This window comes from Glycine max, chromosome 6, assembly GCF_000004515.6.
Source record: "Glycine max cultivar Williams 82 chromosome 6, Glycine_max_v4.0, whole genome shotgun sequence".
Taxonomy (NCBI): Eukaryota; Viridiplantae; Streptophyta; class Magnoliopsida; order Fabales; family Fabaceae; genus Glycine; species Glycine max.
In genome coordinates, this window is record NC_038242.2 from 12,662,214 (window position 1) to 12,787,840 (window position 125,627).

At 34.8% G+C, this 125,627-nt stretch overlaps 10 protein-coding genes and 1 non-coding gene across 23 annotated transcripts; 5 read left to right on the plus strand and 6 right to left on the minus strand.

Annotated features, from left to right (window-relative positions):
• Positions 1-362: 362 nt before the first annotated feature.
• On the minus strand, positions 363-4,111 carry LOC100817908 (probable receptor-like serine/threonine-protein kinase At5g57670). Its single transcript, XM_003526823.5, has 10 exons — positions 3,748-4,111; positions 3,564-3,646; positions 3,188-3,431; positions 2,455-3,048; positions 2,110-2,358; positions 1,857-2,020; positions 1,664-1,740; positions 1,436-1,583; positions 1,131-1,280; positions 363-1,037 (listed from the first exon to the last, which is right to left on the minus strand). The coding sequence occupies exons 1-10, from the start codon at positions 3,899-3,901 to the stop codon at positions 798-800; spliced, it is 2,103 nt and encodes a 700-aa protein (XP_003526871.1). The 5' UTR covers positions 3,902-4,111; the 3' UTR covers positions 363-797.
• Positions 4,112-9,831: 5,720 nt separating this feature from the next.
• On the minus strand, positions 9,832-60,468 carry LOC100818971 (DNA topoisomerase 3-alpha). Of its 4 annotated transcripts, none has more exons than XM_006581714.4 (25): positions 59,968-60,468; positions 59,686-59,864; positions 59,535-59,610; positions 59,278-59,400; positions 59,052-59,173; positions 58,897-58,969; positions 56,736-56,852; positions 50,851-50,934; positions 49,932-50,111; positions 49,718-49,846; positions 47,890-47,964; positions 45,720-45,815; positions 45,497-45,601; positions 44,051-44,091; positions 29,634-29,763; positions 26,259-26,311; positions 26,083-26,173; positions 25,499-25,537; positions 15,444-15,522; positions 13,847-13,918; positions 13,586-13,657; positions 13,050-13,205; positions 11,949-12,069; positions 11,130-11,417; positions 9,832-10,163 (listed from the first exon to the last, which is right to left on the minus strand). In XM_006581714.4, the coding sequence occupies exons 1-24, from the start codon at positions 60,241-60,243 to the stop codon at positions 11,174-11,176; spliced, it is 2,733 nt and encodes a 910-aa protein (XP_006581777.1). In that variant the 5' UTR covers positions 60,244-60,468; the 3' UTR covers positions 9,832-10,163; positions 11,130-11,173. The 4 variants fall into 4 exon arrangements, with proteins under 4 accessions (XP_006581777.1, XP_006581776.1, XP_006581778.1 ...); XM_006581713.4 differs by having other exon boundaries at positions 26,083-26,182; XM_003526825.5 differs by lacking the exon at positions 9,832-10,163 and adding an exon at positions 10,228-10,561 and having other exon boundaries at positions 26,083-26,182.
• Positions 56,056-56,254, minus strand: MIR5779 (microRNA MIR5779). Its single transcript, NR_126637.1, has one exon. It is a non-coding gene; the product is annotated as a microRNA MIR5779 (primary transcript).
• Positions 60,469-66,344: 5,876 nt separating the features above from the next.
• Positions 66,345-70,351, plus strand: LOC100814383 (F-box protein At5g39450). 2 transcript variants are annotated; one of them, XM_003528010.5, is made up of 2 exons: positions 66,345-68,740; positions 69,988-70,351. In XM_003528010.5, the coding sequence occupies exons 1-2, from the start codon at positions 66,864-66,866 to the stop codon at positions 70,001-70,003; spliced, it is 1,893 nt and encodes a 630-aa protein (XP_003528058.1). In that variant the 5' UTR covers positions 66,345-66,863; the 3' UTR covers positions 70,004-70,351. The 2 variants fall into 2 exon arrangements, with proteins under 2 accessions (XP_003528058.1, XP_006581779.1); XM_006581716.4 differs by having other exon boundaries at positions 66,353-68,760.
• Positions 70,352-72,989: 2,638 nt separating this feature from the next.
• On the plus strand, positions 72,990-81,902 carry LOC100819877 (farnesylcysteine lyase). The gene is made up of 5 exons (XM_003526826.5): positions 72,990-73,636; positions 79,589-79,762; positions 80,235-80,594; positions 80,741-80,916; positions 81,503-81,902. Exons 1-5 carry the CDS (start codon positions 73,064-73,066, stop codon positions 81,765-81,767), a joined length of 1,548 nt encoding a protein of 515 aa, XP_003526874.2. The 5' UTR covers positions 72,990-73,063; the 3' UTR covers positions 81,768-81,902.
• Positions 81,903-83,195: 1,293 nt separating this feature from the next.
• LOC100820408 (vacuolar protein sorting-associated protein 20 homolog 2-like) lies at positions 83,196-86,462 on the minus strand. Its single transcript, NM_001255700.3, has 6 exons — positions 86,106-86,462; positions 85,026-85,178; positions 84,611-84,763; positions 84,415-84,498; positions 83,711-83,840; positions 83,196-83,447 (listed from the first exon to the last, which is right to left on the minus strand). Exons 1-6 carry the CDS (start codon positions 86,205-86,207, stop codon positions 83,422-83,424), a joined length of 648 nt encoding a protein of 215 aa, NP_001242629.2. The 5' UTR covers positions 86,208-86,462; the 3' UTR covers positions 83,196-83,421.
• Positions 86,463-87,182: 720 nt separating this feature from the next.
• LOC100499936 (uncharacterized) lies at positions 87,183-90,129 on the plus strand. Of its 3 annotated transcripts, none has more exons than XM_006580876.4 (5): positions 87,183-87,496; positions 87,593-87,762; positions 87,875-87,980; positions 89,727-89,749; positions 89,887-90,129. In XM_006580876.4, exons 2-5 carry the CDS (start codon positions 87,634-87,636, stop codon positions 89,944-89,946), a joined length of 318 nt encoding a protein of 105 aa, XP_006580939.1. In that variant the 5' UTR covers positions 87,183-87,496; positions 87,593-87,633; the 3' UTR covers positions 89,947-90,129.
• An 859-nt stretch (positions 90,130-90,988) lies between these two features.
• SRT2 (NAD-dependent protein deacylase SRT2-like) lies at positions 90,989-97,635 on the minus strand. 6 transcript variants are annotated; one of them, XM_003528011.5, is made up of 11 exons: positions 97,417-97,635; positions 96,994-97,036; positions 96,623-96,860; positions 96,413-96,478; positions 95,333-95,378; positions 94,672-94,832; positions 94,442-94,571; positions 93,273-93,437; positions 91,928-92,055; positions 91,249-91,348; positions 90,989-91,164 (listed from the first exon to the last, which is right to left on the minus strand). In XM_003528011.5, the coding sequence occupies exons 1-11, from the start codon at positions 97,465-97,467 to the stop codon at positions 91,114-91,116; spliced, it is 1,179 nt and encodes a 392-aa protein (XP_003528059.2). In that variant the 5' UTR covers positions 97,468-97,635; the 3' UTR covers positions 90,989-91,113. The 6 variants fall into 6 exon arrangements, 5 of the variants coding, with proteins under 5 accessions (XP_003528059.2, XP_040872454.1, XP_040872456.1 ...); XM_041016520.1 differs by having other exon boundaries at positions 91,254-91,348; positions 97,417-97,612; XR_005892009.1 differs by having other exon boundaries at positions 91,121-91,164; positions 91,249-91,343; positions 97,417-97,613.
• Positions 97,636-103,472: 5,837 nt separating this feature from the next.
• LOC100776047 (psbP domain-containing protein 2, chloroplastic) lies at positions 103,473-106,030 on the plus strand. The gene is made up of 3 exons (XM_003526829.5): positions 103,473-104,116; positions 104,918-105,073; positions 105,556-106,030. Exons 1-3 carry the CDS (start codon positions 103,772-103,774, stop codon positions 105,808-105,810), a joined length of 756 nt encoding a protein of 251 aa, XP_003526877.1. The 5' UTR covers positions 103,473-103,771; the 3' UTR covers positions 105,811-106,030.
• A 145-nt stretch (positions 106,031-106,175) lies between these two features.
• LOC100815443 (amino-acid permease BAT1 homolog) lies at positions 106,176-111,196 on the plus strand. Of its 2 annotated transcripts, none has more exons than XM_006581718.3 (8): positions 106,176-107,637; positions 107,747-107,881; positions 107,999-108,181; positions 108,750-108,869; positions 108,947-109,138; positions 109,817-110,122; positions 110,278-110,460; positions 110,677-111,196. In XM_006581718.3, exons 2-8 carry the CDS (start codon positions 107,774-107,776, stop codon positions 111,166-111,168), a joined length of 1,584 nt encoding a protein of 527 aa, XP_006581781.1. In that variant the 5' UTR covers positions 106,176-107,637; positions 107,747-107,773; the 3' UTR covers positions 111,169-111,196. The 2 variants fall into 2 exon arrangements, with proteins under 2 accessions (XP_006581781.1, XP_040872463.1); XM_041016529.1 differs by having other exon boundaries at positions 106,176-107,463.
• Positions 111,197-111,220: 24 nt separating this feature from the next.
• On the minus strand, positions 111,221-117,304 carry LOC100815981 (lipase-like PAD4). The gene is made up of 4 exons (XM_003528013.5): positions 117,114-117,304; positions 116,607-116,940; positions 112,675-113,400; positions 111,221-112,255 (listed from the first exon to the last, which is right to left on the minus strand). Exons 1-4 carry the CDS (start codon positions 117,134-117,136, stop codon positions 111,437-111,439), a joined length of 1,902 nt encoding a protein of 633 aa, XP_003528061.1. The 5' UTR covers positions 117,137-117,304; the 3' UTR covers positions 111,221-111,436.
• Between the last annotated feature and the right edge of the window lie 8,323 nt (positions 117,305-125,627).

Below are 125,627 nucleotides of genomic sequence, written 5' to 3' on the forward strand. Positions count from 1 at the left end.
TCAACTCATTTCCACCCCTATATATTAGTTAGTCTAAATTTTCAAAATAACATTTCTGCGCCGTAAGAGCTTCTTTCATCTTAGACGGCAATTAGATGATGTGAATATATCCAAGTTCCTTAAAGAGCCACTTCGCTGAAGAAAAAAAATTACATGCAGTGAGGCCTAACTTTAGCATAGGATTAAACCTAAACATACCTTATATGTGCATCGCTTCATACATATACATATATATATACATATTCTACTTATATATTTGCATCTATATTAATAGCATGAAAATCCAGTGAAAGTTACCTTAAACTCAAACTTTACAGATCAGTTTATTCACAATTTCACATCACAAGAAGAAAGCATAGAAAATAGTTTTAGTTAAGAAAAGAAAAAGGAAAAAAAGATATATAGTCTTAATGACGACGAGACCACACTTTATGTATGTGGACTTTGGATGTGACACCAGGCAACTAAGAAGCAAAAGGTCGTTCTCTCAAAGTGGAATATATGTACTCTTCATTGTTTGGTCAAATTTTACGCAATTAGCCCCGTTAGAATCTGATCCCAAAAGCCCAAACGCACCAACATGAGTTTTCTACCGCTAAAAGCTTTCCAGAATACAGATTGAGTGAGACATAGCTACAAAGTCAAGGAGGGGGGCTGAACTTTTTTTGCCGTTGGACCTCTCTTCCAAGACCCAATCAGTGCTATACTGCAGAATTTGAAAATCTAACCTAAGAAAAACAAAAAATAATTATGAAACAAACATTTGATTCCAATGTGGCATCAATATGAACAACTGGTTAGTCAAAACTTGAAGATCGACTCCATCTTCCATGCAAATAGTCCTCCAAAGAGACACTCTGCTCGGTGCTACTGATAGAAATCGTATCATCCTCCAAGTCCAGTAAAGCAAGGTTTAGGTGTGACTGAATGTTAGTTGGAACTGGTTCCTCATCACATCCATCGAGTTCCTGTGGCGCAATAACTTCTTGTTCTGCCCATCTTATCACCTCTTCATCACCGTGCAGAAGTTTCAATATCTGCATCGTTACAAAAACATGACTGATATTTAAAAAGGACATAAAAGGAAGGACATATGGAATGGAACACATTTGCACAGGCAAAAGGCTTACAAGGCTGATTTGAGGTCGCAACCTAGGAACCCGTCTAATGCAGAGAGTAGCGGCCAAAATCATTCTCCTGATCTGGCAATCGTCATATTCACTGCCTAGGCTTGGATCAAGCAACTGGGAAAACTTCCCACCTTCCAAAATTGGTATTGCCTGGATATTGTCATCAATCTCATTTAAGTCCAATTCATAGGATATAGTAGCATATGCAGGATATTCAGTTCTTATACTTGTACACATTTCATTCATTCAAATACATTGTTGTAACAATCTTAGATGCTGAGTCTATAAGTGAGAAAAAAACTTACCCACATAACAAGGCTCCCCTGGCCCTTTGGGCATTCATTGTTAATGGGCTTCCTATTTGAGAGAAGCTCAAGGAGTACAACACCAAAAGCATATACGTCAATTTTATCAGTCACTCTACCGTGCATAAAGTACTCAGGTGCGAGGTATCTGCCAGACAAAACTTGTTCAGAACAAATCAAAAGCTAAGGTAAACAAGCCAAAGGAGGAACAAGAGGGATGTTACACACCCAAAAGTTCCGGCCACATCAGTACAAGTAATATGGGAAGAAGATGAACCCCAACTAGCCAGTCCAAAATCTGAAAGCTGAAGTAATAAACGCAACGATTTAAGGATAAGTAACTGAAATCAAGTGGAAAATGTTTCAAAGGGTAACAATGTCATCACCTAACTAAGCAAGGGAAGAAAATATACTACAATACCTGAGGCTCAAAATCATCTGAAAGAAGGATATTAGAAGATTTCACATCCCTATGGATCACAGCCTGAGCACAGCCATTATGCAGATAATCCAGTGCCTCAGCTACACCCACGGCCACCTTGTACCTTTCTTGCCAACCAAATGCACTACAGTCCACCTTGTTGCCTTTGCCAGAAAGTACAAGTAAGAAAGACAAATTAGAGAATGAAAAGGTTTATGCAATCGCTAGCAAACAAAGCCAAATAAACATCTACCATGAAGGTTTTCTTCCAGGCTTCCTCTTGATAAAAAATCATACACTAGTAGCAAATGGTTGCCCTCTAAACAAAAGCCAGATATAGATATTATGTTCTTGTGGCGCAAAGTTGTAATGATCTCAATTTCCTGAACAAACTCCTTTATCACGTTTTCAGACGGCTTCAAAATTTTCACCGCCAATTCCTCGCCATCTGGAAGACATCCTCTGTAAACATAACTACAGCCACCTCTGCCAATCAAATTATCTGAAAACACAATTGAAAAAAACCAATCAGAAGATACCCCAAGCAAGCAACCAGAACAAAAACGAGGAAACAAAAGTTGAAACGGTGAAAGCTAACCAGATGCAAAGTTGGAGGTTGCAGATAAAAGTTCCTGCAAACGATATAATCGGCACAAGGACGAGTACTTCTCTTGTAATACTAACAATTCTTCAGGAAGGCTACTCAAACCACTGCAAATGGAGGGAAGAGTAAAGAGAGTAGTTGTAGCAGATTCAAATGGCACAATGGCACCACTCACCCCATCAAGAGGGGAATCATCAATCTGCTTAAAACTAATTTGTTTATGATCTGGATGGACCACAGCAGAAGAATGACAATTCGGCTGCCGCAACGCCCGTTGAAAAACAAATGTATTCTTCATAGAAGAAGACTTATGGTTATGCTTCTTGTGATGAAACACATGGCGAAGCAGTGACCAACCAGGTTTAGGCTTCGAATTATCCACCACAACCGAAAAACAAGGAGCATCTTCAAGCTTCTTAAACGGAACCAAAGCAAGCGGATTCTCCTTCTCAACATCCTCACACAACCCTTGCTCAAACTCAGTTCCAGAACCCTCTTGCAATGCACAACTTCCACAACTCTTCATATTCTTATTTGTGTAAACCACCAACGATTTTGACGACAAACTTGACCCTTCACACAATTTCTCTGCCACAACAGTAAAACTCTATCATTCTCATTTTTTTTTTCTGACCTAACTAAAAAACTAAAACACATTTTACCGACGAAGTATATTATAAAGGTCCTAAGTAAAATAGACGCAGAAAACGAAGGAATAAAGCAAAACCTCGATCACTGCAATTTCCATTAGCTTCTCTCCGGAACGCGATTTTGCCATTATCAACGGAGAAAACAGAGATACACTTCGGCAATTTCTTTGCGCAGTATTTCGCAACCCACGCGGAAGAACGAATAGTATGATAAGATTTCGAAGTTCCCAAAATCACGGTGGAAACGCCAAACGCCTTTGCCTCCTGCACCAACGCCTTCCTTACCGAACCTCCGCGACACACTTTAAGCCTCAGACCAACCTGAACGGAACCGAAAAACCGTTACGGAGTTTGGAAATGGAAAAACGCAGTAACGTAACGGCTCATTCATTTCGCGTAGCCCGAAACGAAAAAAAAAAAAAACAAGTAACGGCGAAAAACGAACCAACGAACCTGTTTTAGGTTGCAGAAGCCTTCATAAACGCCGAGAACGGAATCGAACGTCTTCACGAGAGATAACAGCGATGCCGTTCCCTCTGTAATAACAAAAAAAAAATAGTAATGATTCAGATTATTAAGAGTAAGAAAAAAAACAACGTTAGAGAGAAAGAAGAAAGAGAGAGAGAGAGAGGGGAACCAGTGATGGAGTCGAGGACGTGAAGCGCAATGACGAGGTCGCCGGGCTCGGCGACCTTGACGAGAGCCCACGTCAGCAATTCGCGGCTGCGAGGATCTAATTTAACGCCGACGAGGACTTTCCGGCAACCGGCACCGTCGCCGATTAACATCATCGGAAGAGTCACTTTGTGTGTGTGTGAGTGTTGAATTTGTTCTTCTCTCTCTTTCTTTTTATTTCTCTCTCTCTCTCTTTTCGGTGTTGGTTGCTTTATCTTGGGAATGGCGAGAGAGGAACGAATCGTGCTCGAGGACCGTGGTGTCTAAGGGGAATGTTCTGGTGATTCGCAGGAGAGTGAGAGACTATGGATTCTGTTGTGGACCGTTGGTTGTGTCGACCGTGATTCGTTTAGTCACGTTAATTATCGCTTAGTGGACCCCGCTTCGCTGACGTGGCGAATGCTGAATCATCAGTGTGCTGCTGATTGGATGTGGGAAGTCGCATTCAGGTTCTGTAGACTGCACTTCAGAGTCTACTCTTTGAAAAAGACTGCTTTGCGTTTCAGAAGCCTCCTTCTTCACAGTGATTCATACTCAATTTTATGTTTCTTCACAAATGTAAATGTTTTTCATTTTTTGTCATAAATTCCTAATATTACATTTCTTTTTTTAATGATAGTTTTGTTAGTAAAATCTGTCACATTTTATCTCTTTCTTTCTCTCTCTTTCAACCTCTACCCCGCTTTATATTATCTTCCTAGACTACATCTTATTGTACTGTGAAAGAAATTCTGTTCATTTGACCTCAGATTAAACATAAAAAACTCAAATCAAGACACTTTACTATCAAATAAATTGGAAATTCTTATGAAAACTTGTGTTTTTAAACATTTTTGTAACATATTTTGATAATTAATTACAAAAATAAATTTAACAATGTTTAGTTTTGTTGGATGCTGTGATGTACTAATTATTTCATGCTTATTATTATTATTGTTAAATAAACACTTTTCACCAAATAAATAGTCATCTCATTAAAAAAGAGAACAAATTTTTTAACAAAAAAAAAAGAAATGGGGTTAAAGAAGTATAAACAAAACTAATTGTCACCCTTTATAACATAAATATCTGATCATTTAATAAAGAATGAATGATATACCATGTAATAAATTTTTTATATTGGTATAGCAAATTTTAAATAAAATTTATTAATTTTTATAATAATTATTTTAAAGATGGTTTTTCAGTTAATAGTGTAAAAAGATTATACTAACATGCACATTGAATCCTTTTGTAGAAACATTCTGAATATTATCGTATAAAAGTAAATATTTCGAAAGAAATTGAGTAAATGTTGTGTTTAATCAAAGTTTAAAGTAAAATATAATAATAACAATTCGACTTATGCAATATTTTTAATAAACAGTGTTGGAATCAAAATTTGGGATTGCATGACTATCTTAAACTCTTTTTTTTTTTTTTTTTTGCGACTGTCTTAATCTCTGAACATATCAAAACATGGAAGCTTGATTTACAGTATAACTAATAAACTTACGGGATAAACTTTACTCATTGGTTGGCATGTTACATGTTTTAGTGTTATTATGAAAGTTGGCTAAGATGCTGTGTGGCAGAATATACAATTATGTGACAAAATAATAATGTTAGTGGTCAAATCATTCAAAGGAAACTTTAATGCGGGGTCCACATTATTTAGAATGATTCTGCTTTCTTGTTCATTCATGTACACCATTAAATGTTAATCAGCCATTGAAAATGGTGAAAAACTGTTTTTCATGTTATTTTCAAGCCCATTAATATTACTAAAACTCTAGGTTACTAATGTGGGTTATTCAATTAACAGATTGATAAATTAACTATCGTATCATAATTACTAATTATTAATTCATGTATGAAATACTAATATTCAGTTTTATTAATATAGTTTGATTCTCGAGTCTTTCCTTTTTAAGCATATGGTGAGACATCCATTCTTTGAGCGTTTGAGTCGATCCATATATAAGAAAAATATTTATTTGAAAAGATTAATCCATTACATGAAAATCAATATCTCAAATTGGCGTGTGAAAGTCATTTTCGCTCAATAATAAATATTGAGATAGTATAATAATACAAAAGATCTTGTTATTATCATCTCATTATCATAGTATCACTTGTTGTCTGGCACGTGTCTTCACAATTAAATTAAAATATGCGAGTGCATGTGTGTCTTTGTTCTCTCTAAATGCACAAGAGTTATACAAGTTTGAATTTTCACATAATTAACAATAGTTATAGTTAAGATATTTTATTTATAAGCGATGATATGTGGACGACATATTTTCATCATTAAATGCGGTACAACTCATTTAATAGAAAACAATATGGAGTAGTTATATCAACAAATTTAAGGGACAATTGCAATTCATTAAAGCCATCAATTCATAAAATAGGTAACTCTTGTGTGGGAGATCCTGCCCCAAGATTTCCCTAATGTCTTCTAATGAATTCAGGATGTTGGAAGTTCGTAGTCCAAACCTTTGTGCTAACCTACTACTAGTACAATTTTCACTAAAATAAATGCAACATTTCTAAATAAAATTATAGCCAAAGTTTTACGTGCATATCAAGATATTAGGCGCGGGAAAAAATGTTGGAAAGCTCATGTAAAATATACCATTCCAATCCAAGAAGATGGCATTACCTATAAAAGAAAGTGTTGAACACTATACATGCCACCAATTTTGTTATAGAAGGGACCCATGCAATACTAGCCGTTCTAAAAGCAAACCAAAGACAAATAAGTGTGGGGGAAAACCAGAGATTGCTTACGGAGTCAGAAATACTCTGTAAATCAAAAGTTTGATTCTTTTCCCCACCCTGAGTATTCAATTCTAATTATGCTAAGTTAGCCATTGTTGGGAAGTTATGAATGAGATAACTTTTTTTTACCATGATATATATTGGTATTGGTGTGAAGCTATTTCTATCAGAATTATTGATTTTTTTTAGTACTATAAACAAAACAAATTAAATATTATATATCTAAGATGAAATAAGATTTAAATATTTGACCACTTAAAAATATAAATTGTTACCACTTAAATCAACTATGTTACTGATAATTTATGAATGAGATTACGAGTAGCTCATAATAATCTTTTCACTAATAACAATAAAATAATGAAACACTCAAATTTAAAGATAAATGATATCTTCCTGAATGCATCATTATTTTTTTTTTTCATAAACATTAGTATGTCTTTTACATGATAGTATATTGATGATTCTTTAAATGTAATAAAGAATATAAGTACGCGATTACATTAGTTTTAAATATTTTTATTATTAATTTAGTCCCTTGAAAATTTAGAATATCTTCACATTCATCCTTATAAAATTAAAAATAACAACATAAAAGAATACATTCAAAATTTATTTATTATCTTTGAAAGAGTGAATTAATAAGATTATTTTTAAAAATTTATTCTAATAGGTAACAAATTAAAAATGTATTCTAATAAAAATAATCACAGTAACGGGTAGCGAGTGCCCGAAGCTAATCGAATGAAATAAGAAAATAAGAAAATTTTGATGCCCCTTTTTTTGTTTTCGTTACAACTCAAGCCGAGAAAGAGAATTAGGTATTAGATCTTTATAGCTTGATTATCAAATTATACTTTTGTATTTATATTTCCTTAACGTGAAGCCTCAAAAACTGCTGTTTCTGACGGCTCGAATCAACCAACTATTAATAAATAAAAAAATTAGATTAAATTTTGTATTGTTACAAATAAATTATTCCACGAAAACTAAAAAAATATATTTCATAATTTGATAATTATGTCGATATTTCATATTGGCTAAATGTGATACATAATTTTCGTCACACTACTCGATTAGAAAATTATTCATTGTACAAAATTTTAATTGTAATATTGGGCTAGTTTGTTTAGACACATTTTTTAAAGTAAGTGTTTTTTAAATAATATAGACAATTTTATGATGTTCTAATGTTTTTGTATAAATTGTTTCTTCTTAAAATGAGTTATTTTCTGTTTTTTAAGAAGCAAATTTTATTGATTGATTAAAAAGCACTTATTTTAAAGTTATTTTTTCAAAAATTTAAACAAACTTCCCCAAACTATGCACATAACATCCGAAACTCATGCCTTATAACAACACACTTGACCTTAAGTTCATATTACTACATTGATAGTAATTATTTTATTAAATGAATTTATAATAAAAATTTAGCAGTAAATGATATGTTTATCCTACACACATTACCTCCATAAAATGATCGATCCGAATTTCGATTGCATTGATATGAAATTATAAAACTGATCTAGCAGTGAAGGGAAGATAGAGAGTGAGAAGGTACATCTTCAACTTTTTTACTAACAATTAACAACTAACATGTGTTTTGTTAATAAAAAAAATTACATTGATATTATTACAGGCTTGAGATGAGATTGCATTTTTTTACATCTTTTCAATGGAGATGAGGTCACTTTGATTGTTCAAAAGTAAGAGTAAAATAAACAATATTAGTTGAAATAATAATCATAAATGTGTTAAAAAAATCAAATTAAAGTTCTCATCAACAGTTGGCTGAGATTAAATATTTTATCCTTTCTCATTTTTAAAGAAGCCAAATTCCTTTAAACCAGTTTCCTCTGCCCTTATTCCTTCCTACAAAGCTACTCAAACTTTTGTGTTCATTTTTTAAGTAAAAAATAAAGTGAACTTTGTGTTTATTTCACATGTAAGAAGTGCGCACATGTAGTTGATCATATCATTTGTCCTCTGCGAATCTGGCTAAACCATCAACATCTAAATGTGCACCTAACCTTGGTAGCGTTGGGTTTCATTTGATGCCTTTTCCCTACCTTGAAATTCCATGCACCACTATTGAAGTCAAGATTAGAATAAGAGAGGTTTTTATTGCAGAGAATAGAAAAAAAGGTAAAGGAAGAATATTTAAAATATTCTAAAAAGAACATATGGGAAAGACTTTTCCATCTTTCTGGTTGAAAATGATGCTACCCACTACCTTTGGCAGTATGGTCGAAGCTGCACTTCATGAAGCCGAAGGACAACTCTGGCCATAAGCTATAATTTAATCCTGACCTCTTGGTTACCTACTTTCATGAAGATACCGATTTAAAAAAAAAAAACTTTCATGAAGATAAATTGAATTGTAAAAAAAAAAGTGCAAAAGTTATATGTCAATCAGAGAAATAAGAAAAGTGAGTATGGATTATGGAAGATGAAAAATAAAGAAAAAATATAGTAGAATAAGGATCATTTTGGATAAATTTTTCTAGAAGTACTTTTAAGGGAAAAAATTAGAAAAGAAAATAAGATAAATTTTTTCATAAGTTAAAATCAATTTTTCATTAAATAATTTATAAAAACTCTTTCATATAACTTATCTAAAATACAAAAAGACATCTACAAATAAATTTATGGTTAATTAATAAAGAATTTATTTTAACTTATGAAGTAACCTATTTGTTTTTCTTTTGTTAAAAGTGTTTTGAAAGAAATTTAAATATGTACGACACTTTGAATTGCTAAAAGATTATTGTCTGCATGAGCTTTGGGCGGGATTAACATGCCGCATATTTGTAAACCGTCCATTATCAAGTACCTAAGCAAAATGCAAGTTGTCTTTAGTTACTCCCTAGTTGCCCTTATTCACACGTTTCCATTATTTAGAAAAGAGTTTTTTTTATTAAGAATTTAACCATTTTAAGAAAACTAGTACGGTGATATTGGAAAACTGAACTTCCAGACATCCTTATTTAATTATCAAATTGCATTATTATAGAAGATACAAAATACAACTGAACACCACAGTAGTCGGCATACAAATGACTCTAGAAAGTTTCATTTACTGTTTACCTTTAGATGAAGAGAATGGAAACGATATTTGTTTAAAGTAAAAATTCCCTTATTCAAGAATTATTTTAAGTAAAAAGAATAAAATGAAGATTCTTAGGCAAGAGACTAACCGTCTTTTCTTTTCCATCCAAACTCCTGGCATGAGGGGATTTAGAGAGCTTTTTAAAATGATGCCACTAAAACGAGAAGTTAATCATATCACCTAATCCTTTCTTACTCATTTGTGTAATCATTCCATGATTTTAATTTGGATGGAAATTAACATTTCCCCCAACATCCGTTCGATCAAGTTTCAAATACTCGACAAAAGTAAAAATCATTTAAAACTATACCATAAAATGTCGTGCATGAAAAATAAAAGGCAAAAAAAAAAAAAAGATATCGAGAAAATTTTTCTATATCTAAAACTGTCGTGAACATTTGAATCTCTGCTTGCTTGTAATGTGAAAAATCAGCAACATGGTTGCGGCCAAAAAGATAACGTGTCTGTATTTTGGGCAAAATATTAAAAGCCCATACGCACATGATCTGCAAATTAACAATAAACCGATTAGATGCGTCGGCCAGGATAACTTGAAAAAAACCTTCCATGCAGAAAAAAAATAATTCAATGGCTTTGATCCACAATAAAGCATTATAAAATTATTCTACGATACAGATTCAATTTCCATGCTACTTATATGCTTTGATTAGATTAAAGCATACACAAAAAAAAAAAATAATAAATTAGGTCATTGGCAGAGAAAATTGAAACATGATTTATGACTTGGTTACTAAGTATGGATTTAGTGCTCCCTCCTTAGCTACAGTCAAACAATTGCTATGAGCTTGCCCTCGCACATGCTCCCTCAGATTTAGCAAATGAAGTGTTTCGTGACAGCCTAGCCCACCATGTGCTCCACAAACAGACGGTGTGACCAAATTTTCTTGATTTGAAAAAGATTGAAAATTTGTACCTCAGTATTACAAAATGCATACTAGTTGATGCAAATGAAACAAAAGTCTATGTAATTTATGTCACTGTAGTGCATCTGCAGTTCTCGTCCATATCTAAATAAATAAACAAGAAGCTTGCATTACACCCTACTTTTGCATGAGAAAAAGTTTTAAGAGATTGTCCTATATTTCAGCTGCCTTCCACGAGGGCTTATAATGATAATTTAGATATCAGCCTACCAATAGAAAATTAAATATCATAGACAGGAATTGATCAATCCCAATACCCTTCATCAAATGGCTTCAAGGGCATACTTATACAAAGGAGATCCAATTGAAAAAATTCTTCCATTATTTTTTTATTAAGTTAATGCTACAAGTTCCTACGCAAGAGATAAAACGATTTGGCAAACATTGGCATATTAGAACCGGCATAAGTTTTGGTAATGCATGCTCAAAAAGTTTGACAGACTACATTACCGGTGCTTAAACAAACACATAATAATAATAAATTAAAAAAAACAAAAAAAAAAAACAGAAAGGTTCTGGATGCTCAACCTGGTTTTCCTTCTACACAGTTGAGATGAATCATTGAGAATAGATCAGACACCACGATGGGGGCAGACATTAGCAAAGTGAGATGGATCACCACACGTATAGCATCTTCTACCAGAAATAGGATCTCCAGTGGCTGACATAAATGTTGTGTTAGCAGTACGAGATCCATACTGACCACCTCTACCACGAGATCCACGTCCACCAGTTTGCCTAGGATTCAAGGCTGGAATACTATTTGAGCGTGTAACACTTCTGCCTCCAGTGCCAGCATTGAGGCTATCCTCCCATCTGTGATAGGGGTGATAAGGATTATTTAAACAAAATAACTATCTCAAAACCATGCAATATGTTTGGTTTCTCTAAGCTGCTTGAAACATCATCTATCACATTATTGAAAATAAAGAGTTGATGCCTCTTCAAAAATTAGATTCATAGACTATGTAATGGTGAGGTGATCATATTTAAATTCAATTTTATAAATGTCAATTTGAGCTATTTGTGTGGATGAAAAGCAGCCTAAGAGGAAGAGGTTGGAAGCTTAATCATTCTGTTGTCAAGAGTCTAGACATTATTAAGTGCTAAGTGTCAAAGATGTGACAGTTACAAAAATTTGACATAGATAATCAAAGACAATTCTCCTGCCCTTGTTACAAACAAGAAACTCCACAAATAAAACCATGCACAAGGTAAAATAACACCAGCCAGTAAACTCAATTTGTTGAAATTCTTCATATTTGTGGCACTCCTAAGAGAAAATATAGCACAAAAAGCTGAAATATAATTATACAAAAAATAAATAAAAATAAAGAGTTCACGTACACAAAGAAGTTGCATTCCTGTGATTGACACGAGTAGAACTTCCTTCCCCTGTTGTTTACTGTATTTGCAGTTCGCAAAACACATGGTGTTCCACACGAACTGCATGAAACAGAAGCTTCCCCTGCATTGTTTAATGGTTTATAAAATCCAAAGCTTTAAATTTCAATTTTGACAGCTGCTAAATGACTGCAAAAAGCACGATAAAAAAAGAACAGGAATTTCTAACATGATGCACTGAGTTAAGATTTCTTTTAGTTTATTTTTGTCGAATAAGTCAGTTCACACTTTTTAACATCCCAGTAAAAAAGTATGCACAAGTTACAAAGACAAACCGTAACTTGAGCTAGAGTGGCAATGACATGTAAAAACAAGTAAACCATTAAATTTTAACACTTATCATCTATAACATAGGTTGATGTGGATGTGGAGAAGACAAATTTGTTTCTAGCGCATGGAAAGTTGATAACCAAAACACTGAAGGGCAATCTAGATAAAAAAGAAACGAGAAAAACGGAAACAGAAGAGAGGAAAAGGAGAAAATATGAAACATGTTGCAGTGGTGTATATTAAATTCCTAAAATACAAAGAGTACATGAAATCTTGAAAATGGAAAAGACAAATAAAAAATTCCTGAATCAAAGCTATATATGGTTTCCCAAACCTAGATTTGATAAAAAATAAATAAAAAATTGTGTCCTCACACTTTATGCAGTTTAACCTACAGGCTACAGTATATCTTAGGCCAACATGCACAGAAAAGAACAGAAATTTCACCATGATCAATGAAAAGCTTCCCGGCATTCAAACCCTAATCCAATACACCCTAACAATCATTGTGTAATTAAGCATTGCATATCACGGGTGAGCTTTTCAATTTGTATCAAATATCAGACCAAGCCCAGACAATTAACACAAACCAGTTTATAGTAAACTCCTCACTAATCCATCATTCCAAAGTAATACACATTCAGTGTCTTCATGAATGGCCGTCACCATTTGCTCAAATCCCAGTGGCAACACTAAATATCCAAGAAATACATTTTTTTATTTCTATAGACAGACTAAACAGGCATGGAATTTTAAAATCTACGGAGACCATACCATTATGTTCACTTGTTCCATGATGTTGAACATTCCCATAACGTAAAGGACAATCAGTGGAAGAATGTCCTGTTTCTCGACAGTTCATGCAAGCTCCTTGCCTTGGGTTAGTATGATGGGCATTGCTGGTTGGTGCAGTTGGTCCTCGAGGTCTTGCTGGAAAACATGGTAAGGTATAATGAGAGGATTGGAATATTTATTTATTGAAACAATGGGAATGGCAACTCACTGACTTGTGACCACAATTCTAAAACTTATTTTATGCTGAAGAATAAAACAAAACAAAAAGTAAAAAATAGCTTAGTGGTATCAATAATATCCATAAAATAAATGTTACTGTCTCCTAAAAATGTTTGCATGTCATTAATCCACTTACACATTCTGTATTGACACTGTCATACTCACATAGATTATCTCAAAGTTTTTTCACATTAAATGCTTACAACTATTGTTCAATACAACATCACTCTGCATAGGTATAATCCAGCTATATTTTTTATAGCATTTCCAGTAATTACTTAGCCATTCTCACAGACCTGGCATGCGAGGGCCCCTGCCACATATTTCTGTCAACTGTGCAAGAATCTCATCACAGCCACCAATGCAACCTATCATATCACATGCATTAATTAAACATAAACATTTGCACTAAAAAGGGTTTGAGAAGTCACCATATACTCATGAATGAACTAATAAGTTAAAGAACCACATTATTCTGGGTCTCCTTTGGCTCTTTCGGCAGGTATCAAAAGGTTAAATCAGGTGAAAAGAAATTAATCTTGCAGAAGTGCACCTACCTAAATGGTTGGGACTGTAGTTTGGTGGTATCTCCAGCCGCCTAAACTTGAACTGAATCAAGTAAACAGGACCTATAACATTTTATCCAATCAGATATGGCAATAATATCTAAAACAAGACGCATGATTAAGATCACTAAAACATAAATTAAACAATACAATTGAGAGACAGAGAGAAAGAAGAGAAGCACGTGTAGAAAATTGTGTTTCAACTACACCATGAGCTAGATATTTATGCAATGAACATAATGAATAGAAGATACAATTTTCGAATTCCTATATTTACTTGATACAACAAACCTGGGCATTTACTGATTTACATAATAATATGCATTTCTAAAAGAGTATATAGGTCATACGTAATAAGCATATCACAAAGATAACTTATCCAAGGGCCACTCAAAGTTTGTAGCCTGTTTATAAATTGTTGGACACTTGGATGGCTTTAAAATCACAGATGAGGGAAGAAAGAAAAGTTATCAACATTCCACTGGGAATTGGAGCCACCCTTGTGTCCCAATTCTCAATCAATTTCCTATACCATAGATTTTCATCTGCATGAATCCTAAATATTAAAAATAATTACAATTAAATTATAAAATAAATTGTCGGGAAAAAGTATTAGTACACCATAAACCGTAGGGGTGATCATGGTTGGGTTGACCCGTCCCCTAGCTGAGCTAAAATTATCGGGTTGGGTCAGGGTTGACAGGTTGAATCGGATTGGAAGTGGATGAACACAAAGTAATTGGGTTTGGGAATTTTTTGAACCCAGCCTGACTGGATAAAATATAATAATGCTAAATATTTAATTACTTTTAATCTTCAATTTATTTATTTATTCTTTTTAAATCTAACTTTTGAGACAAGATATTTAATTGCACCATTAAATGTTAATCAGCCAATGTGATTAAGGCAGAGAGGCTGAAGCAATGGAAGGGTGGTGCAATGAACGAAGCCTGCCTGCGATCTCAAGGTTTAGGATGCGGAGACAAAGCCATCTAGATAGGGAGATCTAATACCATATCGAAAATTAGGTCTGAATGAATTTATTTCATGGCAATAATACTGAATAATCATACGGGATATATACAAGAGTTCTATGCTATTTTAGTATTTTAGGAAACAAAATAGTTGTGTCTCCCTACTCTACTCTAAGATCCCTTGATTCATGGGATTTTCCTAATCACTCAAATCTGCACAAATCACAAATTATCACACTAATTTCCTAAAATATTTTTCTTCAAAGCACTGCACAATTTGTCACAGTATCACTTCCTTCACATCATTATATTCAAGGAATATATTGTTCAAAATCTCTATTTTCTCTTATCCCACTTAAATGCCTATAATTTCAACACTAAACAGTTAATAACATGTAGTTTTGGTAAGGTGGATGAGCAAATTGTAGTTCTAGACAATGAAGTTATTTCCACTTAAGTGCTCATACTCTATAAATTTAATGCTTTACTATTTTATCAAAATTTAAGGAGAAAAAAAAGGCCAAACTCACACATTAGTATGCAAGCCACTGATTTGTATATTTTCAGTGCAAAGCTACAAATGTATCTTATATAAATATAAAATTGTCACAAACCAGGAGTACAAAAATTGCAAGTATTGGTCGTCACAACTGCTTCAGATACTGATCCAGGAAGCCAAACAGCATTCCTACACTGTTCATTTAGAGGTCAAATTTATATTAGCATCTGTCAGTCGTGATCTTAAGAAATAGAGACAGGGCAACAAGGGAGGAAAACCACACAACTTTCATAAATCAATTAAACTGAATTCAGAGAGGATAAAAATTGGTTATCTATATGATTGAGTACTTAACTACTTTCTCTTTAATGATGCCTACTTCAAAAGTATAGTTAAATAGGATATGAGGAAGGAAATTATATTCAAAATATTATCATCAATGTGAAGAGTCATAGGAATATGTATCTTAACTAAAAACTAATAAAATTTAATGAGTGTTTAGATGTCCCACTCCCACATTGGCTAGGAATAAAGCCAAATTATTCCTTATAGAACTTGAGCAATCCTCCCCTTAGAACTAGCTTTTAGGATAGTGTTGTGATACATTCCATAATTAGCATAGATTTTATTTTGTAATTAGTACAGATTTGATTTGTATAGATTTTGTTCCACTGTATTTTGATTTGTATAGATTTTGTTCCATTGTATTTCTTTCCTTAATTAGGTCGTTGGCAGCTTATAAATAAGTCTTGTATTCACTCTTTGAAATACAAAATTACAATAATATTCAGATACTATTTCGGGCAGCCTTCATTGCTGCAGTTGATACTATTTCAGTGTCCAGTCTCTGAGTATACCACTGGTCGCCATCTGCTGCTGTCCAACACTGTTGTCAGCCATCGTCCGCCGTCGTGAAACTGATCGTTCTGCATTTTTTCTGTCTTGTTTCTGCGATTTTTCCTCTTCCCATTATGTCTACAGACGAGACAATCCCTCTTCTCAATCCCAATGACCTTTAGGCATTGCAAGGCTCATATCGACTTGATGGGAGCAACTACCTCCAGTGGGCCCAGTTGGTTTGTACTACTCTCAAGGGATGAAAGAAATTGAACCACATAGAAGGAGAACCTCTAGCCCAAACAGATCCTAAGTATTAAGCCTGGGATGATGAAGACTCTCTTATCATGACCTGGTTATGGCATTCTATATGACTCAAGAAATCAGCCAAAACTGTATGTTCTTCTCCACTGCTAAGGAGATTTGGGAGAATCTTAGTTAGATGTATTCTGTGAAGAAGAAGATACTGCAGCATGTTATGAGATAGAGAACAAGGTTTTCAATACCAAGCAAGGGGTCTTTCAGTAACAGATTACTATAAGACGTTGAATGGTTTATGGATCGAGTTGGATCAATGCCAGGATTTGAAAATGACGTTCACAACTAATTCTACCACATTGACACAGTTCATTGAAAGGATGAGAATCTTTAAATTTCTTTTTGGACTGAACTTTGAGTTTGATCTGATTCGGGTTCAGATTTTGGGAAAAGAAAAACTTCCTTCTCTCTTAGAGGTGTTCTACACTGTATGAGGAAAAGAAACTCAGAGGCCAGTAATGTTGGAAGGGGCAGTTCTGTTGATGGTTCAGCCTTAGCTACTGGTAAGGGTCCCACAAAAGGCTCATCCTCTTCATTTGGGAAGTCTCTCGCAAAGGCTAACCATGATGATCGCTGGTGCAGCTATTGTATGAAGCCAGGTCATACTAAGAAGACATGTTTTAAACTTCATGGAAAGAAGAAGGTACTTGAGCGCATCGGAGGATTCAGAGGTGCCACACAAAGGTGTGCTAATCAAACAGCGTATGCTTCCAAAGGTGTAGAAGACACACCTATCCCATAGGCCGAAAAGGAGATCCCATCTCTCAGCAAAGTAGAATTGGAACGTCTACAGGGCCTTTATGGACTCTCTCAATAAGACATCTAGCTCTTGTTCCCTAACCATGACTGGTAAGAGTTATAGCTTCCTATCCTTTAATGCTTCTGGTACTGAAAATATCTGAATTATAGACTCTGGTGCTATTGATCATATGACACCTCACTCTTATTATTTTTCATCCTACACCTTTTAACTGGCAACCAATACATCATTGTCACTAATGGTTCTCATACCCCCGTTACTGGTTGTGGTAACATTCAACTTCAATTTCCCTTCATTTGAATAATGTGCTCTATGTTTCCAAATTATCTAATAACCTTTTGTCTATTCATAAAATCACCTGGACTTAAACTGTGTTGTGACATTTTTTCACTCCCATTGTGTTTTCCAGGATCTTGCCATGAGAAGGACGATTGGAATTGCTAAAGAGTAGGACGGGTTATACTACTTGCAACATAAGGACAATAAAGAGTGCACTAGATAGAAGGCCATCGCTTCCAATCATCAGACAAGTTCAAAACCTTGGTCATCCTCCCAAATATGGCTTCAGCACAGGTGTCTAGGTCATCCTCTATTTAGTGTCCTTAAGTCTTTATTTCCTTTTTTTGTTTACAAAAATGTCAGTTGAGTCTTTTCATTGTGATGTTTGAGTTTGCCAAACCTTTTGATCTTGTTCATTCAGATGTGTGGGGACTTGCACCTATCAATAATATTTCTAGTGCAAAGTGATTTGTTTCTTTTATTGATGACTGCACTTGGGTTACCTGATATTTCTCATGAAAGACAAATCTAAAGTTTTCCAATTGTTTATAAACTTTTACCGTATAATTCAAACACAATTAGGGAGCCCAATTAAAAGATTGCATTATGATAATGGGAGAGAGTATGTGAATCAAAACCTTTCCAATTTCCTCAAAGATAATGGTGTTGTTCATGAGTTAACTTGTGTGGACACCCCTCAACAAAATGGGATTGCAGAAAGGAAAAATTGACATCTTCTTGAGGTTGTAAGAGCTTTACTCTTCCAAATATTTGTTCCTAAGTCTTACTGGGGGGAAAGCGGTTCTAACCGCCACTTACTTGATAAATAGGTTAACCTCTCATGTTTTAAATGGTGTTAGTCTTATTCAACTCATGACCACATTCTATCCGTCTGTTCCCCTTATGACCAATCTTCAGAGTCGTGTCTTTGAATGTTCTGTCTTTGTTCATGTTCATGATCCCTATCGGGGAAAGTTAGATCCTTGGGCTATCAAATGTGTCTCATAGGTTATGCCTCAAACAAAAAGGGGTACAAATATTATCACCCTCAAAGTCGTCGTGTCTATGTTTACAAGGATGTCACTTTTCATGAAACAAAGTTTTTCTTCAATAGTCCTCCGCTTCAGGGGGAGAGTAGTCATATTTTCCCTTGTTACAGGATTCCATTCCTACAGAGGATGACAAAGACCCTGAACCAACATCATCACCAGTTCAACATAAGGAGGACAGACGCTTTGGGAACCAGTATTAGCGAAGAAAAAAACTTGACCTAGTCCAACAACACCTTCAATCATCCGAACCGAAGGTAAGAACTTATACTATTGAGGACATCTTAGATGCCTCGTGTGAATCTAACCTAGATAATTTTCCAATTGCCTTAAGAAAAGGAAAAAGATCTTGGGTCAAATATCCTATATCCCAATTTGTGTCTACTAAAAATCTTTCTCTACAGCACTAGAATTTTATTTCAGCTATTGATTCTATCAGAATTCCTACATTAGTACAAGAAGCCTTAAATGATGAGAGCAGGGTTCGAGCCATGAATGAAAAAATGGGTGCATTGGAAAGGAACGAGACTTGGGAGATTGTAGAGAGACTGAAAGACAAAAAGGCAATAGGCTGTAGGTGGATATATACAGTTAAATATCAGGCTGATGGCACATTGGACCAGTATAAGGCGAGGTTGGTTGCAAAGTGATACACCCAAACCTATGAGATCGATTATGAGGAGACATTCGCTCTAGTGGCAAAAATGAATGCAGTTAGGATCATCATCTCCTTAGCAGCGCACTTTGGTTGGGAGATGCATTGATTTGATGTTAAAAACGTCTTCTTACATGGAAGCTTGGAAGAAGAAGTGTACATGGAGGATTCCACCTGGATATGGTGCCACTAATGGAGGAAATAAAGTTTGCACACTAAAGAAGGCCCTATATGATCTCAAGCAATCTCCTTAGGCTTGGTTTGGTAGGTTCACTCAAGCTATGGTATCTTTAGGGTACAAGCAAAGCCAAGGTGACCATACTCTCTTTATAAAACACTCCCAAGATGGTAAACTTACTTTGCTCTTGGTCTATGTCAATGATATAATCATTGTTGGTGATGATGAGCTTGAAAAACAAACCTTGAGGGAGAGGTTAGCTGCCTAATTTGAGATGAAGGATCTCGGGAAGCTAAAGAACTTCCTTAGGATAGAGGTTGCATACTTTAGGCAGGGTATATTCATTTCTCAGAGAAAATATATACTTGATCTCCTTAAAGAAGCTGGCAAGTTGGGCTGTAAAACCACTGGAGCGCCCATAGAGCAAAATCATAGGATTGGAAATGATGAAGAAAGCCCAAAGGTAGAGAAGACACAGTACCAAAGACTTGGGGGAAAACTTATCTACTTATACCACTGATAATTGTTGTTTATACGTAATTTGTGTATTTAAATCACATAGCAATTAACAAATTTTCCTCTTTCATTGTTTCTTTTGTATTTAAACATTAAGAATTTAACGTCTTCTGAGTTTTTATCCAATAGATGCTAAAGATAGTAAATTTATAGTGTTTTTTGGTGATATACTTTTTGTAGAAGCCACATAGGAAGCCAGCTGTCACATGCAAGCACGCTTAGCGCGTGGTCACTTACGCCAGTTGGGCTTTTTGCGCTGCGCTCAACACGCCATCTCACTTCACGCACAGTCAATGTCAAAAAACATGATTGAGCTGTGTTTTAAGAAAAAAAAGGAGGGAACACATTTCATTCATTCTATTAGGTAGCAAGGAGCTAGGGCATGACTAGTGGAGAGAGAGTCATTCATTTGGAGCATTCCATCTCCTTTAATCTCCATCTTCCTCCATTTTTTTTCACTTCCTTTGCCCCTTTTTGTATTTGTAAGTCTTTCATGACAATGAGAGGCTAAACCTTCCATTGTTGGGAGCTCAACAACCAAACACTCTTAATGCAATGATTTTAACTATCTATTTAATGTTATTTCAATATTATTGTCTTTTTTCTGTGCTTATTATCGTGTTTAAGGCTTGATCACCCATGCTCATGTAGTGTTATAAAGTTTAGGCATTGACAAATGTTTATTTCTTAAGAACTGGGAAAGAACATCTAGGTAATCCGTCTCTAGGGATAGAATGTTGCTATTTAACCTAAATTATGCATCTATGTTCAAAATACAATTTGTCTTATTTATCTTTTAAGAGATTAGGAGTGAAATTAGGTAATTTAGGCTCTTTATGTGAAGAATCATGGCTATAGTATGCAAGTGATGTAGGTAATAACTGAAATAATATTGAATAGAGAAAAATCATTAACATCGCATCAAGAGTAGTTCTGGTACATTGAGCACCCAACATGCCCATAATTTTGCATCAATTATCTCTTCACTGCTCCGAGTGTTTGTTTTCTCACCCTTGCACATGCTAGCTCTGTAGTTTAATTTATGTCGAATTTACATTTATGCATCATCAAGTTACAAATATTCGATTCAATTCATTAATTACTTAAAATTGGACATATATAAACCCTGAGTACAGTCAAAGTCCCTATGGACTCGACAGTCGGTCTTACCGTTTTAAATTACTACTTGGACAAATTGGTATACTTGCCAAGGAGTTAACACTTACACCAGGCCTAATATTGTTAGGAAGTCCCACATCGGCTGCCTCAGTTTTTGGAGTGCAACTTATATATCTGTTGGACAACTTCACTTAGAGTCAATTGGTTTTAAGTTGAAATCTAACAGATATAGCCTATGCAGTTAGCATGGTTAGTCAGTTCATGCATGACCCAAGATAGAGACATTTGCAGGCAGTAAATAAAATCATTCAGTACTTGAAGTCTTCTCCAAGAAAGGGATTGTTGTTTAAAAAGGAGAAAAATTTATCCATGAAAGTATATATTGATGCTGACTATGCAGTATCAATTGTTGATAGGAGATCTACCACAAGATACTGCATGTTCTTCGGTGGAAATTTAGTAACATGGTGGAGTAAGAAGCAAAATTCAGAGCTATGGCTCAAGGGGTTTATGAGTTATGGATGAAGATCATACTTGACCTCAAAATAAAATATGAAGCTCCTATAGGACTGGTTTGTGATAATAAGTCCGTCATCAGCATTGCATACAATCCAATTCAACATGATCGAACAAAGCACAGAGATAGATCGACATTTCATTAGGGAGAAATTGGACAGTGGTCTTATAGCCACCGAATACATCCCTTCAAAGCTTCAGTTGGCAAATATGTTCACCAAGGGACTTCCCACGGAGCAGCTTCAAGACCTTACTTGCAAACTAGGAATGATAGATATACATTCACCAACTTGAGGGGGAGTGTTGGGATACATTCCATAATTAGCACAAATTTTATTCTGTAATTAGTACAAATTTGATTTGTACAAATTTTGTTCCATTGTATTTTGATCTGTAAAAATTTTGTTACATTGTATTTATTTCTTTAATTAGGTCATTGGCAGCTTATAAATAAGTCTTGTATTCACTCTTTGAAATATAGAATTACAACAATATTCAAATTATTATCTTTCAAGTGATAGTCTTAGATCTAGTTTTTTTTTTTTTATCAACAAAGATAAATTTTATATATATTCGAGTACCAGAGGTACAAAGATTACATAGGTGAGATCGTCCAAGTAAATGGTTCCAAGATCAGACTTAAGACAGTCTCAATAGGAACCAGAAGCTGACTACAAATGATAGTTTTGAAATCCATAGTCATAATAATATCCTAGACAAAGCATTCTCTAAGATTAGAGGACCATTGATTATAATGGGTTACAAAAGCTGGCTCCAAATTTCTGAGCCATGTCCACAGCAGAAATAATGCATCATCCAACAAGTTGTTGGCATTGAAGGTGCCATTTGAAAAAAGTATGTTGTTCCTCTTCTGCCAAATTGTCCAAGTCAAAGCCAACCACCAACACTTCCATCTAGTAGCCCGTATTCCATCAGTCAGACCAAGTACATGTTTAAGGAAATGCAGCCTAGGATTTTCTGGGAAAGCCACTAGGGTATTAACCCATGACAAAGATTCCCACCAAATATGAATGATTTTATTGCAGTGGAAAAATAAGTGGCCTGCAACCTCCTCCATTGTCCTGTAGAATGGGCACATCATATCATTAATCTCGACCTATCGCCTTCTCAGATTTGTCTTTGTTAGCAGTCTATCTCTAATTAATCTCCAAACAAACACTGAAATTTTCTTTGGGACCTTTATCTTCCATAGCTCCTCAAAAACTCCGTCACCACTGCCCTCTATGGTTTCCCCCCTCAACAAATTATACGCACTTTGTGTCGAGTATATGCCACTTGGGTCTGCTTTCCATACCTAATCATCCCTTCTGTATGGATGGATTGTCTTGCCTTCAACATCATTTAGGAAACTATCAACAATGGTAATCTCACTATCAAATAGTGGTCTCCTCCACCTAAAGTTCCATTCCCACCCTGATTCCGTGTGGGCTCCCAACTGTTGGATGACCTGGTTTTACCGTCGCGAAATAAGATATAGTCTTGGATACTTTGCTAGTAGAGATATGTCATCAGTAATCCAATTATCTTTCCAAAACTTTATCATATCACCACACCCAACCCTCCACGATATTCCATTTTGAAAAGTGTTTTCATGTTGCGGTTGATTAAGAGACTGTTTTAAGTCCCGCCACCATATGGACTCGTTGGGAACTCAAGATGCTTCATTCAAGCTCTGCCAACCCCCATATTTTGACTCCAATACCCTTGCCCATAAATCTTCATTGTGGTGGAATAGACTCAATTTCCATTTGCCCAGCAACGCAATTGAAATTCCGGATATCTTTGATGCCCAGTCCCTCTTCTTCCTTTGGAAGGCACACCGTCTCCCACTTGATCCAAGCAATCTTGTTTTGATCAGCTCCACCACCCCATAAAAATATGCGTTGTATTCTTACCAGCTTGTCCACCACTTTGTTAGGGACCCTGAAAAATGAAAAGAAGTAAATAGGAATAGATGTTAAGACCGACTGTATCAGTGTGACTCTCCCCCCAAAAGAAATGTGTCTTTACTTCCACTTTGATAATTTTCTCTCACACTTGCTGATAATAGAATCTCACAGCTGACACCGCCTTGGGTTTGATCCTATTGGTATACCCAAATAAATGAAAGGAATGGACAGCAAACTACAATTCAAGTGGTTTGCAGCCTGTTGGTTCCACTAGTCCGACATTCGAATTGCACCAACACAACTTTTTGCAAAATTTATTTTGAGGCCTGCAGCGAGTTCAAAGCTCCTCAAAATGACTTTGATTGCATTGACATTCTCCATTATCGCCTCACCAAAAAATATTGTGTCATCCGCATATTGTAGAATGTTGATTTCCACATTATTGACACCCACCTGGAATCCTCTAAACAGATTTTTCTCAATAGCTACTCTCATCAGACCATTCAAACCTTCAGCCACAATATTATACAGAAAGGGTGCTAATGGATCTCCCTGTCTAAGTCCTCTTTGTGGGATGAACTCAGCCGAGAGACTTCCATTTACCAATACTGATATGGACGCAGATCTTAAACAGCCCTCAATCCATTGTATCCATTTGGAGCAGAAGCCTATCCTTCTCAGCATGTATATCAAGAAATCCCACGATACTGAATCGTATGCCTTCTCATAGTCTACTTTGAAAACCAGGCATGGTTTTTTACTCCTCTGAGCTTCCTCCACCACCTCATTTGCTATGATCACACTATACAACATATGTCTGCCCCTTATGAATGCGGATTGTCTCTCATCTATAATGATTGGCATCACCTTCTTCAATCTCTTAGCCAGCAGCTTGGACATTATCTTGAACATACTACCTATTAGTGAAATAGGTCTATAGTCATTCAGAATTGTGGATCAGACATCTTAGGAATTAAGGCTAAAAAAGATGCATTGCAGCCCCTTGGAAAAATTCCATTTACATAGAATTCATCCAGAAACCGGAGGACATCAGGTTTGATTAAATGCCAAAATTCCTTGATAAACTTGAAGTTTAGTCCATCTGGGCCAGGACTTTTCTCGCTTCCACAATCCCATACAGCTTGTTTGACTTCATCCTCCTGGAAGCGCCCTACCAACATCTCATTTTGTGGATGACCAATGGTCTGAAAGTGGATTCCATCCAAGCGGGGTCTGTCTTGGTCAGATTCTTGAAATCTTTGCATGAAGAACTGTCGTACTACCTCTTTGACTTCTCCCGATTCATCAATCCAGGATCCATCAACCATGATTCCCTGCAGCGAGTTATGTTTGCGGTTTGCATTCATCAGCAAATTGAAGTACCGTGAATTGCAATCACCCTCTTTAATCCACCTTGATCTCGCCTTCTGCCTCAGTATAGATTCATGTGATTGAGCTGCTACCCATAGTGCTTCCTGGAATTGCTTCCTTCTTAGTACTTCTTGGGGGGATAACTGTCTGTCAGTAGTTTCCTCTTCCAATTTGTTTAAGTCAACCTCAATCTTCTTGACCTTCTTAAGAGTATGTCCAAAGTGTTCCTCTAGTTTATCTCTAATAGAGAGCAAACAGTTAGGCAAACTAATTGAACTATGCCATCTTGACTTCAAATTTTTCTACATTTCATCAAACAATTACTTTTCTCTTTTGAAATATTATCTACTATTAGAGTAGTGTAGTATAGACCTGCAGTTATTCAACTGCAGTCTCTAGTTAGTGTTAACTAAGTCTGTCAAAAGTTAGTTAGGCAGTTGAGTTCTGTCTATATATACAGAAGTGTACACTCAAAGAAAGTTGGTAAATAAAAACTCATTTTCTCTTTCTCTAGTTTTTCCTTTTCTCTCAAAATATCTCTTCTTAAGTTTTCTGTTATGGTATCTAGAGCTCAGTAAGATCAACATATTGGCAACTGGCAACTTCAAGTTGTAACTTATAATAAAGCAATTGGCAGGTAACTGGAAAAAAAAAACACCAACCTGAGGGTAACCCATACATCCAACCATAAAATTGCCATCCTGGTAAATGATAATATAAAAAATCAATCAAATGAAAGGTTCTGCTTGTATTCCTTCCAAAAAATATAAATTACATAAAAGAAAAGGACAATATCAAGAATATAATTAAGCAAGCCCTCATCCACAAAGGCACTGAAATTCAGCAAGTATAAACACTTAATATAAAGGCTTAAAAGGAGGGCTAGCTTAATAGGTGGAGGTAGAGAGAGAACTGGGAGAGAGTTGGGCGGAGAATTTTTCTCTGAGGAGCTCATGCTCTAGTGAGGAGCCCTGGGCTCTGGTTTAGGTCTATTTCATCATTTTCAGTATTAATACATTCACAGTTTCTTTTTCTATTCATTGTAAACTACTGTTACTGATTTCATTCTGTTTTTACTGTTTTGGATTGGAATCACACATAATTGAGCCATTTTATTTGATTCCCAAAAGCATGACCACCTATAAATCACATGAAAAGAATAAAAAAGTCACCAAAAAATCCAAACTTTGTTTATTAAATGTAATCATTCCCATGGTAGGGAACCACAATTGCCTGAAACACATACTCGATTTTTCCTTAGCAACATGTCTGATTCTTGACAAAGTCCACATCGTCGAACAACTTCTCCAGTTGCATGCAGCTCATCACTGCTAGATCTAGTAGATCTGCAATAGTGGTTAAAGATATCTACTAACATTTTGCATAAGGAATCATTGTGGCTGGAGGTTGGGGGATAATTACCTTTCAAAAAATATTGCCATGGCTTCTAAAAGTTTCACTTTATTCAATCTCGCCTGCATATATTTACAAGTTATCAACCATTTAAGTTCATAATCTCCATAACAAACTTGTCCGATAAACTTGATGCAATTCAAAAGGCAGATTGAATGGAGAAACAACTTATGGGAATACTAAATTAAGTACCAATCATTTTCTTCTAGTGTGCATGTCGTTACTAAAAAAATAGTTATAAATGCAAAAGATGGCAATATATTGGAAATTCTAATTTTGCTCATGATCCCTTCTACAGAAAGGCCATGACTTGTGGAGAAAAGCCACAAGCCCAGTTTGTTGCTGCAAGCATCATGGCAGTTGGACTACCCTAACCAAGAAGTTTATATGAGCATAGAGCACATCCTGCTCTACAAAATGTCATCTAGGGGAATTCTTAGAGTTCAGAAAGAATCAGATGCACAATTAATAACTTATTGACTGAACAGAAATATTTCATCAGTGACAATGATCCCATTCACATTTACTTACTGATTAGTGATTACACAATTATTATACTCAACCCACCATGATACTTCCTACAGTTTTAGCTTCAAACTCAAGGCACCAAGCTGTTCTTATTATCAATGGACGAGGATAAAAGGCTAGTCGACCAGCCACCATGTTTGTTTCCGGTGGGGTCACTAGACAAAAAAAAATAACATCACAAATACGCGAATAAAATGAGTGAGATCATAAGTTGTGTTCCCTGAACAAAGGCACCTCACTTGTCTATTTACTTTTCATTGACCTTATTGCTGCTTGTAAAGAGGAATAAGATTTATATAACAAAATTTCCAGTATACAGTATTATCCGTGGCTGATGGTGGAAGGTCAAAATTCCGCCATATAACATAAGCATGCCATTGAAACCTGGCAAAAAAATCCGTCATGACGGCCATGGCGTTGCCTTTTAACAGCATTGCAAGTAAAGAAAACATCTAATAACAATATACGGAAGGATATAGAAGGAGTTGAGAAATTCACAAGATGACAAGAAATATATCTTGAGGCAAGAAAAAGTTTATGAAAGGTTAAATTAATCTATTAGTCCCTAAACTATTTGGAAATTATTAGATAGGTCCCATTCCGGAGTAGCCCATCCAAGGACCCAAAACAACTGTTGGAATAGGAATATTTTAGGAGATAAAAGTTTCTTAAATGTTTACTTTTTCAGGTAGCCTAGGTACTTGGTATAGCTCAGTTCAACGCATCTTAGGAAGTAGTAGTATCTTAATTGTTCTCTTGCAAATTGTTTTGGCATTAATTATCTTTGTAAGATGTCCTGCTGGAAGTTTTTGCAACTCTTCTGGCTAACCCCGGATTGGAGGATGATAGGTTTATTTGGAGTCTAGCTTCTAACGGAGGGTTCTCCACTAAAACAGCCTATCAGTTACTTACATCCACTGCAACCTGGACTTCTAAGTCCTTCGATTGGAGATATATTTGGAAATTTTATGGGACTGAACCTTCAGAGACTTCTAAGTCCTTCCTTTGACATCTGGAAGTGGCGGCAAGTGATGAATGCCCTCTTTGTAATACTGGAGCAGATGTCAATGGCCAATCCTTTGAAATTTCTAACATTGAGAGTGGATTTCTTTTAACGCCAAACACATTCACTTTTTGTCTGGGGGAGCTATATGGTCCTCGATTTTTGCTAATGGGGTGTGGAGTATTCGGAAAATGAGGAACTCTTTTGTTTTCCAGAATGCTCCTTTGGACATCTCTACTCTGATTAGGAATATTCATGCAGATGTATCTGACACATACGGCTCTTCTGGGCCTCCCTAGCAGTCAGAGTTCACAGAATTTCTACTATACTGTTCATATTTCCTGGACTCCTCCACCTCCACTGTGGACTAAATGTAATGTGGACAGATCTATCATTGAAAATATTAAGATGGCTGCTTGTGCTGGTGTGTTCTGGGATGAGTTTGGTAACTGGATTTATGGGTTTGTTAGGAACTTGGGCATGCTCTCACAGCTGAATTTTGGGGCATCCTTTCAGCCCTGCAGGTTGCATGGGATAAGGGGTTTCGGTATCTGATCATTGAGTGTGATTCAAAAATTGCTGTTCACCTTGTGTTAATCTTAACTGACAGAAACCATCCTTTTTGGAGCTTTGTGCACTCAGTTTGGAAGTGGCTGTCTAGAGACTAGATGGTACAACTGGTTAACATTTATAAGGGAAGCCAACATTGTTGCAGATGATCTTGCTAATTGGGGCATACTCTTCCCCTGGGTTTGGCACAAGTTGCCATCTCCCCCACCAAAGTTCTCTCTTTTTTTGTTAGAAGATGCAGTGGGGGTCTTGGTCCCTTGTTTGATCTGTAGCTGGTTCTGTCTTTTTGGGGCTGTGTCCCCTCTTTAACACCAAAAAAAATACACTTGAATATAAAATTGAGTTCATTCTGCTGGGTGGATGACACTCAAACAAATTCAGAGGAGGGAGAGAGAAAGTGGGTGATTGAAGAGTGCAGTAATGGGGTCTCTGCACACTCATTAGAGAGAAATGGGAGATTTTTTTTTATCAGCAAAAGTAATATATATATATATATATATATATATATATAAATGAGTACCAGAGGTACTAAAGTACAGAAATAGGAAAGCTCATACGAATGGTGCCTGAAAACAGACTGAACATAGTCTGAGAAGGAACCAAACTATGGCTACAATTTAGAAACTACCCCTACTGCTATTGTATTTGTTTTGTCCTCTACTGATAAAGGAAACCATATCTAATGTTACTTGACCATTGATTAAAGTGTATTGTGAAATCTTTCTCAAAGCCCCTTAGCCACGTCCAAAGTAGGAAAATTGCATCTTCAAACGGTTTGTTGCCATTAAAACTTTCATTTGAGAACAATATTTTATTTCTAAGCTGCCATATAGTCCAAGTTAAGGCCAGCCACCATAACTGCCATCTTTTGATCCTTATGCCTTCGGACAAAACACATGAGTGTTGAATGAAATGTTGCTGTGGAGTTTGCGGGAAGGCACCTTGAATATTCAGCCATGACATGGATTCCCACCAAATAGGTTGGATTCTGCTGCAATGATTGAATAAGTGTGCAGTAGCAATGGGAGATTGAAGAGTGCAGTAGCAATTTCTAAATCTGTTCAACTTCAAACTTTATGATTAGAAAGCACAACTTAATTTACATGAGAATTAAATAGTTACTATTATAAATAAATAAGACTCGAGTGCTGTCCAGTTCTTTTTATTTACAAAACTTGTGCAACTCTTTTCTCAGCAAGACATGAGAGCATTGAAGAATTTTTATAAATTAAGAATTAAAACTCATCTAGTGTTTTTCTTTTTAAAACTTAATAATTGCTTACTTCTAGGAAACAAGCTTCCATCTTCTGCAAGATAGTTACCAAAACTTCGGCTTTGCTTTTATCTCCTTTCTTGACGTCATCCATCTTTTTTTCCATTTCACTTCTAAGATCTGGTTTCCATAGTTTATACCTGAAACCTCAATGGTAGAAAAAGACAAAAGTGCAACAAAGTTCGTGTTAGGTTCACAGTGTCACTAGTTAGAATGCAGACGGGGAACACAGCATGCTGAGTAGAGCCAAAGGAAGAAGCATTAAATGTGAAAATCACATTTTGGATTCAATCACAAACAAGGAATTCAAAGTCAGCTTATTTCACCTATATGATTGGAAATTTAGGGATTAATACAAAAAAGAAATTCATTGAGATATGATTTCCAATTTAGCAACAATTAACAACCAAAATAATTAATTGAATCAATTGCTGGATACCACATTTTGAGAACATCATTGAGATATGCTGTCAGTCAACTGTGAAAATAGTTTTGTAAACTAATTGTAAGGGCTGTTAGCTTTTGCTAACAGTACCTATCTTAGAGTTGGTTAGATTCTGTTAGTTACAATTCTGTTAGTTACAATCTGTTACAATAACAGAACAGAGGTCTATATATACCTCTTTTGTAACCTTCTATAGTTAACTTTGATAATCAGTAAAATCAGTCTTTCTGTTCAACAAGTTTTCTCTTCCTTCTCTCTCTCTCAATTTATTCAATAGTTTGTTAACTATAATTAGTTGTCAGTTAGGATAGTTGACAGTTCTCACTGTCAACTATATAAACTTTTCCTGTAACTGTTTTCAGTTAGGTTGAATAACAATCTGTTTCTTAATCTCTCTCACTTTCTCTGAATTGCAAAATGGTATACAAAGCTTAGGTCGAAACCAAGCCTTTTTTTCATTTTTTTTATCAACAAAATTAATATATATTATAATCATAAGGTTAGTACAAGTGAACCAAGCTTTTATTTCATGGTTTCCGCATCGACTCCTCCTTCCTCCCCACCATCGCCATCGTCATCGGCGAGCTCTTCCAAAACATTCACACAATCAATTTCTCAAAAGTTGCATGCGAAGAACTATCTTCTTTGGATTCAACAGGTGGAACCTGTCATTCACAGTCATCATCTTGAAGGCTACATCATTAATCCTTAAATTCCTCCTAAATATGCTTCAGTTGAAGATCACAATTCAGATAAAGTCACCAGTGAGTATCGTGTTTGGTACGAACAGGATCAGTTTCTTCTTGCATGGTTGCAATCCATTATTTCTGGTGAAATTATTCCTTGCATTGTTGGTTGTCGATCGTCATGGCAGTTATGGGATCACATCCAGTCACATTTTCAGTCTCACTCGGGTGAAGATTCATCAAGTTCACAATGAGCTTCAAAATCTCTCTCTTGATAATCGCTCCATTTCTGATTATCTTCTCCATGTGCAAACTCTAGACAATGCGCTCACTTCCATTGGTGAATTTGTATCCAATTCTGAGCATCTTAATCTGATTCTTGATGGACTCCCCGATATTTAGCTTATAACCAGCAGATTTGATTTGTTCTCTGTTGATGAAGTTGAAACTTTGTTGCTTGCGTGAGAGGTGCATATTGATCATTCTCGCAAGCGTGCTTTAGGTTCTATCAACCAAACTCAAAGCTTAGGCTCCATTACTCTTTCTCAAGGTTGTTCTGGAAGTTTGTCTCATGAAGGTGATGTTGTTTCCGATTCTGCGCAATTTTTGAACCCTAATTCTTAGGGTCAAGTTAATCTGACCACCCAGTCCACATCGGAGGATAACTCATCCAATGATTACGCTGGAAATCGTTTTTTCAATGGTCGCGGTGGTCGGGGTTCTGGCCGGAATCCTAATTGTGGTGGTGGAGGTCGTGGTGGTGGTCGCTTTACTGATGTGCAGTGTCAAATTTGATATAAGTTTTGTTAGAATCTGCTTTATTAGCTGTATTATTTCTGTCAGAATCTGTGTTTTATTAGTTGTATTGTTTCCTTATTTAGCAGATTACAATTATAGTGTATGATGGGAATATCCCTGAATCATAGGGATCTAGTTATCTAGGTGCTATTATTATACTTCCTAAAATAGCAATAAAGCAATGGAGTCAGGAGTATGGGAACATAAGTATTAAGGGGATCCAGGAAATTCAACAGAAGCTAACTGATGTGGAAGACATAGCCTCTACCAGAATTTTGTCTGAGGATGAGATCAAGGTTAGGAAATCCCTTCAACAAGAGCTATGGGATGCTTCTAATGCCTATGAATCTCTATTGAGGCAGAAATCTAGAGCAAAGTGGTTACAAGAAGGTGACAGCAACTCAGCTTTTTTCCACAAGGTAATCAATTTCAGGAGAAATTATAATGCTCTCCAAGGAATTCGCATAGATGGAGTGTGGGTCCAGCAACCAGAGGAGGTGAAGAGAGAAGCTGTGAACTTTTTTCTCAAGAGATTTTCTGAGCAGAACTTCTTCAGGCCTACCCTTGATGGAGTTCATTTCCCCTCTCTTAATCAAAGGCAGAGGGAGGATTTGATTTCACCTTTCTCAGACCATGAGCTCAAAGAAGCTGTGTGGAGCTGTGGTGGAGACAAATGCCCTGGGCCGGACGGTTTTAACTTCAATTTTATTAAGGAATTCTGGGGAGTGTTGAAACCTGAGTTCAGAAGATTTGTGGATGAGTTCCATGTCAATGGAAGCTTCCCTAGAGGCAGCAATGCTTCTTTCTTGGCTCTAATCCCTAAAGTAAACCACCCTCAGTCCCTCAATGATTATAGACCAATATCTTTGATAGGCTGCATGTACAAAGTGATAGCTAAGCTACTAGCAAACAGATTGAGACATGTCATACCTGTCTTAATTGATGAGAGACAAACAGCTTTCATTAAAGACAGACATATACTTCGTGGTACTTTGATACTTAATGAGGTGGTTGAGGAAGCTTGTAGGAGTAAAAAACCAGCCATGATTTTCAAGGTGGACTTTGAAAAGGCTTATGACACAGTTTCATGGTCTTTCTTGGACTATATGCTGCATAGATAGGGCTTTTGTCTTAAATGGAGAAACTGGATCTCAGCTTGTCTCCATTCAGCAACCATATCTATCCTTGTTAATGGCAGCCCTACAAAGGAGTTTACCCCATCTAGAGGCTTGAGGCAAGGGGACCCCCTAGCCCCTTTGCTTTTTAACATAGTTGGAGAAGGCATCACAGGCCTAATGAGGGAAGCAGTCCGAAAGAATTTATATAGTAGTTACAGGGTTGGAATGAAAAAAGAACCCACAAATATTCTGCAGTATGCAGATGATACTGTTTTTGTAGGTAAGGCTACATGGGACAATGTCTTGGTATTGAAGGCCCTGCTCAGAGGTTATGAAATGGTCTCGGGCTTGAAGATTAACTATGCTAAGAGTCAGTTTGAAGTTATAGGGGGTGTTGTTACATGGACCAATGAAGCAGCACAAACCCTGAATTGTAGACAATTGGAAACCCCTTTCAGCTACTTGGGCATTCCTATTGGGGCTAAACCTTCAAGCAGTGTTGTGTGGGAGCCTTTAATCAAAAAATGTGAGTCTAAACTATCTAAGTGGGCTCAGAAAAACATATCAATGGGAGGGAAGATAACTCTAATCAATTCTGTTCTCAATGTTGTACCAATATATTTATTATCCTTCTTCAAGATTCCTCAAAGGATAGTAAATAGACTGGTAGCCTTGCAAAGGAATTTTCTATGGGGGGGGACCAAGAACATAGGAAAATTCCTTGGGTAAAATGGGAGACTGTTTGCCTGCCCAAGTCTGAGGAGGGTCTAGGGATTAAAGATATCTCTAAATTTAATATAGCTTTGCTGGGAAAGTGGATATGGGCCTTAGCTTCTGATCAACAACAACCTTGGGCTAGGATTATCAATTCTAAGTATGGAGGTTGGCCAGATTTTCAGTCTGTTCGTGTCCAAGGGGGGCATTCATACTGGTGGAGGGATCTAAGGAAGCTTTATCACCAGACTGATCAAAGCATTTTTCACCAATACATGAGCTGGAAGGTTGGGTGTGGGGATAAAGTCAGCTTCTGGAAAGATAAGTGGTTAGGGGACCTAATCTTCAACAGAAATACAATCAGCTGTTTCTCATTAATAGACAGCAATCTGATCTCATTTCAATGATGGGAAATTTCTCTCAAGATAACTGGAGGTGGGACTTGAAATGGAGGAGAAATCTGTTTGATCATGAAAGTGATCTAGCTGTCAATTTTATGGAAGAAATCAGTTCTATACATATTCAGAGGCATGTTAAGGACATCATGATTTGGAAAGCTGATCCTAGTGGTGTTTATTCCACAAAGTCAGCCTACAAATTATTGATAACCCCCTCTAATCCAGCCTCTGATGTGAGAACCTCAACATTACTCGGGAAATTGAAAATTCCCCCAAAAGCTGCAGTTTTCACTTGGAGGCTTCTTAAAGATAGGCTCCCTACTAGAGCTAATCTCATAAGAAGAAATGTGATCATCCAGGACACTGTCTGTCCTTTCTGTGGCCTAGAGCAAGAGGAGGTGGGCCATCTATTTTTTAACTGTAAGAGGATAGTAGGTCTGTGGTGGGAGTCTATGAGATGGGTACAGGTTAAGGGACATCTTCCAGCTTCTCCAGTGGATCATTTTCTCCAATTCTGTGATGGATTTGGAGCACACATAAACCATAGTTCATGGTGTGGATGGTGGGTTGCTTTGACCAGTACCATATGGCAGCATAGGAATCTCCTCATTTTCCAAGACAAACCATTTGATTCATCTAAAGTCATGGAAGATGCTTTTTTCTTAGCTTGGTCTTGGTTAAAAGCTACAGAAAAAGGCTTTAACACTAGTTTTAACCACTGGTCTTCCAATATCTCGGAATCCTTTGGTTAATCTGTGTGGGATAGCCTTTTTAGTTGGGTTAGCTTGGTTTTTTGGAGGGCAGCACTAGAGGTGCTTTGTATCATCTTTATCCAGTACCCCTTGTACTGTTTTCTGACTATATTAATATATATATATATAATTTGCCTTCCAAAAAAAAAATACTTCCTAAAATAGCTTTCTAGCCTTGTATATATGACTTGTATTCTCAGCATAATTTAATATATCAATTATTCTACCCTAAATTGTGAGAAGTTTGGACATGGAGCTTCGTATTGTTATCATAGATTGGAGGAAAATTACGTTCCTACCCTTCCACCACCAGCTTATCTTGCTCCTACTTCTACACATACTTCTCCTAATGTTGTGCAACCTGCTCCTGTGTAAGTTCAATATGCTCAGTCTGTGCAGTATGTATACACTCAACCTGCTCATTCTCAAGCTACTGTACAGCCTCAATATGCGTACATTCAACCACCTCAGATCACTCAACCAACTTCTAAACATCCTCAAGTTTATCTAGCTAGTTCCTCTCACACTCCAACTCAAGGGCAGAGTTGGTACTCTGATTCAGGTGTTTCTCACCATGTGACAAATATGTCACAAAATATACAGCAAGTGACACCTTTTGAGGGTCTTGATCAGATCACTATTGGCAATGGTCAAGGTCTCAATATTAATTCTTCAAGTGTTTCCTCTTTTTCTTCTCCTCTTAATTGTAGATTCTCTCTTGTCCTTAGATTGTTTGTTCCTTCTATTACTAAGAATCTCATTTGTGTCAGTCAGTTTTATAAAGATAATAATGTCTTCTTTGAGTTTCACTCATCTTTCTGTCTTGTTAAATCACAGGATTATAAACATGTTCTTCTAAAAGGGGGTGAAGGTCTCTATTAGTTCCTTCAACTCCTTTCGTCTGTGCCAAAGTACAAGCTTCCTACAAATGATTTTGAGTTTCTCACCAGTGTTGTATAAAGTCTTCTTGTTAATACTGTCTCTAGTAAATCTGATTTTCAGTCTTTTTCTTCTAATAAAGCTGTTGTAGTTTATGGTGTTGGAAATACAGCCACTTGTAATTCCAATTCCTTTTCCATTTGGCACTCTAGGCTTGGTCACCCTAGTGCTGCCACTATGAAAATTGTACTCAAACTTTGTAATATTCCAAATGTTAATAAAGACTCAACATATTTTTGCAATCACTGTTGTCTTGGAAAGTCACATCGACTTCTTGCTTCTTCTTGCCTTACTGTCTATGATAAATATTTTGACCATGTTTACACTGATCTGTGGGGCCCTTCTCATTGTGCATCACCTTCTGGTTTTAGATATTATATTTCCTTTGTTGATGCTAACACCAGGTTCACTTGGATGTACTTACTCAAAAACAAATTTGATGCTTTAGAGCTCTTTAAACTATTTAAAACTATGGTTTCAAATTATTGTAACTCCTCTATTAAAGCTGTACAGTCTGATTGGGGAGGGGAGTTCAGACCTTTCACTAAGTTCTTAACTGATCATGGTATTCAGCACAGACTTATATGTCTTCATACCCATCACCAAAATGGGGTAGTGGAACACAAACACAGACATGTTGTGGAGTTGGGTCTCACTCTTTTGTCTCAAGCAAAACTGCCTCTTCATGACTGGGATCATGCCTTTGTCTCTAGTCTGTATCTTATAAACAGATTGCCCTCCTCTGTTATTGGCAATGAGATTCCATATCAGAAATTGCTCAACAAGCAAGCTGACTATTTCTTTCTCAAGGTGTTTGGCTGCTCTTGCTTCCCTTTGTTGAGGTCTTATAACAAACATAAGTTACAGTTCAGAACTCAAGAATGTGTATTCTTGAGCTATTCTAATTCACACAAAGGTTACAAGTGCCTTGCTGCTGATGGCAGGTTATACATCTCTAAAGATGTTACCTTTAATGAAAGAGTTTTTCCCTATCTGATAACTGCTAAATAATTGTGAATTAATAGTGGTTAATTAGTCAAATTTTGGCCAAGAATTAATTATTTAGCAGTTATTTATAATTAAAAGTTGAGAAATTAATTAAGTTGAATTTCTGGTTGCAGATACGAAAAATGAGGTTACATTAAGCAAAAAGGCAACAGAAATAAAGAGAAAGAAAGAGTTCTGAAGCAGGCCCAGCCCAACACTCGCGCTAAGCGCGCGTCAAGAGCTAAGCGAGCAAAGAAGGCAGGCGCTAAGCGAGGCGTTAAGCTCGAAGAAGCAGAAACCGTTACGCGCGCTAAGCCCAGCCACGCGCTAAGCGCACGATCCAACAGAAGCACAGGCTAAGCCTGCAAGGCGCGCTGAGCGCGCGATCCGAACGCGCTAAGCGTGAGGTGTCGCGCTGAGCGCGACTATGAAGGCCCAAAGCCCACTTCAGCAACTATAAATAGAGAGTCAGTCCCAAGGAATCAACACATCTCGACTCAAAGCACTGTTCTCAGCACTCTCCCTTCTTTCTTTATATTCTTTGTTTTTATTATCCCTATTCTTTCTTTCACCCCAGCCCTCAATGGCCATGAGTGGCTAATCCCCTAGCTAGGGCCTGACAGGCCTAAAAAGCCAACGATGTACGGTGTGCTTCAAGAATTATCGGGAATTTATTCCAGGTTTTTCTGTTCTAATTCTTTTCTTGTTATCTTGCATTTGTTCTTAAATTTCTTTTGGGTTGTATTCGCTCGAGAGAGGGTATTTCCTAATAAGGATTTAAGATTTAATGCATGCATTAGTTTTAGGGGTTATACACTTGGGAAAGGGTAACACCTAATAGAACATCTTAAGAAAAGAATCCTTGGGTTAGCATTGCTAGGCATAGAATGATAACTCACTGCTCATGCATTTAGCAACATCTAGAACTTAACCTTAATGCATTTTAATTATCAAATCTTCGCAAAGGCATTTGGGAGATAGGTAGTTAAAATAGGCTTGTCAACGTGAGGCATCAGGGACAAGTAAAATCAACAGATGTGGGTAGAACTAATACCAGTACATTGGTAATGAATATCATATTTACATGCATCGTAGGCCAATTGGGTTTGTCCGGTCTTGGCATTTTTATTAATTGTCTCTCCTTTTAATCTATTTGATTTGGTAATAGCAACCTATTTCTACACCTATTCCTGTTTTTATTATTTTACTCTTACTTACAAATTGAGAAGTATTTGATAAAGTGCAATAAAATCCCTGTGGAAACGATACTCGGACTTCCGAGGTTTACTACTTAAGAGCGATTTGGTGCACTTGCCAAAGTCTCAACACTATCCTTCACTTCTCCCTGAACCAGCTTTGTTAACCTCTGAAGTCCCTGATATTGCATCTACCCTCACTGTTTTATGAAGTATCTGTTCATCCCACCAATACATCATCATTTGTTGCCACTACGAATTCCTCTTCTTCCAGTGACCACCAACCTCCTTTACCACATATTTCCCATACCCAGCCTTTACCAGTTACCAATACAGCCTTCCCTGCTCAGCAAAATCCTCCCTCTTCCCACACAAACAACCTCATCCTACTATCAGACCTGATAATACACATCCTACGTGTACTCGAGCCAAATCTGGTATTACTAAGCCCAGAATTAATCCTACTCTCCTGCTGGCTCACCTTGAACCTAAGTCAACCAAAGCTGCATTAACTGATCCCTCTTGGCTCTCAGCTATGCAATCTGAGTATGATGCACTCATGAGAAATGACACTTGGACCTTGGTTGATCTTCCTGCTTCCAGAACAGCAATTGGGTGCAAATGGGTCTTTAGGGTCAAGGAAAATCCAGATGGGTCTGTTAATAAGTACAAAGTCAGGCTTGTTGCCAAAGGCTTCCATCAGCAATTGGGGTTTGATTATAAGGAGACCTTTTCCCCCATAATCAAACTTGTCACAATCAGACTTATTCTCTCTCTTGCTGTCTCACACAACTGGCCTCTTCAGCATCTGGATTTTAATAATCCCTTCCTCAATGGTGTTCTTGAGGAAGAGGTTTACATGACTCAACCCCCTGGTTTTGTGTCTTCCAACAAGCAACAAGTTTGCAGACTTCACAGGGCAATTTATGGCCTGAAGCAAGCTCCTAGGGCCTGGTTTGACAAGCTGAAAGCCACTCTTCTCAGTTTTGGATTCTCTTCTAGTCAATGTGATCCATCCCTTTTTGTGTTTTCTGATTCCACTTCAGTCGCATATTTTAGTATATGTGGATGATATTATCGTCACTGGCAATAACAGCAAGTTAATTCATTCTTTGGTTTCTCAAATGAATTCTGTTTTCTCTCTAAAGAATCTTGATGAATTGGACTATTTCTTGGGAATAGAAGTTCAAAGGCAGCAAGATGGTTCTCTTATTCTAACTCAGTCCAAGTATATTCGTGATATCTTGACCAAGACCAACATGGATGAGTCTAATCCTATATTGTCTCCTATGGTTGGAGGATGTAAACTCACAAAGTTTGGTTTTGAGGATTCTTCTGATCCAACTCTTTACAGATCTATTGTTGTTGCCTTGCAGTATGCTACCATCACTCGGCCAGAGAATAGTTTTTCTGTCAATAAAGTTTGTCAGTTTATGGCTAAGCCCTCTGACCAACATTGGCTGGCTGTGAAGAGAATTCTGAGGTACCTGAAGGGTACAGTTTCTTTAGGGTTGCATTTCCAGACTGCTTCCCTGCAGCAACCCTTTCCTCTTCATGCTTATTGCGATGCAGATTGGGCATCTGATCCTGATGATAGTGTTAAGAAGTCCCACATCGCCTGCCTCAGTTCTTGGGGTGCAACTTATATATCTGTTGGGCAACTTCACTTAATGTCAATTGGTTTTAAGTTAAAATCTAGCATGGTATCAGAGCCTATAGCCCATCTTAGTTCTTGCCTAGTCTAGTAGGTTTGCCTGTATTGGCAGGCATCTGTGGAAGGGGGTTTGTTAGGAAGTCCCACATCGCCTGCCTCAATTCTTGGAGTGCAGCTTATATATCTGTTGGACAACTTCACTTAGTGCCAATTGGTTTTAAGTTGAAATCTAACAGATAGGAGGTCTACATCTAGAGCTCCTATTTTTCTAGGACCTAATTTGACCTCTTGGTGGTCCAAGAAACAGTCAATGGTTGCCCACTCTAGTACAGCTAAGGTCACTTGGATTCAGTCCCTTCTTTCTGAACTTCAAGTTCCTAACACCACTCCTGTCATTCTTTGTGACAATACCAATACTGTCTCCTTGGCTCATAATCCTGTTCTTCACTCCAAAATGAAGCACATGGAGTAGGATCTATTCTTTGTCAGAGAAAAGGTCCTTACCAAGCAGATCAATGTGGTGCATGTGCATGCTGTTGATCAACTGGCAGATATTTTGACAAAGGCTTTATCTCCTGCCACTTTTTTTTTTGTACAGATCCAAGTTCAAAGTGGTTGAAAGACATTGGGGGGGGGGGGAGGGGTGTATAAGTGTATCCTGTACCTCAAGTATTTTTACTTACTACAGTTAGGTTTGTTAGTTTGTTAACTGTAGTTAGTTGTCTGTTAGGAGCGCTGTCAACTATATAAACTCTTCCTGTAACTATTTTCAGTTAGGTTGAATAACAATCTGTTTCTCAATCTCTCTCTCTCTCTGAATTGTAAAAATCTGAAACATTATTAGAACGAGCCAAACCTTGAACACCTCTAGATGAATGGTTAATTGTTCTTAAACTACAAATATCTTTACCAATGATTCTTCTTTTTCTTTTCTAATTTTTCCAAAAACAATTACTCAATCTAACTGACAGAATATAGACATCCATGCAAGTTAAAGAAAATATCAACATAAAGTTTGGCCTAACTTATTCACACAAGCTCTAAAAGAAATAAGGAGCTTACTTTTAGACAAAAGAAAAAAAGGAGCTTAAAAAAGCTCCCTTTCATTTGATTGTTAGATTTCAATTTAAAACCAATTGGCATTAAGTGAAGTTGTCCGACAGATATATAAATTGCATCCCAAGAACTGAGACAGGCAATGTATGACTTCCTAACATTGATTCCTAGATATACATTTTTTTTTTTACTTTTTAAATGTTTAGATAAAAACCAATATGTGTTTCATCTCTATAAAATGAGAAAAAATATAGAGAGATAATAGACTGAAACCGTATGTCAGAGTACACAGCAGATACTTCTTTATATAGACAGGTAGTATTGAGTACACATAATTAGAGAATATTCAGTTTCCTCTAAATCAGATATCATATCCTCTCACATCATTATACGTTGAATTCCAGATTCTCAACAATCTCCAAGGTTTTCAGCCGTGTATAAGTCATTCAGTCATTACATTAGCAACGCCATTATAATATAAATATATATATATATATATATATATATATTTTTGCAAAGAGGAAGACATTAATTCCAAGTTTTTTCACATATTTGCAAACTCAAAATGCAGATCCAGCACCTTGAGAGGAGTGGCTGTAAATGATGTATGGATTGATGAACCTGAAAGGGTGAAGGAGGAGACATACCTATTTTTCAAGAACAGATTAGATTTCAGGAGGTTGAGTGGGTGAGACCCAAACTAAACGGGGTCAGATTTAAAGAAATTGGATAGCAACATAACGTCAGATTGTTAGGGTCATTCACTGAAAAAGAAATTAAGGACGCAGTCTGGGAGTGCGGGAGTGATAAGACTCCTGGCCCAGATGGCCTAAATTTCATATTCATTAAGGAATTCTGGGAAGTTATCAAGATTGACGTGCTTCGATTCATGGACGAGTTCTATGCTCATGAATCTTTCTCGAAGGGGTGTAACGCATCCTTCATAACCCTTGTCCCTAACGTCAAGGACCCGCAGAACCTACATGAATACAGACCTATTTCTCTTATAGGTTGCATAGACAAAATGGTGGCCAAAGTGTTAGCAAGGAGGTTGAAGGGAGTGATGCCACTATTTATAGATGAGACACAATCAGCATTCATAGAGGGTAGGCACTTGCTACACAGCACTCTCATTGCAAATGAAGTGATCCATGAAGCAAAGACATAGAACAAACCGTGTCTGGTCTTCAAAGTAGATTACGAAAAGGCTTATGATTCAGTATCTTGGAAGTCTTTATTATATATGTTGAAGAGGATGGGTTTTTGCGGAAAATGGGTATCTTGGATTGAAGGTTGTCTAAAGTCTGCTTCTATATCCATATTGGTTAACGGTAGTCTTACATCTGAGTTCATTCCCCAAAGAGGCCTAAGACAAGGAGGCCCTCTAGCTCCGTTCTTGTTTAACATTGTTGTGGAAGGACTAAATGGACTGGTGAGAGAAGCAATGGATAAAAACCTGTTTCAAAGTTTTAGCGTGGGCAGAAACGAAGTCAAAGTCAGCATACTGCAGTATGCAAATGACACACTTTTCCTTGGGAAAGCATCCATGGAAAATGTGAAAGTCATCAATGTGATCTTGAGAAGCTTTGAATTAGCCTCAGGCCTCAAAATTAACTTCTCAAAGAGTAGATTTGGGACAATTGGGATGTCGAAGAGTTGGAAGGTGCTGCTGCCAGCTACCTAAATTGTGAGCTATTGGACATACCTTTTCTATACGTGGGTATTCCGATTGGGGCAAACCCAAAGGGTTCTGAGCTGTGGGATCCTATTGTTAACAAATGTGAGAGGAAATTGGCGAAATGGAAACAAAAACTACTACTTTTGGGGGAAGGGTAACACTCATAAAGGCTGTCCTGAACTCTATTCCTATATATTTGTTTTCCTTTTTCAGGGTTCCAAAAAGCATTTTGGATAAATTGGTGTGGTTGCAGAGGTGGTTTCTGTGGGGTGGAGGGGTAGAGCATAAGAAGATAGCATAGGTGAAATGGGAGTCGGTATGTCTACCAAAGGAGAAAGGAGGAATTGGAGTTAGGGATCTTAGGAAGTTTAATTATACTCTTCTCGGGAAGTGGAAATGAAGCCTTTTCCACAACCAAGGAGAATTGTGGGCTAAAATACTAACTTCAAAATATGGTGATTGGTGTAACTTGGAGGGGGAATGTAGAGGCAGTAGAGTATCAACTTGGTGGAAGGATATAAACAACATAACTTTTGTTGGTGAGGATGGCAAACGTTTAGCTAAAGGCATACAATGGAAAGTGGGGTGCAGATCAAAGGTCAAATTCTGGGAGAATGGATGGAAGGAGGATGGAGTATCACTTAAGCAAAAATACCCTACACTTTTCTCTATTTCGAAGCAGCAAAACCAGGTCATTCAGCGAATGGGCAGCTTTTTAGATGAAGGTTGGAAGTGGGATTTCAAATGGAGACGCGAACTTTTTGACAGCGAGTTGGATATGGCTGAGGTTTCTAGAAGACCTAGAAGGTACCAGCATTCATCCGGAATGACAAGATAAGTGGATTTGGAAGGAGGATGCTTCCGGAATGACAAGATAAGTGGATTTGGAAGGAGGATGCTTCGGGCTTATACACAACCAAGAACGGGTACAGGTTGCTCATGTCAGATCAAATTAATGAAAATCAGGATGGTGCTTTTACAGAGCTGTGGAAGTTCAAGGTCCCTAGTAAAGTTGTTTTCTTTGCGTGGAGACTAATCAGGGATAGATTACCAACTAAAATCAATTTGCGCAGAAGGAATGTGGATATACATGATCCCACATGCCCATTTTACAAAAATAAAGAAGAGGATGCAGCACATCTCTTTTATAGTTGCAGCAAAATCATGCCGCTTTGGTGGGAATCATTATCGAGGACAAATACCTCAGCACCATTTCCAGAGAACCCGCATATGCACTTCCTCCAGCATGTGGTTGGGAATGGAAATGGCAATAGCTTTCAAAAATGGAAATGTTGGTGGATTTCCTTGATATGGAGTATCTGGCAGCATAGGAATAAGATTGTTTTTGAAGAGGAAAGGTTTAATGACAATAAGCTGTTGGAGGATGCCATATTTCTCTGTTGGACCTGGCTAAAAAATCTGGTTAAAGGTTTTGGCATGCCTTTTTATCACTGGTCCAGCAATATGAAGGAGGCTTTCATGGGATGAGGGGGGACAATAATATTAGTGGGGGTAACGGTGAGATTAGCATATCGCCAGTACTATGGTTTCTTAATTCATGTTGTAAACTATGTATTAGGACACCATAGTCCTACCTAAACTGGCCACTGTGTAATCATTCAAGTACAACTTGCATTGTTAGATATGTAATACAATACTACTTTTGCTAATTAAAATAAAATATTTGCAAATTATAATTAAAATAAAATTTTATTAACCACCGTGATTGTTAACATTTAAAAAAATTGATTTATATACTCCTGTTTTAATATTTTTATTTGTTTTTATTATCATTAAAATAATTTACATAAATTAAATCAATATTTTATACAATATTTTTAATTTTATAAATATTTTTATTAGACAATAAAACTAATTTTAAATAAATTATCGAACAACATATAATTCAAAAGGAGCTTTTAAGTTAAATATATGAAAATTGACAAACATACACTAAGATTAGACATGAGACTCGAGACACTTTTCAAATGAACGAAATTACTTACGTCATGTCAATGTCATCATAACCCAAAACAAGTGCCTCACCCTACAATAATATCAAATTCATGGTTAATAAAAATGTGATATGAAAAAATATCATAGTTCATTTATTTTTATTTGACTGTTAATGCCAGTACAACTGCATCTTTGAGAGTTAAATACGTTATAACTAAGCTAATAAAACAGAAAAAAAAAAAAAAAAGATTCTTCAAGTTTTAATATGATGAAATCTTCATGGGTAAAACCTTTTCAATTTTTTTTATATTAATCTGCTTTCAATTTCTATGCAAGTAAAAACCAGACAGATACAGTTAAAGCATATCTACAAAATTAATAATCAAGTTTGATCTCATCATGTCACTCTATTGTGCAGCTCTAATGCTCTATAGATAATAATTGACAACGATAGACAATAGTATGACTTTATAAGAGTATACTTTACTCCTTGTGTTTTTTACTCTTTCTGTTGTATTCTAGATCCTCACTATGGTTAGTAGTGAGTTCTCTTTCTGTTGTATGTTAACTAACTCAAGTTTATTAGAGTTAGTTGACAGTTAGCATAACTGTCAATATAAACAGTCTTGTAACAACTTTTTCGGTTGGGTTGAATAATACAAGATTTCTCAATGTCAGTTTTCTCTTCTCTCTCCTTTTCTCTCAACTCCATTATGGTATTCAGAGCTTAGGTCGAAACCTGGCCTTCATTCATGGCTTCCGCTTCTCCTCCTCCCTCCCCTCCGCCATCTTCCTTCTTTTTTTTTTTTTATCAGCAAAGATAAAACTATATATATATTAGAAAAGTACCAGAGGTACTAAATACAGAGTTAGACACCATAAATATGGTTCCTCAATCAGGCAACATAAGTCTGATTAGGAACCAAAATATGGGAAGAAAATACATGTGATATGATCCCAAAACATCTTCCTTCTTGGCGACCTCTTTGAAAACATTTTACTCTTATAGACTTAATGTCATGCTATGGCGAAAAATCCTTTTAAGCATATATCCCATGATATATTATTTACTCTTTGCTCAAGTAACTGTATATTTAGCTGTTGTCAAAATTAAATGCAGGTCACTTAAAGTAATGCAGATCCCATAAGTTTATAGATGTATTAATTATTTCACCTATATGGGTCACAGTCAAATTCGTAATGATCAAAGTAATGCAGATCCCATAATTATCAACTAAAACCAGATGGTTGACAACTTAATATACACATTCAGTGCTCATCATATTCAATTATAGAATGATACTACAACAGAATCAATTTTATTAAATGAAATTTTTACATAATTTCTTATAAATATTATTCACAACATTTGCTTCTAACCTAATAACCTTATATAGTAAGTCTTCTTAGCAGCAGAGAACAAGAGTCAAGACAGCCAAAGAAAAATATCATAAGACATAGAGATTAGTCACAAGAAATTAACATTATGAACTTACAAGATTAGTTGGTGTGAAACGAGTGCTACTATCCTTAGTTGCATAAGATCGATCAAGCATCTTCTTGATGTGATCTTGCATTGTAGCATCTGTACCAATTTTCGCCTTTTAAGAAGAAATAAAAACAACAATACAATTGTCAATATTTAACGGCACATAATTTGACTTTCACACAAAAAAATATCAAATTTTTAAATATATTGTTCAGTCTGTCAGATTCTACCTCCTCCCTATCCATATAACTCAGTAGATCAGCTTCACTAAGAAGTGGTGGTGGTCGGGTTACTCCTGATTCAAGGGTTAATTTGGTTGGATTGAACTGTAATATGAACAACACTGACATGAATATTTATTCTTCTGACTCAGATGCAAATAGCATGCAATGCAAACATAACCCAAATATTTCATCAATAATATATAGCAAAAGTATGTAAAAAAATTGTGTCTAGTATTAGAAATGGACCACGGCTAACTCCACCCAAAAACAAGCTCAAGGGAGGAGTACTATCCAAGTCTTACAAAAGCTACTTGAACCATATTCCAAGTGAATGTGGGACATCTTAACACACTCTCACTCCCAATACTCGGCATTTGAAGTGTGAAGTCTGCAGGATCTGGCATCTACGGATGGCCTAGCATCAAGATTGGATAGGTTGTAATGTCATTTTTTGGATAGAGCGTAGTATTCACTATGACAAATGCAAGAATTACTTCAATGCTTTGGTTCGTTGGTTCTATTAATGCATTGTCAATTGTAATTGTAATTAAAAAATAGTATTAGATAACATTTACTTTTTACTATTCAATGACAGAAAACATTCTACATACTGGGTCTGTAAAATTTTAAGAAGCAAACATCTTTTCAGATGCCATGTGTCATGACTCACATGCTTTTCTTTTTTAAGGCCACATAATTGTATTTTTTTTCCAGATTAAGTGTTTTACACTTTTATTGTATATTACTTTTTAGCCCAATTTTCATAAGTTCTAACTTCAAAGTGGTGTTGTTTTCAACAAAACAAAAATACTAAATGATTCAATTAGTGTGGTTAAGTATCTTTATATTTGATTTCAAATTTCATTTATAAATTATAACTTCAAATTTTAAGAATATATAAATGTTTTATTTTCAGTTTATAGTGTTGTGGAGTTGTGGTGTTTTATTTTTCTTATTTATATATTATATATTTTAATTAAAAAACTATTTTATTTATTCCAGTTTGACCATCAAACCTTGAAGTAATACCTTGACCGGTTCAATAACCTATCTGGTTTTAAAAACATCGATCTATATTGATCAGAGAGCGAGCCAAGGAGCAACAGTAAAGTTATGGCTTGGTGACTGATTGGTCATGGGTTTGAATTAAGAAACAACATTTTTTTTAAAACGACCCTCCTCCATACCTTTGCACAGTGAGGAGCCTTCTGACACCATGGAGCAACAGTAAAGTTATGGCTTGGTGACTGATTGGTCACCTTGAGCTAAGCTATGCAGTTAATAGTGTGTCAATTTATGGCTTCTCCACTTGAGACTCATTGGGCTGCAGTCAAACCAATTCTGAGATACCTCAAAGGTGCTTTACATTGTGGGCTTGTATTCATCCAGCCACTCCTAATCAACCTCTGCCTATTCATGCATTCAGTGGTGCAGATTGGAAAGCTGACCCTGATGACAGAAGATCAACTTCTGGGGCTGCAATCTATTTAGTACCTAATTTAGTTTCCTGGTGAACAGTGGTGTCTCAATCCAATACCATGGCTGAATATAGGAATCTTGCTGCCAGCTGCAGCATATATTCTTTGGATACAGACCTTGCTCAAGGAACTTTCAGTTCCTCATCATATACCTATGGTTCTATGTGACAGTCTTAGTGCTATCCATTTGGCTCATAATCCTATTCCACACTACAGGCCAAAGCACATGGAGCTTGATGTTTTCTTTGTTCAAGAAAAGGTTATTCCCAAACAGTTGATAGTTCAGCATATTCCAGGTCAAGATCAGTGGGCTGATCTTCTTACTAAGCCATTGTCTCCCACTTGATTCTCTCATCTTAGTGCCAAACTCAATGTTATTGAGCTCCCTTTGGTTTCTCAGTCTCCTTGAGTTTGCGGGGTGTGAGTGTATAAGTTCTACTCTTTTGTAATTACCTAGTGTTAACTATAGTTAGCTGAACTCTAATCAGGTATAGTTGTCTTGGTTAGACAGCTGTAACAAACTTCTAACTGAGTCTCTGTAGTATAAATAGATTCTGTAAACAGAGACTCAGTATCAATTGTACTCTCTCACATCATAATAATACTAGCTTCAGTTTCTCTCCACAAAATATAACAAAATAATCAACCACTACTACAAAAATGTTGTATATAATATGATACTATAATTCAAAGCAAACCTGTTGACCATTAGTATATGTTGGAATCATTGATCCACCCCAAGATTCATAACGATAAACATCCAAGTAGTTTTTCTGATCACATTAAAACCAGACAATAACATATAATCAGAACATTTGCAACATGCCCCGAATATTTATTAGATGCTTAGTAAATATAAACAATTTATACATGTATGAACATCCACCACAAGAATTTTAGTTATTCCCATATGTAATTCAATGCTAATGTCATTAGTTTATAGATTCAACTTTGTTAGAAGGCATCAGTAGTTTGATAGTAACTACAGCAACAAATAATTAAGGAGTTTCAAAATACCGAATAATGAAGGCTGCAGGAATAGGCACTAGGCAGTTCTTATTACTGAGAAGTGTTGAAAAAGAATTTTTGAATGATGGAAATAGCAATGTGGTTGAAAACAAAGGGCAAGAACCATTCCTAAATAGGTTATCTGTAAAGAATAAAATCAAGTGCAGTAAGCCAGTTGTAGTTTTATGGAGATCTTTTCAATTTTGCTATGGTAATCTCTACCATCAGTATTGTTAATTAGTCAGCAATTCACTCTCAATAATTCTTAGAATGAGAAAAAGATTATTTTTAATACTTTATTTCAACATGCCATATTTAGGTAGCAAAATTTTAAGCTTGAGAAAGAATAGGAATGAAGATAAAAAAGATAGTTTTAGATACGCAGGAACAGAGTCCAACCATAAGGTACTCATAAATGCAGGGCCATTGGTAGGACCCAGGAAGTTAGAGAATATCAAAGACTTGTGGGAAAACTTATTTACCTAACTCACACTAGACTTGACATAGCTAATGGAGTCACTGCTGTGAGTCAATTTATGCATGATCCACGAAAAAGGCACTTACATGCATTTAATATAATTCTTCAGTATTTTAAGACAAGCACAAGGAGAACTATTATTCTAGAAGAAGAAAAAATGTTCATGGAAACAAATGCAGACTTGCACAGTCTGTTGTTGATAAGTGATCTACAATAAGGTACTGAATTTTTTGGGTGGTAACTTAGTCACAAGGACAAATAAAAAGCAAAAAGTGATTGCAAGGTCTAGTGTAGAAGCAGAACTTCAGGCTATGACCCAAGGGATATGTGAATTACTATGGATGAAAATCATACTTGATGGCCTCAAAATGAAGTATAAAGTTCCTACAAAGCTTTTTTGTGACAACAAATGAACAAATACGCCATTAGCATTGTTTTTAATCCAGTTCAACATGACAGGTAAAAAAAAAAAAAATAGATCAGCACTTCATCAAGGAATAGTTAGACAATGATCTCATAGAAACCACATGTGTTCTCCTTTTAGAGGTAAGTTCACAGATGTTCTAACTAAGGGACTACCCACCAAATGATTCCATGATCTTACTAGCACACTAAGAATGATAGACATATATTCACCAGCTTGAGAAAGAGTGTTGTAACATGTAAACTATGAAGCATGTGCATTACTTCTTTTTGAACAAATTTAATTAGATTTATTCCTTTGTTAAGATTGATTGATGAGGGTTTCCTTATTTGTAATATTTAGGACTGATTTGATGTCCATAATTCTAGCATAGTTGTTTATTATGAAAGTTGTATAAATAGTGAGCTGTTTTTACTCTTTGAAGTTCGAAAGATCAGAAAATAATATATTCATTTTTCCTCATATTCCAAGTATTTCAAAATAGATCTAATATTTGTCTTACATCACAATATGGCTGTCCAAAGCATGCATATTACAGTGAATTAACCGAGCACTATTAAATAAAACTACGAGTGAAATATATATACACACATACATAGAATGACAATAATCTCACCTCTAGAATCACTCTCCCGCATGCAGAAAATAATTCACCAGCAATATTAATTTCAACAGTGGTTTCAGCTCCTAAAGCAGGCTTTGAGACACATGCCAAAAAGTGGCGAACAACAAGCTCATACAGTTTCTGTGGTAATTTGAGAAATGATGAATATGAATGTCAAAGCAAAATGCAATATAGGTAGAAAGACTAGTAAGGAATCATGTCTGACACGGTGGTCTTGGCTCCATCCAGATTCTCCAGTAGAAAATTTTGTGGGGTAAATGGGTGGATGAGCCTTGTCATCATGTCCACCACCTCTAGGGTTTCTCCAAAGCCCCGCCTCAGGGTCCATCAACCGTTGTGCATATATTCCCCACTCAGGATGCCCTTGTTGTTCTTGCACAATTGTCTACAATTGAAAGGAAAATAAACAGTTATTCATTAGGGAAATAATAGATTAATAAGGATTAATGGTGAAACAATAATATTGTTAAACTAGTACAAGTTGAACGAAGCAAGTGAAAATCTTAAAATGCAATAATTAAGTATTCAAGTTGTAAAAGTCAGATCTTAAAATCATATATTTTAATTTCTAATATCATATGTTACAAAAAAAATTAGCTCGCATTTATAAAATAATTATGCATGCTTTACAATGAGCATCTACATGTAGCAATGTACCCACAATATATTAAAATGCTATTGTGATTTTCAAATAACATTCAAGGTAATAAATACATTTAATTTCTTCCATGGTTTAAACTATGCATGATGTTGAAACTATCACTTCAGAGTTATAATTCCTTAACCTTTTACTCTTCTGTTGGTTATAACACATCAAAAAAGTGCAGAGAACTACAACATCCATGCTAAATATTTAAAATTCTCATGTGAAGCATATAAAATATTTAATAATACTAATAAAAACAAAAATAAAACAGCATCTATAACAAATAACATGTTCTCCATAATAAAAAAAATGGAGGTTCGTCCCCTTTTCAAACCACAACCATAGTTCATGCTTTATTACCACATGGAAATTAGCAATAATTATACTCCTTTTCTTGTATCTTTAAAGTCCAAAACTATTCGGGAGGCTACAACTATAATATTTATTAATGTTTGGACAGAAGAAATAAGTTACCCACATGTAAATCAGTCCCTGGAGAAAAGCTATCAGTTTCTGTACGAGGATAACTGATAAAACCAGCTTGGTAAAGTTCTTCTGCTACCTATAAATAATTAAATAAAGTGTAAGCAAAAATGTAACTGATAAATCCTCACAAGACCAGCAGATGCCATGATGAGTGAAAAAAGTAACTGCAAGACGTGAACCAAACAGTTCCTGCAAATAAAATAAAAGAAAAAACAGGAACAAACAGCACCATGCCTGGAGATGTGGACCCGCAAGGATGCATAGAAGTGGGCGAGACTCCTGGGGTGGGGTCGCACGTGAGAGGCAAGATCATAGCAGGAAGGGCAGCAAGAAAGGATGCCACACATGCCACCAAGCACCGGCAAAAGGTGTTGTTTGGTGCATCAAAGGGATTGCACATGAGGGCACATGAGATCTCCTATGCCAACATAGTAGGCTGATCTGGGTAGATCGATAGAAGGCGAGTCTAATGGTGTAGTCACCAGTCAAAAAGGTCATCAGCAGGCGGCAGATGGCGGTTGCCGAAAAATGCACTGGAAAAGCATAAAAGGCTCGTTGGAATATAGGTGACGAGCAGACAGGTCCACCGGGACAGTGACGGCAGCTAATGGTGACTGGAAAAGTTTCCGGGAAAGGAGAAAAAGGTCATTGGAAAGCAGAAGCAAGTCGCCGGAATAAGTGTGACGACCATAAAAGTCCACCAGGGATAGTAGGATCCCGATGGGAGACGATTTTCGTTATTCCCTCAACCTGGCTCTAGATACCATGTAAAATGAGAGAAAATATAGAGGGATAATAGACTGAAATCATGTGTCAGAGTACATAGCAGATGCTTGTTTATATAAAATAATTACATTAATGGTACATGAATAGAGGATATTCTATTTCCTCTAAATCAAAGATAATGTCCATATAAACTACAAAAATTAATAGAATCAGAATATTAATTTTGATTTTCAACAATAAAAATTTGTCTATTTTGAGTTTCATTCTACTCTTTTTGCTAAATCTCAGGTTCATCATTCCACTCTACTTCAAGGCTACCTTGGTCAACATGGTCTTTATGAATTTCCTTCATATGAGTATATTGAGCACAATGGCTAAGCTTGAGTATATATGATAGTGGAATAATAGATTAGGTCATTCTAGTCCACACACAATTCCACTATCATTCCCTTGTGGAATAATAGATTAGGTCATTCTAGCTTAGCCATTGTGCTCAATATACTCAAGTGTAATATTTCACCATTTAATAAAACTTCTATTGATTTTTGTGTAACATGATGTATGGGTAAATCCCACAAATTACCCTCTCAACCCTCACCAACTGTATATTCTAAACCTTTACAACTTACTTTCGTGATCTTTGGTGACCTTCCCCTATGCAATCTTTCATGGGATATCATTACTATGTTTCATTTGTTGATGATTATAGCCAATACATAAGGATTTATTTTCTCAAACAAAAATCTGAAACTGTAAATATATTCAGACAGTTCAAAACTCATGTTGAACTTCAATTGAACCACCAATAAGTTCAAACAGATTGGGGAGGTGAATTTGATCCATTTACTCAATATCTAACTTGGAATCCATCATCGCCTCATTTATCCTCATTCTCACCATCAAAATAGTGTAGCAAAATGGAAACATCGCCATATCATTGAAATGGGTCTTACCCTTCTCTCTCAACCCTCACTACCTATTTCCGTTTGGGATCATGCATTCCATATTGTTGTTCATCTCATCAATAGGTTACCATCTTCTGCCCTTTCTCATTCTATACCCTTCTCGGCATTGTTTCACAAAGATCCAGACTATCTCTCTCTTAAAGTTTTTGGTTGTGCATGTTATGCTCATATACATCCTTACAATACTCACAAACTTCAGTTTCGTTCAACTCCCTACACTTTCTTGGGTTATTCTTCATGTCACAAAGGCTATGAGTGTTTAGATGTTAATGACAAGCTTTTTATTTCCAAAGATGTTCTCTTTGATGAAATGACCTTACCCTTTGCCACCAAATCACCAACCTCACCATCTTCTAGTCATACCTCGCAGTTAATTCCGCTTGGAGTTATACCTAATATTGTCGGTTGGTCCAAGAACCCCCTTGTCTTCCGCCCCCCCTCCTATTCAGCATGCTACACCTCAATCAACCCCTTCCTTACCTTCTTTAGCATCCACAATTATTAGTAAACGTACTTCTTCCACAACTATATCCTCTTCCCTTTTTCCACAATTACCTAAGTCTACACATCCCGTGCAAACTCACTCTAAATCCAGTATTTTCAAACCTCATCTTAATCTTACCCTTCTCCTCATTGTAGCAAAAGCATCCACTGACAAGCAAGCCCAATGCTCTCCTCTTTGGAGGCATACTATGCAGCCTAAATATGATGCTTCAATAGATAACAAAACATGGCAACTCACTACCCTTCCACTTGATAAGACTGTCAATGGATTTAAGAAAATACAAATGGTACCATTAATAGGTACAAAGCCCACCTAGTTGCTAAGGGCTTTCATCAAAATTTGGGTGTGATTATTCGAAGACTTTCTCTCCAATGGTGAAGCTGGTAACAAAGGTTATCAAATTCGAGAGTCTACATAGACTCGAGGGAGATCCATAGACAATTCGCGGACTCGACTTGTAAGAATCTACTTCATATAAAAATAATAACAAAATACTTATAAATAACATACCAATTAAACATTTCAACAACATAATAAAACAAAATAGTAAACCATAAATTCCATAATACTTAAATAATCAAGTCTAGTAATGCATCACTACTAGATAATAACTTGTGAAGATAATAGTAGTGGTAGAACATTCCCATTGAGGAATAGATCGAAGTTGTTGGAGAACAAGGATTTGATGTTGTTAGAGGTGAGAGTTCTACGATTCAGGAACAACACACCAAATTAAGGTATGTTGAATCCTAAACGAACAGAAAACAATCCAAAATGACCAGTGTTTTGGTCTTATTTTTTGAACTTGTTGACTCGTTGACTTAGTGATAAACTCAAGAGTCTACCGAGTTTGCATAGAGTCTACTAAAAAAAGAGTTTGCACACGAACTAACTCCCAGAGGGTAAGTGAACTCATAAACTCATAAGAGTTAGCGAGTTAATTCGAAAGTTTGATAATCATGACTATTACACTTAGTCTAACTTTTGCTCTCACCAGTAACCGGGCCATTCAACATGTGGATGTCAACAATGCATATTTAAATGGATTGTCGGAGGAGGATAATTATAACACAGCCACGGGCTTTGAATTAAAAAAATATGCTCTTGTTACTTCAGAAAGCTATTTATGACTTGAAACAAACTCCCCGAGCTTGGTAAGAGAGGCTTACTAAAACCCTCATTGGGTTTCAATTTGTTCAAAGTAAATGTGATCCATCTCTCTTAGTTCTCAAGACCATTGTTGGCTGTCTTTATTTACTCATCTACGTAGATGACATTATCTTTACAGGCTCCTCTTCTAGTCTACCACAATATGTCATCTCTCAACTTCCGTTTGATTTTTCCTTTAAGCAACTAGGTGATCTAGAATACTTTCTAGGCATCGAGCCTAAACGACTTTCTACTCCTCTCACAGTCTAAATATATTTGAGATCTGCTTGCCAAAGTTGGGAAGACAAATGCTAAAGGTATATCTACTCCTTTGCCTAGGGCGCTGAAACTCTCCAAATATGGATTTGAGTATATGGATAATCCTGCACTGTATCACTCCATTGAGTCCTTTACAGTATACCATTTCTAGGTTTAGAGAAAATATTTTATTTCTCACTGAATTCAGAATAATGGTAGAATCAGTATTTATACAGAGTCAGTCAGCTACAAATAAGGGAAATAAATATCCCATAAACAGGAATTAAATCTCCCATAAAAAGAGAGAGAGAGAGAGAGAGAGAGAGAGAAATAAAGGATAAACAATAAACAAGATAAAAACTTCATATAATAGATCTGATCTGATTCGGTTTAAATGTATTTCCCCTAAACTCAATCCCACAAATCTGGAATGATTCATCTACAAGATTTGACATCATTGTTACTAGACATGAGATTGATTATAGTGTTAACAAGGTTTGCAATTTATGGCTCAACCTTTGTTAGATCACTGGAAGGCAGTCAAGTGCATACTTAGATATTCTGGGACACTCTTACGGCTTGAATTTGTAGCCAACACCCAATCCAGACAAATATAGTCTTTCTACATTTTGTGATGCGGTTTGAACCTTGGACGTTAATGACAAAAGGTCCACTTTAGGTGACTGCATTTTCTTCAGTCAAATGCTGAAGCAGAATACTGAAGTCTTGCAATTACAGCTTCTGAAATTCTCTGTATTCAGTCAGTACTTAAGGAATTAAAGATCAGTTGTGACACACCAGTTATTTTCAGTGACAATCAAAGCATTGTTGCTTTCAGTAACAACCCTGTTTTGCACTTAAGGACCAAACATATGGAGTTAGACATAATTTTTGTTCAAGAATAGATTCTGAATCACTCCCTCGTGAACATTCATGTCCCTGCTTCTGATTAGCTTGCTAATGTTCTCACCAAGCCTTTATCCAAGGCCCACTTCTGTTACTTGAGGAACAAACTCAGAGTCATTGATTATTATCAAATGACCCTGAGTTTGTGGGGGCAGTGTTAGTGTATATCGGTACATACTAGTATCCTAGTCTTTGTAGTAGGTGGGTGGGGAGCCTGGATGAAGCAGCTAGAGTAGGCCCTGAATCAATATGGTGGAGGGATTTAAAAATGGCTCTCCTTCACTCACATCAGGGTCGGGTTTTTCAAAACAGACTGAAATGGAAGGTAGGATGTGGAGATAGAATCAAGTTCTGGGAGGATAGGTGGATTTGTGGGGAGGAGACACTAGCAGAAAAATATCCTAGACTAAAGGTTGGCCAGAGAGAACAGCAGCAGGAAGTCAGGAGGATTGCTATGAGGAGTTATGGAGAATAAAGATTTCAAGCAAAATCGCGGTCTTTGCGTGGAGGTTATTTAGGGACAGATTGCCAACAAGACAAAATTTGCTGAGGAGACAGGTGCAAATCACAGATATGTCTTTGTCCTTTTTTGCAGAAGAAAGGAGGAGGAGGCATCCCACTTATTCATTCACTGCAGCAAAATCCAACCTATCTGGTGGAAAACCATGTCCTGACTGAATATTAAAGGTGCTTTCCCGCTAACTCCAAAACATCATTTCCTTCAACATACACATATTCAGGCTGAAGGCATAAGGATGAAGAGATGGCAGTATTGGTGGTTGGCTTTAACATGGTCTATTTGGCAACTCAAAAATAGAATACTGTTTTCCAATGCTAACAAATTGTTTGAAAATGCAACATTCCTACTTTGGACTTGGCTTAGAAGCTTAGAGAAAGACTTCACAATCCATTTTAACCAATGGTCAAGTAACCTTAGACAGGGTTTCCTGTATTAGCAGAGGATAGAACAAATAGGATAGTAGCAGATGCAGATTTCAAATGTAGCCATAGTCTAGTTCCTATTCAGACTGTTTTTGTCTGTTTCGGGAACCATTTGTATGGCATTCCCTGACTATGTAAATTTAGTACCTCTGGTACTCCAAATTATTTATATATATATATTGATTTTTGTTGATAAAAAAAAAAAAACATTCTCTGTAACTGAATGGCAGTTAGTTATAACAATCTGATAACTGTCACATCAGGGTTGAATCAGCAATGTACCCCAAGCTTGTAGAGCACTCTACTTGAGTGTCTATAAATCTATAATCTATAAATATGTGCAATATTGAGTATTTCAGTAAGTGATAAAATCATTCATTACCCTTTACATATTCTCTGAAACATCAGAATCTAATATTAACTCACCTTCATTGTGTGATCAGAACTCATCCGGAAGTATCTTGAAGCACGTTTTTGAAGCTCAATAGTATTTAAAGGAAATGGAGGATATTTCGGCTTCTCCTGTTGTCTAATGTTTGTGACCTGAAAGGTAATTAATATAATAATAAAAGAAATTACTTTAAATTCAACATATATTCAATCATAAGCATTGAGAATCAGGAATTTAATGTATAATAATGTGATAGGATATGGTATCTAATTTAGAGGAAACTGAACATCCTCTAATTATGTGTATTCAATACTACCTGTCTATATAAACAAGCATTTGATGTGTATTTTAACACACGATTTCAGTCTATTATCCCTGTATATTTACTCTCATTTAATGTCATATCCTATCATATCATTATACATTAAATCCTTGGCAATGTTATCTTTCTAGCAATATTCCTTGACTTCGCCAACATCCTTAAGTTGCCTTTCAAACATTGTTTTTTGGTGGAACTCAATTTTATGTTTTTATCAAAGCAAGCAAGTTTTGACCTTCTTAAGAGCCACATTTGGAAGCTTCAAACCAATATTTTGAAGGCGACTCAAGGATCTTGGTGAAATTGAGGAATATTGCTAGGAAGACAGAGTTGGAATATCCATCAGCCTAAGAAAATTCAAAGCAAGTTTCGATCTTCTTAAAACCAAGAACTAGAAGCTAAACGAACAGTGGAGACCCAAAATTATTTAAAACTTGAAAAACTAGGTCCACTGCTTTTGGGACAGATACAATGCATCTGGGAGAAAGACAAAGGCCAATGCATGTAGGACACAGACGAAATAGTGGAAACCGTTGTAGAGAGAAACAAAAATGGGAACCAAACATGGTGCAAAATGGGTTTTCGCCAAAAACACGTCCAATGGAGTTGAAACTCCGGGGGCAGAAGAGGGGCTCTGTTAAAAGTGTTTTGATTGATGCAAAACTACAAGGGGCAAGTTGCGTTGGAAGGGCAACCACCGTGTCGGAAGTCGATATCGGAATCGACGCTGGACACACTGCCACGCGCTGGCTGAAGGCATTGTTAGGCTAAGTCAGGCGTGCGAAATAACACGTGGGTGAGGGCGTGTTAGATCTTCGATGAGGCCTTCGTCACCACCGTTGTGTAGATCGGTGGGCGTCAATCCAGGTGATGGGGTCACCGGTTAGAAAAGTTTCTGGCAGCCGCGGCAGTGGCCAGAAAAGTTGCTAGAAATCACGACCGAAAAAGTTGTCGGACGCGCCGCCATGCGCTGGGATAGCTTCTGGCACTAATGCTATGTGGCGCACCAGTTAGATTTCAGCTTAAAACCCGTTGGTACTAAGTAAAGTTGTCCAACAGACATATAAGTTGCACCCCGAGAATTGAGGTAGGCATTGTAGGACTTCCTGACAGCACCTAGGAAACACGTGTGAGAGCACACCTGATGTCAGAGGAACGCCTTCGACGGCATCGGGTAGATCGGCAGCGGGAGCTCTTGATGGTGGGTTTGTCGGCCAAAAAGTTGGCCAGAGAGATGGTAGCCACCAGAACAATGGTGGTTGGCCAGAAAATGAAGCAGATTCGCCGGTAAAGTGCAGCGTGTAAAAGGGCTGACCGGAAGAAGGGCAATGAGCGAAAGGGCTCACTCAGGGATAGTGGGTCACCAGAAAAGTGACGGTGGTCGGTAGTGAGCGGAAAAGTTGTTGAGAAAGGAGAAAAGGGTTGTCGGAAGATGGGTGATGAGCAGCAAGGTCCATCGAGATTTGGAGAGAAGGGTGACAACAAGAGAGGGCCACCAGAATGCAGAAAAAAGTGGAAGAATCGCCGGAAAAGGTGCGGTGAGTATAAAGGTCAATCAGAAATTGGAAAAAGAATGATAGAAGAAAGGCAGTGAGCAAAAAGACTCACCGGGGACAATGAATCCTCGGTGAGGAACAATTTTTCCTTATTCCCTCAACCTAGCTCTAATACCATGTAAAATGAGAGAAAATATATAGGGATAATAGATTGAAACCATGTGTTAGAGTACAGAGCGGATGCTTGTTTATATAGACAGGTAGTATGGATTACACATAATTAGAGGATATTCGGTTTCCTATAAATTAGATATCATATCCTATCACATCATTATACATTAAATTCCTGATTCTCAACAATAAGCTTTGAAGAAGACTCACAGTTGCCGTTGGTTCCTCAACACACATCTCATATATTATAACTGCACAAGTATAATCAAACAAGCGGCCCCGCCTGCCAAATAAATTCAGATTACATCAAAGCCTGCAATCAGTGATGCACAACAAGAAACATGACCAAAAGCTTTGTATCTTACATCCAGCTAAATTCAGCAGTGCCTTCCTTTGATTCATGAGAGCAAATGATTGACCAAAACTCTTCTGGCTCATGAGCTTGTATCTCCCAGAATCTTTCCACGACAAATCCAAGCGTAGGAAACTATTGTCAAAACAAGTACAACGGAAATTCATAAGAACTAAATACCTTTTCAAACACAATTAAAAGCTAAACAATACACGATCTAATTTTAAAGAGAAGCACACCTGGCAAGGGCCGTAACTTAAGACACGATTTCTGTCATCTGTAGCAGTGTCAATGATAAAAGCATCTTTCATTAACATGGTCTGGAATCTGGTGAAAGAAGCACCTATACGAAGGTCTATTTCCTATGGGGCAAAAAAACTAAATAATCATGCATCATGCCCACAAAATGTAATAATTAGTAAATAAAACAAAACCAAATCCTAGAAAACTAGGAAAAAGTCGGCTCCAAGTGGGTTAGAAAGAGGCAACTAGTCACCTGTCTAACATCCACAGCATCAGCCACCCTCTTGTCCGGATCTCTAAGATCATTTTGTGCCGCATTATGGATATCCCTATGAAAAGCATCAACAATTAGACAACATAACAGCAAAAAAAAAAAAAAAAACAGCCAAGACTCGACGCTGAACCTGTCAATCAATGTAGAAAACCAAGCACGCTTTATGGTAAGGTGAGGATTCACTGCAGTGCACACGTCAATGACTTCATACGCGATGTTCTCGCCCTCAACGTCACAATCGAGCCATAAAATAAGCCACTGGCACCTCCTGGCTTCCTCCTCCAGCGTCCTCTTGATATCCTTCTTGTCCTAGGATTCAAAACGCAAACAAATCAAATTACAATTAAGAAAATTAAAATTAAACACACAGAGACGACAGGGATAGAGAGGAGTAGCGCTCTTGGAAGCGGACCTCGGGGACGAATTTATGAACGGGAGCGCGGAAGAGATCGGCGGGGTCACAGGAGTGCCACTTGCGGTAACGGTCGTCGAATTCGAGTTCCATGAGGTGGCCGGTGACGGAGGTGAAGATCATGTGGCAGGGCTGGCCGCGAATGGTGTAGTTGAACTCAAAGATCTTGTTGTAGCGGGAACGCCCTTCTCTCATTCGCATGTTCTGGTTCCTCGAGAGGATTGTGGCCACCGTCCTCGCCACCATGGGCTTCTCCGCCACGTTCAGAACGTTCATGGCTAGTGAAAGAGGGGAATAGGGTTTCGGTCGTAACGAGATTTTCGTTTGAACTTTCGTTCGAGATCGACAGCGTGCGAGTGTATCAGCTAGTGAGAGCCAAGCGAGGGCCGAGGATAGGTTCGTGATCGATACTGTGCGGGTTTGTGTATCAGCCCAGCGAGGAGAAGGCACGATTTTGAAGTTCAAAACAACGGGAAAGTTTCACGAAAGCGTGTTTGGGTTAGCGGGAAAAAAAATATTTTAATAAATAACAATAATATATTTTTTGTTATGATTGATTGTTGTCGGAAAAAAAAATTGTAGTTAATTTATTATTGAGCATTGTTAGTTTTAATGTTTCGACGATAAAAAGTGATTTTAGGGTGAGATATTTACGGATAAAAAAATGAGGTTTTGGTTTCAACATTAAAGTTTTAATTGAATTTTAAATTAAAAAAACTATATTTTTATGGTTAAATGAAAGAATATATATGTGTGTGAGAGTGTGTGAAGTTATACATGATTATTATTTTATTAAGATGAAATCAGGAATAAAAATTAATTAATATTTTAGTTTGTTTATTGTGTATAATACATGTGTATTTTTATATAATTATAATATAAAAACGTTTGTTCATGATATAAAATACATATTTTAGCTTAAATGTGTTTTAAATTTATAATAATATACTAGACCAACAAAATAAAATAAGAGATAATATAACATTAGCATATTTTATTAACACAGTAAACAATACATTATAATAGATTATGATAGGATGTATATTATCATACTATGATCATCAATTTGTCCTTAGTCATTTTTTTTTCTTATTCACATTAACAATTTTTACTCACATCAATTCATCTATAAAGACACAATTATAATACGTTTGTAATAGATGAATTTTTATTAGTGCATGTAATCTTAATTTGGTAACATCTCTTTAGTAGAAATTATATATAAAAAAAAAACTTCTTTCAATCATTGACTAAGCTTTTTTTTTCATTTCTTTTTCATCCCTTTTCTCCAAATGAAAGCTTCACATTTTGTGTAATTTCCCTAAACTACGTTGAAGGTGGGTCGAATTTAACAAAAGTTACAAATACGAAAACAAATTGGAAGGTTCATGTGAGTTTATCTTTTCTTCACATTACAATGGTGATAATGTTGTTTACTATAATTGTGAGAAAAATGTTGTGATTAGAACTTTGAAAAAGGCTAAGAACCTAAGGAAGTTGTTCCACACATGTTCATTGCCAAAGGTTTGATAATCTTGGTATAAATGTATTTGGTTACCTCCCATGTTTTTGCCTTTTGTTTTATAATATGTGACTTTTTCTTCTATAGAAAAATGAATCATGTGATTATTTTGAACGAGTTCATGTTGGTGATGATGAGAAATGGAAGGAATAATTTGTTGTGAAAGTTAATTTGTTGGTCTACAAAGTGAAATTTTTGAAGATTTTTTCATTATTTTATTTTTTATGTAGTTTGTTAGTGATATGTCACTTGTTTGCGGTTGATGTTTAAAATGTGTTGTGATTTCATGAAAAATATTTTCTAGTGTCATACTCATTTGAGTACAGAGAATGTTCCATTGACTTTAATTTTAATGTCAAGGTTGGGTTATAATTTCACTTTTGATGATGGAAGTGGTCTAATAGACTAAAAATCAAATGAAATCGGTTTGGAAAAAATAACTAACATTGCAAGTAACTCTCAAAATGGTCCTACACTTTTGATACTTAATATCAAAATGGTCCAAAAAATATAATTGACAAAATAGTTCACAAAGTCGTCATTTATCTTCAAGGAATTGTTGCATCTTATCTTTACACAATAGCCAAAAAAAGAATTATTATTGTCCTCAAACAGGCCATTATCATTCACTACTTGCAATGCAAGGTGTGAGAAGGAGGAATGACCAAGCTTTCTCCTACTTGTTGTGAATGAAAAGATTAAGGGGTAAAAGATTATTAGATTTTAGTGACAAATTGATCACTCTAACTTGACACAAAGTATGTAGTTCATATTCGTTACATGAATTTATCCTAGGAGTAACGACGTGTCATGTCGCCATTAAAATTAACAAAAACAACAAAAGATTAATGATAGAATTAATTTATCATAATATCTACACATTCATGTATTAAGTTGGTGATTTCCAAAATTCAATAATTTGAGTACATCTTCCTAGGACCAAATAAATCATTAAGTAATATTTAAAAGAAAAAAAAATAATGATGTCAGATCTTGAAAGAATAACAAAAAAAAACTCTACATGACTAAAAATCAAAATTTACTCGTTTTATAAAAATTAAAAATCTAAAATAATAACACCATTATATAATTATTATATTACTAAAAATAAATTACATGGGTCCTGCTTGAGGTTAAGACTTATTACACCTCATGGGTGCATCTGTGTAAGCTTATTTTTTAAAAAAGTAGAAGCTGAAAAACTGCTTACTTGATAAGCTACTTGGAGTAAATAAGCAGATGGGGATGTAACTTTGAGAAATCAGGGAAGGGTTTAATAAAAATATTGGACAGAAACCACCCCTCCTCTTAAGAGACAAAGCTTCCATTTCCGTGACCATTCTTCCCCTCTGCGTTGTCCTCGACACCCTCAAGCGGGACGTCGTCGCGCGCACGCCGCTGGAGATGTTCCGCGCCTTCTGGGAGTCCACCAGATTCAAGGTCTTTGGAGGCAGCGTTAGGGTTTGCTTTTCCGCCTAAGAGTCGAGAAATTGGCGCTCTGGGGCCGCCGCGCCACGAAGGGGGACGAGTGGCGGGGGATCGATAACCTTTTTCTGGGAATGGGGATGGAATCTGTCGTGGGTTTCTGTTTGAAGGGAGGGTCAATGTTGTCCCCAGGGGCTTTGGGGTTTATTGTTGGAAATTGGTAATGTTGTGTTGGATAAATATTGTTTGTGGTTTTATTTTTGTATCAATGAGTAGCATGATTATGAAATGCTGATGTTTGATTCAGTCTATACAGTGCCTTGTGTATATACATTTAACTCTGTTAGCAGAATATTTATTCATTGCCAATGGGAGATTTTGGAACCAGTATTTGTCTATGCAATTGTTATCTATGAAAATTTGTGAAGCTCATACATTATTATAAGGGAATTTTGGTGTTAAAGGTACTTTTCTAGGAATGGTATATGGGTGGATCAGATACAAAGTGTCACATTATTAATTGAAGGGGATGAAGTGTTCAAAGGTTTGCTAGCCTAGGAATTATTCAGGTTTCTGGTTTGTTAAATACTCATGGATGATATAACTTAGGAACAGGGAAGTTTTCACTGGTTGGTGATGTCTTGGTGACTTGAAAATTAACTAGCAGGTGCTTTAACTGGGGACATTTACCTTTTGTGAGTGGAGGTCTTTTATGTAATTTTAAAATAAAAAGTACTTCTACAATTACCATAGCCAATCAAGTTAAAAATCACTTTTAATTAAAAAAGTGTTTTTTATTATTGTAACCAAACACAATAGTTTCTGCTTTTATACGAATCTCTTGTAAATAAATCGCTTTTATTAAAAGTTAAATACAACAACAACAACAACGCCTTATCCCACTAGGTGGGGTCGGCTACATGGATCAACTTCCGCCATAATGTTCTATCAAGTACCATACTTCTATCCAAACTATTAATTTCGAGATCCTTTTTTATAACCTCTCTTATAGTCTTTTTGGGTCTTCCTCTGCCTCGAATTGTTTGTCTTCTCTCCATCTGGTCTACTCTCCTCACTACAGAGTCTACCGGTCTTCTCTCTACATGCCCAAACCACCTAAGTCTATTTTCCACCATCTTCTCTACAATAGGCGCTACTCCAACCCTCTCTCTAATAGCTTCGTTTCTAATTTTATCCTGTCGAGTCTTACCACACATCCACCGCAACATCCTCATCTCCGCTACACCTACTTTATTCTCATGTTGGCTCTTGACCGCCCAACATTCTGTTCCGTACAAAATCGCCGGTCTTACCGCAGTTCGATAAAACTTTCCCTTTAGCTTGATCGGTACCTTTGCATCACATAACACTCCCGATGCTTTTCTCCATTTCATCCATCCTGCTTGAATGCGATGATTCACATCCCCTTCAATTTCCCCATCATCCTGTATTACAGACCCAAGATATTTAAACCGTGTGACTTGAGGGATAATATGGTCTCCTATTTTCACCTCTGAGTTAGAAACCCTTCTTCTTTTGTTGAACTTACATTCCTAAGACAGACTACATAAATTGAAGGTACTTTAAGAGCTTCGTTTCTAATATGGTCTCTCTAATAGCTTCGTTTCTAATTTTATTAAAAGTTAAATATCCCTCAATTTTTTTCAACCTACATAAATCCCCCATGATATATTATCTTTCATAAGACAGACTACCCCTCACCTCAATACGCCTTAACTTTAACAGAAGCACACACACGACTGGTACATGGGTTTTTATTTTTTATTTTTTCCATAAATGTCCCCATCCCCTTTCTTTATTTGCTCATGATTTTCCAGCACATGAAATGGAAGCCACCATCCAAAAATGGCCATCCCCTGTTGAACCATTTGATTTGGAATTCACTTAATTACTATTAACGAAACAAATTAGAAGACAAACTTTAAAAATTGAGCAAGATAGGCAACGAAGAACGTGAATAAAAACATATCAAGTTCAATACAATACAAATTCTTCAAAACTTGAAAGATTTTTTATAAACAAAAGTCATTTGCTCAACGTAAATTTCTGCAAAGAAATTACTAGAACAAATGAAACGTCACAGTAGTTTCTAAGGGTATTAGATGCTTTTATATATCTCATACTCGATAGATAAACCAATAATAGACTACAACGAAATAGGTACAACAACAAGCCAATAAAAAAACTATTCGAGAACATTAAAATTTGAAAGACTACAAATCCAAGAACTCGTTGAAGAATTGAAAAAAAAAAAAAAAACCCATGAAAAGTGATTCATGCTCTCACAAATGGAACTGGTTTGAAGAAGGAATAGCGGCTTGCCCTTTCAATTTGGACAGCCACGAATTCTGGCAATGACTTGAATTGGGTGTTCAAGAGGGGGTTCCTTGTTTGCAGTAGAATTGGGATTCAGTGTATTTTACTCTATTACTAAATGTAAAAGTCTTACGGGCATGGTCCACCTACACACATTCCAAATGCAACAACCTTAAGACGAGTTATCAAGTGTGGGGCTTTCCTCTTCAAAATCAATAATGGACGTGGGCCATCCAACATGGATCTAATAAACTAACTAGATTCTGTTTATTTTTTAATTGTTGCAAATATTTTACAATCAATTAAGGAAAATATGGAAAAATTTATGAACCACTACAACTTTATTTTATTAGTAAAAGTATTCGGATGGATGATTGTAAAATTAATTTTGAGTCGACTTCATTTTATAGAATTAATTTTGATTTTGATTAAAATGAGATAAATTATTTTGATAAAAGTTGTTTTATTTAAATATGTTGATAAAAGTTACATTTAAACATGTATACCAATAGAAACATGGAGATACTAGTAAAATAATATTATAGTATTAAGCTATAAAAATGTTTTTGCCAATACTCATGCAAATTAAAAATTTCTTCCGCAAAGGTAAGAAACTATTACTTTCACTGTTTTGAATCTAAACTTAATTTTATATAATTTTCTCAAACATATTTTTGGATCACTAATACATGCAAAATGTTTACCAATTTTTTCGTTAACTAATATCCAATTGAAAATTTTACTAATTTCCTCTCCAAATTACAAATTTTCCCTTTACAAAATTTGAATCTAAAACTCTACTTAAAAGATACCACACTATTTTTCTCTCAAATCATTTTTACATAGCAGTGGAAACACAATAAGATATATCTTATTATCAAACTTTTAGTCTTGTCAAGTTTTCATTCATATATATATAATAGTATTATGATTATACTATTATTTTTTGACAGAAATGATTATAATATTAAAAATATCATTCCCCAAACTGCTACCAAGTTCCAAAACACATCGAAAATATCGGTGCATTTAGCTTTTTAGGAAAAAAATAGAAAAAAATAGAAAAGAAAAGAGAAAATATGTTACTTGACTCAGTGCTTGAACTTTCTTGGGTCTTGGCATCTACTTTAAGCTTTGCTACTCAACATTAGTTGGGAATTGGGTGTGTCACAGAGAGAAATAAAGAAACCGAGAAAAGACAGCGATGCAACCAACGCTCCCTCTCCTCCTTGTACGCTTTCACACACATCCCTACCTTCTTCATCCTCGTTCGACAATCTTTTGAACAAACCCTTCTTTCTTCTCATCATCGCCTTTTCTTTTCCACCGCCACTTTTTTTTTTTTTCAATTCGCTTCATTTCTGGCAAACTGTCTCTGTCACACACCCAATAATTGAACTCACCGAACCAAACCCCTCTCTCTCAATCACCGAACAGCAATTTCTTCACTCTACTCCTTTCAAGTTTAGGGCTTTTCCCACGTGCTGCCCCAAGAACACTGATTTCCAGGGTTTGTTCTTCCCCCACCCAACCCTTTTCGTTTTTCTCTATTTCTAATCATGGGTATGCGCTGAAGTGTGGAAATTTTTAATTTTTATTTTCTCGGATCGGCATGGAACCCGAACATCATGATTCTTCGAACATGCTTTTGTTTCTTCCCGATGATGTTTTCGCCATCGTTTCTCGGTTCATGTCGCCGAGAGATGTGTGCAATCTTTGCCTATGCTGCAAGAGCTTAAACGCTCTTGTGGCATCCGAGAAACTCTGGCTCACGCAATGTGACTTATTGAGCACAGTGCCTCACAAGGACCTTGTGGAATGGAGAAAGGGTGTGGCTTCTTACAAAGCGCTTTGTCGTTTTCTGATGAGTGTGAAACCTTTGATTGGAATATGGGTTCATCAAAATCCTGAGCTTGGGAACGTGGTGTATGTGATGCCGGGTTTTGTTTCTGTTGTTGGGTGCAGGATAATCCCTCAGGAGCTTGGTCCTTTGGGGATCGAAGAGGGTCCTATACTGTGGGCTTCTGTGTTTGAGGTTGTTAGTGACTTGGATGGTTCCATGATGTTTTTCCTTCATGGGAGGGAGAAGGGGGTGAATTATGTTTATCCGGGTTCGGTCAAGGTTGCGGACAGGTCCTGCAATGTGCTGTTGCTTGAGGTTGAACCCGGGGGTTGTAGGAATGTTAGTGCTTTGTTGCAGAGTAAGAGTTTTGTGCACCACTCGGGCGTGGAGGAGTCGTCGTCGTCGAGGAAGGTTTGTAGGTCAAATAGCGATGTTTCTAGTTCACAAAGGGTGGTTGGAAATGGTGAAGGGATGGTTAGTTTTGGGAAGTTAGCTTTCAGTGATAGGAGGAAGTTGCTTGAGGTTACTACTAGTCAGGTTCGGCAAAAGGTTCCAGATAAGATGATCGGACCGTTGTTTCCTGGGTTGAGGGATGATGAGGAGAATTTTCAGAAGGATTTGGTGCTTCTGTGGAAAAGGAGATCACTTCTTAGTCAAATGTATAAGGTTGGTAGTGGTCAGAATGATGAGTATAAGACGAGTTCTCAAGAGGCGGTTGATCCAACGCAGTTAGAATTGGATGATGTTAGGGCGAGTTTTGACCGTTCAAGGTCTATCTCTCATCCTCTGCCTGAGGAGGATGGTCACACTCAATGCATCAAGAGGAAGGGTTTTCGGGGATATGTCTGGAATGGCATTAAACAAATCCTTGGAAGATCGAATACGATGAATGCAAGTCCGTTAGTTGCCAAGAAGCATACTTCAAACGGCGAGATTAGGCAGGCGCGGCTTCAAGAATTTCTTAGATCAAGTGACACAGTAAGACTAATGTTAAAAGCTTCAACTGTGAAGCTATCTTCGTATCGAGCATGGCCAAATATGCATGACAGTCGGTTTGCGCTTTACAAGTTGCCATTGCGGGTTCCCAAAGATGACCAAGAATATGCTGGTTTATGGGGAGGAACTTTTGGTTGGCCTCCTGGAAAGCCTTCTGAAGACAAGCCTGGAAAGGCTTTATTCTTTCTTCTGCTCTCTTATGAGGAGTTCCAGGGACAACAGCTTCTCATTGCAACAAAAATTTTGGAAGGCACACACTATGTGTTACATCCTAACGGTTCAGCAATGTTTACAGCAAATATCAATGATCCTTCATCCGAACCCTTTCCCTGGGACACTGATGCAGACTCGGTTCCAGTGAATATCAAGCAAGCTTTCGTGGGAGAGGGTATTGCAAGTGGTTACGGGTTCAGATACCCTGGATCAAAGCCTGGTTCCCTCTTTGTTTTAGAAAATGGTATCCTTGCCTTCATTTGGAAGGAGTCAAGGGCTGTTTTGAACTTGCAAAGACTTAACTTGCAAGAACTTTTGAAGAAGGGTGAAAGGGTACCTTCTCTGCCTCCGGTTACCAATTTTTCATATCTGACAAAGTCCTACTCGAATGTGTTTGCTGGCTTCCCTAGCTCTTCCAATTTTTTGTCTTCACCAAGGTTTGCCTTAACCCTGACATGTTAGTTTCTCTTACTTCAAAGTTTCCCCTCAATCTGGCATATCTTCATTATATTATGGTTTGTTATAACTATTGTTGATATAGTGTTAGTTTTTGACTTTGTATTAAATTGCTTAGTAGATAATTAGATATGATATTTTTTTATGATCACTCTCGACTAGTTTAGCTTAATATCAGTGTATCTGAAACATAGACTGATGGGCAATGAAGCGTAGGCTGATGGACAGCCAACTCCAATTAGTTGGAATTTGGAATTTTTTGGTCTTGTCATTTGGAGGATTGACAAGGAGATTGATATACTTTCCTCTCTTACGACTTATGAGTGTCATTCTCTAAGCTGGTAAATTAAAAAATATTAATATACACTTGTCATCTTTTTTTTGTTGTTAATATATTTATCTTGAAAAGTGACTCATACTGCAATTTTATTATATTTTATGCTCTTGGCTTTTGGGCTTACAAGAAAATCAGAAGTTTATGAATGGTTATTACAAAATATTTAAGTTGAAATAGTGGTCACCAAACAACTGTTAGCTGCTTTAGTTAGTATCCAGTAAATAAATGGAAATTCTAATATATTTTCAGAAGCAAATGATTTTTTCAAGAACTTGTCTACCTTAATAGACTCCTTGCCTTAGTTCACTGTAGACATATAGAGATATCCTGCTTTGGTAGCATTTTAGAAGCACGATGATACTATTGAGAATTGCAGACGAATTTTCAATTTATTAGATTTTATTTTATTTTATTTGAAGGTGTTGTTGATGTCTTGATGCTTAATATATGAAATAATCTTCATAAACTAGGGGAAATTTACAGTTAGTAGAATAGAGAGATCAACAGATTACTAAAAATTACCGGAGTGGAGATCGAAAATGTACCTGTGGAGCAGCATTTTTGGAATCTGATTTCACATATGTCTCCATCAATATGATCAACCTGGCCAGCAAAGAAGGATGTCCACAAATCTGACATCAGGGCCAGCACCAATATACCATTTATATCAATGTTAATGAAATGCATTGTAACATAATCACATATCATATGCCTCGTGTTAGTTTGGATATTTGTTTTTGTTATCTCCACATATAATGCTTGAGGATTTGAGAAGTATGCAATCAAAATATGTGGAAAACTGATCTTAAATGCTAGTTACCAGGTTACATCATTATTGATCATCCCCGTTTTGGCACAAATCTAATCCAGGGTTTCATGTGTTCTGTACAGGAATGCACAATACTAGTATATTAGTGGGGCCTAGGATGTGGGCCCAGATTAGTATGGATTGACAAAGAGACTATATCCTATAAGCTTCCTAGCTGTCGGTGGTTTCGGGAATTGCATTGCTTGTGGCTGTCAGAGAGTACACTTCCCTGCTGTTATATTTACATGTTGTTGCTTCTTGTGAGACCAAAGATGTAGGTAACATTTGTCAAGTAATGTATTATGTATTGCTTTTGTTGTGAATTAGAATCTCATGTTTTATAGGGTATATCAGGCTGTTTGTTGTGATATATGCGGAAGAAAGTATAAATTGAGAATCCTCATAGGCTTTCTCTCTACATTTGATATATAATTTGACATAATTTCACCCTTGTGTGCTAGATGGGTTACATTTTCTGAACATAATAGCGCATACATGGTTTCACGGTGATCGGATATAAGTTTGAGGATATGCTAGGTAGGTTATATAATTATATTGATAAGATTCAAAACAAAAATTATATAAATTGTTTATAATATGAAAACTGATTGATTTCTTGGCTATTTGCAGATAAGCCATTTTTTGCAACTAATTTCTTTGTTACTGCACCATGAACTGAAATACATTATTGTGCTTATTTCCTTGTTTTTCTTTCGGCATTCGGTCCTGTTGCTTCACCCATTTTTTTTAGTTATTTGGAATTCATTTGGTAAATAGTTTCGTAAATGAGAATTTATTAAAAATAAATTTGACATAGAACTAGAAGTTTATTAAAATAAGATGAAAGAAATTTTTATAAATTTGAGATTTATTGAAATAATAATAATAAAAAGCATATATTATACGTCTAAATCAACTCTTTTTAAGCGTCACTTTCCGAGATGGGATTGAAGTCATGGTCATGCTAGGTAGCAAAGCAACTTTACTGGCTCCACCAATACAAAGATAAACTTATCAGCCCCCTCCCCAAAAGAAAGGAAAAGGAAAGAAAATAAAAAGATAGCGTTATCTTATCTTTTATACTTCCCCTCCTCCCAAAATAAGAAAAAAAAAATGGTGTATATGGATGAAAAATTAAAAACAATCGGTGAAAGGACAATGGAAAGAATATAGTATAAAACTCATTTTCTTTTCCTAATGCCGGTTTAGTAAGGATTTTGGGCTATCCAAACATCTCTTCGGTCTTAACTTTCCGTCACTGCAATTTTGGGGATTATGTTTTTTTTATTCAGCAGGCCAAAGCCCAAAAAAACTACAAAACAATCAGGGGTTATTCTTTCAACACCCAACATATTTTAAAATATTCCAATTTTATCCTTTTTTTACTTCTTTTTCATTTCTTCCTTTTCTCTCTTCTTCGTATAGCCTACGGATTGTAAATTCGTAAGACACTATTCATTTGGAACTTTGGCGCGTCGGTTGGTCTCCTCCACAAAGCTAGTGTTGGTATTGTTCATGGTGTGATTTTGTTGTACTCCTCCCTAGTTTCTCCTTCGACAGTTCTTTGTCATCATTTGCGAGTTTTCTCTCCTCTGCCGCCATGAGTAGCGTTGCATCATCACCAATAAGTTTTTTTGCCTTCGTTTACTCCATACGAATTGTTAATCCGCATGATTTAGCGCAATAAAAAATGAAGATGTATGAAATGAGGTACTAACGACAGGAACATGTGATGGAATGGAAGAATGCAGGTTGATTACGACGAAGGGGAGGGACAGACTCGTGACACAGAGGGGAAGGAGGCGTCAATGGTGTTTAGTGTCACAGCGCAACAGGGAAGGGAAGGGTGCGTCAATGGCGTAGGTGATTGGTGTGGGGAGAGATGGTGTATTTGATTTTTAATTGGAGGATATTTTGGTCTTTTTACTCTACTTGCTGGGTGTAGAAGAAGTTATGTTGGGTGCAGGAAGAAATTCCCAATCCATAATGTCCATTTTATAATGTAAATTTGGTATTCCAGAATGGATTTTTTGTAATATAATGGGAGGTACATGATTTAATAATGAGAATGTAGGAAACAAGTGCTAACAAATAACTTGGGTGAGAACCAACCCAAGGCATCTCTAACAAGCAACAAACTCAACAGAGTAGGCTCTTGCTCAAAAATTGTAAAATCACTTTCCAAACTACAAGCCATATTAGCAAGAAAATGAGCACAACCATTGGCCTCTTTATAAATTGATTTTGCTTGCAGAAGTTTCTGTTATAAACATATCATGCTTGTTTGAAAATAGTTATTTTATGTAGAGTTGAGGTCCTCTCTCCAAGTCTAAGAGTTGAGATATGCAAAAGCAACTTTTTCTTGCTTCAAGCATATGTGTGTCACATAATGATTGACAACAAACACATGCTAATGCATGCATAATCAATTTATAGTAGGGTGTTTGACCATGGTTGAAGGGTGTCTTGCCATAAGTATGGATGTCACATTAGGGTGAGGGAAGGGCTCAACCCTACGTAATGAGTGCTCACTAGAAACGTAGTTATTTGTATATGACTAAGGGGGTATTCGTCCACATTTATGCATTGTTTCACTCATCTTGAGGATATCAACTGTTCAAAATTTTAAATTATAATGAAGGGATATTTGAACAAGTTTTGAGGAGTATTCAATCATGATTATGGGATAGCACTTATAAGTTAAAAAGCATTCAATCATGTTTCAAAGTATTATTGTCAATGTAGTGATGGGTGTGCACTAGTATGAGTACAACTTCAACATTTTATCCGAGTGCTAATTGTTCCAACAAATATTCTACTCCATTGAACTAATGTTGAACACAAATGAATAAATTTTTCATTCATTTATTTTATTTTTATCCCTACTTTTATTATAAAAAATGAGTTAAATAATTTCAGACAAATTAGAAAATATATTTAGGATCAATTCTTTGTGTCATTTTTAATACTCTTTAATCGAAAATATATTCTAAAAATTAATTTATAAAAAATTATAATATTTTAACAAAAAATTAGAAAAAATATTTTTTTTAATAAAAAATACGGTATTCGAAGTTGGGAGATCGTGAATAGATTTTTTTGTATAAAAAATTATTCATTCAAAATAAAAACAGCAAGAGGTGTCAGCGATGCAAGGCAATGGCAAAGCCAAGAAGATCAAAGATGATGTCTTTGAAACTCCCTTTCCTGTTGACCTTGTTCCTCGCACTCTCCCAAGCTCAACCGCATTCCGATGATCCACCGCCGCCACCCTCCTCCAACGTCTGCGTCATCGGCGCTGGCATCGGTGGCTCCTCCGTCGCTCACTTCCTCCGCAAATACTCGCCGTCCTCCACTCCCTCCACCAAAATCCGAGTGTTCGAGCGCAACGGCCGCGTCGGGGGACGCATCGCCACCGTGACGGTGGCGGGCGAGACCTTCGAGGCCGGAGCGTCCATTCTCCATCCAAAGAACCTGCACACAGTGGATTACGTTAAGATCCTGAAGCTGAAGGTCAAAGAGCCGACCGCGTCGGAGGATTCCCTCTCTCTCGGCATTTGGGATGGGAACAAGTTCGTTTTCAAAACGGTGTCGCCGCTTAGTTCCACTGTTCCCCTCATCGATAAGCTTCTCAAACTTCCGTTTGTTAATACTCTCGTATCGTTCGTTAATTCCGCACTCATGTTCGTTCGCTACGGCTTCTCGCTCTTTAAGATGCAGAACTTCGTTGAGGTATCTCGTCAACTATTTAATGAATTACTATCCGTTGTTTACGGTTATGTAGAAATAAAAAAAAAATAAGGTTAGTAATTGACAAAGGAATAATTAATGTGATCTTTAAAAGGAACAGAGGGAGTAGTAATTATTTGAGTAACTTGCTGATAAAAAAAAAAAAAAATTATTTGAGTAACTTACTAATTAATTACTCACAGGACTTTTTTTTTTTATCGATAAGAATTGAAAAAAAAAAAGAATGATTACAAACTGATTCTGTTTCTCTATTTACAGAAAACAGATATGATTACAACTAAGACAGTTAACTAAACCAAAGTTAGTTAATGCGAAATAACAACTTCTAACAAAATAACAGAAATAACAAAACCATAGTTGTCCTAATTGAATCATAACCGTTCTAACAACTGCCCTAACTGAATCACAAAGTAAAACTTACTTAATACACTAATACCCCCTCAAACTCAATGGGATTGAGGATCAGACATGGACTCAACTACGTTGAGTTTGGACCTAAGAAAGAAATCGAGTTGGTGATAGAGGTTTAGTGAGGGCATCAGGCCATTGATCTATAACAAGAATATGATACACTTTGAGCTCTCTAGCTAAGACTTTCTCCCTGACAAAAAAGATGTCAATTTTCATGTGCTTAGTCTAGGAATGAAGAACTGGATTATGAGTGATAGCTACTGCACTTTGGTTGTCACAGTAAATCTCTGGGTCTGAACAGGAACAAATAACTCTGTTAAAAGAGTTTGAATCCATGTAACTTCAGTCGTGGCTTGAGCCAAGCTCTTGTATTCAGCTTCAGTGGAAGATCTAGCCACAATTTGTTGTTTCTTGGACCACCATGAGACCAAATAAGGACCAAAATAAATCACTGCACCAGAGGTAGACCTTCTATCATCTGGATCCGAGGCCCAATAAGTATCAGACAGGGCTTTAATAGTAAAAGGCTGAGAGGAAGGAGCAGCCTTGAAAAGCAGACCATGATGAATAGAGCCTTTAAGGTACCTTAGAATGCGTTTAACAGCTGTCCAGTGAGAGTCCATAGGATTAGCCATGAACCGACCTACCTTGTTCATAGCATAGCTTAACTCAGGTCTTGTAATGGTTGTGTATTGAAGAGCACCAACAACAGACCTATAGAGAGATGGATTACTGAATAAATCCGAGCCAGCTTTGGTTAACTTGCAATTAGTTGTCACAGGGGAAGAAAATGGCTGTGCTTCTACCATTTTGGTTTTATGAAGCAAATCTTTGATATATTTGCTTTGAGTCAGTAGAATAGTCCCATCAGCCACTGATTTGATTTCAATACCAAGAAAATAGTCAAGTTTTCCCAATTGTTTAAGAGAAAAATTGGAATGCAGCTTAGTGGTGAGTTGCTGAATTACAACATTGGAGGTACCAGTGATAATAATATCATTTACATAAACAAACGAGAATGTAGATAATGTGTCCTTTGTCTTTATAAACAAACAACGAAGGATCACACTTGCTGGCCACAAACCCAAGTTGTAAAAGAGTTCCTCTGAGCCTATCAAACCACTGTCTTGAGGCCTGTTTAAGGCCATACAAAGCTTTTTGTAGCTTGCAAACCAAGGTTTTATTTGAACTTTTGAAGCCTTGTGGCTGTTGCTTGTAGATAGTCTCTTCAAGATGGTCATTTAAAAAGGCACTGTTGACATCTAGCTGGAACAAATCCCATTTATTAGTGAGAGCAAGAGTAATAATCAGCTTGATTGTAATAGGTTTTATCACAGGTAAAAAGGTTTCATTAAAGACCAGCAACCTGATGAAATTTTTTATCCACTAACCTAGCCTTGAACCTGTTAACACTCCCATCAGCATTCTCCTTAATTCTGAAGACCCACTTACAACCCACAACTTGTTTGTCTTTGGGAAAAGGAACAAGATCCCATGTTTTATTGTGAAGAAGAGCCTTGTTTTTTTTTTGGACAGCAAAACTATATTTTATAGATAAAAGTACCAGAGGTACTAAAGATACAAGATAGTTATAGTTTTAGATAGACTAGTAACTATAAAAATCAGGCTATATATCAGTCTGATCAGTCCAGAATTCTCAACATCCAACTCCCTGCCCCACAGATTTTTGTTTCCTAATTACAAAAACCATCTAGTGAAGAAGAGCCTTGTACTCTTGTTTCATAGCAGCAAGCCATTGACGGTCAGCAAGAGCCTGTTTAACAGTCTTAGGTTCACAATGTGCCAAAAACAGTGAAGAATGCAGCCTAGATTGATGAATTCCAGACTTGGATCTGGTTTGCATAGGATGGACATTTTGTGAGGGAAGAACAAAATTAGAAGAAGGAGAACTGACAGTGTGAGGTTGAGAAGAAGAGGTACTGGACAATTCACTTGGATTTCTGTTTAAGTCAGAAACAGTGTTAGAGTGTTCATTAGTAATAGAATTTGGTTCAACATTTGAAAGAGGAGAAGATGATGTGACATTTTGAGAATTAGGGAATTCAGTATTAAGGGATCTAGAGGGATCAACACTTACAGAAGTAGAATTAGTTTCATCATGTTGAGAAGAATGAGTGAGTTCATTAGGGGAAGGTGAAACAAGAGGAATATGAGCAGTAGGTAAAAAATTACTCTTATCACTCTTAGAAGAAGTGATAGAGTTGGATAAAGGTGGAAAAAGATCATCGTAAGGATATTTAAGCTCATTGAAGATAACATCTTTGGAAACATATAATTTTCTATTAGGAGAGAGACACTTGTAGCCTTTGTGAGAAGTGAAATAACCAAGGAACAAACACTCATGTGACCTGAAATCAAGTTTGTGTTTATTATAGGATCTAAGAAAAGGATAGCAAGAACATCCAAAGTTTCTCAAAAAATTGTAATTAGGTGACTTGTTGAACAAAATAGTATAGGGAACTTGAAATTTAAGAGAAGCAGTGGGTAATCTGTTTATCAAATAAACTGCAGTTTGGAAGGCAAAATCCCAAAATTTTAAAGGGAGAGAAGCTTGTTTGAGAAGAGTGAGGCCTAATTCAACGATATGTGTTTTCTTTCCACAACACTATTTTGATGAGATGTGTGAGGGTAAATTAGCCTATGAATGATCCCATGGGTTTGAAGAAATGAGGTAAGAGGTCTAAATTCACCTCCCCAATTTGTTTGAACACTTTTAGTTTTGGTATCAAATTGGAGTTTAGTCATGGTTTTAAATTGCTGAAAAACAAAAAATGTTTCTGATTTATTTTTAAGAAAATAGATCCAAGTGAACTTAGAATAGGCATCAACAAAGCTGATATAATAAGAGAAACCATTTGAGGACGAAATATGAGATGGTCCCCACCAAGCACTGTATATAAGTTCAAGAGGAGCAGAATATAAAGTTTGAGATAGAGAAGATGGTAGTCTATGTGACTTTCCAACACAACAAGCAGCACAGAATTCGAACATAGTTTTATTAACTATGGGTATATTACAATGATTAAACACAAGCCTTAGTACATTAGCATTAAGATGACCCAATCTAAGGTGCCATATAGTTTGAGAGCCAGTACTACGTGTTGTTTTAACGTCAGAAACTACATTTACAATGGAATCTCAAATTTGGGTATTAGAACCACTAGAAACAGAAGTAATAATGGAATCAACGCTGGAATTTGAAAGTAAGCAGGTGGCTGAGGCAGAGTCTTTGAGTGCAAGATATGGAAATATGTAGAGGCCATCAGGACCCAGTGAACCTTGAAGTAGCACTTCATTGGTTCCCTGTGATTTCACAACACAATGATTAGGATAAAATTCAAAGAAAACATTGTTATCCTTAGAAAATTTGCTGACAGTGATTAAGTTTTGAGTGATGGCAGGTACATGCAACAATTGTTTTAAGGACAGAGAGACTCTAGGATTAATAGGGGAAATAAACTTTGTGTAACCAGAAGACTTAATAGAAAGACCTTGGCCATTACCAATGTATATTTCGTCTGAATGAGGTACGTGGAATGATGCACCCGAATCAGGTATCCAAGTAGTAGAGTTAAGATCTTGATTTTCAGAATTAACCAGCATTGCACTAGGTTGGGAGTCTTTGTGAGAATTAGTTTCCTGATTTTGTTCTGAATTGAAGGTGTTTGATGAATTGCTTTGAAACATTGGTTCCATCAGCGTGAGAGACGCGTTTGGCTGAAAATCTGAATCATAGCAAAAATGACACACTGTTGTTGTGTGACCAAATTTGAAGCAAACTTGGCACTGAAAATTTGCATAACGACCACGGCCTCTGCCGCTACCACGACGACCTCCACCACGGCCAAAGCCATTGCCTCCGTGACCGTAGCCACCGTCGCGGTCAGAATCATTGCCTCCACGACTGTAGCCACCGCCACGATTGAAGTCACCATGATTTTCAGAATATTGGATTGATTTTGTGAATTGAAATTATTCGAGGATGAACTGTAAGAATTCGAAGATGAATTGTAACCTTGAGCAACATTAATCGATGGTGAATCAATAAGCGCTTCTGAAACTTTTTCATGCGTGCCTCATGTGCAAGCAGCAGTACCTCTACTTCTCCAATCGAAAGTGGTTCAAACTTACTTTCAATCATTGATATCACTGGACTGTACTCCTTTGGTAGGCCTTCAAGAAACGCGTCAAGGTGTTCACGCAGAAGAGCAGGATCTCCACACGATCCAAGCTCATCGACTATGCATTTGATGCACAGAAGATACTCACACATTGTTTTCTGCCTAAGCATTGTAGTTCTGAGTTCTATTCGAAGTATCCTAGCTTTCACACGTGTTTGCTTTTGAAAATACTCATGGATTTGCTCCCAAAACTGATATGAATGAACACATCCGATAATTCAAGATAGGATTGAAACTGAAAGAGTTGATTGGAGCCACGAAAAGAGAATCTGATCTTGTTGTTCCAAATCTGTGTATACTGGATTTTCATTTCCAGGTTCGCAATCTGCCTCTGTGAGAAAGCGCATCGGGATCTGAGGACTTGCCACAAAACACTGAAGTTTATGAGCCTTGATGACAGGTTCTACCTGTTGCCTCTATAGCAAGAAGTTAGAATCATCTAACTTCTGAGAAATTGGATGAAAAGAAGGAGTAGTGGAAGTGAAATTCTGATTTGTTGCCATGGATAGACCTCAAGCTCTGGATACCATCATAGAGTTTGAGAGAGAGAGAAAAAGAAGAAGTGGAAGATATTATTATTGATTCAGAATGAAAAGGTTAATCACAAGCTGATTACACATATATGATTACACATAACCTGACTAAGGCAGTTAATTAACCAAAGTTAGTTACTGCTCTAACAGAAATAGTAGCTTCTAACAAAATAACAGAAATAACAAAATCACAGCAGTCCTAACTGAATCATAGCTGTTCTAACAGCTGCCCTAACTGAATCACAAAGTAAAACTTACTTAATACACTAATACTGAGTTAGATCCACGAGAGTACTTTATTTAAGCATAAACGCGAAGTTTATTGAAATAAATTAAAAAAAAACTTATGCCTGAAGTAAAAGAAAACAATATATGCATTAAAGTCTGAAGAGTTTTTACCTTAAAAGTCTACCAATATCATAATTTTCTGATTGATTGACAATTTACAGTACAGTGCATGAAAATTAAACTTTTTCTCTAAACATCCTCTTAATAAACAAACGAGTGTAATTTCTATGCAGTAATGTCAACCAATCAGAAATTATGGATGATAATATGATTTTTAAGTAGTCATTGTAAATGTTAACAAAATTTACATAGCACAGTTTGTGATTAGATGGCTGTAAAATTTTTTGACGCTGTCATGTTTAGACTATTTTCTCTTGACAACCAATTACCTATAATTAACCAATAATTTAAAAGGTTTAGTGTCAAGTAAAAGTGATGTGTGTGTGTGATAGAGGGTAGTGTTATTTGTATAACTGTGTATTGATTTTTATTTAATTTAGATTGCTGTGGATAAATTCGTAAAGTACTATGAAGATCCTGGTTCAAGACCTATTTTTGAGACTGTGGATGAGATGCTGCAGTGGGCTGGTCTGTATAATCTTACTACCAGGACTTTGCGGGATGAATTGGTGGATGCTGGGTTGTCTACCTCGTTGATCAATGAACTTGTTACTGTAAGAATTCTTTCTACTCTTTCGAATGTAGATCACAAATTCACTATTAATGTTTTGGCGATTCTGTTGAGTGCATTGATGGCAATATTTTGCTTATCATTACTGCCAGCTATGTAGTGGTGCTTTGGTATGAACTATGAAGGGATTGTTATTGTTTCACCATTACAGAACTACAAAACTGTTTTGTGTGTTTATCATGATGTACATATGTGACAGCACTTCTTTTTTTTTTTTTTTGGGGGGGGGGGGGGGGGGGGGGAGAACAATTTGGATAGCCATGATCAATACTTCAAAAGTGGAAGCTGGCAAGTTTTTCATGATTTGTGTATGTTGCTAATTTAACATTGATGGTTTTAAGTGCAAGTAATTGTTACTATAGAATAAAAAAACTCACACCTATTGAACTGATCATTGTCTGAGATTTAAAATAACTCATCAGAAGAAGAAACTTATGTTCTGGTTATTTATGCAGGTCATCACACGCATTAATTATGGCCAGAGTGTCTCCATGAGTGGGTTGGGTGGTGTGGTTTCTCTAGCAGGATCAGGTGGAGGATTATGGTCCATCGAAGGAGGCAACTGGCAAATGGCTGCTGGACTGATTAATCAGTCAGATGTGGCATTACACCTGCATGAAGAAATAAAATCTGTTGCTGACCTTGGAGATTACTACGAACTCAACTCAACAAAAGGAAACAGTTACAGATGTGAAGTTGCTGTGGTTGCTACACCACTGGATGAGTTAGATATTCAATTTATTCCTCCAATTTCAATTCCTGAGAGAAAATTACAGCACACATTTACAACTTTTGTCAGGGGCCTTCTAAACCCTGTGAGTATTTTGAGACCTGACTCCTGAGTCAGAAACTTACTGACATCATGTAATACATATTTTATCTTTCAGTCTTGTATACTTCTCCTTTTATGTTGGTTGGTGCTACTTCTAAGTTCTAATGGAGATGCTTTGTTGTGGACTAGGCATATTTTGGTCTGAAGGCTGTGACAAAAATTCCAGATCTTGTGGGCACAATAGAGGACCCTGAGCTTCCATTTTCATGCATTGCAGTTCTCAAGAAGCACAATGAAAAAGAATCTACTTATAAATTATTTTCTCGTCAACCAATGGCAGACACATTACTGGATAGCATCTTCAGGTAATAATATCAGCTGTTAGAGTGTTAATTAATTTTCTGTGTTCCTTGACACTAAAGTTATACTGCTGATTGTATACCAAAATATTCTTTACAAACATACCCCAGTTAGAAAAGAAGTCTAGTGCATAATTATAATAATGTGGGTTCTGATTAATCATTGGCTTCTCTAAAGTGAGCAACCAATTTTAGAGGATAAGGTAATTAATCTCATTTATTGATATAAAAGAAAAATCAATTGTTGATATTACATATCATAACAAATCATAGATGTGTTGAAATATCAGTCATTGGTTTTTTCATTAAGGACTGAAATTACCTTATCCTTACTTTAAAAAAGCCAAATTCAATCATTTAGCCGTAACGTGCACATTAGGCTTGGAACCCAATGTTGACATTTACTTGTTGAGCTTTGTATTAACTATTGATCTTTAGGCTTGGAACCCAATGTTGACATTTACTTGTTGAGCTTTGTATTAACTATTGATCTTTCTATTAAGTGTTGTTCTGTCTCCCTCCCTCCCACTAAAACAAGGAAAAGAAAACTGGAACCAGTTTGTAATTTTTTGTTGATTGCTATCACTGGCAGTGTGAGGAAGGAGACCATTCGGATAAACTGGGCTGCATATCCTCATTACCACGCCCCAGAAGTATTTGCACCATTTATATTGGACGGGCGACATCTATACTACGTTAATGCATTTGAAAATGCAGCTAGCACCATGGAGACAAGTGCTGTGGCAGCTGAGAATATTGCCCGACTCATACTGTCAAGATATTTTGGCCAAGTAATTGTGCATTCATCTAATTTGTCTGCAAGTTCTCAAGGAGAGGGTACTCATTTAGATTTGTGAGACAGTGATCGTAAGATATTGTTAGTTTGGATGATGGTAGATTTTATATAAATTGCATCTGAATTCTGAAAATTTGGAAAATCATACAATGTATAAACACTGGGTCAATAAATGATTACTCTCTCCACCCATAAAGCCGATACATTGCCTGTTTATAAAAAAGAATGTTGCGAGAGGTAAAACTGATAATGTTTATACTTTGAAGGGATTAGCCTCTCACTGTTGACTAGAGATACCCTTGATGCATACGACATATAGACAAAAAAGCCCTCTCCCTTGTATTTTATTATTCTATATTCTATTAATGGACAGTGTGTGTGAAATGTGAATGTTAAGATTGCAATTTCTAAGGAGGATTCCCTCAGGTTTGTGTCAGTTTTGTAGGTGTTTTTGTTGATGTAAAATTTAGGGAGAGGGGATGTAAGACAAAGTTTCTGAACTCAGGATCGTTTTATGAGATACTTGCATTTTTGTCCAAAGAGACGAATGGGGGTTTCAACTTGTCACCTGTCAAATGCGATATTGTATCGTGTTTCACTCGATTAATCCCTTGGGATTATCTAAGATGCGTTTAATATGTAGTTTTCTTTTTTTCATTTGTAGTAAATATATTTTGTACCAATCATGTTTCCTATTAATCCTAATTTCTGGGAACACTATTAATGGATTTGATAAGTTTAAAAGATTAAAGTATTAGAAATATACGACAATGTTTTGTTTGCGAGTTTAATGTCTATATATAGTGACAATATAAAAAAAATTTACACTATTTAGATGACTATATAAAAAGATTTATACTTTCAGTACATAATTTTTTTTTCTCTTTTCTCTTTACTAGCATACTAAAAGTTTTCCCATAGGGATGCATTTTACTCACCCATGAGAATGTTAGGGACTATTTGGTTTAATATTTTTTATTTTTAATTAAAAAATCTGTTTATTTTTTAATTTATTTTCTATTTTTAGATTTGTAAATAACAAAAATATTTTTTTATTATTTTAACTGTTCTATGTATAAATTATTAAAAAAATGAAGAGAAGATAAGACAATATTTTTGTAATTAAAAGTAAGTGATCTAAATATTTGTCTAAATTTGGCGAAGCAGACTTTTTTATATGTTATACTTTACTTTAACGACAACGTAGATGGTTTAAAAACCTTTTCATGTTTGTTACTTTGGAAACTTTGGTGCTGCCATTTATTATATGCCCAAAGAGTCATCTTAATCTTAGTATGCTGCGCAATCAACTCCACAAACTAAACCATAAATCCTAAACACAGTGACCTTGTGGCTGATGAATCCATGTTTCCACAAGGAAAAAGAAGGCAGTCAGCAGAGGCACAACTTCATCAACCAGATGTTTCGGGATATTATTGGTCAATATTATCGCTTAACCTTCAAGTATCTAACGCAAAAAATGTGAAAATGGTTGCAAAATATGATTTTCTCAGTATATAATTCTTGTTAAAACTGATGTATTATTATACATGCAAATCTGTACAAATTCAATGTCACTGCAAATGGTAAAACCAATCAAACTCCAGTAACTGCACGAATTTTGCAACAGAATTTGAAGGATACAGGCAAACACAAAGTCAGATCTTATGCCTTGGTTTGCAAAGCAATTGACATGTTTTGGGTCGCAATGTTCTTCAAGCTGCCAATGGTTCCTCCATAACTGTTTACATCATCAGTCATTAGTGGTTAGCTAATTTCTTTTTTCCTCTTTTATTGGGAGAGGGGGGGTTGGAATTATTAGATAGTTCAGGACCATAGCATGTTTATGGTCCCAATTGATTTCTACATGATATGCATTTATTTTTTTCCAATTTACAAGAAAGAATTAATAGCACTTAATTATGTCACGAAGAGATTAGTAGAGATCATGATTCCAAACCATCTAATAATTTCACGGGGATAGAAGAGGGGAAGATCAGATACCTTTTCTTTTCGTAGATACTTCAGCATCACTGGTAACAGGTGCTTTGGTTGGGACATCAGGAAGGTCCAACTTTTCTTCAATTTCTTCATTAGCTGAGGGAGGAACTTCAGGAAGATCTTGGACTGTAAGCTGAAGCAATAAAACAAACTCTGTCAATTTCCACAAATTAACAACTTACACGGGCATGCTGCATCTATTGCATATTTATGCGGCTTTGATTAAGTATTGACTGGTTTTTCCTTGGGTGTGACTTAAGTGAGTATTTCTTTTATCATATTCCTAATTTTGAGTTCACAATTTCTGCAGTCAATCACTATCTAAAAACATTGCAAATAGGAAGATAATTCAATTCTAAGTTTTTGCGGGAAGCATAACTACCGAACGGTTACATTATGCTGTTAACAGCAGTACACATCTTTTTACCAATAGATCACATGCCCCAAATAATCTTACATACACATTCATCATACAACAAAAGAATAGCAAATTTAACCTACAAAGAAAGCTAATAATATTCCCATGCCATTTCTCCAGCACAGAGGTACAGTATGTAAAAAAGGGTTTAATTGAAGCATAATGTATGTCCCTTCCATAGTATACTATGATTAAACCAACAGGTCAATTGGAACAGTTTCAATATGATTTTTATATTGGGGTGAGTAGAACAAATACAAAATTAAGAAAAAAATGGAAATCCATGTACCTGGATTTCCAAGTCCTCAAATTCTGCTAAAATCTCCTCCTCGTCTTCTGCTGATAACTTCTCCCCCATTATTTCATTAATTTCCTTCAAATTCAACAAAATTATGGGAACCATCAGTAAGCATCAAATTTCCATCTGGACATGGAAATCAGGTCAAAAGCAGCAAGAGTAAGCATAATAGTAAAGTCAAGCTTACATCTTGATAAGCTTTAGCTTCAGCAGTGTCATCCATAAGTTTCTGAACATCTTCAATGTTTATCTCACTTTGTATGGCTTTCATTGCATCATTACCAGCCTTCAAACTTTCAAACACAGCCTTCTGCTTGCTAGCCAGTTCAATATCTGCTAACTGAAAATGTGCATGTATTTGTTTTAGGTGTACAATTGAGTTAAGAGAAAGAAAGGTCAATGCACAATTATCTCCTCTAAACATGAGTACAAGACACCAGATGGGAAAAGAACTGAATTAGGACATAGAAACAGACAGTTGTAAAGCCATCAAAAGATGCAAACAGGTAACAATACAATTATTACTACTGGACAGAAAGAAACAAAACAAGGAAGCAAAGTAAAAATATGACAGGTTAATACGATAAAAATTAAAATACTACTTGCTGCTCAACATTTATAAGCCAAGCATCAACTTGCTTCAACAATTCTTCTTGTGTCTTTTTTTTCTTTAGTGCTAACAAGGCCCTGTCCTTCTTCTTTTCACGAATCAAGTCTCGTGCAGCTTGCTTTTCTGCTTCAATAACAGCATCTAGCTGGAAAACAAGAAATGAAAAAAAAAACTGAAGTAAGGAAACATGTCCAATAGGGTACTGCAGAGCTTATATTCTAAATAAAATGCTCTATCATCATTGATGACATAACAGATAAAGAGTGTAAGCATCATTGACATTCTCAACTGACTAGTCTTACAATCAACATACTTATTAGCATTTTATTGAAGTTTATTTGCAAGTCAATTTGAACAAGGAACCTAAAGGGAAAAGGCTGAAAAATGAAATCAACGCCTCTCTCCACTTCACAACAAAAGACATATGCATGAAAAGAAATGTAGTTAACATGTAAGCTCACATACCAACATACAATTTCAATAAGAAGCGTGCTCCAACACACAAAAATACAAAGCATGCTTATCATTAAAAATTTAAAATAATGTGTTGGTCTAGCTTGGAAATTTCAGCTCATTTACTTTTGCATTGCTGGCTGTTATCAGATTAATTTGAATGGAACATATTATAAGGGCAGGATCTGTCCACTGAGTTTGCAGCATTTCTTTTTATCTTTTTTTGGTTTTCCACATGTATCCTCCTTCAGAAGTAATCATGTTCAAGACACAATTGGACACTAAATGTGGGCAGCTCTTAAGGAGGTTATAATATAAGCGTGCAGTGCATGCAGTTCTATGGCGTATTAGATTGGAGCATAAAATGCATATTTTTAAGCATAGGATACAAATACAATGCAACCATCTCTTCAAAAGCCCAACATTTATTCATTGGAGCTATGCATTGAAGAATTTCAAAAGACCCTAAATTTATTTATTTGTATCTTAACTAACATTTAAGGTACAACCCGTCCTGATCATATTTTCCCTATGAAAACCCTACTGTCTTGTAACAACAATAAAATTCACAATCACAACACACCAAGGCAAAAATTGATTTTGGAAAAAAAAAAGTAACCTTTTGTTGATATTGGGCGAGTTTGCGTCTCTGGGTCTTGAGTGCGAGGATTGCTTTATCAACGTCTGTTACCTTGGGCTTCTTCACGAACAAATTACCCATCGATGATTATTGTGATCTGATTTCTCACTCTCTACGGAATCGACTTCAATCGAATCGAATCAATCATAGAGGAAAAGGGGCGTTGTTGATGATCATAGCTGTAAGCTGCCAGCGAATTCAATCAACTCGACCAAACAAACACACTTTCACAGGGTTTTTGATCCTTCGCTAAAGTGAACAGCCTGGCCACACCGTAGGAAAAAAAGAGAAAAACATATCTTCGTTGGGTGTGGAAATTTTTAGTCTATCGTCTTTAGGAGCTGACAGGAGTTTTTATTAATTTTTATATGTTTTAATTTATTTAAAATAAATTTTAATTATAATATAATTTATAGTATATTAATGAATGTGATTTATCTCTTAGTATTTTTTTATTGTTATTATATGTGTGAATATAAATAATATTGGATACTAAAATATCCATATATGTTAAGATTTATAGTGTGTTTTATAAGATATTTTTAGATAATTTTTAACTTTTTTTATTAATAGAAAATTTGTTTGGTTGTTTAATAAAAATGTTTTTAGTAATTTTTTTAAAATTTTAATTTTTAGTTTTTTATTTTTTCCTTCAACATTTATTAGATTTTAAAAAAAATTCTATTTAAGATAAAATTTTATTTTTTATTTTTATGTAATTATATATATTTTTAACTATTTTAACAAATAATTTCATCAATTATTTATGAATTATGATTAAATAAAATAATTAAACACTTATAATTTAATAAGATAATTTTTAAGTTTTTAATTAAGTAGTTAAGTTTGAGTTTTTTAAACTTTTGTTTTTTTTTAAAAAGTATTTTTTATTAAGCAGATAAAGATTTGTTTCTCAAAAAAGTAAAAAATAATTTAGACAAACACTAAAATCTTCTTATTTTATTAAAATAAATATTTTTTAAAAAGAAATAATTGCAAACAATGCCTATTGCCTTATGTACCCATTTCCGTTCTCATTAAGTGGCTAATTAAGGTACTCACTTTTCCCAATACTCATTATCATCACCATATCTGGGTGTCAATGCTACAAAAATTTCAAATTATTTTGAGAGAAAACACGTCAGCTTAGAAACCAAATCCAATATTAGACAAACCTGTTGTATGCCACAAATCACAATCCAATCCCTAATTTTGTATCTTGCAAAGCCCCCAACCCCCACACACACAAAAAAAGGGGAAAGTCACTTAAATTAAAACCCTGAGAATGTGAAAATTTTGAAACTCGCATCAACCGACTCTGACCCTTGGATTGGAGTGTCGCTTCGTTTGGGCGCCAAAGGCGTTTCTAGGTTTCAATTTTTCGTTCTATTTTCATTTTCATTCTCAATAAAGAAAATTTATTCGCTCGAGTCTTTTTTAAATCAACTAACTACTCACTCACTCAGTCACACAGAAGAAAAAGACTTACTCAAGAAGCTTCGAGAAAATGTCTGGAAAAGCGAAGAGGAGAGATGACGACGGTGCTTCCGACGCCGACTCTGAAGGCCACGCGCCGCCCAAGAAGTCCCTCAAGAAGGATTCCGATGACGATCCCGACTCTATTACCGTTTGCGAGGTCGATTTCTCACTCTACTATTCTATTTCTAGGATTTCTCTTTTTTCCTTTTCTTTCTATCTTTTATTCTTTTACTGTGTGCTTATAACTTTTTGTTTACGATGAAATGTAGATTTCGAAGAACAGGAGGGTTGCCGTGAGGAACTGGAAAGGCAGCATTATGGTTGACATTCGCGAGTTTTACGTCAAAGATGGCAAGCAATTGCCTGGCAGAAAAGGTTACTATTCTCTTCTTTCAAATGCTTATTCACTCTTCTTTTTATCTGTTTCTGAATTTATTCTAGTTTTGTGTGTCCGTGCGTTGTTTTAGGAATAGTAAGGGTTTTGGGTCACATTTTTTCTTCAAATGCTTTTCAGTCTTCTTTTTATGTGTTGTTGAATTTATTTTAGTTTTCCTTGTGCGTTGTTTTAGGAATAGTAAGGGGTTTAGGTAAGATTTTTTCAATGCGTATGATTGTTATTTTGCTGATTGGATTGAAACATGCCTAGGTCTCCTATTGATGCCTCATTCGTTGTGCAAAGAGGTAGTTAAACTAACGAATAGTGTGCTATGTTTTTGTTGATGCTGGTTGCAGTTTCTACTCCCTTGTTGCTAGGTTAGTCATTATTGATAACGTTGTCACATCATTGAAGGTTGAGGGATAAATTCATAAACATGTTTGCTGCGGTAGTTGGTTACCACATTGAAAACTTTTATTTTTTATGTTTTATGTGGAGTTTGTTGAATTGTGATTCATGAATGTGTAATTTGTTGTTAGCTCTGCTGGTCATGCATTTGAAATTGCCAACAATGTGGTCCATGGAAATACTCATACATGTTATATAGTATCAACATGTAATGCATCTTGCATGTATCTTTTTCATAGTCATTACAATGGACAAATTGATAATTATGCAATTGTGTCAAGTTGCATTGGATGGATACCTGTTAACTTGATTTACATGTTTCAACCAAAGTCTTTGCTTCTAATGGGGCACTGAAGGAGGTGAACAACTTGTACTGAATCTTGTAATTAACTTCTTGGTCAGTTTTAAGTTATAGGGCTCTATCTTTTTTGAACTTTGGATAACTATAGACTCTAGACTCTAGACATTTTGCAAGGTTAAAAATTAGACTCTAAATGATTGTGAGTTAATGACGTGATATATTGATGTTTGTTTGTGAGCAAACAATGGAAGATATAAAAGATGAATTAGTTTTGCTCATATGAAAGTTTTGTACCTGTTGGTTTAATTAAAATTAAACTAAATCAATAAATATGCACTTTGATTTATGAATCTGGAAAGTTTTCAATGACTAAACAGGAAATAATGGTTAACATGGCATTTGTGGACTCATAGGGAATAGTGTTGTTGGATCATGTTAGGAAAGCTTGGAGTATGAACTGCACTCATACATCGTTATTGTGTGATATAGTTCTGTGGTGGTGTGAAGTGGCTCTTGGTTACTACAGATTTGCAATTGTAGAGCATTTTGAAATTGCAGCTGGAACTGCACCCTTTTACATGCTATAGTGGTGTGATTCTAATGGGTAGCTTAAAACTCCCTTTTGCAACGTTGTCTAGATTGAGAGTATACTCATAGGCATTTCTGTAATTGGTTGCTATGTGTCGCTATACAAGATCAATAGCTATGCACTTATATTGGAAATTTATGTATGCTTCAAACCAATTAATATTTTTGCATTGTAATTATGCTTGTGCATGTGTATTTTGACCTGATTGTCTTTTAAAAGGTCCTTGTTTATGCTATCCTTTGATGTTCAAGATCATGCTCATGCATTGTGGTTGAGGAATCCTTATGTAGACCTGGGAAATTCTTCTAGATGTACAAAGACTAGTCAGTTGGGATCAAGTAGAGTTCTGGAATAGAACTCGATATTTGATTTATCCATTTCTTTTAAACCACATGATGATGATTTATAAATGTGGGTTACACTGACGTTTTTATTATTTGTTTTCAGGTATCTCTTTGACCATGGATCAGGTATAACTTGAAATTATCTGAATGTTATATATTACGAGTTCCATTTTTATGCCTGTCTTAAATCTGTTGGTTCTAATGATCTAGAACAAATGGTTTTCAAGCTAATGTTCCGTAATTCATTTTCTCGTGTTTTGCAGTGGAATGTGCTTCGTAATCATGTTGAAGAAATTGACAAGGCAATTAATGAGAATTCTTAGGAAGTGGGCATTCTAGTCAATTTTATAGTTTACTATGGTAGCATGTTATATACTCTTTTTGGATTACTTAAAGTACAGTTAAGGGCTACAGTATTTTGTCTAATCAAACCCTTTGAGGTTGCTATTGTAGGATTTCGATTTTAACCTCTGGTTGCTAATGCATGTAAAGTGTCCTCTATTAAATATGCTAGTTGTTAGTTAACTATATATACTGCTACCACATCCATGTTATTTACCCTTTGTTTGGAACAGTAAAGATTGTGGAGAAATAAAAGGGAAGGAGAAACTACAAATTTCAAGAATGTTAACTATTTATTTGAATAGTTGAATCTAATAATAAAAGGGTTTGAATAGTGGAGAAATAAAAGGGAAGGAGAAACTACCTTTTAGTCATTTTATCTGCCAAGCGTTTTAAATTGTGGAATAAAAATTATGTAAATTGTATTAAAAAAATTGTATATTATCATATAAATCTCATTTTAATCTTTAATAGTTTATGTATAGATTTTATTTATTGATCAATTAAACAAGTTATTCGTAGCATTTACCAAATAATTAAGGTACCAAAAATAAAATTAGTCATCTGTAGCATATGGTTAAGTCAAAATTATACGAAAACATCAAATTAAAAATTCGGATAAGCTGTTAGTTTGGCTGTAATGTACATCTCTGTATAAAGATGCAAATGTTTTACACAATTATGTAGCATATGTAAGCAAATTTACAAAACTGGGGTAATTTTTTTAAAAATTATAGGAATGGATAGATTTTAAAAATATTACAAGATACGGATAAAGTCATGTTTTAAAACACGACTTATCCAAATCCTGTAATTTTATTAGAAGTTTAATCCAATTTTGTAAATTTGCCGGCTGTGATAAAAATAAAGGCAGACGAAACGCGTTTTGACTAGTTTTGATCTTACTATCTTTTTAGGCAGCAACGCCCGGTTTATTTGTGGGAATTGAGACTATGTGTTTCTAATCGATCTGCAAGGTTCGTGTTTAATTTGAAAAAGTAAAACATTAAAAATCAGAAAAGATAACACAAATATCAGTTACTTTATATATAATTCCTCGTCAATATCTTTACATGGGGACAAGAATGATGGAATAAAATACAGGTTACTGATTTGAATGCAACTTGATACCATTTTTTCATCTATCATTACACAGCTGGTATGCTTATAGATCCCATGTCAAGTAGTCTTGGCAGGATCTGCAACAATGCAAAGCTTGTAAGATTTGAGGCAGTAAACATGCAATATTCATTATAGCTAGTCAAGATCAACCAAGGCCATACCTCACCCAATCGTGCATTTATTTTCAAGGGCACAAAATTATCAGCACGCGTCACACCTATGTTCACAATTGCAGTAGCAGCACCAGCTTCATGAGCTGCCCTGTTCAAGTAAATTTAAAAAATCCAATCATGTCAGATATGCATCCAATCAATGCAACACAGGCAAATGAAAATTATTTCAGTGCTTGAAATTGGGGAATACAAGGTTTTATCAAAATTAGAGTTTTGAAGTTAATTCAAACACAAATATCTTTTTCTTTGAAATGATAATTTGATTTGTATCTCATTCTCAATAATATCATTGCATAAATTCTAAAAAAAGTGTCTATACTGTTGATTAATCTTGCATGCCAACTTTTAGATGGAGGGCATCAACAATCATTTTATAAAATAACAGAATTTGTCTACAAAACTATATTGTATTTTAATCTCAGGCATCATTTGTGGGAAGCACTTACAATTTATAAGAAAGATTGACAAGACGAGATGATGAAGGGTTCCACTCCAACATAAGATTTTACCAAAAAGTTAATTTGAAGATGTCAAAACATGGAAAATTGATATCTACTATCAATCTATCATGTTGCAGAATGCAAATCACATATCTACTATCAATCACATGCAAATATAAGAATTTAGATGACACCATAACCAGAAGACCTGGTAATCTTGAATCTACCTGACAAGTCGAAAAGCAGACATGGTCATCAGAGATGACCCAAGTACAAGAAAAGCATCACATCTTCTAGACGCTTCCATTGCCATATCTGCTCTGTCCTTGGGAACATTATCACCAAAGAAGACAACCTTCATAATTATTCACAATGAGAACTTTAAGGACACTTTCATAAAAATTTCACGTTTGATTTACTTAAACAAGCATTTATATTCATCAGCATTAGAAGACAAATAAAAATGATCACACACATTTTCAGATACATGATTGACTAGGCATGGTTTCTATGTCCATAGAATAACTTAATTTGTTTCAAAACACACTTGCAGTCCGTTCCTTCTGTCTGAGTCATGAAATATCTTGAATCTTAAAACACAGAATGAACTTATTCAAGAGATAGAGCGGCAATAAATCATCCAAGAAAAAGATACGGTAGATCACACATCATGATTTGTCACAAAACATAATTAAGAAAAAGAATACACAACTTAAAGGATCATCAACATGGGATTTTGGTCTGATTCCTCTGAGCCAAACGGGAAAAGTTTAGTTGCCTAGGATAAGTGGATAACAAGTATAGCACCAAATGAGAACCTAAAATAAATGTTCTAGAACCCTGTTAGGACCTTAGATGGAATTTGGATCCAATGAGCAGTTAGTACATCAGTTGCCCAAGCCCCAAGCCCAAGGTGTGGAGATTTTGTGTTAGAAAATTAAAATGGCCTGAGAAACAATGGTGATGTGGCAGAGAGGGATGTGCCAAATATGTAATGAGTTTCTGTTGTACCAAGACATGTGAAGAAAGAGCATATAGAGAGAATCATTAAGTTTGTTATGGACAGAGAGCACTAGTCCTCTGTAGCAGCCTAGATCAGTGGCAGTAAGAATTCCATTACACTGCATTTCCTTTTTACATATTCAATAATATCAGTACCTGAATTCCTGTTTTTCTTTTTCCATTGCTTGGGCTATTTATTTCTATATTTTGGAGTGTGTCAAATTGCACTTCCAATCATAACTTCATATATTCTGAATTGACAGTCAAAACATGCAGAAGTGTCTATTCAGCTTTACTATAGTTCAAGACATGCAATGTTTCATAGAATATTTTTATGTCTCTTTTTTCTTTTTCTTTTACGTTCGGTAGGGCGGGTGTGCTCACAGATTCATTGTTTCAGATCTAGAAATTATAAAGTAATAATTAATATTTCCTATACTTCTCTTGCCCCCACTTATTAGCAGCTACAATAATAAAGAACAAAATTCTGTACAAAACTAACAGGCTGAAGTATCCGGAGAAGTAACAGGCGCAGGCAAATATTTCAACTGAAAGAAACAAATGGCCTACATCAGGTTTGAGAACTCCATTGCACTTGTGACAAGTTGGGATGATAAAATCCTCCTCCCAAAATCTTTCATCAATCTCAATATCACCATCAGGTCTTTGTTTCATGCCAAAGCTCTTATCTGATCCAGGGTTTCCATGGTCCAAGTTATCAATTGCTTCTGCCCACTGGTTTATCAGAAAAGGGAAACTCAGAACAGATGCATGCTGCCATATTGTTTAGAGAAACAAAATCTCCAACTACTACATTAAAGCATTGATAAAATGAAGCAATATATTTTTGCTTTTAAACACAGTAATAACAAATGTCAGATCCTCCTACTTTCAGAGTTTCAGTACAAGGACCACATATCAGACATGTGTAATTGAAATTATATAATTGATTGAAATGTGCAAAACATAGTTCTTAAGAAAATGTAACAGGCTGTCCTAATATATACTTAGTGTTGTAATTATACCATATATAATTTAGTAACCCCTGCAACATTCAAGATGGTACCTCACTCAATTTTTTTTATCTCCTTTCTTTACAAGTATTGTTAAGGGATATATGAAAACAATAAGTATTCGAGAAGTTTTACAAGATAAGAAGGTTTCTTGCAGTGACTGCAACAAAGGGTGCACGTCTTATTATTGGACATGTCATTTGGAATCCTTCACTGGATATATTAGTTTTCCCCATACTCCTCTCTCTACTTTTTAGTGCACACTTCTTCTCAATAATTAGATTTCACCTTAAACCTATGAAGTATAAATCATTTAATGGAATTACTGTTCTCCCCACATCACACACCTGATGAATGAGCACTCAGCTGCATCATTCTTCTCCTTCTATGACTTCTCTCTTCCTCAGATTTAAGAGAATAAAAAAGGGGTGAAAACTTTTTATCACAAGATAAACCAATCCAAAGACACCATCAAGACCTCTAGTCAAATAGTGCTTACACATATACTATAATTATCAACCAGCGCAAAAGCCATTATACCTTTTATTCAAGTCTTACATCTTTCAACATGATAATGTAACTTATCCCTAGAACAAAGGACTAGATCTTTTATATATCATGACTTTCTCATAGACTAACTTCATCAGCATTTCTCAATATAGAAATTGCTTCTTAAGCATTTATTCATTGATAATGCAATTTTTTCTATTAGTTGCAAATTCTAACCTTTGGATTAAGGGCCTTCAACTGGTCCTGAAACAAGCTCCGGCAAAAGGAATATCCACAATCTATACATATTACAGTGTATACAGTCCCATGTATTTCTAATGGGTTGCTACCAGCACGATGATGCAACCTGAGAACAAGGTACAACAAAATTCCAAGATAGGCTAGCTTTTAATATCTCACATTTTCCAAATTAGCCTAATTAATTGATAAACAATTATAGAGGGTACCTATCAACATTTTGGGTAATCATTAAGTCGATTCGGCCAGCTCTATCTATTGTAGCCAATGCAGTATGGGCAGCAGATGGTTGTGCTGCTGTAAATCGCCTCCATCCAGCATAGCTCCTAGCCCAATATCTCCTCCGAGCTCGACTTGAACGGAGAAACTCCTTTTAAATAATGTCAAGAGAAAGGAGAACTTAAACATATAAATTAAGATGAAAGAGATTCATGGGTCATGACTATTTTGGCATGAAAATCTAGTTGAATTTTCTTCACCAAAGTAATTGCCATAAACATTCAAATTTAAATATGCTACGCACTCATGATTACACTAATGCCAAATTCTTAATAACATCAATAGTTGAAGTCTTTCTCTCCTGTAGATGGAGAGAATTCTGCTTGCTCTACACTATTGGCTAACGATAACTTTTCTTCTCTTTAAAGGTGACCATAGATACTGGCATACTGCAGGTATTGTGTTCTCTCTTTTTCCCTACAGGCAAGCCATTAAAGCAACCATCTGGAACATGATATCTAAATGCAAACATATATGTTTTCCAATCCTTAGCCCTTAATCTTTTTCTATTGGCCATATTTCTCTAAATTATTTAGGCCCTATCATGGTACAAAAAAGAAGCAAATATGTTTGAACATGTCTTTGGATCACCTGATGGGTTATTGGCTTGAAACCAGAACTATAAGCTCCATTGGGGCTGCAATAAATAATAAATTGCTATCAGTGAAGAAGAACAGAGAAAGGAAGATACAGTCAGCATCATGAATAATAAATTTTAGAAATTCATTCCATATTCTCTAGATATGAAACTAAAAAAGGGTGAAGCCTATATAATCTTTATACACAACAAGAATGGCACATATCTTTGACTCCAATAAATGAAAGTGGATATTGATCAGAATTAGCACTGATAAACAGTCAGTGCATGGATGGTAGACCCCTCCAACTGATGATGAATCATTGATGCATCTGGTTTCCAATAATTAAATATTAATGCAGCATAGTTATTTGTTACTATCGAAGTTGTTAGGATTTTTTTCTTTTCAATATTTAAATTATTCTTCTAGAAACATAGGATAGAATAAGATCAGATTAGTATAGACTGAGATTCATGTGATCTCAGTTTTATCTTTTATTTTGTTTTCCCCTAATCTACTAGTTCGAATTGTAATCAGATTGGCAAGAGAATCTCTAACCAACTCAGCCTATTAAATGTAGAAGTTGAAACCCAAAGAGGCCTATGCATTTCTTTTTTCTTAAGATTGACAGGAAACATGTAACATCAATGACCAAAAAACCTCAGATCATCTACAAAGCAAACAAAAATTTTGGAAAATCTTTAAAAAAAATGTAGGCCATACACATATTTCATCACACTTTGACTTTGCAATAAATGGAAAATAAGCTCCAAATAATCTAAATGAAATGGTAGGATCAATCAAAATGTGATGAAATATAGCAATAATTATCAATCCAAGCACAACATCTATAACATGACCAAAGAAGAAAGCAACTAAGCAATTAAACCATTTAATCCTTTTATGTTGCCATCAGTTATGAATGCTACATCCACAAACTTTACAAGGTCCAACAAATATATTAATAAATAGCAGAAAGAATTTTCAATATCATAAAAACAATATAGCAAGCAGCCATTCTGAGCAAAAGAGCCCAATAAACATTTTATGTAACCTCATGATCTCAGAAAGTAGTATACAAAAGAGTCAGAACCTTCTGTAGTCAGGGATGCCACACTCTGTACTGATTCCAGCTCCAGTCAATACTGTGAGCTTGGTACTGTAAATCAAAATTGAAATTCAGTTAGGGAACTGTTAAAATTTGCAAAATTTAAACTATCAAAGTACTGTTATTATATCTACAGTATGTATGGAGACTTAATATACTCCTCACTGAAAAACATTAGGGAATAAGAAAATAAACCTCCGGTCCAAAAATTCATACAAAAGCTGAACATCTTTGATACTGGGAGGATCTGCTTCTGGAACTGTCTTCTTATCCCTTGAGATATTAGTTGAGGTCTTTCCATCAGTTCTTGGTAAGGTCCCAGGGACAGAGATCCGGCACATTGTATGTACCAGCCTCGCACAAACCTTACACGATATTAGTCTTCCACCTCTTTTTGCTAAGTGCGAATGTCCACTCCTTGGTTGAACAATATCTATGAAGATGGAATAAATTGCAGTGACACAATGCTATAGCCAGTCAAATAAGCCACAAGTGTGAGGAACTAAAAGTCAGAGTTTATGTTAGTGCAAGAAAATAATTTTGTATGCAAGAGGGAGCATACTTGCCTGTTATAAGACTCCCTAGCACTTTTCTCACAACCCCAAGAGACTGTACATTTAGATAGAAAAAACACACATTATGAACTATGAAGCATTACATATTTACATCTATTCAACAAAGTAGAAAGATGTGTAGAGTTAAATGAAAGATATGATACGAATGATTAAAATAAATAAAAAAGTGCATTTGACGCAGATATTTTAGAGCAAAGAAAAAGATGCAGAAGAAAGAGTATTGAAAACAAGTTAGAAATGAAGAATCTGAAAAAGTGGAGAATGAATTCCATTCATCATAAGAAACAAGAAAGGTTTCTGGAAACATGGTCAATAATAGCATTATGTCCTTCAAATTGTTACTCCTTTGGATCTTTGACTTATAGATGCGGGAAGACAATTATTGATGTACCATCAGAGAGAGGCGGAACTTACAGTGAGAGAGAAAGATGAGGAATGAAAACGAAGAGGTAAAGACATAGCCATTTAGTTAATGGGAGGAATGCGTCGTTAACAACCATGCGCATCGCTCCCACCGCTCCTTCGCCTTTTACTCTCGATTTTCGTTCATTATGTTCAATCACCTCCACGTTGCATACTTCTCCGCCGCCTATAACTATAACACACTTCTTTACAAATAAAAAAAAAAAAAAACACATAGACCCGCGCGATGGGTTTATAAATAATTTAAATAAATAATTTGATTGATAAATAAAAATTAAAAATATAATTATTATTGATATTTTATATCATTAACAGTTAAATGAGTTTAAAAAATTATGTATAAATTAAGATAATTTATATTTATTTATATATTTATAAAGAAATATTTTAAAATTAGAGTATGATCATTCAACTAAAGTTGAGTAATGTACAAGTAAAAAAAAAAATTATGCATAAATATTATAAGAGTAGTATAAAAATAAAGTGAAATTGACATAATAAAGCACATATGTTAAAACACATAATGTGAAATATATATAATGAAAGGAAAATAATCAACCATAATGTTAAAACACATAAAAATTATACTAATAAAATTCCAAAAATTGTTTGTTTAAATAAACTTTTATGTATTTATTTCCTTTTGCTAGCGACTTGATGTTCAATTTTGTTTTCTTTGGTGTGTTGTTTTTTAAACTTTGAAATAAGATTGGTTCTTCATTATTAAAGGATGTTAGAACAATTTATTTATTCTTTTTTCTCCTTAATGAACTTTCTGAAATTGAATAAACTTCATTTGATGACAAAAATGCATCTTTTGACTTCTTGGATACTTGTAGTTTGGAGCTTTTGCTTATGACAGATTTTTTTCCACTTTTTTTTAATGAACTTTCTTCTTTTTTTGATGATGAAGATGCATCTTTTGACTTGAATAGTTATAGCTTTGGACTTTGAGTTATGTCATCTTCTTTATTTGCCTTTTTTCTTAAATGAGTTTGTGAGATTTTATAAACTTCTTCATCAGATGATACAGATGCACCTTTTGACTTGTTGGAAGAGACAAAGTTGTGTTACTACATTTAAACCTATTATTAGAATTTATGAAATTAAGGAGGTGAAATGAAATTTCATGAAGCAGCATATATAATAAGCATGCGTATACATTAACAAATATGGAGATAAATAAATTAACAAAAATATATAATGACTTTATTTGTTAAAATGGGGTGATACCTAATTGAGACTATTGTCCTCCAAGACAAAGGCGACATTACATGTTAGTTATTACATTACGTAAAATTTCATTTTTGATGATCCACAGTGTTTATACTCACCTTATTATGATTCTTGTCAATCTCACCAAGGGATAGAAAGTATAGAGATCGATCATACTGTAGGTCACCTTATGTATCAAGAAGCCGCAACAAAAGTAGAAGTTATAGCATAAGCAGGAGTTACAGTAGGAGCTTAAGCCAAAGTTCAGGCTACTCTAGGTGATTAACTTGATAACAATGGTGGTGGATACGCCGAAAAATACTATGTATTTTGTTAGAACAAAAAGAAAAGAGAATGAGCATGGATATTAAGTTGCATACAACATGATAAAACATGGTCTAATGTTTTGATAGCATTAATACTAATTCTAAACAAAGTGATTGCTACACACTTCCGTTACACACCAATCAATTATAGTGCATGTTTGAGTCCAAATTAAATTATAGACAAAGTTACAAAATAATCATAAATTCACCTTTGACATGGCATATATTCCTAAAGTTACAAAATAATCATAAATTCACGTTTGACATAGGGTAGTGGAAGACCAATAGGCCAAACCAATAGCTGAACATCAACCACTCATGAAGTATATATGCTAAAATATTAAAATTAGATCATATTAGCAAGCAAACCCATGATATTGTATATTCATTTAAAAGTAACATTTATGCAAGTTTTGTGTCATGCTAATCATAGTTAGGTTGTCATGGTAAAATATAATATAATGCACATTATCTTACTATGAAAATAGGGGATAAAAATTGACACTCAACTACTCACTATAGTTAAATAATATTTATATAATTTATTTGTATTATTATTAAAAAAAATAATTTAAACTATATCAAATAGCTACAAGATGAAAGGAGATTAATTACTTGATACAGGTGTTCCATCAAATTATTCTCACAACTACTCTCCATCTTTATGTTTTTGTCGTTGGCTAACCAAATGGTCAAACATCTCCAAGACGACCTTTGTCACGTTGGTCAACTATCTTAATATTGGGAAAAGATTGTGATATTCATAACCAACTCCTTGAAGTCTTTTTTTTACCTGTAGGCAATGAACAATTAAGCATATCTTATTTAAGTTAAAATTTATTCATAAATTGTGAAAAACATTGTTTAACCATAAAGTTGAGTTAGAAAAAAACTTCCTTGAAGATTGTAGTTACAAGTTTGTATTAAGAACATTCTCTTCTAAAAGAGGAATGCGAGTCTTAAGTAACCATGATTGTATAATGTCCTTGGAAGATGCAAAGTTGTGTTGCTACATTTGGACCTATTATTAGAATTTATGAAACCTCTGTCACATTGATCAATTATCTTAATATTGAGAAAAGAACGTGATATTCATAACCAACTCCTTGAACTCTTGGAGGTGAAATAAAATTTCATGAAGCAACATATATAATAAGCATGCGTATACATTAAAAAATGTGGAGATAAATAAATTAACAAAATATATAATGACTTTATTTGTTAAAATTAGCATATTTTAAGTTTCTAGGTGATACACGTTCGAATGTTGATCTGATGCCTTTGAGTTACACCTTTGACTCTTATGCTTATTTTTCTCCAAGACCATGTTCTATTGTTGTCAACCAAGGACTAACAATATATTTTAAAATGTCTACATGTATCCCTAAAGTAAGGCAATGTGATTATTTAAACAAAGGAACATTCCAGAGACACAAATTCATCAACCTTATTAATTAAGTCTAACAAAAGTTCACATTCACTTAAAATTATATAAAACACTAATAGTTCAACTTTCACACAAGTATGTGTGCGTGTCTGTGCATTTGGTCTCTGGCTTATAAAATGTCAATATAAAAGAAGAGGACAAAAATCAAAAACTTATGTCTATTAGATTTGAATTTAAATTCCAATCACTAATTTGAATTTGAATTTCAATTTAATACAAAAAATAATTTGCATATGAAAAAAATATAAATTGTTTACATACCATCATTTGGATGCACCTCTCTGCTAATCCCCTTCTTCTTTCCAAGTTATATTGTGTTTTTGCAGTGTCTATCCTCTTTTCATATTTTTGCATCTATCTTTTGAATATTTTTTAGCAGAATTATTTTTTACAACGGGAAAATCTACGCATCAGAAAAATAAATATATCACAAAAGTGAAAATAAAAATCAACAAAAATAAGTATCAAAAGTCTTGCTTGTGTGTAGGACCAAAACTTTGAAGTATGCGATTGTGGAAAGGCTTTCACTATACAATGCAGTATGTGATTGGAGGAGTGTCCTGTGATTCGGTCTTTCATGTGAAGATGCTAGCACATCCCCAAATTTGTTTGACCGAGTTTTCGTCGAGTGTTGCGTGATTCAAAGGGTCTGATCGAGGTTTCTTGGAGTGTCTACAATTGGGAGAGTGTCCTTCGATTCAGTCTTTTATGTGAAGCTGCTTGCACATCCCCAAATTTGTTTGACCGAGTTTTCGTCGAGTGTCGCGCGATTCGGAGGGTTTGACCGAGGTTTCATGGAGTGTCATGCGATTCAGGGTTTGATGCGAAGAGGCTCGCACAACCCCAAATTCGTCTGATTGATGTAGAAGCAAGCTTCATGATGATGAACCAAATAATTTTGATGACTCCAAAAGCCCAAGTGATTGATTCGAGACTTCAAGATCAAGCATCAAGAATCCAATCCAAGATTCAAGATTCAAGAGAAGAAATCAAGAAGCAACAAGTCAAGACTTTATATAGGATAAATATTAAAAGAATTTTTCAAAAACCAAATAGCACAGTTTTGCTTTACAAAAGAATTTTTTCAAATTTTCTAAGTTACCAGAGTAATTACTCTCTGGTAATCGATTACAAGTGGCCAATTTGGTTTTCAAAATATTTTCAAATGATTTGCAATGTTCCAAAATGATTTTCAAACAGTGTAATCGATTACACTGTATTAGTAATCGATTACAAGTAAATTTAAACGTTGGAATTCAAATCCAATTGTGAAGAGTCACAACTTTTCATAAAATGCATTGTGTAATCAATTACACATTTGTGGTAATCGATTACCAGTGAATAGTTTTGAAGAAAAAGTTAAGAGTTATAACTCTTAACATGGTTTTCTCTAACGTCACAACTCTTCCAATGGTTTCTTTGACCAGACATGAAGAGTCTATAAAAACATAACTTTGGCACACATTCAAAAGACATATATGATATTATTCAAAATAATTTTTTTTTTCACAATCTTTTTCTAACCATTGCTCATTGCTTTTTCTTTGCCAAAAATCTTTCTAAACTTTGTTTGAAAACTTTGTTTTTTCTGCAAGTGGAAATTCTGCAGAAAACACAAAAGATTCAAAGGACTAACCGCCTGAGAATTCTTTTGATTCTCCCTCCCCTTCTTGACAAAAGATTTAAAGGACTAACCGCCTGAGAATTCTTTTGATTCTTCCTCTTCCCTTTAAACAAAAGATTTCAAAGGACTAACCGCCTGAGATATCTTTTGTTTCCCCTTACAAAGATTCAAGGAACTAACCGCCTAAGAATTCTTTGTCTTAACACATTGGAACGTACATCCTTTGTGGTACAAGTAGAGCGTACATATACTTGGGTTGTAATACTGAGAACAAGAGAGGGTACATCTCTTATGGATCAGTTCAAGTAGAGTGTACATCCACTTGGTTGTTCAAAGAGAACAAAGGAGGGTACATCCCTTGTGGATCTTTGCTTGTAAAGGATTTTACAAGGTTATTGGAAATCTCAAGAACCAGTGGTTGCTTGGGGACTGGATGTAGGCATAGGTTGTTGCGGAACCAGTATAAACATGTATTTGTTTTCTTCTTCCCTACACTCTTTACTTTTCCACTGTGTACTTTTTATTTTCGCTTTACTTTTGTCTAAGTTATTGTTTCTGTTCTTTAATTTCTCATAACTTAGTAGTAAAGCCTAATTGAATCTAGTAACATTAAGAAGGATAATTTTTAATTAGTCAAGACACATTAATAATTAATTCAACCCTCATTTCTTAATTATTTTGAGGTCACTTATCCAACAATTGAGGTTATTGTCGGTTGCCATATGTGATTGAAGGTCTTGCGATTCAGTCTTTGATGTGAATATGGTTCACGAAATACTGCTGCTATAGCATCATCATCATAATCGCGAACGTAGAATCTCTAATATTGATGAAAATCTGAAGAAAGCGAAACACGAATGAGTGAAGCGATCGAATTTTAGAAGATTCTTCTGCGCTGAAGATCTGGGAGTGGACGAAATTGTATGCGAAAAACCTTGAGATGGAGAGGAGGTACGTAGAAGGGAATGCAGAAGACTAAGGTATTTGGAGGTGAGTATCACTCAATTAAAATGTATTATATAAGATTTTAGAAGATTATGAGTATCACTCAATAGAAGAATATTTTTCTTCTTCCACATCATCATTTTCGCTAACGTGAAAACGTAATATGAAATACCATCTTTTATAAATTGTAAATAGATACTCATAAATAAATATATTTTTTTATACGTAAATTAAGGTAAGTTGTATGGATCCTTACCAATTACAATTAGACTAATCTTTTGATGACTACAAAAATACAAATATAGTATTTTAGAATTTATCAACACAAATTTAATTCATTATCATTATCCAAGTTTTTATAAAGAAGATGATTAAAATTTTATTTGTGATGTGTAATCCTTCCAAATTAATTTGTGATCAGATAATATATGTACTAGTGAGATTTTTTTCAAATATATACATAAAGTAAATTTAAGTTTAATAGTTGTAAAGAAGAGGGTGTATAGAAAATAACATAAAACGAATTTACCATGTAGAGCAAGGAAAAGAAAGAAAAAGTGGATGAAAAAGAAAGGGAAAAATAAAATAAAATAAAATCCAATAGATAAAGTCTGAAATTTTTTGGACAACATAATCTTAGAAAGTGGGAGAGATTGAAAAGAAGAAATCTGGATAACGCGATTCAGGAACACCTTCTAACTTCGATTCATCCTATGACGATGAATCATTGAAATTTAACCCAACAAAACAAACCTCAAACCAAATCCTTAAACTTTGCAAAATATAATAATGGCTTTGAGAAGTTGCTCTGCCCTTTTACGCAGCAGTTTCTTCCACCAACTTTCTCAAACTCAATCCACTTATGCTTCTTCCAGAACCTTGGTCTCAATCTTGTTGCCCAAATGCACTTCACCTACCTGCATTTATGAATCCAACAAAGACATGCACTTAGCACTCTCTTTTAGTAAGAGGAACCTCAACCTTAGCATTCTTCTCACGACGTTTCTGTGGGGTGAGGGTGTGTTGATGCCAAATGCACGTGATGCACTGTTGTTGGCTCAGGAGTTGGAGCTTCAGAGATACACGGATTCCGAGGAAGGTTTCACTCTTCTTACACCCTCTTCTTGGACTAAGGTAAACTAAACTACTCCCTTTTTGGTTGAAACTAATATATTGACTTGTGCACTCGGCAATGATGATTATGCATGTTCAGATGTTCTAAAATGACTTGTAAACATAGAAATAGGTTGATATATTCCTAACTCATCCATATAGTTTATGTCAATGTTGATTAGTGTGTCGTCCAAGAGTGTAACTCACAAGAAATTATTAGGTGGAGATATAAAGTTGTTTGGGTGGTTAAGAAGGAGAGGAAAGAGGGAAAAGTTGCGGGTTCAATCCGTCCTGCTAACCAAAACTAACAAATTTACTGATAAATAAAAAACAAGAAATTATTAGGTGGTTTGGGATCATTATGGTTCCTACTAATCTCTATATGATATGTACTTGGCTGCAATTAATTCTTTATGATAAGTTACAAAACTTGAATACTTATCATGTAGAAATTGGTGGAGACCATAGACATATGGTAGTCCAAGATTACCTAATAATTTCTAGTGATTCACACAATTAGAGAGTTAGCAAAATTGATAGATACTTGTTGCAAGTGGGAATTGATTGTTATATAATAGTATTTATTAATAATATAAAATAATATTTCAATAGTAACAATAATATAACTACAATTTCAACTAGAAAGTGAGAAAAATAAAGGAAAAACTGTTAGGAAATGAGCAGGAAACAGAAATGACATGAAACTGACATCCCTTGATTTTTTACCATTGTGTTTATGGCGAAGACAAAATAAGCATATCATGAATAATTGTATTTTTTTTTTCTCTTAAAGGAACAGTCTTTGCTAATGTGGTTTAACAGGTTGATAAAGCAGGGGCAACTGTGTTGTTTCAAGAGGCAGATATGGGAAGTAACAATATTGGGGTTGTGGTAAACCCAGTTCGTCTTAAGACTCTTGAAGAGTTTGGGACTCCTCAGTTCGTTGCTGATAAGCTTTTACAAGCAGAAAGACGTAAGGTAAAGTTGAGCATTTGGTTGTAAGTTGTGATCTTCTAGAAGAATTCTACTACATTAACAAGTCCTGGACCGCAGATGAGGGAAAAAGGAGCTGAAATTCTCTTTAGCTTTTGTTAGATCCTTTGTTGCACTTTTTAAAATGATTTCAAAGTTAGCAATGCTGTATGCAAAGAGTATAGGTACAAAGAGATAAGCAAAGCAGGAGTTATATGCTGACTTTAAGCAAACATTTCTGTTACTTTATTGACAAAAAATGAGCATTCCATATTCATAGAGCATTTAACATAGAGCTAAATGAGTTAAGTTCATATTTGCAAGAAATTGGCCATTTCATATTCATATAGTACTTCAAATCCCAGCATGTACCTTGTTTGCTCATAGTAATACATGACTTTGTGTTCTTAGAATTGGTGGATAGATATCAAATATCTATGTCATTGTATTATGTATTAACTTCCATTAGTTATTGCCTTGACATTCAGGAAAGTACAAAGGAGGCCGAGTTGATTACAGTTGCAGAAAGATCAGGGGAGGGAGGGTTGCAAATTTATGAATTTGAATACAAGGTTGATAGTACTCGGGGAGGGATGAAGAGGATCTTTTCTGCAGCTTTTGTGGCCTCAAAGAAGCTATATCTTCTAAATATTGTTCACTCTGATAAACCAGAGAGTCCTCTTGACCCACATAAGAGAATGATTTTAGAGCAAGTTCTTCATTCCTTTGATGCAGCAGCTTAATCTGTGGCATGGAAAATTCGGTTCTTATGATTTTTTTATTCTTTCTTGAATTTTAATTTGATTCCTAAGTTATGGCTAATGACTTGTGTTCAAATCCCTCATTGAAAGTCAAAGCTGACTGAAAATTTGAAGTAAACATTAAACTAATTCTAGTGTTACCACCATACTTGTAACCGGCATACTACTTTAGTTAAAAGGAAAAAATAGATTTGGGTGGTGATTTTCCAAATTGATTATTTCCTAGGTGAATGCTAATATGTGACAAACTGACATTACTTGCAATTGTTTTTGCTGTGCATACAGTTATCTCTTTGAAGTCTTATTTCTGCACTAGCACAATAACACTTAATATACATAGTGGTTGAGCCCCCCTTCCACGCTTCTATTTTCTCCAATGGTTATCTGAGAAAAATGTAAAAATATATAGTTGTGCAATGTGCACTGAATTTCAAATTTGCGGAAACTGACACAGCAACATTCCTGATCAATATACTGTGAAGTCCTGCTATTATAGTCGGGATTTTGGATAGCCAGGAATTCATCATGACTCATGAGTATTAAATTTCTAGTCATTAGTTATTTATGCGTTTCAAGTTATCTTGTCCTTTCTCGTGGCAAAGATTTTGATGATCACTTCTTGTATATGTAATTATGTGTCATAATGGTTGGTTTTAAAGGCTTCCTTTGACCAGAAATCTTAAGCTGCTTCAAATTTTTCAATGAGATAATATAAACATCACGAGCCCCTTGAAGCTTCATGTTAATGATATACTTTTCTCTTCTGACTAAAAAAATGGCCCAACATTTTATAGAAGAAACCTACTGATTCGGGTATATGAATCTGATTTCTGACCCAAACTAACCAAATTTTCAGGCGGAAGGTTTGCTTAAAAATTAGACAGAGAGGAATAATGTCACATGCAGTATATTGAGTCAACGAATTATTTATTAATTTATGATTAAATATTTCCTCTTACATCCAACTGAACTGTGTCACCATAATTTAGCATGCATGCTGTTTTGCAACCCCAACATATGCAGGAGAGATGAGTCTTTACCCCTTACCAATAAATTCTTTAACATAGTACTACTTTTTATAACATGTTTTTTCATTATTACTTAAAATTGATTGAAAATTATAAAATTATGAATAACAAATAATCGTACTAAATAGAAGTATGACATACATAATTTTCTATAAATTTGGGCTAACAAAAAAAACTGTATTTAAAAGAGGTGTCATACTGGACAATATTTTTCTCAGAATAATGTGATATAGAAGCTACCTGTACTAATAGGGAATATGAGAACATGACGATTAGATATGTTCTTGATCCTCCCTAGAATTGAACACTTTTTTTTATTAAATTCCATCTGTATGATCTATCTTTTTCTGTGTGCACTTCCCTCTGAAATTGCCAACGAAGGCAAAGTCCAACAATGGAAATCAATAAATATATTTCAAACCTAGATGCAATAAATCAATCCAATTCATCATTGTAGCATTAGTATAATACACAAAGCGACAAATGACACACAATTCTTTGACTATTTGAAACTAACCTATTACTATGTTAGCTTATTATAAGAAACTCTACGCTGATGCATCCACTTTTCAAGTTACAAGTGAAAGCAACAAAAAAAAAATGGCAGGTATGAAACCGTTTTCTCTTTCATAGTGTGAGAGAAAACACTGACGCATGAGTTGAAAAAGAAGCACGAAACTTATTGCTTGTCTTTGTTACTTGCCACGAAAGACCATTCAAATATTGCAACTACAAAGATTGAATCTTTCAACTGAAACATTAGTGGGACTAGTCAAATATTGTTCGTTACTTCTTGTTTGCAATCTCTGTTGCTTATATTTATGAGGTTTCTGAACTCTGCAGTGAGGTTTTTTCTTTTTTCTTTGTTCTTTTTTTTTCATATTACGTAGGGAACTCCTCAACTGAAACCTGGTTCTATGGGGAGTGAAAACAGCTTTGCAGAAGTGACAGGAAACACAACTATGGATTCAGCAGAGAAGAGGCTCAATGAGCTTGGTTACAAGCAAGAACTGAGAAGAGAAATGGTATTTTATTTTGTTATTTTTATTTTTTATTTTTGCCATCTTGTGTTTGATGGAGCTTATTCTTGATCCCAGTTTTGTTTTAGTTAAATATGGTTTGCTTTTCAATTTATGGTGCAGACTATGTTCAAAACTTTGGCGATATCATTTTCCACAATGACCCTTTTCACTGGAATTACACCTCTCTATGGTTCTAGTCTTCAATATGCAGGCCCTGCAACTCTTGTATGGGGGTGGATAGTGGTTTCTTTCTTCACTTGGTTTGTTGGGATTGCAATGGCTGAGATATGCTCATCCTTCCCGGTTTGTCTCTTCTCATAAAATTGATTTGTGCAAGTTGTTTGTAGTGGCAGCACTTTAAGGCTTACAAGTTTAAAATATAATTCTACATAAGCTTTTTTAATTATAGAATGTCATAGCATTTCAAATATATCAAACTGATAATACAATTAAAGGGGAGTTGACAGATATTTACAGTCTACAGATCTAGCTATTCTGAATTTGCTTCAATCTTGAACAGAATCCATGATGTTTGAAAAAAGAAAATATGCCATTTTCAATTTATAAAATATAAAGTCATTAATAGCCTTTTTGACCAATGGGAATTGGGTCTAGCAAAAGGTGTTAGTTTTTTTGTAATATCACGAACCAAGGTTCAAATCTTAGCAGGAAAAGGTGTCAATATTTAGTGACAAACAATGTTTTAAATAGGATTGACTTTGAAAGAGGATATCAGTGGAGAAAGAAAAAAAAAACATTTTACATATAGGAAAATTGACATCCTAAAAGTACTTGATTAGGCTGCATACAAATGAGTAAATGAATTTAGTAACTTACAGAACTAACTTTCATTTCCAATTCGATCTAACAGACAACTGGTTCTCTGTACTTTTGGGCTGCCCATTTAGCTGGTCCAAAATGGGGACCATTTTCTTCATGGTGCTGTGCTTGGCTTGAGACTATAGGGCTTATAGCTGGGATAGGGACTCAGGTACTTTGTTGAAATTTGTACTCAATATTTTCAGAGAATGTTTACATGGTAACTCATGCTTTTCATGGTTGGAAAAGGCATATGCAGGATCACAAACATTGCAGAGTATAATCCTACTCTCAACTGGCACAAATAAAGGTGGAGGGTACTTCACTCCGAAATGGCTATTCTTATGTATGTACATTGGCCTCACTGTTATATGGGCAGCACTAAACACATTTGCATTGGAAGTGATTGCCTTGATCGATATAGTTTCAATATGGTGGCAGGTACTATTACTTCCTTGTATACACTTATAACTGCCATAGGATGGCCTAAGCTTGCTTATTCTGTTAGTAAAAGAACAGGAGTAAGGGGTGTCAATTGGTTTTGATTCACCCAATAAGCCAAAAAAATGTTGCCCTTTCATATAAAAATTCTCTACTTTTGTTTTCTTAATAACTTCTCTAAGGGCACCGGTTAGCAATTTTCATATTTTTATTGATATACACAATGTGACGATGTTTTGGATCACAAATAACTAACTCTAACCCCTCTCTAATATTTAAATTTTTTTTAAAAAAATAAAGCCAATGAATCAAACCAAACCAATATGTTTTTGATCAGGTTTGTCTGGTATAGATTTGGTACAATAAAAGAAGAAATAGCAAAAGCAAAACAAACTGATCCAATCCATTTTTTACTAGCTTAAATTTTTTTTATTTCCTAAAACCAAACCAAACCAACTCATTAGACATGATACCCTTGGCAGTGAAAGAGAAAGATGTATTTTAATTTGATGTTATGATTAACACAAAAATACTTATGGTTCTGCATATGTTATAGCTAATAATTGTTCATTTCTATAAAATATATTCTGAAATCTACTTCATGATATGCTCAAGCTCGACAATTTTAAGGTTTTTTGGTTTATTAAGGAGGTAACACACTCATTTATTCTGTGTCAGCTTATTGGTGGATTGGTGATAGTCATAATGTTACCTCTGGTAGCACTAACTACAAAATCTGCTTCATTTGTATTCACCCATTTGGAATTAGCCCCTGAATCAACAGGAGTATCAAGCAAACCATATGCAGTTATTCTATCATTTCTTGTCAGCCAGTATTCCCTCTATGGCTATGATGCTGCAGCACATCTAACTGAAGAAACCAAAGGTGCAGACAAGAATGGACCTATTGCAATACTAGGTAGTATTGGGATCATTACAGTATTTGGATGGGCTTACATCTTGGCACTTACATTCAGCATTCAGGTGAACATATGTAACAATAAGTTAGCAATAAAAATCTTGAAGAAATAACCAAGCAATAAGCACCACTTTTGGTTTATGTTCCCAAGGAAAATGATTTTATGATCCAAAGGATGATGATAGTAAGTTAGTAACGCCACTTCTTAACTCTCATGCAGGATTTTGGTTACCTTTATGATCCAAACAATGAGACTGCTGGAGCATTTGTTCCAGCACAAATACTCTATGATGCATTTCATGGAAGATATCACAATTCTGCTGGAGCAATCATTCTACTATTTGTCATTTGGGGTTCATTCTTTTTTGGTGGGCTTTCAATTACTACAAGTGCTGCCAGAGTGGTAAGCATTTTTTTTTCCTTTTTGGTTATTAGGTTCGGCAAGGTGGTGTATATCTTTTACGAAAAGTAGTAGTCGTAGATTATCAATTTTTTTGCTTTCGTTACATATTACTAAATCTTTGACAAGCAATGAGGTTCTGTATGCTAGTGTCTAAGCCAAAAAAGATATTGAGAACAATGACTCCTTATTTTATGGTGTATCACAAACAATTTTCAGGTCTATGCTTTGTCAAGAGACAAGGGAGTTCCTTTTTCACACTTGTGGCGGCAACTGCACCCAAAGTACAAAATTCCTTCAAATGCAGTGTGGCTCTGTGCTGCAATCTGCATTCTTCTTGGTCTCCCAATTTTGAAGGTCAATGTAGTCTTTACTGCAATAACTTCAATATGTACAATCGGATGGGTTGGTGGTTATGCAGTTCCAATCTTTGCAAGGCTTGTCATGTCTGAGAAGAACTTCAAGCCCGGGCCGTTTTATTTAGGCAAGGCAAGAAGACCAGTCTGTCTGGTGGCATTCCTATGGATTTGTTACACATGTTCTGTATTCCTTTTGCCAACTCTATATCCAATTACTTGGGATACTTTTAATTATGCACCAGTTGCTTTGGGGGTAGGTTTGGGTATAATAATGCTTTGGTGGCTATTGGATGCTAGAAAATGGTTCACAGGGCCAGTTAGGAATATTGACATTCAAAATGGCATGGTGTGATATCCTTGATCTCTTTCTCCTGTGTTCATCTGACTTCTATGTTCTATTCTATGGTGAACAATATTGTTGGAATCGCCATGCCATCATTCAGTTCAAAAAGGTAAGAAGGATAACTGATTTGTTTTTGCCACACTTCTTGTAAGCATTTAAGTGAAATACAGATTTGACTGATCCATATAAGCACACTAGTTATTTTTGCAAACAAGTAGTTCATAGGCATATTACTGACTACAAAGTTAAGCTTATTTATTGATTTCATCTTAAATTATTAAGGAATTACTTCTCCATCCAGAAACGGGTTAAAGTGGTGTGAAAACCTCTTCACCTTTGCTTTGAGTTCCCGCAGTCCTCTTAAATCTTCCAGCCATATACTGTAACTTGAGTTCTTGGCAAGAACATCTTCAGACACCTCCTTATTATCAACAAGTTCCATAGCATACTTCTCAAATTTCTCAATGTTATCCCACAGCACAGCCAGCTTTGTTGTGTCACTCTCACTTCTGACACTGTCCAACCACTCCCTTGCTTCCTCCACCCTTGCCCAAAAGCATGAATCTTGGGTCAAACTTGCAAACTTGCTCCTCCTCTCATTATTTTCTTCCGTGTTGGCCATTCCATCCTTCCACCACCTATCAAAAATCTCATACCTCCTCTCTCTGCCATGCTGTATGTAATGCCCCTTGGTTGTGTGCATCCCCTTCCCATAATACTCTGCAATATCTAGTGGCTCAACCAATAGTTTGTAGAAATGTGAAGCATTGACCCATTTAGCCCGCACCGCTAAATCATGAGGCAGCTCATTTGTCTCCAGTTTTTCAATCACATTGTTCCAAAATCTGGCAAGTTTGTGACGATTCATGTTGACTTTCATGGTCATTCTCGAAGTGCTCCTTCTCCTCTTGAACAAGTCGTAGTATCCCATTTGATCAACTTGCTGGTCACACCAAGCTTTGTACCATTCTATTTCGGCCCTATAAGGCACAAACTTTGATAATGTAATTGCTAAGTTAGCAGCATTCTTGGTTGGTGATGGACCCATCCTCCTTGTCATCTTAAGGCACTCCTTGGCAGGTTCGATTTCTGATTCCTATATATAGTAGAATGGAAGTTATTTGTTCAGTGAATCTCCTTCTTCTAGTGAAAATTATGAATCATGTGTATAGCTAATAATAATATTACTATGTTAGTGAGAAGACAAAGTTATTCATGCTACATTCTCAAAGTCAATTTATGTTCAATAAAATAAATTGGCATTTTGGTGTTTGCGTGAAAAAAGATAGAGTGGAAGAAACATCACATAGTGGCTGAGAAATCATCGTAAGAATGTAAGTCTTAGACCACCACGCATCTATGGTCTTAGTCAATCTTCACGTGACATATAGTCAAGTTTTTCAATTTATCAGAAAGAAATATAAAACTCGACTATGTATCACGTAGCGGGGTCCATGATAGTCTCAGACCGTGAAATAATTTCTCCATAGTGAAGGGACAAGATAGTGCATTTACCTGGCTAGCCAAACCTGAAGACTGAACCGCCAATTCAAGTCCTGCTTCATAGCTTGAATCGTGAATGCTCCCCTGCATGGAATTGTTCTGGTTCAAGAATTGCAAAGACAAATTCTTAACATACTCTCCATACTTCAGATGGTCCTCAATACTACAAGCAAGAGAACCTGATGCAAACATCAAATGCATCATCTTTATAACAGCATTTGCACCATCCACACACACTGCTCCTTCTGATGAAACAAAAAGGTAGCTCCCAAACGGGTGAAACCAAACATGTGCAGACCCTTCACCATAGTGTGTGGCTGCATCCAAGTGACTCATCACAAAGTCGAACAACTCTTTCTGTTGGTCAGAAATTGAAATTGCAAGCTTCCCAAAGCCTGGATCAGTCATGGACAGTTGCCAAAACTGAAGCAGGAAGTTTAGCTGAGTAGTGTAAGAGGTTATGGGAGCAAAGAGAAGCCTTGGCATTATGTCATGCTTTGAGACCACGTGACAGAAGTTACCACCCCATCTTTCTCTGAGAATAGCACGTGAGAAAGAACCATTCCCTAGCATTGGTGAACCAAAAGTGATGCATAAGACTGACACGGACATAAAGGAAGATATCTGGTGAAGGTAAGATAGTAGCCAAAGAGCACATAGAGAGGCTGTGGCTCCTCCAATGGAATGGCCAGTTATGACAATGAATTTGGTGTTGGTGTCTCCCATGATTGCCAACATCTGAATGGTAACATTATAGTTAGTTAGTTAGGAATAAGATTCTAGGAAAACAAATCTAAGGAACATGCAGTAACAAAAGAAACTGTTTTAAGATTGTAATATGGATCATTGAATTGATGAATAAAATGATTTAGATTTCATATGGTCTGAAACTGAATTGAAGAAGCAAGACTTGTGAAAATGAAAGGCATTTTTTAACCAAGTGATCAGACACAAAAAATTAATATGTTGAAGTTAAGGTTGAATTATTTGGATAATATTTGAGTTTGATCCTTGACAAAAATAATTATTGGTCAGAATTTATTTACTTTTTAGTGTAATTTTGGATTAATCAAGGTCCCTTTTTCCATGGAAGGATTATGATCACAAACACATCTCTTCTTGTTAAAGGATATGGGTGCTTAAATTTAATCTAATCCATTAAACTCGTTAAAAAAAAAAAAACAAACTGTTAAGTAAAAAATTGAAAAAAAAAGGATTTTTGTTTTATTCGGTTTGGACTATTTTCTAAATCTTATTTTTTTAAAAATGATGAAGTAAACCGATCCGAAGTGCATCGTTTATAATATTTCTATATTTTTTTCCATGAGGTTAAATTGTATGCTTTACAATTTTTTTATACTATTAACCAATTAAAATCAGGGTAAATATGACTTATAAGATTTATATTATAAAAGTTGAACAAATATATTATACATAACAATTTGTTTCTTTTCTGTAAAATAAAAAACAATTTGTTTCTTAACCTTAACATGCATGGATTTAGTTTTTCTTATTCTGATCTCTTCGACCAAGAAGACTCCAACATTGATACAGATTTAAGCAAATTTTTAGATAAGACATTTATTAATTTAATAAAAACATTTCATTAAAATTATTATATTTTTCTTTTAAAAAATATCTTTCAAGATTTGTAGGATGTAAAATTAGTTTTTAAAGTAACATAATCAGTTATGTTTAGCATTTTTTCCAATTGATGCTTAAGGCAATTTTTTAATTTATTTTTTGGACAAAAATGCACATATTTGAATTCTAAATTATTAAAAGAGTATTACAAAAATATTGATGCACGATAACCATAAGCTGCAAAAACAAAAACTCTGATAAACATTCTTTATTCAAAATTAAAAAAGAAAAAGGATACCAGATGATAAATTAATATAAATGATTTGTTTCCGGTTTTCCCAAGTCAATGGTAGTGATTTTCTCCTATCATTTTGCACACATAATCTAATGATGATGAAGATATTAAATAAGAATAATGGATGGTGTATAATTTCTTCATTGACTCTGAAAAATCTATCCCACTTGGAATCTTTCGTCAATAGCATTATTTAATTGCAAATAATTGCTCCATAATAGTGTGACTGTGTGAGACTTCAATTTCAAATTGGAATATTACTAGAGACTATCTCATAATGGCTTGGTTGGTAGTACACATATATTGGCAAAAACACAAAAATGATATTGAGAGCTTTTTTAAGGGGACCCATGTACAAAAATGATATTGAGAGCTTTTTTAAGGGGACCTATGTTTGGCACGAGAGTACTTCACACGGCAAAAATCTTCTTTGCTTTTCGTACCCTACTTTATATTTAGAGTTAAATAAAGGCCAGAAAATCAAGAATTTCTCGAATAAAACACCGAGTGACGCGACCAATCCATGATACTATCCGACACAAAAGGTAAACATTTTCGAGCTGAAGACTCTAGTCCAAGTATTTCTTCTTATTCCTCAGAAACTTGATTGATTCCAAATGATGATAACAAATGGACGATTAGACGCATTGATTAACTACCTAGGACGTTTAATTGAGTTTGGAGTTGCGGATCTTGTGAAATCTAAAATATATTGTACGTAGAATGAATGTTGCAAAATAGCAAACTAGTGTAACTATTAAGTTAGTTTGATGAATGGTAAAACATAGTTAGTAGTTACTAAAGTAGTTTTATGATAGTAGTGTACTAATACTAGTTTCTAGTATCTAAAACCTCTATGGCAAGGATAATTGATATGCAACCGCCAAAAATTAGAATAATTAGTGTTATTTAAGCAAGCTTTAGTCCATGTTTACAAACTGAATGAGTTCGCTCAATTTCATTAAATTTGATGTCTTTTAACTTTATTAATACTGCAAAAAAAAACTTTATTAATTGTGCTAAATAACAAAAATAAAAAGTAAAAATATTAAGGTTGTTCAAAGTAAATTGAATAAACGATGGAAAATGAAATTTTCTTTGAAGTTTTTCTATCATGTTCCATTTATTCTTCTTTGCATTATAATTCTTGCATATATAGTCACTCTCATATTCACGGCTTAACTACCACACACACACAAAAAAAGGAGATAATATCTACCTAGGAAAATTGGTGTGAAACCGAGATGGGAAGGATGTTAATATTATTTATCGTGTCACTCTTAGGCTTTAGGCTTTTCTTTGAAAAATATTGAATGTATACTTTAGTTTTAGAATGAAAACTGAAAAGGAAGATAGAAAAAGTAAAACATGACAAATAATATGAGAAAATAAAGAGAAATTATTGTACAATAATAACTCCTTTATTTTCTTTTCAACTTTAATCTTGAATTTTAAATTTCAGTTTTATTGTTCTCTTTATGATTGACTTCTTATTCTATTAATAAGCTCTGTATAGTGTATAGTGTATAGTTCAGAAATTAAAGAGTGGCACGACCGGCACCAATCTCGTCACACGTAAGCCGTCAATATAGAATGCTATTTTTTTTCTGTGAACAACCATGCACAGAACCTCTTCAAGCAAAAGAGGAAAATGTTGGCATAGCCCCCATCTTGGAGTGTAAGGATGAGAAAGAACAAGAGATGAAAAAATAAATTAAAATGATAAACATAATAAGTGATATCATTATTGGGTTACGCGTGAAGTCTCACATCGGGTATAAGTAAAAAGGTTGAGTACCATATATAAATCTAAACCGGTTTTGGATTAAAGTGTGGTGTCAAACTTTCTTATACACGGTGACTCGTAGTTCACATGTGTACCTCTCAAATAACTCTTCTTAACATAAGAAAGGAGGAAGGATGAATGATATAATCACAAAAGCAAAAGAGAGAAAAAGTAACGAAGGAACGTGATAAGTAACGTAGATGTAACAAAATAAAAAAGGAAGAAGAAAAAAATCATATGCAAGTATAATATAAGCATGAGAGTTAGGAATTAACAAACCTGTTTTTGGAATGGTTCGAAAAAGATGGAAAAGAGATTCAGCATCCCAGCATGCACCATCACAGGCTCATCGCCTTCCTTGTTGAGACGACGCGCCGAGAACAGTGGCATGTCGCCGATGCTATCCAACGCCACAAAGTTTCTCCAGCTAGAGTCCGTCGACGCCGCCACCATTTCGACCCCGGGGAAAGCCACGTACACCACGCCGCCACCGCGTTGCTCGGTCACGAAACTCCGAGGCGCGGCGGCGGCGGCGGTTGTGCACAGCTGCCATGACTCCGATAGCAGCGGCGTCGACGTCAGGAACGTTGCCAGCATCTCGCTGGTCTCGAATCTGGCATATTTCTTTCGAAATTATTAATTAACAACATAAGCCTGATTAATTAACGTAAGTTTGCTTTTACTTTTAAAGTTTTAAGTTATTAGTGATTTTGAAGTCCAGAGAATTGGGTGGGAAATTAATTATTACTCAAGTATTGGTGAGTGGTGAGGAGAGTGAAAACTTACGGTGAAGCTTCGTCGGCAACCATGGAAGAGTGATATTCTTCCTTTTTCTTCTGTTTAAGTCTTGTGTGGAGAATAAGGTTTGAACAATTTAAAAAGAGAATTTTATGTGAAAATACTAGTGGGATAAGCCTTTTGAGTGGAGTGATACTCCTTTTGTACAAAATTTTTGACTTTTTTTTATCCAAATAATATAAATTAATTATTTAAATAATACATCCAAAAAAATTATTTACTCAAATAATATAAATTATTGTAACAGGTGAGATATTGATTTGAGAAAAATTGATTTTTTAGCTGTATTTTTTTTTATGAAGAATCAATTTCTTAACTATTTTTTTTAGTATACGTTTAGAAATTATTTCCTGAGAAATCAATTTCTAAGTGTCTCTTTTTTTTTAACACAATTAAGAAATGATTTCTTAACTAGTTTTTTTTATGTTTTTTATTTGTTTTTTTTATTAATTTATAACAGATAAAATTTTATTTTGTATATGTTGTTACTTAATTTTGTATTAATTTTTTGTTTAAAATTATTTTCAAATCTTTCTATAGTGTTGACAATTTTATACAAAGATTTATTTTAAATTAATTTATTTTAAAAAAATACTTGTAATCTATTTTTATTCAATAATTAAAAAAAACAATTAATCATTAAATGAAATATTTAGCGTGGCATAATTTGAAACTAAACTTACCTTAAAAAAAAGAATAAGAAAAAATTAAATTAAGTTTATCTAGATTGAAGAAGACGAAAAAAATAAAGAATACTTAGATAAATAACTCATGGAGATGACTTTTTGTGTTATTTTATTTATGTCTATAATGTTTTATAGATTAAATGTTAGTTTAGTCTCATAAATATAAATTATGGGTTAAATAAAACTTTTATTAACAACAAATTAATTTTAATTTTTTTATAAAAAGATTAAAATATTTTTTAAAAATGGAAATCAACTCTAGAAAATATATTTCAATCATACTATAGTTTTAATTTTTTTCATTTTACTTTCATTTAAAAAAAATATGGATGTAGCACTACTTTGCATGATTGAAGAAAAAAAAACTTAGATAAGCATCATAATATTCTAGGACTAACACGATTAAAGTATAAAATCTTTAAAAAAATTAACAATAAAATTTCAATGATAAATTGCAAGTTTATTTTTAAAAAGTAACACCAAATTCATCACGCATTAAAGTAATGATCTCATTATCATTATTGGTCTCCTTGGTTTATGCAGTAGGACAATGATTTCATATGAAGAGCACCCAAAAGTTGTATTCAACTCAATTGAAACTTTGGTATTAAATTTTGAATAAATGAAAAATATTTTCCCACATTATCATCACATTTGAAGTTCATATAGTCATATTCAACGCAACTATCACCTATGTGAATTGGTTGACGATAAAAAAAAAAGTAAAATTTTACAACCCTTGTTGTCGTCAAAAACTGTTTTTCTTAAGACATAAAGTGACATGTCTTCACTTGTGATGACTTTATGATCACTAGAACATTCAAACATTATCCCTTTTTATGATGGAATCATGTTATTATCGCAACACACAAGAGCAGATACATTTTCCATATTTTTAGCAATATGGTGAATATCAAACAAAGGTGTTGAGTTGGATCTAACTCTTATGTTATATATGTCAGGTGATCAAATGTTCTTCTATGACTCATATCAACAGCTGAGATCGCATCAATAATATAAAAAATTTAGATTGCTTCTTAATTAATTACGATTGGTTGGCGTAATTCAAAAAAAATAGTGTCCATTCAAATCATCTTGTAAAAAACATTATTCAATCACAGTGTCTCAAAATAAGTAATATGGGTTCAAACCGTCTAGAAAAAAAATAATGTTCAATCATATCAATGCCTGATATCGCACCAACAATTTATATTACTTCTTAATTAATTACGATTGATTTGTGTAATTCAAAAAAAAAATAGTGTTTAGTCAAATCGTCTTGTAAAAAACATTGTCCAGTCACATTGTCTCGAAACAAGCCATGTGAGTTCAAATCGTCTAGAAAAAAATAATGTTCAATCAATTTGTTTTGGAAAAAAATGCAGTGTTAAGTCAATTAATGCATTGTTCGATATTCAATCAATTAATAAGGACAAACTGACAATTATTGTAGGACATAATTAACAAAGACAATTACCAAGATTGTTGCAAGCTATACAATAATTTCTTCTTAGTATAGTTGTGGAGAAGGAAACATGGTCAATGTCACCACAAGAAGGTTAAACAATAAAGAGTTTTCTTTTATAGTTACATACAAGTGTTCCCAACACTTGTAATAGAAAATTAAGATTTATTTTGCATTCAAAATATACAACACATAATAAATAGAGAAAAATGAATTTGTGTACCCGGATACACATTTTTTAAGTAACAAAATTTTCCTTCAATTATGTGAACAAACATTATTTTTGTTATCTACTCTTTGATGAGTTGTTGGTGTAAATACATATAGATCTATTCAAATTATTGATATCATATTCACAATAATCCTAAAATCAAGAACAATTTAGATTAAAATTATAAAAGAATTATTTCTCATTTTCATAATCTCTATTATGATAACAAATCTTTAATTTTAATCAATAACCTTATCAAGTTAACTATTTTTATCAAACAATATAAAAATTGACAAATAAATAACAACACTTTGTTAATGGAATTAGAAGGGATTACATGATGTATTGGATTTTAGTGTCACACGCAATTATTCCCAATAGTTTCATGAAATTTTATCATCTTTTTTTGGAGTTTCAGATTGAGTACCGATGGGTGTTGATGGATTGACAAATGCATCAATTTGTCCTAAGTAGTAAAGTTAAAATGGAAGTCTGAGTATCGTATCCACAAAGACTTTATTTGTACTTAGGTATATGAATATTTAATTAAGAAAAAAAAAGATTTGGAAAATGTAGTAGAAAATAGTAAATTAAATTTTTGAAAATTAAATCAAACAAGAAAAGAATTAAACATAAATTTAAATTAATTAATTAAAAACATAAAAGATGAGAAAATCCAATAATATTGTAAAAGAAAATTCAGAAGATGAGAATGTTGGAAACGTAGCCTACCATAACTACTCCTTGATGCAATGTTAATGACTTTTCTTTATTTATAATTATTCAAATTTGCACTTGCATCTACTAGTATACTCTAACTTTGGTCCCCACACGAAAGAGCTTAATTTATTTATTTTCTCTTCCAAATCCCTTTGCAGAGCTAAAATAGTAGACTACATTAAAAACATAGATGTATAACACGCTAAACAAATATCAACTTATCCCTAATGATAAATTTATTTAGATACCTTTTTCCAATTCTATTTTTTCAACGCTACCCTTAAAACTTACCATGCAAATGGGTGATTAAGTCATAAATAATAATAGTAAGCACAAGAAAGGATAATGCAAAATTAATGTTCATAAATAGATAGGAAGAATATTTAGTAAAAGGGAAAAAGATAAGAAAGGAAATTGAGGGAATGAATGACTCTCATTGCTTGTTTTTCCTTCTTTTAGCTTTTGCCTTCTACAAGGGATTGTATTCTCTTTGTCTTCTCCTTCTTCTCTTATAGGTGCAAATTAGCGGACTTCTAAATTAGTTTGACTAGTCATTCTTTCTTTAATTATTCTACTTTATTGCTTTTCTCAATTAGTCTTTTTTTCTCAATTAGACTTTTTTTCTTAATTAGTCATTTTTTTCTCAATTAATCTTATTTTTTTAATTAGTCTTTCTTTCCTCAATTAACTAACTTGCTTTCTTTAATTAGTCTTCTTTCCTTAATTAGTTTTTCTTTCCTCAATTAGCTTGCGTTCCTTGGTTATTCCTGCATTTTATGGGCTTTATTTTACTCATTAAGTTTCATTAATCCATCACTTTTAATATTTTTTGCACAAAAACACAAATGATGTTAATTTAACAATTATTTGTTAAAAAAGAAAAAATTAAAAGAGAAAAATTACAAATTCCAATTAGTAGTTATCAATGAGTTTCAATATTGCAAGCTTGTGGGTCTAGTTGATGGGACATGGTTGTACAGGAAATACATGAGACCTTCCTTGTTGTAGTTGCACAAGATAACAACAATAAAATCATTCTGTCACAATGGAAATATGACTATTTTTCTTCAAAAATTTAAAAAGACATGTCAATCCATAAGATGATTTATGTTTGATTTTAGAGAGATACAAATTAATAAAAAGTGTTTACTAAGAGGTGATAATGCGTGGAGAACATAGAATTTTGTACATATATTTTACATATTGCATAAAATTACTTTAGGAGGTTAAACAATGATAACATAAAACATCTAATTATCAATATGGTTGATTGTTAAATTAATTTTTTTTTTTAAAAAAGTAAAACTAATGTACCATGCAATATGGAACAAATTTATGTACATTAAATAATTAAACAAATATTAATTTTATTTAAACAGCGTCAAACTATCATAATTTGTAATAAATTAATTTGGTACATTTATTGATTATTTGATTAACGAGTGAATGCTGTCATTTTACTGTGTCCAAAGTTCATCCTTGAACTTGCTAAATTCGAAAAACATTGCTCTTTTTATTTATTGAGAGTGTGGATAATATTTTTCTCTTAGTCCCACAAGAACGGGAACAATAAAATTGTCTCTGTACTCTTTAGGGAATGCCCTACGGATATTGAGTACATGATGGGAAATGGGAACTATACGTTAGAGTGACTAGACAGTAGTTTGTTTGTTTTTTCTTTTCCTCAACACCAAAAAAAATGAATGAATGAAATAACAGTACTCATCTTTATATATAATCAATAAAAAAATGCCACAGATAGAGGCTATTACCTTTTTTTTTTTTAACCCCACTTTGTTAAGTTTGCTTTAGTGTTTGAGAAAGAGTGGGCTTGAATGTAAGACATTCATTCAGTTATACATCTATTAAATATAAAAAAAAAATCTGCAGTTGAAAATTTAGTAGTTTAATTTCTTATTCGTAATAAACCATCCATAAGCACATTTAAACGCAAAGAATTAAATATATATTGCTATCCAGAGTTTAAATATTCAAGAATTGGTGTTAATAAGTTTTGAATCACAAATCTGTCAAATATATATATATATATATAGAAAGTTACATTATTTTTGTAAGAGATACAACTATTACATTTTTCTCTCTTCTTATGTTAAAATATATAGTTTAGTTAATTTAATTTAACGTCATTGAAGTATATTACACCCTCATTCCTTGAGAAATATAAGTATTACCATACCTTTTCTGTGCTTATGTTAAAATATTTTTCAACTTAAGTAACTGTTAAAGAATGATTTTTAAAATATTTTAATTTATCAAGTTACTCTTCAGTCTTTAAAAAAAATAAGTTATTCTTCCATCACTCGATATCCTAGCCTTGTTCAGTTCTTTCCTATTTACACGTCAACATTGCTTACCTTTACAAAGGATTAGTGATTACAGATTTTTTTTTTTTTGGTGACAAAATATCTAGCAAATTTATTATTAATGATTATTAATATATAGAAAAGTTAGAAATGACATTCAATAGAAAAAAATTATGACTAAAATTATTTTATGAAAATCAAATAATTGAATAACAAGTATTTTTGAATAAAAAAAATGCACAAATATTTTAACAATTTAAAAAAATTATTTCTAACAGAAAAATATAATAATGAAAATCGTAGTGCATTCTAATCTATTAAAAGAGAAAATTATATATCTTAAATAAGAAGAGAGAAAAATATATTATTTAAGCCTCTCGAGATAGAAGAGTGTAAAAAAGAGGATAGTTAATACTTTTTTTTTTGTTAGGCGAGGATAGTGTAATATAGCCTGGCTATGGTGGACCTTATTTTATTTGATCTTTGGTGCACAAGGAAAAATGTCACAAAGTGTTGTCATTAAATTTAACAAAATAATAATATGATTATTTTATTCTTTTAAATACGTATGACTATTTTATCATTAATAAAGTAAATGATCATGTTGTTTTAGAATTGTTGTATCTACGATGATGTCATCAATTACATCTAATAAGAGAGAAAGAATGATTTTGCAGGAGTGTTGAAGTTCAATATATGTCTAGTGATGTGTTTCTTTTGATGTTTATCATCTACTGTTAACTTCAAATGTGTTGCCTTTATTTTGGCCCAAATGTTGTTGAGGCCTTGTGTTGTTGGATACGACACCTTCCAAACTAAGAATTTATGTCACAACCAAATGATTTATTGTGCCAAACAAACCTTAACAAGGAGAAAACATCTTCAATTCTACTCCTTTTATATATAATTTTGGAACAGCTATAGCCTTCATCCGTAGATCCAAAAAAGAGACACAAAGATAAAACACTTGAATGGAGACATATTTATTTTTATACAATAATAAAAACTTAAAGGTCATCATAACATAATTTATTTAAATAAATTATTTAATCAAAATTCATATATACCTACACTATATGGCCATATTTACTTATCCACCAAAATCACGGAAAAAACTGGACCACCCTAACATTGACCGTGCAATATATGCATTTCTTAGGAGATAGTAGTATAAAGTATATTTTAACACTATGTTAGTCCTATATATTATTCTTTAAGATAATATGATATTTATTAGTCTACTATGTCATCAGTGAACGAATTTTGATTGGCAACAAATATTAAAAAAATTTAAATAGTAAAATAAATAAAAAAATAAAGTTTAGATAATAAAATGAAAATAAACTATATTACATATATATAAAAAAACATATTTAATCCAAACAAATAAATATTTCATACTCTAGAATATAATTTTAACGGTATTGGAATATACCACACAGATATTGTGTAGGAATAGTTTTTTTTTATCTATCACCAAACATTGAAAACAAATAGCTGGTGTTATGTTATGCACAAATATTAATTGGCAATATACGCATCCGATAGCTACATACACTTTACGGACCTTGTGACTGTTGCCTTCTGCTCATCATAAATGTATAGTGTGTTCGAATTTTAGAAATCTTTAATCAACCATTATCTGTGAGTTTGTGTGAAGACTAAAGAAGATTGAACAAAATAATTTCTCCGTACACTGAATCAATTCAATTATCACCTTACAAACTTGGTCCTTGCAGAAAAAAGAAAAGTCTAAATTAAAGTGGCATTTGGTAAATTTACATATCGCATTGAATATGTTATGGTCCTTATGGATCTGTCTGTTTCACTGGGCTCCTGATTGTGAAATTGTTTCTTATTTTCTGTGTAACTGTAAAGAGATTGTGAAGTAGGTTTTTGTCGGTATTTGAGTGTATTCGAAGAAAACGAAAACAAGTCGTATAATACCTCCAAGAAACGTTTAGTTAATTCTTTTTTGGTGGATAGAAACATTTGATTAACGAGTATGAGTTATATGATTTTTTAAAAATATGTGTTAGTTTTATTTTTAGAAATTGTGATCAATCTTAAAAAAAGATTGTGTTCATTATTGCCATGGGAACAATTCGAGACTAAAATAAATCTATATATACTTATTAAAAACATAATAACTATAACAATTCGAGATTGCCAACATGTGAACAACTTGGAAAACAAGAACCATAATCATACAGAACTTGGTTGTATCATGAACTCTATTTATCTTGGTATAAATCATCTTCAAAACATTTCAGTATGTTTTGTTAGAAGACAAATAAATTATGTTATTCACGTGTTAGTAAGAGTGTCACAATTATACCCTAGCCACCATGTCCATGTGTGTGATTTCATTCATATTTGTATTTTTTGTTTTTTACTGCAAAGAAAATAAAATACGTATAAGTAAAAAAATCGATTAAATCCAAACAAAAGAATTTAAAAAAACATTATTTTAATCACTTTCTTTTTAAAAATAAAAAAATGAAATAAAACTTATAAAATCTCTTCTCCTAATCACATTTTATAAAACTGAGTTAGTACAATTCTAACTAACAATTTGTTGATATTTTGCATTAATATTATAATCTCTTACTTGAATTGTTTTCGCCTTTAATTTTTTATTCATTCGTTGAGTTATAGTAAAAACACGACTGTAATTATTATTATTACATTAATTGAATTGAAAGACATTTTAAATTTTTGTTTAATTGATTAATTGACATGTTGTCTTTTTTGAAGAAAAAATTATTGATGTAACGCATGACATAACACCCACGCGCAAAAATATTATTTTTTTACAGCAAATATAATCTATTAAATTATACTTTCTTGATCATTAATTATTTTAGAATGAGTTTAATCACGAGGGAATTGTTAGGTTTAATTCATTAACTATATTAATTATATAACTTATACTCATTAATATTGTGCATGATAGTTTTTAAAAATTTGTTTCTTTCTTAAAACTTAATTCAATTAATTCACTTATTTTTTTAGGCTAGATTTTAATTTTATTCTTCTTATTTCTAAATTAATATATTTAATTTCATTATTTTTCATAATAACTAATCTTAATCA

Bases quoted from the DNA above. Each gene is read 5' to 3' on its own strand.
- LOC100820408 (NM_001255700.3), bottom strand. From the start codon at position 86,207: ATGGGTAATTTGTTCGTGAAGAAGCCCAAGGTAACAGACGTTGATAAA. The intron at 83,841-84,414 runs GTACATGGATTT...TTATTGCTTCAG, and splicing joins TTGAGGACTTGGAAATCCAG to CTTACAGTCCAAGATCTTCC. The intron at 83,448-83,710 runs GTATCTGATCTT...TGATGTAAACAG, and splicing joins AGTATCTACGAAAAGAAAAG to TTATGGAGGAACCATTGGCA.
- LOC100818971 (XM_006581713.4), bottom strand. From the start codon at position 60,243: ATGAACGTTCTGAACGTGGCGGAGAAGCCCATGGTGGCGAGGACGGTG. The intron at 50,935-56,735 runs GTGAGTTAATAT...AATTATTTATAG, and splicing joins GTTCTGATCACACAATGAAG to GTAGCAGAAGAACTTTACCA. The intron at 11,418-11,948 runs GTACGTGAACTC...CCCCTATCACAG, and splicing joins CAGGAATGCAACTTCTTTGT to ATGGGAGGATAGCCTCAATG.
- LOC100819877 (XM_003526826.5), top strand. From the start codon at position 73,064: ATGGCAAAGCCAAGAAGATCAAAGATGATGTCTTTGAAACTCCCTTTC. The intron at 73,637-79,588 runs GTATCTCGTCAA...TATTTAATTTAG, and splicing joins AGATGCAGAACTTCGTTGAG to ATTGCTGTGGATAAATTCGT. The intron at 80,595-80,740 runs GTGAGTATTTTG...GTTGTGGACTAG, and splicing joins TCAGGGGCCTTCTAAACCCT to GCATATTTTGGTCTGAAGGC.
- LOC100815443 (XM_041016529.1), top strand. From the start codon at position 107,413: ATGCATCCACTTTTCAAGTTACAAGTGAAAGCAACAAAAAAAAAATGG. The intron at 108,182-108,749 runs GTTTGTCTCTTC...TCGATCTAACAG, and splicing joins AGATATGCTCATCCTTCCCG to ACAACTGGTTCTCTGTACTT. The intron at 110,123-110,277 runs GTGAACATATGT...ACTCTCATGCAG, and splicing joins CACTTACATTCAGCATTCAG to GATTTTGGTTACCTTTATGA.
- LOC100815981 (XM_003528013.5), bottom strand. From the start codon at position 117,136: ATGGTTGCCGACGAAGCTTCACC. The intron at 116,941-117,113 runs GTAAGTTTTCAC...GAAATATGCCAG, and splicing joins GTTGCCGACGAAGCTTCACC to ATTCGAGACCAGCGAGATGC. The intron at 112,256-112,674 runs GTAAATGCACTA...TACTATATATAG, and splicing joins CTTCAGGTTTGGCTAGCCAG to GAATCAGAAATCGAACCTGC.
- LOC100776047 (XM_003526829.5), top strand. From the start codon at position 103,772: ATGGCTTTGAGAAGTTGCTCTGCCCTTTTACGCAGCAGTTTCTTCCAC. The intron at 104,117-104,917 runs GTAAACTAAACT...GTGGTTTAACAG, and splicing joins CACCCTCTTCTTGGACTAAG to GTTGATAAAGCAGGGGCAAC. The intron at 105,074-105,555 runs GTAAAGTTGAGC...CTTGACATTCAG, and splicing joins TACAAGCAGAAAGACGTAAG to GAAAGTACAAAGGAGGCCGA.
- LOC100814383 (XM_006581716.4), top strand. From the start codon at position 66,864: ATGGAACCCGAACATCATGATTCTTCGAACATGCTTTTGTTTCTTCCC.
- SRT2 (XM_003528011.5), bottom strand. From the start codon at position 97,467: ATGGCTATGTCTTTACCTCTTCGTTTTCATTCCTCATCTTTCTCTCTC. The intron at 96,861-96,993 runs GCAAGTATGCTC...CCATCTTCATAG, and splicing joins GCTAGGGAGTCTTATAACAG to ATATTGTTCAACCAAGGAGT. The intron at 94,833-95,332 runs GTGATCCAAAGA...ATTATTTAAAAG, and splicing joins TCAAGCCAATAACCCATCAG to GAGTTTCTCCGTTCAAGTCG.
- LOC100817908 (XM_003526823.5), bottom strand. From the start codon at position 3,901: ATGATGTTAATCGGCGACGGTGCCGGTTGCCGGAAAGTCCTCGTCGGC. The intron at 2,359-2,454 runs GTTAGCTTTCAC...TTGTGTTTTCAG, and splicing joins AACCTCCAACTTTGCATCTG to ATAATTTGATTGGCAGAGGT. The intron at 1,741-1,856 runs GTATTGTAGTAT...TTATTACTTCAG, and splicing joins CAGATGATTTTGAGCCTCAG to CTTTCAGATTTTGGACTGGC.
- LOC100499936 (XM_006580876.4), top strand. From the start codon at position 87,634: ATGTCTGGAAAAGCGAAGAGGAGAGATGACGACGGTGCTTCCGACGCC. The intron at 87,981-89,726 runs GTTACTATTCTC...ATTTGTTTTCAG, and splicing joins GCAATTGCCTGGCAGAAAAG to GTATCTCTTTGACCATGGAT. The intron at 89,750-89,886 runs GTATAACTTGAA...CGTGTTTTGCAG, and splicing joins TCTCTTTGACCATGGATCAG to TGGAATGTGCTTCGTAATCA.